Below are 122656 nucleotides of genomic sequence, written 5' to 3'. Positions count from 1 at the left end.
GTATCCTGGCTCAGCAGGTGTCTGTACACTAGCAATCAAAAGCAATCTGTGTGTTATTGCTTACTGTTTTTTGAATCAGGTCTTGACAAGATATCCAAAATGGTGGGATGCTGCCAATCTTATAAACCCTCAAAACTGTCATAGAACTTTGTGGCTTTACCCAGCAACTGGTTTTCAAGATTTCATGTTTCTTTTTCTCCCATGGTTGTCAATGCTTTTCTTTTCTTTATTTTATTTTTATTTGCAAATGTTTTCTTCCTTTATTTATTTGATTTTAATGTGGTCTGTAGCGCTACTGCCTCCTATTTCTAAGTTTCCTGAGCCTTAAATTTAGTCAGCGTATACAGCATCAATCCCTTGTTCACTATGAGAAAAGAAAATAAATTATCTTGAACTTTTTGCCCTTGCAAGGCATATCTCAACATTTATATCAGAAATTGAGTGCCAACAGCAAGAATGAAAGCCTCACTGCATACCCATGCAAGTAAAATGCTGAATCTTTTCAGTATAATTCTAGAGGGGTTCTGCCGGATATTTTAAGAGAGATTATGAAGTCCTAAGTCAAGTAGTGATGTACTTGTTGCATCTTATATTGTGAATTTATGCAAATGGGTTAAGTCTGGCATCTGTTTCTGCAAGCAGTTTATAAATGGGATGTTTATATACATAAGCAGAAGAAAAGGCAGAACTATTACCTGAAACACCAGAAAAAGGCCTGTTTGAATGATGATGAGAAGCAGATTGATTTAGATAGAAAAACATGTTAACTGCTTTCAAATACTTACTGAAAAATGTGGGGTTTCATTCTAATGTAAATACAATTCTGTGCCATGTGCTTGAGATAATGGTGGCTTAGAGTTGAGTTTTATGTGAAGCCAGAATATAAATCTTAAAGATAAGATACATCAAATCAGTACTTCTTATTAGAAGTAGAAGTGAGGTGATAAAAGTTTAATATCTTAAGATACAGAGGTGGAAAATAATCAAGCAAAGCTGTACTAGGTCTGTGGAGTTTAATTAAGCATATATAACTGAATATGTGTGTTTGGAGTAACTGCAGAAATATATGTATGAATTTTTTTATAAGGCATCTGAAGCTTTCACGTATTGCAATATGATACTATTTTAGCAAGAAAAAAAGTCTTCTTTGTGTTCATTTAACAGGTATTTAAATATCGTTTGCATTATAGTAGTATTCAGAGATCTTCACTAACACTGGGGCTTTTCCTGCCAGCCACTGTATGAACAGAAAATGACAGGCAGTCCCTGACTGAGAAAGAAATAGAAAAAAAGCCATGAGTTACTCAAAGTCACCAAGCAGGTCAAGGGTAGAGAGCAAAACCTGAGTCTGTCAAGCCACAGCTAAGGTTTGCCTTTTCTTCATACCTCATAGCTATTGATTTACAGCATTTCGCTTTAGATATAGTAGTTGCTTTATTTCTGTATTAATGGGGGCATTTTAAATTCGTGCATGGCAGTTTTATGTAATCTGCTTCATACTAAAAGCTTATAAAAATTAATCAGTAAAAAAACAGAAAGGGAATTCAAGTGACTGTTGCTGTGTGGTAGGAGTCATTCTCCACAGTCAGCACCTTCACGTTTGCCTGCCTTTGCTTTTTGGCTCATGCTGTGACAGCTCAAGCTCATACCTCCAAGGTCCACAGTGTGACAGGCCGTGTGATATGCGTCACTTGAGTAGCAACAAGCAGTGTCGCTTGTGCTACAGTGGAGCTGGACCTGGCTCTGTTATACACACGCAGGACAGGACAGGTCTCTGTTCTGGATTCATGGCAAGGCATTACAGCTGTTGTTTTTTTAAGTCTGATCCTATCCTCATCAAGTCCATTAGAGGTTAGTATGGCTCTAAGCACATGTACTATACTTCTAGAATGGTGACAAAATAAAATAAGCATGCAAACAGCTGTGCTCTTGTTTATGCAAAGTACTTGATTTCACCGTGCCTAAGCGATTTCCTTGTTTCCTTGAAAAGAAATTGTTTGAGAACTATTTGCTTTCCAGGAATGGCCACAGGTAGGTAGATAGGGCCATGGGTTAACAATACTAAAAAAGAAGAGTGCGCCTTCCTGCTACTCTTGTGCTACCATATGTACTTGCTCCTGCAGTATCGTAGAATCATAGAATCACCAGGTTGGAAAAGACCCACCGGGTCATTGAGTCCAACCATTCCTATCAAACACTAAACCATGCCCCTCAGCACCTCGTCCACCCGTCCCTTAAACACCTCCAGGGAAGGTGACTCAACCACCTCCCTGAGCAGCCTGTTCCAGTGCCCAATGACACTTTCCGATTAGTGGTCAACACCCTCCGTGGCAGTAACGGGAGGGGGAGGTAGGGACAAGACCACCAGCCGCTTGATTGCGCACCCTCCTTGGGCTGGGAGCATTGGATGCCAGAGCTGAGGTAGGCTAGCAGGAAAACTTACAATGCACTTTCAGTCACTAAGAAGGAAGGTAGAGGAATAAGCATGGGTTTTATCCCAGCCTTGACTGGCAGAAATTGCTGAATTGGGAGTAAAGGCTAAAGGTAGAAGCAGGAACTCTCTCTTTACAAGATGTGGTTACTCTCTGACCAAAACAGTATTTCCTCTAAGGCAACAAGAAGGAAGACTAGGAATCCAGAGGAGAGTGCAGGTGCGGAAGAGCTCAGTTTGATCACCTGTTGCTTTTGTACTGTTTGGTGATGCTTTATCTTATGGCTTTTCACATTTTCAGGGGATTTTCACCTGGTCCCATGTACACGTTGTAGTACAGAGTTAAACAAATGAAAAGTGTGTGTGTTTATAAAGAAGTTTAGGGTTGTGCAAGTGCAGGAGTGGAGGAGGCTCGGAGAGACAGCTGCATGACTCGTTCGCCTCCTAGGCAGATATGTCATTTCTGGCTGTAGGATTGGTTTGTTTATTCTGTTTAATGATACTGACCTTTGTGTTGAATAGGTTGGCCTGTTGTAAAGCTAGGATTTGTGGCCTTTTGGGACTTTAGTTGTTTGCAAGACTGAGGATATTTTTTACTACATTGGGTCCAAAGAGAATGATTTCTGATGACCCAGCTGCCCTTATAACTCATTTGCCCTTTACCTTTTGACAGACAAAGTGACTTCAGATTTAGTCATCTGTTAGAGACTGTCTAAACTTGAAGAACATTCTGGTAATAAATTATGTCTTATGGCAAAGGGAAATTGAAAGAGGATTTGAAAATTCCTATCCTTATTATGTATTACATGTAGTTTCTTGGGGGAAACTGATCCTGAATTTGTAGTGTGAGTTTTAGAAAGCACTTATATAGAAAAACAGAAAAAAAATTTGGATACATTGGAAGGGATACTTCCTCAACTGAATTGTTTTCCACAATAGATCTTAAACCAATATTACGTTATCAGTCTCTCAAAGAGCAATCACTTCCTCTCTTGCAATGTAAGAAAATGTTCCCAAATCTTACTTGATTCTGGGCCCCCAATCTGATTCCACAGTTTCTTTTAGCTAAGCAAATCCTTCAGGATTGTCACAGAAGTGTTGTAGCTGAGATGTTTTGCAGCACACCAACAAAAATGCTTGTTTGGCTTTTAGTCCCTAGGTTTGTAGTGGCCCTGATCCTGCAACGCTTATGCCTAAGATTAGTTTTAAGCATGTGACTGACTGTCTCTGTGTGGAGCATGTCAGCTTGGGCTGGGAATTCATGTTGTTTTGACTTGCATGTCTTCAGTGGCAACAGCTTTGAAAGCTTTGCTTGTACTTACAATCCATTGTCTGCAGCAGGAGCATAACAATCTAGAGACCGATAGGCTGCACAGGTGGCCCTGCAGTTCATTTAATAGCCCCATAAATATGCCAGCCAAGAGTCCTGTCCTGTTTTCTTCCCCTCAGCTGTATTGATTCTGCTGGGTGGTAAGCAAGGAGGAGCTGGGGCAGAGGGTGGAAGGGAAGATTTTTAGTACTTTCTATGGTAAGTTAAGCAGCACTCTTTCTGACTTCATACAGGAAAGGAATCTGCTGAGTAAGAAAGTGCTAATTTCACATCATTATTTCTTGCAGTAGAGCCACATTGTAAGTACCAAGCCCAAAAGGAGAGACAGTATAGTCAAATTAATGAAAAATAGGTTATGATGATAAATTATTGAAGTAGATAAAATTACTTTGGATTCAGAAGGCACTGAAACTTACGGGCCAGATCCTTTTCCAGTATAAAAATATTCAGCTTCGTCACTTTCAGGGAAACAGTGGAACTTAACATTACCCAGTTGAGAATCTGACTGTGATTGGCAGCACAAGCAATCATTTAAAACTCTGTGGCATATATTTCATCTACTTTGGATGATGGCCATAAGGTGAATGTTTTAAATTCTGACACAGCATAGCCTTTCTTTTGAGATCTGTGATGTGATTTTAAAGGATAAAAGATAAAAGCTCTACCTCTCCGAAAGCACATTTTCCCTGATGTTAAAGGAAACAATGTAAAAATATGCCCACTAAATAAATCATCAGGGACTTTCGGAACAGATCACATCCTTATGTCTTAAAACTTGTAATACAGTTCAAGATATTCACCTTAACTCTTGTTTCTTTTGTTCAGCAACTTTTTTTACACAAGGAGGCTTATGTAGAGAAGGTAAGGCAAGTCTGGAGGAGACACCCCATCAGAAGAGGTTCCAGTGAACAGAGATACAAAGCTCCTCTCTTGACTTCTGGTATGGCATGATCAGAAGTTTAATCCTCATTGATCCCTCTCATGTTTCCAAAGAGAGTATAGTGGAGAAAAGGCTGAAGGCTGTTATTTTGCTGAAGGTGAATACCAGCAGCCTGTGAACATATATGGCTCTGCAGAATAACTACTATTCTTTTAAATACCTTAGCCAACATACTGAAGGATGTGTGCTAATTTGGTTTCTGCCTCTCTAGGATGAATTTTCAGTACCATTTGTCTTCAGCCTGCCAACACGCCAACACCCAGAGTGGTGGAGGGAAACAAAGTCTGGCACAACAGGCTCTTAAGGACCATATCTGAAGGTAGAACTTGCAGGAAGTTGCATCTATAGAAGAAGAAAATGCTTCAAACTCAACAACTGCTGGCGAGTTTGTCTAAAGTACTAAATTTAAAGTTGAAATGCATCCAACCAAGTAATAGGCACTGAAGTCATAGCTATGCCCCCCAGGCCTCCTCTGTGATAAGTGGAGAGAGAAAGCAACACCTCCAGAGACTGGTTCATGGGTTAGGCAGGATGAATCACCCACTCTTTTTGAGAACCAAAGGGTGACATCTCTTTTATCATTCTGATTAGTTCAATGACCATAGTTAAATGAGTTGAATCTAGGCTTTAAACATTTGTGGCATATAGCAGTAATAAGCCACAAGTGCTCAAAGTGAGCCAGTATGGCATAGCCTCCTTAACACTTTGCATAACCATTGCTGTGGCTTCTTTATCCCTAGATGACACCCTCAACTATTCTCTTATGTGCAGATGTGAGGAGGAATGACAGTTTCTCCAAAGTGAGAGTATTCCCAGATGTCAAGAAGCTTTATTTTTTTTTTAATGTGTTAAACCATACAAATTCTCTGGATAAACCATACAAATTCTCTGGATAATATAGCTCATAAATTAAATAAGACTGATTAGTAGGAAGGTAATGAGAGAGCATTCACAGATGTTACATCCCAAGGTCCAGTCACTGCTATGGAAAACTTGGGAGAGGGGTAGAAACTGTTGTTTACTTTGCTCCTTTAGCACTGGAATGTGTGGTTGCTAATTAACCGCAGAAAGAGCAACTTTAGAGTGACAAAATAAAGAGAAAAATGTTAAAGGACAATGAATTTTATCTTTCATATTGTTCCCTTTGCCTGCTGTTGGTCTCCCTGGGCTAGCATGAGCTCCTTACTGCTACACAAATCTGCCCTTGCATCCACAGCAATTCTGGGGTTTCATCCACTTTTTCCTGCATTACAGCCACAGACTGGGAAACCTGGGTTTAAGTGCTTTTTCCAGGAAAATCCCAAGGGCTACTAGAACACCGCAGAAGTCTTTTGGTGTAGGTCATTAACGTTTCATAAGAGCCCAGCTCCTTTTTAACAGAAAGTCAACTGCCCATTTGCAAAAACAGAATGTAGCACTTCTTGACTTTATAGTATTAGTAAGGTAAGCCTGTTATGGGTCTTCAAGCACTTCCATGGAGAGTTGTGTGAGAGCTTTAGACAGGCAGTTGAATTACGAAGCCATCTGTGATAGAAGAAGTGGAAGCTATTGTACTGACTGCATGGCAAAGGGGCCAAATGGCAAATTTATGTTCTGAGTAACTTAAGCTTGAATAGAAGTATAAGACCTTATTCTAAACCCATCTAAGTTGATAGGATCCTTCCCTTGACTTTAATAAGCATCTATATTGAGCTGAAAGTTGAACCTTGCAATGAAACCTTGGCATGAGAGTAATTGAGACTTTAAAAGCAAGAATTTACAGTCTGTCAAAATATCAATGAGATACTGCTGATGAAACAACATCTATTCTGTGTACTAGATCATAATGTACTTAGTGAGTCACAGATGTCTCTTGAACAAAAGAAAACTATTGAAAACCAGCCACATGTTAAACAAGGGTCATCCATTTACACAGCTTTTAACAATGGCCACTTATATATGAACAGCTATAGGCTCTCTTGGAACTTGACAGAATTCAAAATGCTTGGGACAAATGCAACTGAAGGAATATACAGTCAAATCAGTGCTCAGTGCAAAAGAAGCATCTGTGTCTATAAGCTGATTGATGGAGCTGGATGGAGAGGGAACAGAATGATGAGCTGAGGAGATGTGGTAACTGAAGTATAACTGATGAGAAGTCAAATATGACAAAAACTGGAAAAGAATAATACTGATGTCAACAGTCACAAAAGGAAAAAGCTATGAACAAGCAGGTGTAATGAGAAAATACATATGTTGCAAATAACACAATCTGAACAATCTGGAGCTGATCAGACCATTGTTGAGAAAAATCATAGACAGGGTGCCAGAGAAGATTTTCCTCTTTATTTCCTCTCAGAACTTAAATTTTACAGATCTGCTTTCTTCATCATTTCATTCTTTTTCTAATGTTCTAAAATATAAGCATTAATTGCACCTCAGCTACCTTTGAATTTTTCACTAGATTAATTACTCTTAGATTTTTGCTCATGTTTAGCCTAAACTTTTCCTTCCTTTGCATATGGCCATTACTTCTTTTTCTGTTTTCTTCTGAGATTTAGTGTAATTTCCTTCCTCCATTTGCATTGTTACCTTGAAGATATTTACAGGCTGTGTTCATTTTCCTCCTGAGGTTTCTCTTTTCTCATGCTACTCTCTTCAGTTCCTTTCTTTATGCTTCTCTCTCCCTAATTTGTATGCTCCTCATCTTTTTTCTACTACTCATATAACTCTGCATTTTGACTAATTTTACATTTTCCTCATACATTTAATAGCTAAGTAGCAGAACTGATGTTAAAATGCTGCGAAGTATAGGTCCACAAAAATACTGCATGATGTTCTCTCTTTTATCACACTGTTTTTTGCTTTTAGTGTCCATCAGCCACAAACTTCTTGTGCTGCTAAGCCAGCTGCCACAGTTATGCACACACACCAAAAAAATCCTTATGCACACACACCAAAAAAATCCATAGCCTTCACGTTTTTCACATATGACTTTATATTCTCATTGCTTTAATTTCTCACTGGTGCATATCTTATTTGCAAGCTGCCCAGACTTGCAGAGGTTCTGCATTACTTGTAGTATGTGTGTGAGTGTGGTGTGTGCATTTGAACAAGCAGGCACAGTCTGTGCTCCACAATTAAAATGCAAGAATGACATTCAGTGTGTATGTCCTGCTTCAGATGTTTTTCCGGTTAAGATAGGCCACACAAGGTTTACCGCTATATCTAAGCACATTGACCTGCACGTAGAAGTCTAACAGGATTTTCAGAAGTGACTAGGCAGGCTGAGTTCATAATCCTGAGTTTCCTGATTTTACTGGTTTACACCTGAGTTCCTTTGGACATATGCAACTCCTGCTTGTAAGTTTGCTGGGGTTGGAATTGCCATTTCCTCCGTACAGTGCTGAGAACAGCAGAGCCCTGCCCCTATAGTTCCTCAGCAGTAGAAGCCTGAAAAAGCCTAACAGCAGCAAAACAAAACCAGAGAAATGCCAAGCGGCCATGCAGATAGAATTAATATGAAGTAGAGGGAGCCAAGCAAAAAGACAGCTTCCAATCAGTTCTTCTGATGACAAGAGAGTAAAGGACTGATGAACAGAAACATTTTACATAGTAATTCAAGATGAGGCATTGTGTTTCCATTCTTTACAAACAGACTGATTAAAAATATCCCCAAATAAAGAAATAGGTTGGATATGTAAAAAGTGCAAGAATATACTTTTCCTTGCAGTCTCTGGCCTTATATTTATTGACAAAGCTTATCTAACAGAGGGACAGCTGCAATCTGAGAATGTGCCTGCACAGGCAATACGGTGCCAGGGAATGGGAATCTCGAGTCTGTCAGAAAAATGAATGTGTATAGTAACCTCTAAGCTCAAGACGATATAGCCCCTTCGCCCTGAATCCCCTGTTGTCACCGGCTGCTGTCAACCGGAGGGTTTTGTTTCAATATTGTGAGAAACCTTAGGCAATCTCACACAATGCAAGTGAGAAAATGACAGCCCTCTGATGATGCAGCCAGTTTTCCTGATCAGCGTGATTGTATGAGAGCGCTCTACTTAGTTATATCGATTTGTCTGAGAGCTCTTTCTGTCACATAAATCTCATTGAAAATCTTTGAAGATCTTGCCCCAGAAGGCCACTATGTTTTCTTTCTCAGTAAAAAGAAACAGAGCCAGGAATTAATTTCTCAAAGTTTCAGCTAGAAAGGTGCATTTATGAAGCAGATCTGGATGCATCTCTATTTTACACTTTGAAACATTTGAAAAGAGGCCTGCACTTCATGATTAACCTTCACACATTTAAGCAGTATTACCAAGAGATGTATCTACCTCTGCCTCCATTCTTTCTTAGTTTGAGAGGCTTGAATGAAGAAAATCACCTTTCTTTTAGATGGGGGAAATTGATGGAACATTGTGTTTATTGTAGCTTAAGCCTTATGTATGATAGGCAACACATTATAAAGATACTATTTGTGCCACTCTTGTCAAAAAGACTGATAGTGCTTCCATGATTATATTTTTCCTTTAGTGTAATTAAATTATTTTTTAAATAAATAAATATTTTAACTTAAGAATTAAGTCTTTCAACTCAGGCAGAGCTAAGGAAGCACAAAGTACAAACTCATGCAAATTCTCCATAAAATTATCAGAAAGTCTGAGTCTATCTTTATTCCTGGCAGACTAATTTCTTCTAGCAAGCACAGAAGTAAATATGAGAAAACACAAGAAGTTTGACCTTTTGTTTCCCTGACAAAAATACTTTTTTTGAAAAAAAGTGATTATTGAACGTAAATTATCTCTAACACAGAAAGAACCTGCTTGTGTAAATACATTCAAATATGTGAGTTTTAGACTCTGTACCAAATAGCTTGTGCGACAGGGCCATAAATGTGTTCAGTAACACTAAGTGTTTGGTAAGATGTTTGTTTTTTCTTCTTTAATAGCCCACTAATTTTTTTCCTTGGCTTGCTTTGTTGCAGTGCACAGATGTAGCAGTCTGTCCACGCAGTGTTAGAGGGGGCTGGAGACTGAATTTCTTTCTCCTCTGTTTTTCTTCTAAACAAACTAATTCCAAGACCTCTTACAACCAATGTATGCCAAAGTATCATTTGCTCATTTAAACTATGCAGCCCAGTGCACTTAAATATAAGTACCATACAGCACAGCAAAGCTGGCTTCATAAAATCAGGACGTGGCAAGCAACATCTGATTAGACAAGCATCCTCCTACCGGTGCAGAACTACTGGCAACAAAGGATGGTATTGTGTTAATCCAGATTCATAGAATAACCAGGTTGGAAGAGACCCACCGGATCATCGAGTCCAACCATTCCTATCAAACACTAAACCATGCCCCTTAGCACCTCGTCCACCCGTGCCTTAAACACCTCCAGGGAAGGTGACTCAACCACCTCCCTGGGCAGCCTGTTCCAGTGCCCAGTGACCCTTTCTGTGAAGAATTTTTTCCTAATGTCCAGCCTAAACCTCCCCTGGCGGAGCTTGAGGCCATTCCCTCTTGTCCTGTCCCCTGTCACTTGGGAGAAGAGGCCAGCACCCTCCTCTCTACAACCTCCTTTCAGGTAGTTGTAGAGAGCAATGAGGTCTCCCCTCAGCCTCCTCTTCTCCAGGCTAAACAACCCCAGCTCTCTCAGCCGCTCCTCATAAGGCCTGTTCTCCAGACCCCTCACCAGCTTTGTTGCTCTTCTCTGGACTCGCTTCAGAGCCTCAACATCCTTCTTGTGGTGAGGGGCCCAGAAATGAACACAGGATTCGAGAAGCGCTCTCACCAGTGCCGAGCACAGAGGGAGGATAACCTCCCTGGACCTGCTGGTCACGCCGTTTCTGATACAAGCCAAGATGCCCTTGGCCTTCTTGGCCACCTGGGCACACTGCTGGCTCATGTTCAGTCAGCTTTCAACCAACACTCCCAGGTCCCTCTCCTCCAGGCAGCTTTCTAGAGAGCCTTCTCCTAGTCTGTAGCACTGCACAGGGTTGTTGTGCCCCAGGTGCAGGACCCGGCATTTGGCATTTGTAATAGGAAATTAAACAGGCCCTCATTTTGTCATTTATTGCAGATGGATACATTAGTATGTCCATATTGAGCCAATTTCAAAGAAGTGAGCGCTGTACCCATACCCCAAAGTGGAGCAAGTTTGTGTAGATGGTGTTAGTTGTGTTAATGAACCCTGGCCTAGTGTACACTCATGTGTTTTTGAGTTCTCTACAAAGCTCCTTTGTCTAAGTATTCTTATTCTGACTTTATGGTAAAGACTTGAAGTTGCTACAGCAAACAGGTGAAAAAGCTAATGCAGTAAAAACAGTGGGGTTTTTGAGGACTAGAATGGGCAGTGCTAATAGTACATGTGATAACTTTGTCATGAGTATAAACTCTTATACTTGCAGCACATCATCATATCTTTACAAGTTTGGAAATGCTTTTTCAAATAACAGTTCAGACTGATTAGAATCTGTCCCAGCCTTGAAGAGAATAAGGCATCAATCTTACCCAGATTTATGTATATTTTCATTTTATGCACCAGGACTAGTACCCTCAGTTTTAGGGAACTGACAGACTGCATAAGTGTAAAATACAAAAAATGTTAAAAGTCAGTTTCTGAGCCTCCACTGGTTCTATGAAGCGACTCCATGTATTTTTTGGAATTGTGTACATTTCTGTGTTCCTCTTGATCAGCTTTTGTGCGCCTTCAGTATTAATGGTTCAGGTTTATGGGAGAGATGTAACATGTCCGCTAACCCTTTATGACAGTCCAAGTTATGTTTCTGTCAGAAATAGCATTTCTGCAGATGACTCTCATCACTCCTTTGCGTTTCAACAATGTCAATCCCTTCTGTCCTTAGGTGAGACAAATACAGACTCTTGCCTGCCTTTTCCATGCCTGGTACTAAGGGGATGGAGAGGTAGGAAGAGAGCACTCCCTGCCCACTGTTTTCATGGGAAAAAGGGCTTCCTAAAGGTACTTTCCAGGACTTCCTTTCAATGGCTGATGAATGATATTTGTGTCTCCCTTTCTTGTACTCAACACCCTTCACACCAAATACAAAATATGCCTTATTTGCTAAGGAGCCTAGAGTTTTGGTGGTGTCCAACTCACTGTCCCAAAGAGATTGGGCGGTGGGAAGGCAGACTCAGTGGAGAGCTTTTTCACTACAGTAATCAAAGTGTCTTCTGGAGTTTGCCTTTTTTCACCTCATCACAAAACTACCTCTAGTGATAACAGGAATAACTTGTGCACTGGCAGTACTGCACATACAGAAAAGTTCTCTTGGACTTTACCAGCAATTCAAAGGTACCTAATGAATGCTCAGAACTACGTGCATCAGTGCAGTGTGAATAGCCCATTCGCATCTGTAGGGATAAACCAGAGAGTGGGCTAAGCACCCAGGAGGGTTTCAGAAGGCAAAGTTGAGTAGGATAGTAAGCCTGACAAACCCTTAGCTTTATATGTATATAGTTAGTATATAGTGTAAATTTTTATGAATTTATGTAGGCTATCCAGAAGATAAAATAAAGGAGATGCAAGAACAAGAGCTGAACAAAATAAAAGTTTGCAGTTCAGCTTTGGTCCAGTTGGTCTAGAGGCTGGGTATGATGTAACAGTGGCCAGAGCTCACACAAAACAAGTGCTGCCCACAGCAGTGACAGGACCTTCCACTGGAGAAGAATTGAGAAAGAGAAGGGAGACAACTGACAGGATTTGGTGATGTCACAGCTGACATACAATGAGGGATATTTTCTTTGGTTTTGCAAGGTAATTGTTAACAGTCAAAAAAATGAAATGCTGAAGTCTTGGCACAAGACACACATCCTCCTGCCAGAGATCTTTGTTTATATGTTGTTCTTTTATTTCACAGTCCTCAGGAGCAACCTCTATAATCTCAGTCCCATAGTCCTCTGCTGCACTTCATGTTGGTCATCAAACCGTTAACATGTATTGTCTTTCAGGAGTCCCATTTCACTCCTGCCAGAATCGATGATAAAACTGACTGCACAAGCAAGTGAGCCCATGGGCCAGAAGGATATTTGGTATCAAAACATTTGAAAGGCTCCTTCTGCAATAAAGAACTATATGAAGCATTTGCTCTAAGGAAAAGTACCAATCTCTTGCCTCCAGGGCATTTGTAATCAATATTATATTACAGGTTGATTAAATACCAGCATATTAGAATAGTGAAGCTCAATGTGTAGTTTTGACTTTTCTTTGTTACTCAAAAGCAAATGTAAAAATTGTTTAGATATACGTTGACAATACCAGAACACAAAAAAAAAAAAGAAAATCAAAAACTAAATATCATCATATTTACTATTTCTGAATGTGCATACTTGGTGAGGGAGAAAAACTTTTCGTTGTATAAGTACCTGGCAGATTTTGTAAGTGATTAGAGTATTATTACTCTGTGGGCTGAATATTTTGCCCATTTATCCTGCTCTCTGTGGAAGCAGATAGTAGAACATGCAGAATAATTTCTACACATAGCTTCTCAGACTACTATCCAGCACGTGCATAAAAGGTGGTGCCTCTCAAACACTTGGTATCTATGGGAAGCCAAATAGAAATGTTAAAATCTGTTATCTTCACACATACGTAATAAGGGTCTGTCTGGTATGGGAAACTCTAGATTTGATGGACAGAGTGACAAAATTTGGGCAAGAAAGAGAATAAAGGCCAAGTGAAGAATCAGGGTAAACCAAGCCATAATTTGGAGCAGTAACAGGTGGCTTGGCCCTCTTGCTCCTGAGTTCCTTTTATTGCTTTAGGCTTTCTGTCTTTGGCAATAGGTATTAGGTTCACGTCCATCTCAAGGTGAATGATAAAGTTTAGGACTTACATGAGAAAGAGGAGGAAGAGAGAACCTGACTCTGTAACTACAAAAATGTTTGACCATGAAAATGACTAACAAGCAAAAACCAAATCTTTACCTAGGTCTGTTTTTTTTTTTGTTCTGATACATATGGCTATCATTTGGGGGCAGAAAGTGTATCAAATGAGTAACAGGGTGAAGAGTGCACCGTCTACGGGCCAACAGTAAGCAGATTCATAGGAATGGTGTGTTGGAGACTGAGCTGAGTAGGTCTCAACTTTCTCCTACTGACCCTATGTTGCCTTTCTCACATTCACTTATGAAAGCTCTTTTATTCAGTCCTCTTTTCAATGTCCTGTTACCAAAGTTTAGGTTTGTTCTTCAGGGGCCTTTATGGTTTAATTTTCTTTAATTTAACAGGTTTGATAGTTTGTTTGTTCTAGTAAGATGGAGCTGTAATTGGGAAATGGGTTAAGCTTGCTTCCAATTAATATAATTGACATGAAATACCCAATTGCACCCTGAGAGAGAGAGAAACAAGTTCCCCAGCTGAGTTGTAAAAGAAAGCAGCTTTGTCTAACCATGTAGTAGAAACAGATGTTTTGAGAAACATGTAAAAGCAGTCAGGAGGGGATTTATTAATTTGTTTATTAATTAAGATGCATGCATGAACAGATAAGTAGTAAAGTTCTAAGTTAAGAAAGGCAAAGGTCTAGCAGGGGGTACAAAGAAAGTTGTATACAGGTGATTCTTTGGTGTTTGTTTGGGTTTTTTTCATAGAGTAGGAGCTACCTCAAAACTTTTTGCAAAGTTCAGGTTAGCATATCCTCTTGCATAAAGTCTTTCTGTCTGTATTCCTCTGGGTTTAGTAAGTCTCTTTTTCCCTTGAACGAAGTAAGTTACATAATATGGTTCTGTCAGAACATGAGTACCTCCACAGCTAGTGAAAATATTAATGGGGTTGTGCACTCTATGGCTTGTGAAGGTTAAAAACTGTATACTGGAACAATTCTGAAATAGCGACTGAGAATTTCTGACAATGTTGATATTTGTAGGAAGTAAAGAAAATGGAACCGGCTTCTCTAATTGGAGGAAAAGATGCTTGGGTATCTGATGTGGTGACAAAGAGCTGCTAAGAACCTGTTAGTTTGTGTGGTCGGTTTGAAGGAAAGAAACTGTAGAAGGTAGGAATTGGCTGAACAGCTGTCTGTACTAAAACCGAGGAAAGATGTACTAGGTCTGGTAAGAAAGAAGGAAGGTTTCAAAGGCTTTGGAGAAAAACACATTTGAAAATAAAGTCTATACCTTATCTAAAAAAATTGGATTTCATTTACACCATCAAAAATAATAACACTTGAAATTAAAATCGGAGGGATCAACACTAAACTCCCTTGGCTGTTCATGTACGTTATCATTACTGCAATATTTTTGCAATATTAAAGCATCAGGTAAATGTGTTACTCTTCCCTTTTGTTTCCTTGTTTGAGCTGTCTTTGAATTTCAACAAGGACTTGTCAAGCTTTTGTAAAGTAAGAGACTATAGACTTTAAGGGCTTGCCTAGCTCACTTGTCTCTGTCATGCCTTTGGTAGTATTAACTAAAGATGAACCTTGGGGAGTTTGTGTGTGGCTTGTTGGGGAGGGAGTTATTTTACATAGATAAACTTGGTAAATTAATGTCTGAGAATCAAAAATGTTTTCTGGCTGAAATGGTAGCCTTCAGCTGACTTTTCTTTGTGATTGAGGTGCTCTTTGATATAGTAAATCAAATAAGAAGCTAAGAAATATGGCAGATTCCTCTTTCATGTAAATAAAAGTAGTGGGGTCCTTCTGTTCCGCTTCTGGCACTCAGAGCCTGGGTTGCTTCTCAGCAGGTGGGCAACCAGGATTCCTCCAGCTGCTGTCATCTTTGTTTAGAAGATGAAAATCTCAAGCTAATATTTTGTGAAAACTTGTAGGGCTGCTCTAATGCGAAAAATAACAGAGACAAGATGGAGCAACTGCCCTTTTGTGCTTGCTCCTGGAAATGTGTGCCCTTACCAGAAGGTGTTGAGGGGAAGTATATAAATCCATGCACAGTGCAGTGCTTAGTTTCTGTGATTTGGTATTCAGATAATGAATTAGTTAAAAATAAACACTTTCAATTAATATGTAGTCTTATGTATTTATAGCTTTATGATCTACCATTGAGTGTCTAAAAAAGCAGGATTCCTGAGCCATTCATACAGGAGTTTTCTTCTTGAGGCCCACCAAAGTCTGAAGGTGGATGTTTAGGCTAATTCCTCTCATCTGTTGCAAAAGCTAATCAGTTCTTTCATAAATCACACGTGGGTCCCTGTGTTAAACTGGTTGCTTCTAGTGTTTTGTTTTAATGCTTTTGATGAAGTGCTGCTTTGCTATGACCTTTCCTACTTTTTTCTTTGTCCTTGTATTTAGGAAGAAATTTAAACATGATGGAATTTCTGGAGATGTAGACAGATCTTTTATTAAGGAAGTGTTAAAATAAATAATTTTTCTCTGGAGATTGTTGTTCATATGTAAAAAGATATTGCAAATAACATTTGGGCTCTCCATAAGTCAACTGAGCCTTTAAGTCTTTCTTGGACTTCGTACAAGGAAAGGCAAATAACTGAACAGTGTTAAATTATATGCTTCAAGGAAGGTATTCCACATGCTTTACTTTGACAAAGCTCCTGCTGACTTCCTGGGAAGCCTTGGCTAGTCAAAGTTTGGCTTGTGATCATAGGCTAATGCCCTCCTCATAATAAGCATCACTAAATGATGCCTTCTAAAATTTTATCCCTCATTTGGGAGGCATCACTGATCACAGAATAGTGATCCTACTCTTACAGCATGTTGAAAGCCAAACACTTACAAATGAAATGGCATTGAAAAACAGAGACAATTTACCCTTGTGTGGTTGCAGAATCTTCTCAGAGGATAGTTTTGTAAATACAAACCATAGCTTAAGATAATTAGGAAAAAAAAACAAGTTAGAAAAACGAATTTATTAAGTAGCATCATATAAATAATTTGTTACAAAAATCAATTTGCAAAAAGGCAAATTCACTCTATCTGTGAGAAATTGTTGTTCAAATGGGTTTCTCATTATATCCTTAAATTTCATTCTCCCCCTGCCCCCCACCCACAAAAAAGAAGCCGGTACAGTGAACAGGAAATATAAGGGAGGGAGTGCACACTTGCAATTTGACCATAACAAATTGCCCATCCACACTGCAGAAAACGTAATCGTTCCAGCATGGGTCCATTTGCAACACAGGGAAGTTTCTACGTGTAAATCTCTTGGGTTACAAAAAGCTTATCGTCCTCAATTGTCCCTCTGTGCAGAGCAGTGACTAGATCCATCTGATGCTGAGGTTTCCTTGGCACAACCAGGGGATGATATTGCAAGAGACTCTGTGGTTGAAGCATGCCAGCAAGTAAATCTTCCCAGGTGGCAGCATCAGTTTCGATTTATGCTTAGAAGTATGTTTAATTAAAAAAAATCAATACCGAAAAGCATTTATTTGAAGTGTTTAAAAGTCACAAATTGCAATAGGAGTTTGCCAGATAGATTTTGCTCAATAACACAGTTAAGATGCACATAGCATTTATTATAAGGCCTTTCTTTTAAGTTTAATTTTCAAAGCAATGAAAGTAATCACAGAATTAAAACAGTACAGTGATTCTGAAGAGTTTATGTGTCAAAATCCAGAACAATTTTCTGTTTGCAGTGTTGTTTCTTCATTGTCTTCACCTGAATGCTTAATAATTCTATACATTTTTTTCTTTAATAAACACTAAAGTAATTGATCGTAGAAAACTAAAAGCTTATAGAAAGTTTCTCCAGGTCTATTTACATAAATAGTGCAGTCTTGTAGGAAAGGCCAAAAGACCATGGGATTGGAAAGGATTTCTCTATATGCTGGATTTATGCCTTATTTGTCAAATTAACTTTGTGAAAGGAGAAATTTGAAGCCAGCAGCTCTTTTTCTTTTACTCTTAATCTTTTTCTTTTTTTTTTCTTTTTTTAAATTTTTTTTTAAAGAAAACAATAGACACATGCAGGAGAAAAATAAGAGGAGGTCCTACAAAAGCTCCTTTGAAATCCAGTGGCTCTATGTGTACTATGAGAGCTTTGTGGCTTTTAAGTGCCATGGGCCTGCCTCACATATGACTACCTCCCCTTGACCCTCTACATGCAATTGACTTTCTGTTCTTCTCCCTGAAACTCCCAGTTCACTGATTCTTGTACATCCTGTAATGCCAGTCATGGCTTTTGGATGCCTACTGCTGAATTTTATGAACGGTTCAGGAAAGTTGTATGAGAAACGCAGGTCTGGGCTGAAAAGTGTAATATTGCAAAATGATGTGCAGGATCAAGATTGTCTCAGCTGTGCCTAAATAAAACTACTGAGGGTAAAGACTGGCATTAAAACACTGCATTGGCTGCTGTGGGTTTTTCCCTCCTTCTGGAGCAATACATGAGGCTGTAGAGATTAAATACACTTTTGTTCCTGTTCTTTCTTAAGTACAGAAACAATCTCTAAGAAAACAAGTCTTTCTGAAAGCTGAACTGAAAACAATAATTATTGTTGCTTTGACATTTATTGGAGGAGGCTGCTGTCTCACAGGTCTAGAAGGGCTGGAAAAAACCCTGCCTTTCACAACTTATGACACAGTTCATAGTCACTGGAAGTAGCATAATGATGGTTAATTTGTCAGCTCTCATTTGACAAGGGAACTCAGAATGCAGTGTTAATTGAAACATAAATGGGCAGGGGATGGCAGCATCCAGTTGGGACAATGATCTTCTGAAACACTTCTGTACTGCTAACAGCCAAAGGAAACATGAAGAAATTTAAAACAGGCAGTGGCAGGAAGAGCTAATGTGGTGGTGTTCGGAGAGAGTTAGTTACGTGCCCAGAATCACTGTCCACAATTCACCCTGCAGAAAGCCATCAAGATAGATCTCCCGCAGAAATTTTAAAAGTTTTAATAATAATCATAACAAAGGGATTTCCTATAGATTTACATGTAAGTGGCCTGTATTTAATTTGCTTGGCTGAAAAAGATGCTGCCTTTCTTCTTATCCATGCAAATCTCCCTCTGGCTGCTGGAGAAGTCCGGGAGTGTTAGAAGTGACTATGCATTGTTACCTGCATTGTTAAGTCTGATCTTGAAACATGGTCAGCTTCCGATGTTCATTATTTCCCTTCTTTTTATTCATACTGTACATGTGCAGACATGAATTCACAAATACGTTTCTCCCTGCTCTACTTCTTTATGACTATTCTGATTTCTGTGGTTCTACAATTTTTCAGTTAGTTGTTTGGTTTTCTTTGACAGGAAAGGGTTTGTTTTGTGATAGAGAAATGGAAATGTCTTGTAATGTAGCCTGCTACTTCCAAAACTGGATAATTTGAAGCTTGCCTCTCCCATCCACAGCATGAAGTAAGACCTGACAACTAATGAAATAAAAAAAAGTCAGAAAAATATATCTGTTTCTTAGGACAAATTTAGAAGTGTTGCTACAGGTGAAGTTTTCCTCTGCTACTCAGAATTGTTCCCAGCAATTTTTTTTTTACAAGAAATAACTGAAGCACACATATAACTTGTTTTTCTCATGGTTAAACAGCTTATTTGTCAATATCAGGCTTGGGAACACAACCCAATCCTGTGGTACTGTCAGCAGAGCCCTCCGGAAACCCCCAGATTCCTTTGTTTAGAGTTCACTGCAAGTTTCTGCATCAGCTGTCTTCCAAGAGAGGTGTCCTGGCACAACTCCAGTGGAGGCACATATTGTTGTGTCTCACCATACTGTGGGACAGAATAATTTTTAACTCCAAATAATCATTCTTCTGGAGTGAAAAATCCTCTTTTGGGAACGAAGTGGCTATTCTGGGAGCTGGAATGGAAGAGCTATACTAGAAACCTTCAAGTGTAGAGATCTTAATGTTCTGCAGTAACAAGGCTGGAAATGTCTCCTGTGTAAACACACCTCTGTATAACATTAAGACCACTGAACTCCTTGGTATCTTTTAATGGGTCTCATGTTGTTAGATCAGATGTTTTTTCCAAATTAAAAGCCATCTGCATTGCCCATCTGTCTCCCTGGATTAGCTAAACTTCTCAAATAGATGTGATTGTAAGAAGAGCAGGCTTAAAACAGCCTTGAAACCCACTTGATAGCCCATAGCCTAACTCTTGTTTATCTATAATTGGCAATTCTAGCATTGCGTGAAAGCATTGTTAAATACTCATTTCTATCATCTAGCACGCCGGCATGCAACAAGGTACAAAGACTTACTACTGCAAAAATTTTTATTCACTGCAATATGGCACTTTTAATATTTTATATGCAGTACTGATTTGATAAATTGCACTTTGTGGTACTGCCAAGCAAGAAGAAAATACAGAATTGAACTCTTCTTGCTGTGTGAGAGGTGCTAAATATGTCTAATTTGCAACAAAAAAATAGACCTTAAAAACTATAATAATTTGGATGCAAGTTCACCTTAAATTTTCTTAGAAGAAACCATTTGCTATTCAGGCACCATATTTCTGGTGACATAACATAATTTTATATATAGTATATTTACACAACAGGCACGAGTAGCCATTCTCTATTATTTACTATGTCACTCAATGGACAAGATAAAACCAGCTTTCAATTAAAGAAAAAAAAAAGAAACTTGAGCTTGGACTGCTACTAACAATCACTAAATCCAACAAAATTGCTCTACAGACATAGGAAAGTAGTTACAAGATCAGTGAGCCTACTGTGTTGCCATTCCACCCCAAGGAGTGACTAATGCAAGTTGACCTGCGGGGTGACCCAGCCCTTTCTGGGTGCAAGGTCTATCTTCAATCAAGTGATGGTGGCTCCCTCTTCCCTGTGAGCTGCGGATGGGTCGCAGGGCCAAATGAGTGTGCAGTTTCACAGACACTCCTGCCATCCCCTCTGCACACAGATCTGTTTCCTCAGGGCCTGAGGAGGGGAAGGGAGAGTTCACTGGCTCGATTGGGTGTCCAACTTGACTCTTAGCTGGAGGTGATTTGCACCCCATGCAGTGAAGGGTGAGGTACAGGTGCATGGTAGGGTCCAATGCAGAAGAGCCCCCTGAAGTGTACACTGTCTCCTCTGACTGTATGAGGAGAGCAGCCCAAGGTGAGGGACCTGTAGCAAGTGGTGCTGAGCATCTGCTGCTCCTCCACATATCTGAAATCCAGACGGCCCGTCTTGTGTTACAGAAACAGGTTTCAGACAGGTTGCTTCCTAGATGCTATGATTTCAAGGAAGCCATGAAGGGCTAGACTTTGAAAGGCTTTTATCATCTTAAATAACTGAGGAGTCTTCAGAAGGATATATAAAGACCTAGTTTTGCCATCACTATTGTGATGGGTAGAACAGGCTCAGTTGCCTTAAATAGTGTGGTTGGGCACCTCGCTCTGCTGGACAGAAGCACTGTGAGATGCCTCCACCAGCAAGACTGGGGGCTCAGCTCCCTTTGAAACTCTAGGCTCCTCCACTCTGAGCCCCCATCTAATCTATCATGCTGGGTATCTGTGAGCCATAAGATGCCTTGCCCTAAACCTGTAAATGTGCAGTGCTCCCCACTGTTAAGTTGTCCTTCCTAGTTCTAGGTGGGCACCACAGCGTGGCTGGCTCATCCTCTTTGCTCTGAGCCATTTGGCAAAACCTAGAACTATGTTGTCATGCCTGTAAAAGTCTAATATTCAGCAATCCTACTGCTGCTTTTATTTAACTCTCTAGGAGTAATGAATTCCAGGGATTAATTTTTAATCCCTTTTAATTTTCTGTTTGTTAACTTTTTTTCTTCTCTCTCCATTTTTAGAGTAAATAGGAGTTGTTCAGTTTTCAAACTGATTCATTTAAAATTCAGGGGAGGGAGAAAATAGATCCATGCTTGTAATTCTGGTATTAAATACTGCTTCAAAATTAAATACATGAGATTAGTTATGTATGAGGTATATTAAAAAAACACAAAACCAAAACCAAAACTAAACTCAAATCCTTCTTTCCTTGGCACAGTGTCATGGGCTGTGTCCCTACTTTGCAACTCAAAGTGGCGTTTAGCTCCTGGAATTGGATATGTCCCAGGGTAGCCCTTAGGGTTTTTTCCAGATAGCCTCCCCTAGATGGCTGGATTTGAGGAGCAGCAACTACATACATTTGACAATCCAACAGATATATTGAGTGGTGCATCAGCTGTAAAGAAAATTGGTTTGGCCTGAGACCGTGGAATATTCCCCCACCCTTCCCCCTGGACAAAATTTAGTTAGCTTAGCAAAACAGATAAACAGAGAGAGAGAGAGAGAGAGAGACTTGTGATTAAAATTTTGCCTTTTGTTTTTAACAACCCTGGCTGAGTAGTTTATTTAAAAACATGAGTTATAGTTATAAATCCTATTTTTCAGGACACTGGAATGACAATCAACTCTCACTTAGTTGTGCATTCAGGGCTTGAATCTGGAAAAAAACCCCAACAGAACAAAACAAACCGAAAACCAACACAAAATCAACCACCCAAAAGCATGACAGATTAATTCCTCTGGCATGATGCCAGCATTTTCCAAACGACTTATATAATTCTTGCAAGATCCTGATGAGGTAGGCATCATTTCTCCACTTTACAGATAGCAAAACTGGGCAGAGAGTCAGTCAGGAAGCCACCCTGGTCTTTCAGGGAGGAAGGTCAGGACAAAATAAGCACTCTCTCCTCCATTATGATTGCTCCTTTTGCCCCAGTGGGTGGCAGTCACCTTGAGGGTACTACTCCCCTATTGCATATGAGAATAGGCAGAAGTAGATGGATATGAAAGTCTGACTCCCACTGCCCCAGCACAGTGGCCATCACTGAAATGGAAGAAGTATGAAGAAAAATCACAGTTATGATCTATTCTTTCCCCCAGGTCTTGATCTACTGTGGAGTTGGATTAGATGACTTTCCTCATATCACAAGGAATGTCTGGGCTAGAACTGGGAAACCATCTAAGAAGTAGATATTTGGGCTACTGACCACACACACACATGCGCACACACACACATCTCTCCAGCAATGCTAGGTCAGAAGAATATATACATAGCAGTCAATGAATTATATATAATAAATGTGTGTGTTAGTATGATTCAGTGCATTGGGGGGACAATGGAGAGTTCTAGAAAAACACTTAGATTTAAATGACCATTAGGCCTTTCTACCCTCTTCATGAGTAAAATGTGTTTGATGTTTTTTCTTGGCTGACTCTACTTGTACAATAAACCTTCATTCCATCACCACTACTTTTGACTATAATACATACGGTAAACTAGGGTACCTCATTACATTGGGATGTGCAATGCACAATTGACAGAGCAGTTGTCTGAGTTGAATAGCCTGAATACAAGTAAAAAGAGTAAGTGAGCTTAAACAGTAATATACTCTAATTTACAATATAAGCAGAACAAGTAAAAATATTGCTCCCCATTTGATCCTTCTTCCCCTCCACTACTGTCATGCCTGTAAGATTGGCTTGGTAAACTTAATGCGCTAAAAAATAAGAACTTTGCCTCTTGGAAGCTCATAAGATGATACTAGAAAAAGTTTTCTGACGGCTGATCCACACAGACTGTAGTCATAAGACAATTTGAAAGGGAAGAACAGGGAACCCTTTCACACAGCTGTGGAGAAATAGAAAGAAATAGCCACTTCACATATCTCAATGCTGTTTCTGAAAATGAGGAAGGGGGAAAAAACAGGAAAAAAAAAAAGGCAACATATTAAGAGTCTCTGTCACTGTCCATTGCACCATACATGTCTGCCAGCTTTTTAAACCGAGGCCCCCAGTCACTGAGGTAATCATAGTCCTGATCTCCATCTGTAGTCACCGACTCCAAGGAGCTGAGGGACTCTGCCACAGAACCATTACCTTCATACGCGTAGGTTGCTAACGAGTCATACGGGGGTGCTGCTGGATCTATATCATTTTCCTTTAACCTTTGGTTAATGAAATCTCTGACATCTGTGTTATCTCGCACTGCTGCAGTCCGCCGTGGCATAAAAAGTGTTTCTGGCACAATATCTCTGCGTAATTTATTATCGTCTACAGCTTCGGGATTCCTCAACGTGCCGATATCAAATGCCTGGGTGTCTTCCTCTCCACCACCTTCATCATTATAACTGACAATGTTGTCTCTGATGTCTTCTTTGGAAATAATCAAAGGCTCTTTTTTCCGCTGCCGTCTCAGTGCTGCAAACAGCACCACTGTAACTGGAAACAAAAATAACAGAAGAGGAAGAGAAAGGGAAAGGTTAATCCCTAACTCCATTAAAACCCAGGAGAAATGCTGCTCAAATGAAAGAAATATCTCTGCTCAAATTCAAAGTTTTAAAAGATGTTTTTCAAAACTGCAAATGCACAAGTCAAGTTTTCAGACTGTCCTTGCTCTGCCTGTGAGTACCTTGGGAGATGGAACGGCATGGATATGCATTATAAGAAAGGCAACGTCAAGCTTGTAAGAGGCCAAATGGAGTATCTTTTTGTCAGTGGGCACATTTTTACCAGAGTCATATAGCCTTGAGAGCAGAACTAGACTTATGAGAGCTGGAAAGGGAGAAACGCTTTCTCCAAAATAAGTAACATTAGGTGCTATTTACTTTAAACCCCGGGGACGAGATGCAGCTTGTACTATAGCATGTACTGGGCTATGAAAATAGGTCAGTAAAGCTGCATTTCAGGATCAGTAAATCCATCCTCCTCTGGAAAAAAAGCTTGGAATATGGGGTGGATTTTCAGCCAGCACAAAATCCAACTTTTACTATCTCCCTGGCACGTTTTTTACAATGCACATCATTTTATAAAAAGTACATGGCTTAAATCTTAGACTGATGAGATATGGTAATGATATTATTTAATCTGCCAATGGCACAAGATTTCTCAAGCAGCTGTTTTTATGCTTTTCATGCCCTGATCCAACTTTAAATATTTTTACTCAATAATGATCCTCGCTACTGCTAAAAAAGTGGGTGCAGAGGGTGCGAGGGGATATGTTCAGCACATTATTTCCTTTAGAAACTAATTTCAGATTTCTTAGGTGGAGTCTGCCTTAAGATGATAAGTGACTAAGTATTTACAAATGAGCAGCAACAAGGAGCCAGGATGTATTGCTACTATCACTGTTGCTTCTCTAGTCTGAGGTCCACAGTGCTCAGTATTGGAGCTTGGCTGTGAGAACTCTGAGAAACGACACATCCTGTTGTCTTCGCAGCTCTTTAATAACAAAACAAAGCAAATACAAAAATGCCTGAAGTCATTAATATGAGATGATAAGGTGGTTAAAAATTATCTCTCATTAGCTGTGTTTCTAAAATGATGTGTGAGACAAAACACAGTATCTGTTAAAGACATTCTTTTTTTACAGTTCTTTTCTCATTGGTAACCCTGTTAAGGGCAATGCCAAGGATTCAGGACATCCCTACAACAAATTTTTAGTGCATAGAAACTTGTTTTTCCTAGCTTACTTCGACAGACCAAAAGGTGATTTTTTTCTATTTTTTTTTAAATGATGGGGTCCTCTGCAGGATTGCTTAGAGCAAGATGCTATCAGTAGGTGTGCTCAAGCATGTAGTGGATAGTCTCATACTCCTTCTCTCCATTGGTGATAGAAGAATTCCAACGAGACAAGACAAAGCAGGAAAATGCTCTTTTCTGCTGTGTCTTTACTATAGGAATAGTGTGAATAAGGGAGAAAATCTTGTTAATATGGATTGAAAGGAATTAAATGAAGTGGTGAAACTGGAGGAATGAGGAAGTTTGGTTCAGATGGTGAAAGCTACAGGCTGTCACCCTAATGATGAGGATTTACTCATGGTGTCATGCAAGAAGTGTTCTAAACTGAGAGATGCTTCTTTCTTCTGCTGTGCAATGATACAGTATGAGAGAATTCTCTTTCTTAAGAGAAGGATATTCTCTTCCTTAAGAGTTCTGACTCTACATGGCAGGATTGAGGAAAGGTCAGCGTGAGAGAAACAGAGACAGCCGGAGAAAATTCTGGAGAACTTGAAAAACACAGCACTGGTTTTGAATGGGCTTCCGGAATCGTGACTGGTGGAACAATCTGAGAAAGTGTAGGAAAGATAGTTTTCACATGGAAGGGTTGCTGAAGTATCTCATTAACAAAAAAGGTGTTTCACAGAATATGCAAAGATGAGACTATGATAATTATGTCACATATCTGATATTTGGGCTTTCTTATTTTGTGCTGAACTTGCAGGCAAAAACCCCCATTAGAAGTTATATGGTAAAGCACATCACCTTCATTTGCATGTCAGTGTTTAGCAGTATCTGAGGCCTCCTCATAACCCACTAGACTTATTCAAACTAGCAGTTTACAGGTACTTTTTGTTGCAGCTAAACTTTAAGTTGTGTTTCAGGTCTGCCCAGTGCATTGTTTTTCACTCAGTAGTGGCTGCACATGCAAACACTGCAACCGGCCTGAAAATAGAAAATTATATAGCTGAGTTAATTGAAAATCTGCTTATGGTGCATGGTGGCATGAGCAGTAATTGACATAAAGTGCTGCTTAGCACACAGAATCAATTATTTTCGATTGACATAAAACAGGAAATCGTTTAATGTCAGATTGATATTAATGAGCACAGTTGTACTAACGAGTGCAAGACTATCTGCAGCTTTAGATTCCTTTTTCTGGAAAGGAATTTGATACAAAGGGAGCTCAGCCCTTAGAGGCAACAATACCATGTTTTGAAAAATTAATTTAATGGTGAGTTAAGGGTAACAGTGTTATTGTGGGAATCTTTTCTGAAAATGAGCTAGTGCTTATGTGGGCAAGCCATGACTATATTCTTAAGTCTGAGAATCACAACATGGTATTTTATTTGTCACTGGAGAGGGGAATTTTGAGATTTTGTTAACAGTAAAGATCAGAATTATTCTGCAGTGATGATGAGCATGTCCAAGGAAGATACGAGTATGGTAGAGAGAAGTGGAATCCCTGAGGAAACATATTCTCTCCTGCTTGACCTTTTTGCTATAAAATTGGTCTGGCTTCCTTCTTTCCTGGCCAGATACTACAGGTGACTAATTAAGTCTCCCTGAGAATTGCCTGTGTTGTAATGTGCAGTTCTCCCCAGATGAACAGACTATAGCTAATGGTCAAGGGACCAATCATTTCTGTTTGCCTGTTGTACAAGATGGGTGGAACCTCAGTGACAGGGAAGCGAGAGGTGTTGAAAACTGTCCTTGTGGATATAAAAAAAGAAAATGCTGACTGCCTGTAAGTGCTGTAGACAGAAGTCTGTACATACTCCACACTCAGGATCCAGCCTCTTTGTACTCACAGGTGCCTGAAAGGGAGGACCATGCAGCTTTTGAGAGAGTGCTTTAGTAGCCACACCATTTCAACATCATTTTCTAGCAGAACAGAAGCACTGAGACTTGTTTCTCCTCGGTCTAGACAAGGGAAGTTAACTGTTTAAAACTAAGTTATCTGGCCTCCTTCTATGTTCAACAGAAAGAGATGGGGCACCTGTAGAAGGTGATTAGTCTGGTCTACCTCAGATAGCAATAAGGGGATTGGATGAATATCACAATGAATATCACAATGTCTCTTTCTGTTGACCAGAGGGTGGAGCCCAGCCATCTCCTCTTGCTTGAACTCTTAGATAACTAAGAGTAGATAGGTTGTGCTCTATACACCATATCTGTAGCAGTCCTCAGAGGAGGAAATACAATAACAGAAGTGCAAGATGAGACAAGGTTGTCTTTGCTTTGCCCTTGTCCTGGCCTTGATATATTCACTTGTAGCAAAACAAAATAACCATGAACGGAACAAAATGCCTCTGAACTACTTACCGAGTAATATAATGATACAGAGAAGAATGGCAATAAGAGCCCCAGTGCTAAGACCAGTAGGATGAATCAAGGCTTCGGCATTACAGGACAGCATCTTTCCTCGGTGGTCACAAGCACATACTCGAATTGTCACTGTTTCAGTGCTGCTCTGGATAGGGTAGTCATTGTCTGATATTACCACTGGCAAGAAGTAGGTACTCATTTCATGCCGGTTATATCTGGTTTTTCGGGTGAAAATCCCTGCTGTGTTGTCTGGAAACAGAAAGCATGCATTAAATTTTCATCTGAAGACTGAAAGCAAGGATGAGATAATAATGAAAAGTCTTCCTAGAAATTCACCTCTGTTGTCCTGTAGTGTAAAGTTTGAGCTGCTGGCTGCTTCAGGAGCTAAGGAGAATGAAAACTGATGTCCACTGTAAGAGTCATCTTTATCAACAGCACTTAATGTTTGTATCAGCTGAAACAATAAGAAGAAAATTATCTTCAAAGTCAGTAGACCTTGTGCTTATTTATGTACCTTAGGATCGTAAAGCAATCTCAATGTATTAATTTTTTTCTTTTCCTTTAAGGCAGCTGATGCTGCTATGGTGAGCTTAAGAAAAGTGATCCATGTGCTGCTGATGTTGTTTAGGATCACCACGCTATCATATCCCACCCATCAGCCAGTAAGATAATAAGCTTGAGAGCTGGCAGAAAAATCATGCTGAATTCCAAAGCAGGCTTGGGTTGATGCCACTCCAGATGGGCAAGAACTCTGCATGTGACAAGCAACAGAGATGAAAGGTGAGACAGTCCAAGCTGATTGTGTATTTATCTACCCAAATCTCATGTCACAGGAATTGTTTGGCTGAATCTTCCAAATTATCTGCTCCTTTGAACCATTTAGTTATAGGATTGGTAGAGTGAGAGTTATCTGGCAGGAAATATCTATATCACAGACAGGACTTGTAACAGTTACGAACCAAAAACTGTTTTTGAAAGAAACAGTAGACGTGCTTGAATAAAGCAAAGGATCATAGGATGAAATGAATCAGGGATAACAAGGTGCAGTACAGAAAACAACAGTCTAAAACATACTGTTACATTAGCTGCAAGAATACTAAGATACTGTGCAGCCACTGCTTAGCTTGATTTTGCAAACCCAACAGTCTGATACAATGCAAAGTATACCTCTTGAGGTGATGCAAGAGTAGCAGCAAAACTCAATTATTTTGGAATATTTTCTTTGTACAAGCAGAGAACACACCTGTTCTGCCTTTGCATTTTCACAGACGAAGGTCTCATAGAACATGGCAAACTCTGGAGCATTGTCATTTACATCCAAAACCTTTATATATACTGGGACACGACTGCTTTGTTTTGGGTTGTCTGAAATGATAAAACCAGAAAGAATAGAGATTTATTTAGCCCAGCTACTAACTTAGTGCAGGAGAAGAAAAGGACAGACTTAGGCTCTCATTGTCTTAGTTCTCTCACAACACTCTGATTATATTCTGCTGATTTCTGGGGAATGCATTATGGGATGAATTCCACAAAATCATGCTGTGTTATCATCCTGATTCTATGTAAGCTAAATTAACATTGTATAGGAGTCCAGGGTTTATGAATTCCTATGAATACCTCTCTTAGTGTGGGAGTATGTGGGTGTGGGAATTGGAGAGAGTGGAATCTATGAAGGAATGAGTGTTCTTGAAATTTGTTTCATTTAAAATAAATACTTTCCCCATTCCTTCCATGAGGGCTCACACTTAATTTTGCTATGTTAGTTTTCTACTGATGTTAATATAGTTTACCAATGCATAAACCTATGATTCAAGTGAAAAAAATAGTGCAATAAAATACAGCAGCTCTAAGTCTCTGTATGCTTTTACAAGCATTCGTTATAGTAGCTCATTGAGTTGGGCTTTAATAGAAGACCTATTGCTGTGTTTATCATATTTTTATAAATTTGAAAATGCCTTCTCCAAAATTCGCACTGTATATTTTTATTACAGAGCTTAGTCATTTAGACAAAATATTGTGCTTTAAAGCTCCACGGTCCCATTGAAGTTAATATGATTCCATTAGGCATAAACCACTTTCTAATATGAACCACTGGGCTAAATTCATTCAATGTATAAAATAACAGTTTATGTATAATATAGACTAGGCTTTGCTGAAGTACGTCCATAGCTGTGTTGAATTTTTATAATAGGCAGAAATCAAAGGCATTCATTTGAAGTCACAGAACTGTTGGCAAGACTACTTTATAAGGGCATGCCTTTCTAATAAATACATTGAAATATATCAGCAAATGTGTTTCTTCTCCTCTCAAGAATTACAATTGTTTTCTTTCCTGCTTTTTAGCCATGAACTACATGTTTTCATTTTATTTCTAGGTACTTAAGATTCTCAATTTCAAATGATACTTTAACAAATAGACATTTCATAAAAACTCTGTGCTCTATGGACATGGGCCTTTTTTCTGACTTACTGGAAGTGTAAGTTGAAATATATGGATGCAAATTCAAGTCTTTTTTTTTGGTCACCTTTCAAATTATTTTTGCAAATTAATTTATGTAGATTAATATGTTTGTTATCCCATTTAATTGGTGCTAGGCTCCATCTCCAACAAAAAAAAGCTTCACAGACTCGATGAACTACTTAAGTCTATTAATCCCCATAGTGGTATGTTTTCTGTTGAACCAGCAACAAAACTGTTAAAGATTTTTAGATATTTTTTTTTCTGAATACAGCCTCAAAGTCCTGTCAATGTTTGATTTATCCTTAAGAGTTAAGTAAAAAATATTTAAAAAATACTTTGAGAATTCTCTCCAGCAAATCAGCTGTAATTCTGCAGCTGTGAGCCAGTAGTCCAGAGTACTGAGTTTTATCGCCAGTTTGCCTTCTGACTGTGGCAGATGTACTGATCAAGTGTTTCAGCAACTACTTGTTTTGCAGCATTCAAAGCACAATTCTCTGGGTGGCTGAGCAATTGCAGCTCATACTTGTGAAAAAAAGAACAACATTAAAAAATGGAGCCAGCAACACTTACTGACAATTCTAGACAATTAAAGGCAAATCAGCTTCCATATTTTCTTTTTTTTACCCTCTACTTTATGACCTTATCACTTTGGGTTTTTTTACTTTTTTTATACCAAAGGGAGCACCCATCTATCTGTATGTTCATCCTGCCTGTAACTTTATTGGATATTTCTTTTAGATTACTTCAGTGAAATATATCTGGAGTTTGAGGTGATGGTATGTCACTGAAAGCAATCAGTGGTTAGCTGGAATTCAGAGGAAAGAGACTTTAGCTATCCTAGCTAGAAATTACTGGGTTTAGCTAGGAGCATTAAGCAGTGGTGCTCTCCAGTCTAGTCTTTTGAGACTAAAATTGGTGAGATAGCCTGAATCAGACCAAGGCTTGTTTAAATAGTAGGTGTACTTCAATCAAGAAAATTGGCTTTGGAAGGTATCTATCCCAGTTATGCCAAATTTGGTCTAGGCTCAGTGAAGCACAGCCTGGGAAGTAGCTTGCTCCAGCCCAGGGTTCAGACTGAAGAGAAATGGTAATTAAGGCCAAAGTCTATGCCATACACAAAATATTTAGTTGACAGGGTTTCGCCCAGTAGAAGGTCTGTCATTAGAGGAGGATGCAAGGAACTAAATAAGTATTTCATACAGATGTTAAGTTGATTTTCAGACAGCATGCGTTTTTCTATATTGTATATTATTTCAGCTCTGCTGAGATCAATGCAAGTGTGCTTCCTAAACATTCTTGCTGTTCTTTCCTTTTTAGGTGTTTATTTTTCCCCTCTTCCACTACCCAGGAACTCAATATGAAGCACACAAACCTTGACCCTAGATCATTCCTTCAAAGACTTAATAAAAACATAAACACCTGACAAACACCTCACTAAGTCAGCCAGAAGTCAGTGTATTGTACGCTGAAACCACATACCTAGCACTTAAATGTGCAAATATTCAAGAAAGGGAGAAAACTATTAAGAACAATGATTCCTGTAGGCTCTACCCTGCTACTCTTTTACCCTTCCCAATCTGCTTGCCTCAAAAGTATTGTTTTAAAAAGACCTAAAGAATAATGAAAGCTGGAGTCAAGTAATCCTTACTTACACTCTTCTCACTATTCAGCAGCTGGCTGAACCATATACACATACACACAGCATAAGATAGTGGAACTTATATTGTCTCAGATTATATATATATTTATATATATATAAAAATAGCCTGCGAGTTCCACAAAATTTTTGTGATAGTCATAGAACCAGTGCGCTTGATAGATCTATCTACCTTTCCACCCTGCTTCACGATCATAGGCACCGTGACTCTGTAAAACTGAACAGAATTCATTCCCTAATATTTAGGCATGTCACATGCTGATAGTTAATGTATTAAAATAAAGAGCATTGTTTTTAAGGCCACTTAGCATACACATCCCTATCTAGATTCCTGACATTTCCACGCCTAAAACAACATGACTGCTATTATCACATGATTGCTATTATCACAAGATTGCAATCATAATTTTGTAGGACACAAAATAAGTTAAGAATGGAAATCCTTAAAACCGATTAAGATCTAGGCACCTAGCTCAGGTGAGTCATCTTAGTCTTATTTGAAAATGTCCACCTTGCACCATATTCACTCTGGATCAGATGGAACTCAGCACCAGAATGCAGTTTGGCTTTAAATCATCTTGCTTGCCACATGCCATTTGCAGAATTGAATAATGATGTTCAGAACCAAAAATGGCTATTACTGATTAGAAAACATAGAATTACCTTTACTCCTTGCTCAGCCTAGTTACCTCTTCATGAACTGTGTCCCTAGTAAGCACAAAACTGCAGACCATCTCTTGCAGTGTTTCCACTTCTTCATTAGTATCGAGTGAACTATCCATATAACCTGACATCTGTCCAGCTGCGCTTTCCACACACTCAGCTAGAAGGGTAAATTCATTACATCAGGGACAGCAGTGGTATTTTGGTTTGACTTACTGATCTCTGCTGCTATTACTGTAATGTTGTGCCACAGCAGTGTTTCCCGGTCAAGGGGTTTTGAAGTAAATATCGAACCGTTTCCTGAATTGATGTTGAACACTCTGTCCATATCAGTGTGTCGATCTACAGAATACCTGCAAACACAGAGACAGAGGTTAGGAGATTGCTTTCCTTTTAATTTCTGTGTTCTTAAGCCATTCTCTAAGACTAGACATCAAACAGCTAGTAAATGAGCTTGTCTTTTGTTTTCAGTGCAGGCTTCAGCGTCTTTATATATTCAAACAAAGAGCTAGTTCTGAGCTACTGGATAATGACACATTGGAGGTTTGATTTAGCAGGTGGAGCATTGTCACTGAATAAATGAATTCCTGCAGAATTTACATACCTCTGAGAATCATCAAAGCTTTGTTTTTAGTAAGAAATGTGAAGTCTGTGTCCTGAAAGATATGAAGTTTATTTTAAGTTTATTTGAGTCGGCTCAGCTGTTATAAACTTCTTTTTCATGGTTTGATATCTCAACTGTCCCAAAACATTTTTTATATAAAATCTTAAAATCTGCGCTATATTTCTGCCTTTTACCTACCAGCATTCAAAAAGACTGCCCCCCAAAACCAAGCTGGCATGGAGCAGAGATTCATTATGCCATGGTAAATATCACATAAAGGTTTGCTGTAATTCAGTGAAACTAACATGCTTGGCCCTGCTTGATGATATCTAGATGTGAAAATGAATGCTAGCAAGCTCTGGAGAGCTCAGACTCTAAACATAGGATCAAATTTTCAGTCTGATCTTGCTCTTTTTTGCTGAACTGAATCCAACTTTAAAAAGCAGAACTCTTCAGTTTAGAGGAGAGGGTGCCACCACCCTGATCCAAATGCTGTCACGTAGATACATCTCTCATGAAGAGAAACTTCTTGCATAAATTACAGAGGTTTTGATAGAAATATGTCTCTGACGTTGTTAAAGCAAGAACAAAATTCCATTACTTTGCTCTTGTTTCACACCCAAATGTGTGCTGAGGTACAGTCCAGGACAGAGCCTTAGGAAGCCCACTGTGCTCCTTTGACCTCCTTGCAGGCCACACAGATGCCCATTGTGTCCAGTCAAGGATAAAGGCATGGCTGAGCTGGTATATAGACAGGTGAAAACTGGGCCAGGAGAATGAGAGGAAAAGTTTACTGCCACTACGGAACTGAGGGGAATGGAGAGGTTGAAGAAAAATTTCTGATCCCGGCTGTGCCCTAGGAGCAGCTGTGTGACATGTCCCTTATGCTGTACAGATTTCTCAGTGCCTGGGCAGTTTCCTTTAACTTCTAAGATCTTACATGGAAGAAGGAGGGAACAGAAGAGTCCAGCTGACACATGCAATTCTGACAAGTTTTAAAATGAACTAACTTGATAATTATCTTGTAAGTCTATTTCTTTTCTTCTTTGTAAGAAAAAAAAAGGATATAATATTCACAGCAAATTAGGCAGATCTTATTCTAAAATAAGAATTTTAGTGTGGTCTACCTTCCTATATAAAACTATAGCAAGTATTAATTACTTGCATTAAATTGTTTTTCTTTTTCCACATTAAATTCCTATGGAGACAACAAAATGAGATTCAAAGGCACTTAAGACAAAAAGCCAACTTTTTTCAGTGGAACTTGCATAGGCACACCTTGCTAATTTTTCAGGATTTGATTTAGTTTTTAATTGTTGCTGTCGCACCACTACTGCAATTTCAGCATTGTGAAGTCAGCTGTGGTGCCACTAACCACTTATGCAGCGTCGTAACGTTACCATCAGCTTGAAAAGAGTATGTGAGAATCTATGTAAAAAGCAGCACTGACTGCTGGACAGCTCCAGCAAGCTGTGTTTGTCCAAATCTATATTTAGATTTGTTAGTACCTGTGAATTTGTTAACTTAGCTAAAATGTTTGATGGCTATACAAACCAGTCTGACTCTTATATTTTGACAAAGTAAGTATTTGATATGGTAAACATTTCATTTTAACTTTTATTCATTCAGGATTTTATATGATATTATGCTGGAATTTTGTGACTTCGTTTATTTTTCAGATATTCTGTATCTCATTTCCATATATTTCAGATGAAATACATTGGTATTTCTATTTTGCAGTAAATCTAGATTTTGCACTCCTATTTGAAATGAAATATCAGGGTTTTCCATAGTTTAGTTGTTCCAACCAACTGTAAGAGTATGTTTCAGACTCATTCAACAAGATAATTAAGTAAGCAACTAGCTTTAGGCATGAGTTGCCCGTTCATTGTTTTTTTTTTTTTCTTCAATTATACTTTCCCTCATGCTTCATATTATGAATGAACTTAAAATATCTTACTGCCTTATCACATTTTACTGCCTTGACATATTGTAATCACTATTTTTATTTTGTGAGATTTCCCAAATTAAATCCGTAGTACAGTATCTGGAAGGAATGAAAACAAAAAAATTAAAAAATGTCCTGGACTTTTTCTAAGCTTACCAGAGCTGTAACATTGAAGACTTCTTCAGGATATTAACAATTTAAAAATATAGGTCCTTGTAAAATCATATGTGTATTCAGTCATTTGTACAGTGAAAATTTAAACTCACAAAAAAAAAATATCCCCCCAAGAAAACCGACCAAAGAACAGTTTTTTAATGAAATGTTAATTTATTTCTTCATATCCAAAAGAAATTACATACAAGGTCAATGCAGTTAAAGTATATTCTAATTATACCACTAACCCTGGTCTAGAAGGATGATTGTAATAAGCTAGACTGTCACTTCTGTTTATCAGTTTGCATAATCCAGTCTCTTTTGATCAAGAACTGTTAATTATGTTGAACTGATGGTTATTCTGGCTTATGGATCATAATCTTGTAAGAATTAAGCAGACAACATCAAACTCATTTTTACATTTATTTAATGAAATTACTGGTGTGTATATGTCAGATTTCAGGACTTCATCATTTTCAAACCTTGAGGAATTGACAATCTAGGAACTTCAAAGGTATCTATGTAGATTCCAGTCTTTCCTTGTACATACAGGAAGAAAAAGAGGGTGAAAGCGAGAATTTAACACATGCAAATATGTTGTCAGTAAAATACACAAACAAAATTAAGCCTTATATTTGTTTGCAGATCATTCTCATCGGGGATACTTTAGTAAATCAAATCACAGCAGGGAGACAGTTCCAGTGACTGATGAACTTCATTATGCCTCTGAGGAGTTACCATAGCAAAAAAAAATCAACTAGCAATTTAAAAAGATCTGATGTAAAATACAGCAGTGCCAGCTGTAGCATTATTTTAGTTTTTTAGTATGCAGGGGTTCATAATATATCTCTTTAGATCAAACAAAAGCAGAAAGCAGAACTTTTTTTTTATAACATAGCTGGACAGTGGAGTGTTACTCAGGAGTGTATTAATGCCACTACACAGGAATGCGTATTCAAATATAGTCAAACATCAATTGATGTATTTTTGTATTTTCTTAATGTCATGTCTGTAAGCGCTGGACTGATGAAATGTAGCTCTACTGATACACAGGTTGTGAACGATTACGCAGTCTTATCTGCTTCATATTTTGCTATTACTTCATTGTCTCCTGACGTTCAGCAGTTTGCTGTCTAATGTAACCACAAGTCAGGAAGATTTGTGGGTCAGGAAGGGATATGTGTGTGTGGATTTTTCATAATGCATTTTCATAATGATATTAGGAAGGTTTCCTTTAATGGAAGATCAAAGGGGCTTTCATCTAACAGTCAGGTCTCCGTTTGTTTAAAAAAAGAAATCTTCACTTGAGTAGAGGAGAAAATGGAAGGTTTTCATTGTAATATCAAGTGTCTAAAGATTTTATTTTTATCCATCAAGAAAAATTGACAAGCAAGTGACAAGCCATACACATACAGTCTAATTGCATCTTCCCTGAAGCTCAGAGTGAAAATCGGATTTAGTATCTCTGTTGCATGATGGAAAAAAAAAATAAATCACCCTGTCATAAAGATGCAGACTCAACCTGTGTACCTAAATTCTAGGACATACTCAACATATTAGCACCATAAAATCAAATTTATTGCCTGCTCACATTTCTCAGGCTACTGCTCTTTGCTGATTCCTTCCCCCCCCACCCCCCGCCAGTGATTTTCATGGTTTTTCTTGCTGTGTTTATTTCTGTTACTCTAACCTCTTTCTCATTTTTCTTTTTCTTCTTTTTTCACCTTGATTGTTGCATGCTTTAGAGTATAAAGGGGAGACATTTTCTACTGCACTGCATCAGTTTTGACACCTCTGCTAAATTCTGCTCAATAATTATCTGATACTTTAATATGCGAAGTGCCTATACTGCATTAAAGAACTGTCCTTTGAATATAGGTAAATTTTAGCACACACATTCAATTAACAGAAAAGAGCCAGTAGGCAGTACTCAACAATGAACAGCATAATCCCTATCCACTGTAAATCACTTATAATTAGGAGCTGTTGTTGGTGCAAAATGCAAATGGCTGTAGTTATCACCACAGGGAAGCAGGAAAGCACTCCCCTCACTCTCCAGTGCCATTGGATATAAAAAAGCGGGTTTATATGAAGACTACCAGGGGCTGGGGTGGCAATCCAACCAGTTTTTCATCTTCATGCAAGCATACCCGTAAAGACATGCTGTAGAAGGTAATCATTCTGTCCCTGGGCTTCAGCAAAGTCACCAAAACATTCTGTTGCTCTTTAAGTTCCTATGCTCTGCTAGTCCAGAACTCTGTATTCTTGTTACATGTCATGATGTAAATGAAAGCAAACCTTAATTAAAATTAGGAGGCTTAGTCTTGAATAAAAATTCATGTGCAGAGCTTTGCATGTAAACTGAAGACAGAGAAGGATTCTGCCAGAAATGATTTAGGTTTAGTTTCTTTATCTAGAAAGTTAAGAAGATAATATATACCCCTCTCACAAGGCGAGCTGAGAACTTAACACTTAACTCGTTCCTCATAAACATTCTAAGATATCTTGATGAAAGATAGTTGTTTGCAGAAGTGCTAAGTATTGATGGATTGGACTTCTATTAAAATTGCATTGTTCTATTTTGATCTTAAGACTACTATTGCATTTCCAAGGCGTCAAACACAGAGACATGCTGAAAATTGAGCTGGATTTAATATTGCTGTATTTTTAATTTCCTCCTCTTACTGCCTTGTCAATAACAATGAATTTTAATCAAAGCACACAACTATTTAATTTTTTATATTCTACCCAATACCACTTCAGTGTTCCAGTATGTTTTCAAATGTACTGAAACAATGCACTTGTTAATTTACAAAAAGAGAAGGCTTAGTTTTAGACACTCTAACCTTAACATTTCCTCCACTTCCTCTATGACCAGTTTATTGATTCATGGCAAGTATAATTTATGAAGTCCATGAGACTGATTCTTATCTTACTAACCTTACACTGATGCAAGTAAGATCAAAATCTCTGTGTGCACATGAGCTGCTTTTAAGACATTTTTACTTGCAGTTTAGAAAAGGTAGATGTGACCTCTGTTAAGCAGGTCTGGATGGATGGGAAAAGAAAGGGCTACTGAGTCATCCCCCTATCATACAGTTAAGAGGAGGCACTGTACTGCATTGGAAAATGTTAAATGTGGAAGGAGAACATTGACACCTTATTAGTGCTTTTTGCAGAAAATTCTTCCATGGTAGAAATAACCACAAGCATTATTTACTGAAGAGGATAGGATATAGTTCAAGATGCAAGCGCCATGCAAACACAATCACACATTCATAGATATGCTCAAGTGTAAGGGATCATTTGCCCTCTACAATACTCAACATTTAAGCACACCTGAACAATTCCATTGTTACAAGTGATTTTTTTGTGTGCTGACATGAAAAAAGACATATTAAAGCTGTAAAAAAATTATGCACGGGCTGAAATGGTTCATGCTTACTTGACAGGGTTCTTTGCAGCATCTGGATCCTGAGCAGTTACTGTTCCTATTATACTGTTTATTGGAACATCTTCTTTGACTTCCATTATGTATGCTGGTCTGCTGAACACGGGGGGTTCATCTACATCCTCCACTTGAATTCTTACTGTAGCAGAGTCCTTGAATGGACCCAGGTAGAGGAATCGAGGGTCCACATGAGTATTGGTAGCTTCCACTTTCAGAATATACAGGTTTTTATTTTCAAAATCCAATGCCTGGGAAAAAAAAAAAAAAGCTTATGAAGTCTGTGAGGATTGTTGTATCTTGCAGCCAGATGAGCCACATGAATGGAGGGATGCTACAGAGAGGCCTGTGCTAGATAACAGGAGCCTGAACTGAAATTAAAATGACAGCAGAAAGAAGAAATACAGGGCTCTACGTTGCTGATGATATGTTTAGAAAAAAACACTTTTTCAGGGAATTCTATGCCTTGAACTCCTAAATACCGATTAATCTTTCCTTCTCACATAGCTTTAACTCTTCATGCCTTTTATTCTGTCATTTTTTGTGTTTGGATGTTTTCTTGTCTATTCCTTACCCCTAAGCACCACACACTATAGGGGGGAAGATTTTATGGGAGCTGCTTGTTTAAATATTGGCATTCACTTACTGAGACAAAGCATTGTGACATCTAGTGCCTGGACAATCAGGACAACCCATCAAGGAAAACACGATTTTATGATAGGTTATGACTATATTGCACATTGTTAAAAATATGAAGAAGCAGCACTTAACGAGTCTTTGCTACAGTACTTAGAGAAATATGAGGAGAGAGTAGTCACCCCATTTTTCAATTATGCTGTAGAACATTCACAGATTCTGTCAGCAATAGACAGAAATGCAAACAAACTTAGACTGATATCATAATCAGCGCCTGGAAGGCATCTCCTCAAAAACAAATAATGACAGGTGTCGTACTGATATCAACATGCAAGTGCATGTTCAGAAAATCTACGCAATGTCTATCTAGTGATGATTGAACTTGAACTGATGGAAGATGATATCTATAACCTTATCAAGCTTTTCTGACAGCCAATGTGCAACCTAGTAGAAGACGTCCACTGTGATCTGGCCAGGCAAAGTGATTTTTTTTTTCCAAAGCAAAAGCATGCTGATGAATTTATTAATTACATTTTTACAAAATGCAAGTCAAAAGAAATTTCTCTATGTACCTTAAGGCACAGATAGTACAGAACAGGCAATGTGATACAAATTATTTCTGTGGTCTTTACACAGCACCTTCTATTAGGTGTGCAAATCTTGTAAGCATCATAGGAAGAAAATCAAACTTGGATAGTGGTGCCTCCTTCAGTTATTCTGTGGATATGTTCAGACTACAGAATTTTGTCTCAGTCCTATCCCACACCCTATGCTACTTAGTATCTCAGGTCATTCAAAGTATATGCATCAGTTTGGTAAAGGAGGTTATAAGAGGAAAGAACTCAACTGCATATAGGAAATAAACTTTAGTAGGTAACATAGAGATTCCTTATAGATAGCATTAAAATTAATAAACAACACATGTTGCATAAAAATGGACTACAAATACGTGCAAGTGGTATTTCAGAGGTTGAGATTAAGTGTGTTAAGATGTGTACCTTTTTCACAGTTATAATTCCTTCCTGTGTTTTCCTGTCTGTAGTAATTCCAAACATATCATATCCATCCCCCTCAGTGATGCTGTACTCGATCTCTGCATTTTCATCCACATCAGCATCATCAGCTTTTATCCTGCCAACTGGTGAGTCAGGTGGCATAGACTCAGGAGCTCTGAATTGGTATGTGCCTACAGCAGACAGAGAAAGAAATTTTGTCGGTCAGTCTCATGGTACTTTGTACACCATCTCTCAGCCCACTGTCCATGCTGGGCATGCACAGATGAGTTAGCAAGTCACTGCATCTTTAGGCCTTCCTGTGGCAATAGCCTTCAGCTTCTGCCTTACGTTTATGCGGATAGAAGTAAATTATTTTGCTATCTATTTTCTAGTATGAAGGATGGGCATTTAATTTTTCTACAAACATGCATCCTTAGCAACATACGAAGCTTTGGGTCTCTGTTGGCCATATCAAAATTGTGTACGAAAAATGTGTTGAGACCAAAGGAGAAATATTAAGAACTGCCAGAGGCCAACGCAGCCTAGTAACATTAAAACTAAATCCAGCCCAAGTGCCTATTAATAATGTGCTACATTAAGTTCTCCTCTGAATAAACTCTACTTGGGCAACATTGGCATTATGAAGCTGTATCTTTGCCTTCTATATTGAAGACACTTATGTCCAGAGATGTATAATTAACTTGTTGGGGGCAGAGTGCTATATTTTCTCTAAAGTTGCTCTAATTTAAATGGAAACGCTTTGCCCACAGCTAAGAACAGACTTTGAACTTAAATGACAAGTTGCTTCCAATAACTTTCCCAATGACTTAACCGCCAAAGCTTGCTTATTTGTCTGATAGTATCTGCAATTATTTTCTCTAACAGCTGCTTTTGACTTTGACACACAATGACACTGTGATACACACACATCACACACAGCAGTGGTTAGACAAAGCATAAAAGAAGAAAAAGAGACAGGAAAACTAGGAAGGAAAGGGAGAAGGAAGGAAGGAGAGAAGGAAGGAAGGAGAGGGAAAGAGTAGTGGATGAAAGCTGTATTACTTTCAGCCACTTATGGCCATGAATGGTCATTAATAGAAATAACTTTCCAAGAGGTCTTGCTCAGCTGATTCCCTTAAATAGCACACAGATATCTACCAAATTATCTGAGACAAGGAAAAGAAAATAGTCAGAAATACCTGGTATATTTATGTATATGCATTTGTTTCTGTATGCAAAGAATATAGGGAAATCCATTGAGGCAAATGCTTCCTGGGTGTAAATACTCATTTTAACACAACTGCTCTTGAGATCATTTTATGAACTTTTATATATATGTTTCAAAACCTGAATATGTTAGATTAGAACAGATACCTTAAAATGAAGACAATCATGAGGTGTAATAGGAATAATACTGAACAAGAATATAGGTTATATTGGTCAAAGCTATTTAGTAGATAGGAAAAAGAGAAGTTGTTGTACGTTAATTCACGTCTCAGGCTGTCTACTGAAAATGTAGTAAAAATATTAGTTTCTCAGTTATTGCAATTAACCTTAGCATGACAATATTGTTTGCTTGTGTGTTCTCTTTTTCTTTCTTAAAGAAAATCTGATACTCAGTATGGTCACAACAGCAGAAACTATATCTGAGGTGAAACAAAAATAATTTTTTTCCATTTTAATGTAAAAACAGAAAATAAATGTTCCATACTCTGGGGGAAGCGAGGCGGATTGTCATTTACATCAGTTAGTGTGATGTTCACAGTGGTGGTTCCTGATAATCCACCCATCTGCCCTCCCATGTCTTTAGCCTGGATGACCACTTGGTATTGCTCCCTGTTTTCACGGTCCATGTTTAGCAAAGCAGTTTTAATAATGCCTGAAATCACAAAAATTAAAGACAGTTGTTAACAAGTAAAGTACTGACTTTGATGGAAATTCTTATTTAAAAAAACCCGCACAGCCTAAAGAGCAAGCAAACCTCTGTGTAGCAAGTAAACTTTGCCCAGCATAAATATTTATTGCTATGAGATGGGTCATTAAATTACAGATGTGTCATATCACATCTCAGACTGCTGCCTATGTGGCAGACACAATATTAGTGGTATCTCCAGAAAGGTGTTCTACTTATTTGTGAGCGGTGTTGTTTTACATAACTATTCATCCCCTTTCAGTTCCATGATAAATTTTCTCATTGAACTGGAAAAGGGCTCTTTGTTCTTTATAATGTGTTCCATCTTTTCTCTCCTGTTCTGCCAATATTTTTATTTTGACAGACATGGTAAAAAAAAAAAGCTAACTTCAGCAAGACATCAGGCAGTACAACAAAATTAAATGGGAGAAGAATAATTAATTAAAAAGATGAGCATTCAAGCATGCGTAAGTATAGATATTTCTACTTATACATTGATTGAAATGATTTTGCCAGTCAGTTCCTTCTTCAAAGAAAAAAATATCAGGGATTGAAAATCAATGATTCAGATACACCATGAAGCAAAATGTGTGTATTCTCACAAGGTCTCTCAAGGCTAAGAACTTACTCCTTTATAGGCAAAAGAGGTGAAATTCAAGTACTGAAATCCATTGCAAAAGTCACAGCAACTTAAACAGAGACTTATTTCACTCTAGGAGTTTTGCAATTGATTTCCATGGCAGGAAGATCAAGCCTGTGGCTCATATTGCTTCCCCTCTGTGACCCATACAACCCTCTTGCTAAAAGATTATTAGTGGTAAACTTCCAGCTACATTATCCTCATTATAAACCTAAATAGAAGAGCACTGATGTACCATCCAAGTCAGAATGAGTACATCAGTGCAAAAATCCTTTCTTGCATTATCTAATACCTCATGCTTGAAGGGAAGCTCCTTTTGATCTTGGCTCTCCCTCTTCTGAGAATTATGTACGTAATTTCATCTTGGGTTTTTCTTTGAGACATCTAATCTCTCCCTCCTTTTCCCTGCCTACGTCTAAGATTTATCTAAGAAACAATGCTAAAACCTGATTAATTGCCTGGGATAATCCATTCCTTTCCTGTAAGTATACTGAGGAGAACCAATTTCTCTAGCTTCCAGCAACCTATCAGAGTGGATGTCCCCACTTAAGGAGTTTCTTGAGATCCTTTGTTTCTTTTTTTGAGATTTTGTTATAAATCTTGGTAAGAGACTATCTATGTAGTCAGATAGTCAATGGTACAGCACATTCAGTCAGCCAGAATTTGTGTTTTACATGCAGAAGTTCCAAAGCTGTCTGCTACTCAGCCCATAAAAAATTCAAGTCACTGTGTGTCATTTAAATATCTTCCAAAACCAGAACTCAGAACGTTGGGATTCTATTTATGATCTTCTAGTGTAGCACAACAGCCAATTTTACCTCTTCTATCATTATTCTTAATTAAGATTTCTTCCATAAAATTAGCATTAAAGTGATATGTTGCAGATGTGCAGAAATTATAATTACTTTAAACAAGTTTTTAAAAAGCAGGAGAAAAAAAACCCACCTGAGCAAACCCTCAGTCCTAATTTAGCCATTATGAAGATCCATGAGGATTAAGCACTTTGTTCCACTCCCACCTGTTTCTCATTTTTATCTAAAAGCCAACCTATTTGGTTTAATTTAAGCATCCACAGCAGTCTCTGTACCTACTGCTTGTTAAAAATGATTGAAAACTGGTTCACGTGCAGTACTAATTGTATTTATTAGACTCTACTGGTAAGATTAAAATCATGTAGGTCTTATGTTTACAGATGTATTGCTTTATTAATTTTGTCAGATTTTTCTATGAGTAAGACGTAATCTCTTTGAAATTTTTGTCTACCATGTCCTAACTCAGCTTTGCATGTCATTTTGAATTACAGACATTGCCACAGACTGACAGATAAGGTCCTCTGACCTGTCTCAGATTCGACAGAAAAATATGGTTGTCCCTGGAGAATGCTGTAGACAACTTTAGCACTGTTCCCATATGTAGGATCATCAGCATCAGTTGCAGTGACTTGCACAACAAAGGTACCTGTAATGATAAATTAAAGAAAATATAAATCCATATTTCTTTTTTTCACAGCCAAGACAGCTTATGACATAGAATAAACATAGTTAGGGTTCAGGTTCATGTCAAACTTGTGGCAAAAACTTAGAGATATTTTTGTTTTGTAGAAGTCTCTCTGTTCATAAAGGGCATTGATACAAAACCAAAATTGTATTTAGCTTATTCTCAGTTCATTAAAATACACTGTTATTGACTGATATGTAGGTCCTTCCTCATATTTCTTATGAAGAAACCAGAAACACACCTTTCTCCAGATACTGAAGGGAATCAGAATTTGAATCTAGGTCAAGAATACACTTCTACTAATTTACTTTGTACAGTATTTGACATGTGAATATAAATCTGTTTTCCCATGCATCTTCTAGAGAAAGAAATGGTGTTGAATCCTAGGCAAAGTGATAACAAACATAAAAAAAACAAGCTAAGGTTTTCACATTTAAAACAGATTTGTGAATAAAATATTCACTTCACATACTAAAATGTGAATATTAGGTTCTCTCTTCACCAGATGAGATTTCATGCATGTGACAAGTCCCATGAATGAGAGAAGAGAGTATACCCCAAAGTCTTTATTTTCACATTGCTTGAGGTTTATTTTAATCTCATTCTCAATCATGATTCATTAATACTTCTCTTCCTCACTTTGGATTAGAAATGTGCTTCTTGCAGTTCAATCATCCACTACTCTCTGACAAAGAAACCAGAAAGACCGCCCAAATAATTAGAGACAAAGAATCAGTCTGTTAATTTCTCTGGAAAAGACCCAATATTAAAATAATATTTCAAGGTATTTTCTTTCCTTTTATTGATTCATTCTTACAGCTTGATACATTTAAAATCAATACACAGATTTCAAGGGACTTCATTGGACTTTGAAGCTCTTCTTTCAGATGAAAAGAGCAACAAAGGTCATAGGAAGTTAATGGCATGTCTCAGAATAAGTGATGAGTTGACTCGGGTGACAGTTTTTGCTCCTGAAGTGTGTACAAACACTTCTGCACCCACCCTTTGCAGGTTTGATTTTTTTTTTGTTTTGTTTTGGGTTTTTTTCTTCCTGAATTAAAGAAAGGTTGCTGAACAGATCGAGGAGTCTTGTGGACACACTTAGGTGACCAAGGATTACCATACCATTACGCTGCTACTAAATCATGTAAACAAAGCATATTAAACTGTTTATAAGTGTCACGTAACAGTTTAGCTCAGATCACTTTCACTGTAGCTAAAGTAGATTGTATTAACTTGCATTGTTTGTTGTAGGACAGAAGGAGGGGGGTTCACTCATCTGACACCTCTGATTCTAGCAAACTGCTTTCACTATTTTCCTGGAGTTAGGTTTTTTTTTTTTAAATGGCTGAGATGCTTTTACTCCAGACTCAAAAGCATATGCCTGTATTCAGTGCCTGTAAACTTCAGGCCCTTCATTAGCTCCACTGAAAGAACCCAGACCAGACACTGAAATCAATTATTGGTTAGCACCTACCAACATCGGACATTTCGGGAATGCTGGCATTGTAAACATCCTTTGTAAACATTGGCTCATTGTCATTGATATCATGGATCTTAATGATGAACTCAGATTCTGGTTCCACTGGTCTTCCAGTCCTTCTGTTTATAGCCTGGGCACGGAGTATGTACACAGGCTTTTCTTCCCTGTCTAGTCTCTTTGTGGCCTGGATGTCACCAGTATTTTCATTGATAATGAAGAGATCTCCTGCTCCATCTCCAGAAAGGATGTACTTAAGTGATCCATCTCCTTTATCCTGGTCTGAATGCAGCTGGTGGTGAAATGGGAATAAAAAAAAGAAAGGAAAATAAATAATTGGGACACAATTCTAGATACGTTTACTGATACCATGATACATTCTTTACTATCATAAATACTCAGCCAAAAGGCTGTACGCTTCTTTTGGGAAATGAGATGATACCACAGTAGAAGCAGTGAATTGATAAGAATTGTGTTGTGATGTCAGAACTGAAATGGTCTGCAATATTGTAAGAAATTGTCTGAGGAAAATGATGAACTGAAGCTGCAGGTAACTTTCCTAAGCTAAGTGTACATAAATCAGATCTAAATGCTAGTGGCTTAAGTGGAATCCTAGGAATATGTGGGACAGACAGATCCTACAGTGGAAAAACAGTGGATTCAGGAATTGCAGTAAGCAAAGAACTGAAATGCGGCCAGGCCCCCTACTTCTTGAGTTTAAATTCTGGGTGTTTGGCTCTTACACCCCATGGATTTCATGTAATATACCACACAGTACACAACATAATAACATACTAAATACACACATGAATAGCAGATAAATACCTGCATTCACAGGTATTGCAAACTAAGAGCAGAGGCAGGTAAGCATACTAGACCATTACAGTACTGGAAGTGAAGAGATCAGTTGCCTTATCCAAAGGATCATGGACCAAGGTGAAAAATAGTGGGGGCAGAGGAAAGAAGACAATGATGGTAATTAGCATACAAAGCATGAGCTGCTCAAATCATCATCTTTTTTTCTTTTTTTCCCCAAGAGATTTCCACATCTCTTGGAATGCTGCTTAGCACACATGCGGGGCATAACCACTTAAATCATGGCTGTTCCTTTGATAAAGGCTTATTTATTCCTCTACTTTTAAAAATCAAGGCTTATCAACTACAACTTATTTTGTTGTTACAATAGAGAAAATAAAAATTTTTAAAATGAAACATTAAAATGGCTTTCAATGTCAGGGCATAGGTGATGAAAATCACGGGCAAAAGATGAATCTATTACATAGCAGATTGCTGGAAATTTCACAGAAAATAGATTTTTATGAGCCAGGAGAGCTGGACTTTCTCAACCAGCTCTTTTCTTCTCTTTTCTTGCACATAAATTAGAAAAAATACTCAAACCAACAGCTAGCTGACTGTGTGACAGAGTACTTAGCATTTCTGGATGGCACACTTGGTGGAAGAGAATAATTAGTAGGTAGAAAGACTATAGAAAATCTTTGCATAGACTTTGCCAATGCCTGGCTACACCCCCAGCATATGGTCAATGTTTTGGGCTTCCTCCAGCTTCCTGCCCAGGTCAGTGTTATGCTGGCAGCCTTCTGACACCCCACTTCATGGCACAGTGGTCCAGCATGTATGCTCATGCAAAGAGACAACTCTCCATGGAAAACTCGGAGGGGAGGGGGGCAAGTCTCCATGGGGAACAATTAGAGTTAGGGATTAAGGTTAAGCTTAGGGTTAAGTTTAGGGTTAGGGATTAGAGTTAGGGTTAGGTTTGGGCTTAGGGTTAGAGTTGTCCCCATGGAGAGTTGTCTCTGTGGAGAGCTGGCTGCAGAGTTGTCCCAGACCCATGCGCTTATTCCTACAGTCCCGTGTTCCATGCAACAACTCTGCCTTTAAGGACAAAACTTTGTGTCACCACAGATACTATAAGTGTCCAATAATACAAAACATCAGAACTGTAACATGGTTAATTATGAGCAGGTATTGAGTACCTCTTCCTAATTTTCTCCTTCAGGAAGAAAATGGGCATTCCATTTATTTTTGCACAAAGCCCTTTCTCTTGATAATAACAATACCAATAAGCAGTTTGTAAGCAGATTTCAAAATCCTTCACAAAAGCAGTCAATTCTGTTTGCTCTGTTTTCTGGGATAACAGAGAAATGAGAAGTTTCCCAGATGGCTTGTCTTGAACCTGGAATAGAGTTCAGGTCTCCTGAGCCCCCATTCAGACGGCCAATACACCTGGCCATAGAGCCTAGAGGAATTATATGTTTTGCTACACACACCTCAGCCTCTGACGAGTATCTGCTAGACCCGCTTGTTAAGAAGTCAGACTAGACGTCTACTGTGGGAAGGAATTTCAATAGCTTCTTCAGTATAATTTTCCTCAAAAGCCACTTACAACAGAAAAGGCATGAAAATAATTTTGTCTTTAAAACTGTGTATTTTTTAAAGATTGTTTTACATCAGAAATTGAACTTTTGTTTGCCTCGAAAGCATCTCTATTTTGTCTGTATTATATTGGGACTAAAACAGCGCACAGTAACAAATGATCATTAATTCAAATGAATCATGGAACAGTGCTGTTGTGAGACTTGTTACAAGCTGAACTCTCAGACTAATTTTTATCATCTTTTTAATTCAACCTGGTTTTAATGAACAAGGTAGGAAAGAAGGTCAAGCTAGAAAAGGTGTTGGAACCACTGGGAATTGTCTTTCATAATATTCTTTACCTAGCCAAACCACCTAAAGAGCTAAGAAGGTAAGCTTGTGTGATTTTTTTCAAGTCCATAACTTAAGAAATTTCCACTTCTACACAATTAATCCACCTGTGTAATATCAATTGTGACTTTGGACATCAAGACAAAGTATATCTCAGTGTAACGAGTCATCAATATTGAGAATTATCTTCATCAAAGGTTCAATCTCTAGCTCTTCAGCAAAAGCACTAACTTTTGAAAATAAACATACCCTCTGACAAGAACCTTTCCAACTTCAATACTTTAGCTTTACAACTTTCCTGAGACATGACAGAACAAACTAAGTGCTCAATTGGCAAGTTGTGTGTGGATTATTTACTGTGAAAGTGAGACCTGGGGGAGGTCATGTCCTATGTATGAATGTATGTTACGTAGGGCTAAGGCTGTCTGAGTGTGTGCTTTTCAAAGCAACAGCAAATTTACGGTGTGTCACCATGTGTGGCCTCAAGAACCTGGTGCAAAAAATGTGATTACAATCTGCTTGATTTCAGTAAAGTAAGGTCTAACTATTTGTCAGCAGGGTTTTGGTGGGACAGGCCTATATCAAAACATGAGCATCAACTGCTTAATAGCCAGGCCAAAATAGTTTGGATTTTGTTTCCTGCTTTCCAAAAAAAAAAAAAAAAAAAGAAAGAAAAAGAAAAAATATTAGAAAAACCAAGCAGATCTCTTGAAAAATTTCTCATAGATGATGAATTTGTACCATTCACTTGTGAGGAAAATACTTGGAAAAACAATTTATTATTTTAGATTATGTTATCTCTCCTTGACTGTTCGCTTGGTAAAGTTTTATCCAGGCAGAGACAATAATCTCTTTTACTTTTACTTAAGTGTCAGCTTATCTTGGAAGCAATATTTTGTCTGCATGACCTATGTAAATCGGGAAATTGCTACTGTAACCAGGTTAAAAAAAAAATTGGAACAAAATTAAAGGAGAAACAAACGGTACAAGTTGAGGCCAAAAGAAGGACTTGGAGGTAAGATGCACTTAAAAAATACAGTTGATGGCTTTGTATATAAAACTTAATACCATTGTTACCTTACAAGGACGAACAAAATGCTAATAAACTCCCCCCTCTTTCCTTTTAAGTTGAAGTTATTTTTCATTACCCATGCTGTCATGACATATGTGTATAAATTATACTGCAGATGCTTCTAGCAGGACTGATCCTAGCCAATGCAAGATATTACAACTTCACTTTGTTTGCTGACCCACGTTGCAAAAGAGTGTCCATTATCCTCTGCACAAAGTTGGGCAAATAAATGGACCACGGCAGAGAGCCATGGGACAGAATAAAATGCCTTGAGATGAGGGCTCATGTCATCTGGGCTGTATTGTATTACCATTCTTCAAGACAAAATTACTTCAGACAAAGCTTTTTAGGACTCCACGTAAAGGCAGATTTTTTATTTCCATAGGAACTCAGTGTTACTTAATGGCATTCATTCAACTAGTGACTGAACTGAGCAATACCCCAAAGGTAAGCAAAATTGTGAAGAAGTAAGTCTATGCAATAAAAAGTAACTGCATCAGCAATTGCACTGTATTAATATTATACTAAATTGATTCATTCAGAATCTAATCGGGACATTTTTGTGCAATCATCCATCAATCACTGGCTAAGGTTGAGGCTGACTGACATATTAAAGACTTCACTATGCTCTAGGCATACTTTTACTCATTTTACTTTAATATCACTATTAACTGAACCATCTGGTTTGCTTTTAATAACTTACAGTCAAGATAAAAACTGTCCAGGCTCTATCTTTCTTCTGTCCTGGCTTAAAACATTCAAATACAGCTGCCTGAAAAGAGGGAATGCCTCCAGGAAGAAACATATAAAGTGCATGCTGGACTGCAGTTTGACATTCTGCTGGCTGTCACACACATAATTACTTTAAAAGGAGAGTTGTTTTTTTTCACAAATTGGTCATAATCTGGGGTAGCCTCATTCTCCGCAGTGCTCTGGCAGCGCCCTCAGAAAGCACTAAGGGAGGTGGCAATGGAGCATCTTCAGCACAACAAAAAGCAAAAGGCAAGTGAAAGCTGTGCTCAAAGTATTTGTACAGTGAGCACTTTTAAAATTATTATTTTCAAAGTGAATATACTTACAGCACTTGCGCTGGTCTCCAATAGAAAGCATTGCTTCACTTTAACACAACACTCCAGGAAAATTTTGCCATGATTCTAAAAATTGACTTGGACCCATGCTACACACACAAATTACTTGGGCAAAGAGTGCATGCAGGAAGAATTTAAGGGCGTCTTTCATGTGCTTTTACAATAAGACTATAAACAGCTACAGCATGGAAACAGCAGATCCAATTGGCATTAAACTGTACAATTCCTTATTGCCTGTCTCTGATATTGTAAAGTCATGAGCTACACGCCAGAACTTCAGCAGCACTTACAAAAAGAGAAGCGGTTATGTGTTTCAACAGAGGTGAGGGATGGTGGCTCCTCACGTGGGTGATGTCAGGGCCCAACAGCCAGGGCTTGTTCCACCACCCCAGCCAGAAGCAGGGAAAGCTGGGGGCACCAGGACACCCCCAGCTATGGGCATCGGGTACCTCCTGGGGGATGGAGGGAGACAGGTGAGGATGGGCCAGGAGAAAGGTCCACAGGTCAGCCCGGCTTGACAGGAACCATGGCCTGGTAAGATAGGGATGTGGGAAGCTGGAGAAGAGCAACGCTATTCTGTCACTCGAGCAGGGGCTGATGGCCCTGGGGATGTCATGGTATCCTAGCATGGTGGGCCACCTGGAGAAAGCCCAAGGGCTTGATATGGGATCCTGGGCTTAGGCAGGTGGGGAGAGCTGCAGGCACTGAGCAGGGACAATGAGGGCTGGCAGTGTCTCAGAGCTCTTTTCTAACCATATTAAATTCACCTTGTCATGAAACTGTATGAAACAGCAGCACCAAAACTGTAGAATGGAAGTGAGATATCATATTTTAATAGGTTAAGGCTAAGTGATAAATTTTTTGTATGTTTAAATGGAATACATGAAAGAGAAGTGGCTTTCTAGCATGCTTATTTGTAAAAAGGTTGTACTGAAAATGTACTTTTATAGCTGTGGTAATTAAATTCCAAAAAATTGAAATTGCAGGCTGTAGATATTCTCCAGAATGAAATAACATCCCTCCTCTGCCTGAGTCTATAACACTGATTTAAACAGCATAGTTAATCTCATTTATGAAGTGGCTTTAGGTTATGCAAGACAGCTGTAAATTGCAGTTTAGCTCCCAGTAATGTCATATTGCTGGTTATGATACCTGACAATTTGGTGGGTAAGAAGGTTTTCCATCCACCCTGCAGACCAAGTTCTGTTTCCTGTTATGCATATAACACCCTAGCTGTCTTTCAGAGCGGTTACTGAACCTCTGCAAAGATCAAGATCAATTGACCTTGGAATGTGCACACTGAACCACCAACCTACGATTTTCCAGAAATAAGCTGTCTATTTTGCCTTATTATTTGTTTGGTTTTATAAGAAGAGTTTGCTATTCTGTGATTGCTGTAGTCCCATTTTTCATCTAACACAATAATGAAATAAAGAACAATTATTAAAATAGTAAGCAGGCAGTTTGTGGGTAGCTAACAAAGAAAACCGTGGGTTTACTCCTGGCAGTATTCTTAGTACATGATTTCACTCCAAATTGAATAGATCCCAACAGCAGAGTCTTATCTAGTAATGAACAAATTCAACCACACGTATTGCTGGAGGTTACACGGTGCAATGCTACAGTATTCAGAAAAACTAAAGCACTCAAAATGAAACTGTTAATACTATAACGCTGCACACAGTTTCTGTTTCAGAAAAATAACAACCTTGTACTCTTCCCTGTCTCTTCTAGTGCTCTGTATCCCTACAGCATTAAGCAACCTCCTCGTTAATATCATAATCAACACCATTAATATCACCAAATAATCAACACAAAAGTTATTGCTCCACTTGGTGACTCTGTGTTAAAAGGAAAATGGCATTGCTTTTGCATATTAGGTAATAAGTATTTATATATGTATTTGCTGAAGTTTAAATACAGTCTTCTTCCTAATGCACAAAAAGTACCCCCAAAACACTATTTATGTGTTCCATATACACACACTGTGTCATATATCATCAGGGTAAATATCTACACAAATAATTTATTTCAAGACATAAAACATGCTTTATTCTAAAAAGACATTCCACAAGATCTACAGCAAGATTCAGCATCACCAGAAATGACAGATTTCTTATGGACATGTGTGTCATGGCCTTATTTTTATGGCCTCAATTATGGCAAGCTCTGGTTCCTTTCATGGTCCACATAACCTTGCTATCTGCCTCACCCCTAAGGCAAAGCATCCTGCTCTCCCTCATCTCACTTAGCCCACCGCATGGTATTTTATGCTTCCTGCTCCAGCCCATATCCTCAAAACCTCTAGACTGCAAAATGTTGCTGCTTCATGTGTTCCCTAAATACTGGCTGAAGAACAGACAGTACAGGCTGTGCTTGGTGGCAGCTTATATGTGTATTTATGGAACACTCAGATGACCAAAAAGTCAAGTAACAGTACAGGTTTATTTGCCCCCACGCAGCTACTGTTCTTCCAAACAATATATGAAAATAATCATTTTGACACCTTTATTCCTCTATAAAATTTAACTGAAAGCAGTTAATGGACTCTAAAATTATTTAGAGGAGGTCGAGAGAGAGAAAGATAGAGGCTACAAGCACTGAAGCTAGTTAGCTGCTCAGGTCAGACATCTGGAATATTATGACTTGACCTAGGTATCTGAACTTAGGGACCACTATTTCAAAAACTTAGCTTAAATTTCTGTTAAAAATGGGAGGACAGATGCTAAAGAAGAATTTAGAAGACAATGGGAGAAAGATGTTACAGCGCGTCCAACATTTCTTGGTGTTTAGCGAAACAAGAAGAGGTGAGTCCTTCTCATTCTTACACAAAGTAATTTGAAGATTATGTGAAGATTTGTACTCTACATCCTCAAAAGAGCTGGAGAGCCAGAATTTGAAGAAAACAAAACAATAAAACCATATCTGACAAGATTAAAAAAGAAATCCGAACAGAGTCAGTTTTACCAGATCACAGCACCATGACTTCAGATGTACAGATGTCATAAACGGCATTTCCACACAGAAGCTGTATTTAGGCTACCACACCAGGCACTCAAGGTAGATACTCACTGTTTTGTTATCAACTCCTCACTAATCCCAGATCTGCTGTCCTAAGTAATCAGTAGTCTTCACTGTTCATCACCTTCCTGACCTTATAGATATCATAGCTTATAGAGCACTTAAATCAGTCAACTATAGTAAGAAATCAGTATAATTACTATACTAGAGTTAACAAAGTAAACTTGAATATGGCTTAGTGTGACAGATGCCTGAGCGTTGAGTTTGCTAATGGAGATTTAACTTGCTTGCTTCCCATCAAACCTAGTGAAGAAAAACGTGCAACAGGTACACAGTTCCCATTTGAAGAAATCATCACTCTGGTGATTAGAAAAAATCATGTTTCCCAGATTAGAAAGAGCTGTTCTTGTGCCAGAATTATTTTTCTATTTTAAGAACTTCCTCCTGCATGCATACCTTCTTCCTCATCCAACATTTATAAATAATAATCCCATATACACTCATTATTTTTTCTTGGCTAGGCTACCAGCGTATATACAGTCTATGCCTGCAAAACAGGCACTTCTGAGTCCTCAGCTAGAATCGTGTTTACAACCCCAGCCTCTTGTTTACAAGTCACATGGATTCCAAACAAAGCCAGTGAAGAAAAGGCCAGATATAAAGAGCTGATGACCATAACCCTTTCTCTGTAATTGCTGCATTTCATTTGGCCTTCCTTCTGTATGAGTGGACACAGCTCTTTGAACAATTATGTTAATATTTTCCTATCTCTATCAGAGATAAGTACAAACATTTGCCATTTTCATTGTCATGTCAGATTAACTTCTTCCTGTTTAAAACAGTTCCTGACTATAATGCCCATTTTTTCCTCCTTCTCCTGGTATTTCTGATTTATGACCATTTATTGTGTATTAGATTTTCTTTTAATAACTCCTACTTCATGAACATTGCATTCTATTCTGTTTCTATTCTTTCCATTTTGAAGATCAACCATTTCTTTCTGTATATTCTGGTCAGCAATAAGGAAGGATAAGATTCAGTACTGAAATTAAGATTGCAAACATTAAATCCATAATAAATTAATGAACTAGAGCACTGAAGAATTACTGAGTTTATATGACATTTTTGCATTCTGGGGAGTTGGATTCTTTGGAGTTACTGTAAAGTATACTATGCCCTATTTGTATTGTGCTTACTTTCCTGGTCTACAACACTTTGCATAGCAGGACCAGAAATATTTTAAACCCGGCACATTCAGCTATGGAATCCTATTAATATAACAATACATAACAGGCTGTGTTTTTATATACAGTTCATATCTGCAAGCTACTTTGTTTAAGGAAACCATATCAGTCCTGTCTGCACAAAATCAGGCAGATTAGAAGAAAAAATAAGTAAAAAATGAAATAATAATAATAATAAAATTGTAAAGTATATAGGGTTCTAATAGTTCAACTATTAAGATTATTAAATAACCACCTCAATGTATAACAGGGAAAGGGTAAAACAATAAAGCCCCTTAAGAGCCTCCTTTAACAGAAGTACTGGTTCTTAGCTCTAACCCTGAAGGTTTTAGAAAAAAGTAAAAAAACCCCTAAACAACCAAAACCATGAAATTCAAGGAGAAAAAGATGCTGAAATTGCATCAACTGCAAATGTGGGAAAAGGGTAGATGTCTGACAAAAGTAACAGCAGTATCATCTGCAAAAAAGACTGTCCTGATATCAAGAATTAAAGGAGGAATAAAAAAAAAAGCTAGGAAAAAAACCACCAGAACGATGCTATCTTTCTGTTTCTTGAGGGTATCAAAATGTCAGTGAAGTTTCTCATTCGCTCTCAAAGTAGCAGTGCCAATCTATTTCTTGAAAATGAATGACACTAAAAGAAGCTAAACAACAGTTTTGTGCTGCTGAACAGCTTCAGAAAATGAATTGATGAAAAAGCACTAAGTGCATTTCAATAGTTAGAAGCAACTAGGTACTCAAAAGGCAAACTTCGAATAATGGTGGTATTTGATTCCAAAACAAACTAACAGAACAATAAAAAGGCTCTAGAATAAGAGTGTAGAGCACTGGAGTTAAAAAAAAAAAAAAGAAAAAGAAGAAAAAAAAAAGAAAGGAGTAAGAAAGAAAGGGCATTGGAATAAGAACTTGTCACTAGATCTCATTAGAGGAAAAGTGCTCTCACTTTGGAGCCTCCAGGCTCACACTCTGCAGGGAGGCTGGATAACTTCTTTCATTCTCTTTTGGGGAGGGCTATATGTGAGGCCACGTGGCCTGAGAAAGACAGGGACAACACTTTGGCTGATGCTGTGATCCCTGGTTTAAGGAATAAGCTGCCCAAACAGTAGCTAGGAACCTGTTGTTCTATTTTAAATGTATGAAGCTAAGAATAAACATCCATACTCTGGTGACTCACACCTTTGTTACACACCCTTCAAAATCACAAATGGGTTTTCTAACCTGAAGTGCAAACATGCAGCCACAGCTAATCAGCTTTGCAAAAAATCAATTGGAATGTGTCAATCCTTTCAACATTGCCTAGGGCCTATCAACTCTTTTCCCTCTTGGGTTATCCAGCTGCTGCTGCTCTTCATTGTGATTAAACAGGGACAATAGCACAAAAGCTTTTGTCCTGCACTGCGGTATGGGACGTCAAACTCAAAAGGTCTCATTCTTATTGGCCTTTCTTTCTAGGGGCAACTCATTATCGGATCTTAATGAATATTTAGCAAAGCTGCAAACTAGATAAAGGTGTTTCCATGTTCTCTTGAGCTGAGTGCTACTCAGCTCTCCTGTGGTAAGGCAGTTTTACTTTTCCTCTTCCTATTATCTCTGAGCACAACTATAAGCAAGAATTTACAGAGTTTGCCTCTATAAAGACAAAAAAGTTTTTAATTGATAAGGCAGAAGGGACTGTGGTGTCAAGTCTGATTTCTATACATACGAGCCCTTAAATTTTACATTCTTTTATCAAACTTCTTGCTTTTCTTTGAACTACTGTATAACATTAAGAAAGATAGCCAATCTTCCTTTTGGACTCTAAGGAATTCAAAATATTTCTGCCTCTGAGTAATAACGACCTCTCACTTTAAAAAAAAAACCCAAAAAACCCCTAAAAAAACCTTGGCTGTAAACTGAATTTCCCCAATTTTACTTACAGCAGTTGAGCTTCATTATGCCTTTGTCTGAAAGATCGAAAAGCCCTCTCCAGCTAAACAACAGAGACAGTAACAAGAGAGTATTGTACAGATTTCTGCAATTACCCTCACAGAAATGTGGTGATCTGGTTGTTCTTTTAAGGAAGGCCAAGGCAGTTTACAAAACCTGTTCTATACATTTTGGTCAGTCTATTTCAGCATCGGGCATTTCTTTGTTGTACTGACTATCATCCCTTTTTGCCAGTGTTTTTCAGCTATGTGGTAGCAATAGTAGCTGGCAGATACGAGGAACGGTTTTAGTTGAGGCATCAGCATTCGCTTACTAAAAAGCATAAAGAACTTAACCACCCCCAGATTTGTCATACCCTATCTCAGGTACAAAGAAAATTCTCTCACAGGAATAAATGAGTAGAAGATTAGAAGAGATTAGAAATTATTTTCTTACTTAGTCTATACATTTCAGTGATCAGGAATGAAAATTCAAGCTTTTGAATTCTTGAAAGCCATAAAGAGCTGTACAAGTCATCTTGTTTTATAGGCAGACTACTGAAAATCACTGCAAATTTACCACCAGAACTGAAGTCAGTCATTGGATTGAAGTGTGAATCTTAAAGACTAAATGGGGAAAGTAGTTTGAGGCATCACTGCTGATTTTCTTGATATAAGAAAAGAAAACAAACAAGGACTGAAGCCCATTTAAGACCCTGACAAAACACAAAATATGCAAGTGAAAGATAGGCTTGTAGCTGCAAATACAGGACTGGCAGGTTTTAATATTGTCTCGGTCACAGCCTCCCTTGTCTGATCTTGGACAGATCACTATGTGATGCTTCTACGTTCTCCCTGCAGTAAAATGTGGGTTGTTAATAATGTCTATTTGTGTATGTAATGATTATAACATGATTTGAGAGCTTTGGGTGTAATTTTTTTCTGTGTTAGTTTGTGGAAAGACTGAGGATTGTTTAACTGCAGTAAAGATTTGCAATACTGTGGATTTGTTGCAGCCTGGTGCATTTAGAGGCTGGAAGGATGCCCTATTCCTAATCTAGCTGCAATGATAGAAAATCTAATTGCTTTCAGGTTTTTGGTATTATCCATTAGCTGAGTGTTACTGTCACCACAGGTTAGCTAAGGAAGGAGATAAATAAGAAAGTTTCTACACTCTGGAGCTGGCTATATTAGTTCAAATAACATTTTGAAGTATCTTAAGACTTTTTGGTAAAGTGAAAAAGAATGTATGTGCTTTAATTTCTACAGGGTAAACTGTGAGTTTAAGGAAAATTAAGTTCCTAACTTACAATAACTTTCAATGAGAATACAGCGGACCCCTAAAGGGATGCATGCCTCCCTGGGAAATCTCTAATTCCCCAGTTTTCAATCAAAATTTGAATACAGTTGGAGCGCACCAACTTTTGTTAAAGGTTTTTTCCAAGTCAGAGCAAAATAGTTCAAATATCATAGTATCCCTGTATATCTAAAAGACAGATATGTGCACAGAAAAAGGTATCTACAGCACAGTTAGTTTACCTCCATTGTTTAACTTTGCTAATTAATAGATAAACTATGTCCCATTTCCGTTTTTTTGCAAAATACACTCACTGAGCCAAAAGGCCCAGATATATGTAGCATCTTTTTTAAACTGCACAGGGAAAAAAAAAAAGTTTTTTTGTGTACCCAGCCATTTTATGGCAGAATACTTCTGTGGGTTTTATCTAAAAATTTTTCAGTTCATTTGAAGGTCTTCAACTGATTATAATGGAATTTCTGTCCTGTACTGCATTACTCAATCAAAACGGGAGCTCACATACTAGTAGATGACAGCAAGTATTCACTGAGATTTCAGAAGAGAGTACATTCAACAAATATGCATTTCTATAATTAATAATTTTTTATAGTAGATGTCCTTTAATCTCTAAATTATATAATGTTAGTGAAAATGGTCTGTATCCAGCTTTCATTGCCTTTGGTTTCTTAGGCATTTTGCCAAGGGACAGTTGCTCACTCTTTATCAGTGATCAGAATTAGCCATTTCATCTCTCAGAAAATGTTTTATTTGGACACTCATGAACTTTCAAAAAAGCCTCAAAATTCTATGGTAGACAAATACATCATCTTAATTAGGGTATATGAACAAGTACATTCCTAACACATTCCTAATCCAGTGAAAACCTCTATTCTCCTGTGTGGGTAGGGAAGAATATATCTTAAAGATGAACAATGAAAAGAAACCAAACCAAAACAAAAAAAACCCTTGGCCTAATACCCAGAAATGTTTTTACTGGGATAAAGGTGAATAAAACATCAGGCTTCTTCAGCAAGTAACAGCTTCTGACTGCTCCCTGATGGATGCGCTTGAAAGCAAATGTTCATCCTTTGCTTACTGACAAAGGTGACCCTTTGATATTCTGAGCACTTGATGCTGACAATCAAATTCTGAAATATGTGTATGAATTTTATATGCTGTATAAAAGTGTGTGTGTGGCAGGGAGGAAAGTAGGAGGATGGAGAAGAGAGGATACAGACAAACATTAAAACAAATGACAACTACCATTCACATTTAAGTGAAGATGTAACAAGAAGGAAATTAATTCATATCCACAAGTTTAGCTGAGTCTTTAATCCATTTGCATCCCTCAATCATCTAGTTCTACAGTTCGGAAGACAGAGAAAGGAAAAATATCTTCACGCTGTCATGTTGGCCATCTTTGTTTCTAAATAAAAGTTAGTGTCATGTAAACAGACGATTAAGGATTTGGATAAGACAGCATGTACTGTCTAAGAGGCTGCACATTTAAATCTCAACAGGACCATCTTGAGGAAGGCTGGTCAACTAGGAATATATTTATGGGAAACCACCTTACCTAAGGCTGCCATTGAGTAGATTCTTGTTTCAGATAAGTATTCCTCAAAATGCATTAGTCGGGATGTGAAGCGATAGCTCACATGACTTGAATGCTGCGACAGAAGAATGTGGGCCTTCTAGAAAGGCCAGGCCAGAAAGGCAATTAAGTAGATGAAGCCTTCTTTAAACAGATGGAGGAAACTCTATGAAGCTACAGTACTGATGAAAGGGTAATACACCTCTGCGCAAGGAAACCAGATTTCTGCAGAATGACAGACAATTTTTTGACCCAGATGATTGATGAGTTGACCATGTTGGACACATTATTCATGAAAAAAGACAAACTGCTCAGAGATGTGAAAGCACAATTTGCCCACAGACACCAAAGATCCTTGAGCCTAGCTGAAAATTCTAGCGGAGTCATGCATCATCCACAGTAGGCAAAACCCAATACATTAGGAGCCTTTGATGTAAATTGGAAAAACTCAGTTCCATAGGACAACATTGGATGCATCTATGGATGTGATGAAATGTTTTCTTTTCATAATGTCTGAAAAGTCATAATCACTGGGGAAAGTTCCTAAATTCTGAAAACAGGGAAAGTCACACCCATTTGAAAGGAGGGCAAGAAGAAGGATCTGGTAATTAGAGACCAACCAGCTATACCTCAGTTCAAGGAAGGTTACAAAGCAAACCCTCTTGGAAGTTAAATCCAGATGCATGAATTAAAAAGAAGGTGACTTGGAATAACCAACATGGATTTAGTAGTAGAAAGTCATGCTTAACTAACCTGATTGTCTTTCATGAGGCACAGATGACACTGTGGACAAGTAGAGAGCACTGGATATTGCATAACTTTAACAAGGCTTTTGGCACAGTCTCCTATAGCACCCTGACAGACAAATTGGTAAGATATGAGCTGGAAAAATGTGCAATAAGATGAGTGGAAAATTAATTGGATAGGCAAGTACAAAAAGTTGTGATCTGTGGTATGAAGTCTGACTGGTCAATGATTACTAGTGATGTTACTCAAGAGTTGACACTGGGTGTCAGTGCTGCTTAACATCTTTATTAGTGACTTAAATGACTGAATGCATCCTTAGCAGTTTTGCAAATCATAAAAGAAGAGAGGTTGGACGAGGCGCTGAGGGGCATGGTTTAGTGTTTGATAGGAATGGTTGGACTTGAAGATCCGGTGGGTCTTTTCCAACCCGGTGATTCTATGATTCTATGAAACAACCTGGAGAAATGGATGGAAGCTTCACAAAGTTCAGCAGAGGCAAATGCAAAGTTCTGCATTTATATTGGAATAATCCCTTGCAGCAGTACAGGCTAGACAGGAAACAGCTTTGCAGTGAAATATCTGGGCATTCTGGTAGACAAGAAAATAAACATGAATCAGCACTGTGTCCCTGCTCAGAAGAAAGCTAACTTTTAGCGAAAGTATGGTCTGTGGAGTTAGGGCATTGATCATTCTCCTTCATTCAGAGTTTCAACTGAAACTGCATCTAGTTTTGCCCCTTCTCTGTACAAAAAAGTACATTAATATACTGCAGGGAGTTTACAGAAGAGTCAGCAAGAGCACTAGAGGAGGTAAAACATATTATGTATGAGACGAGAAGGAAATGCATTATTTTATAACTAAGAAGAGAAGGCTTATTGTTGTTTACAGTTACCTCACAGGAGGGTATAGGTAAGGCAGTGATAGGATGAAAGGCAATAGACACAAGCTGCAATGAGGGAAATTCTGAAATTCTGATTGAATATTGATGGGAGGAGGAGAGGGAGAAAGAAGAGGTGGTTAAGCACTGAGAAGAGCGCAAGGAGAAGTTGTGGAATCCCCACCCTTGACCAGACATTGCCCTGAGCAACCTGCTGTCACTGTACCTGTTTTGAGAAGGGGGTTAGAAGAGGTAGCTACTATGGGTTTCCTCCAGCCTTAATTATTCTATGATTCTATCTGGCAGAAGTGATATTCAGTCCTAGGCTTCAGGAAATAGTTCAAGATCCAACACTGTCTGTTTAGGAACGTGGGTTCATTTTGGCTGGAAGGCCTGGAAACTGACGGGAAAGCCCAGAATTCTTTTGGTGAGAATGAGTGTGTCTATGCTTTCCCAACTGTATCATATCTAGCATTCATGAAAGGCAAGAATTCTCTTGGAAGTCTATATAATTGGTATGATCCTATCAGTCTAAGTAATTTAAGAATAATTTTTCATAAAATATTTTCTGTAGGTAAAATAACAGATATTTGCAGGAGGTAGGTTTATCAGATGGATGGTGTAGATTCTGACAGGCTTTGTTACTTGGAAGAAGCGTGAGGCTCAAGCTCACACCAGTTTACAATTATTATGAATATACATGCAAGAATTTTCGTTCACAGGACATTAACTCTTTGTCCACAACTCTCTTGGAAGTTGTTGCTCCCTATGTGTACAGGACATTCAATGAGCAATTTTAGCAGCTGTAAGCAGCATTAACTCTGCTTTAAGCAACTGATCTGAAATGTGTAAAACCACAGAAAGAGCAAGGAGTGGAAAGAAACTATGAGTGCTCTGACACCTCTGTTTCCACATCCTTTAAATCCTCTGCTGGCACTCTGATGAGCTTGATTGCAAGGGATGCAAGGTAGGAGGAAGCATTTTGTAGAGCAAAGGCACAGTTGTGCTGTTGGGTTCAGTCTTTTAGGAAGAATTTAACCTTCCATTAATGATTACATGATGCTCAACACAGAATTGGTACAAATGCCTTAACTTAACTTGATGATGTCTTCCAACATGAAGACATAGTACGGGCAAAGCTAACAAACATGCTAAAGATGACTGAATGATCATTATGTGAGCCTGTGCAGGACAGTAAATCTTTATTTGTTCCAACAGATATCTAATGGTGAAATATTGCTTGACGTTTCACAAAGAGACAAAGTAAGAAATAGTGCCAGATAGACAATATTCCTATACAGAGAAGCCATTTCAGATGAGCTCTTCTGGAGCCCTGGGGCTCGGTACAACATGGCATATGCAAGTTGGGGTGGAAGGACTACAGTCTTCATTGAATGAAATGATTCCAAAAAAAACAACTGTGAAAAGAAAACAGTGAGAATGATAGTTCTAGCACAAACATTTGCTGATCTGTTTTTTCCTTCTCCTTTAATGTACATTTTTAAGTCCCAGCTCACTCAGTGCTTTATTTCTTTACAATCTTTGTTGTTCTGGGTTTGTTTTTGGTTTTGGTTTGTTTTTTTTTTGTGAAGTGAGAAGAGAGAAAGGACTGATATTTTTCCTTTTTCCATTCCTTCCAGAGGGTGTTTCTTCCCTTTCCTCCATCTCCCACCTCAGACTTTCACAATAACTACAAGCTTCACTGAATCTTGAAGTACTTGCAAGTGCATGCTGAGGTTTGTTTCACCCATTAATGGTGAAAGGAAGCCACAGCCTGCATTAGCGCATACAGATCAACAGTAGGTATTCACATCACAACACATTTGCTGTTCATGTTTTGAAATGTTACACTGACTGGCCACAGCTCTCAGTCAGCGGCTGCCCCAGTGTGAACCTATGTCCAACAGAGATGGAAATAGCAGCAAGATAAAAGGGAGTCACAGACAATATGAGTTTCATTTAATAAAGAAATTTCTCTAAGCTTTATGGTTTAATATTTTTGGTGAGCTAACTGTAAGCAACACATGGTGAAGTAATAATTGTGCTTTGTCTTGAGCCTGAAAGAAGGATTTTATTTTAGCCATCGCTAGCCTGCAACTTCTATAGTCATGACATTGCGTTGTTATAGTGAAGACTTTGGTATGCTACATTAAAACAAATAAGAAAATGGTGATCACAGCTCCAAAGACCAGTGATCTGAGTAACCCAAAACAAAACATGAACTTTACCCGCAATCTCTCTTTAGGGAGGCAGATTAATGTGTTCAGCTTTTTTTCTACAGCTAGAAGTCTTGGGGCACATAATTCAGGAAAACATGCTGATTGCTAACAAGAGTAGGATGGGATCATCTGTGAAAAGATGTGGCCCAAAGTGTAAGTTCCGGTACAAGTGAGTCATTAGCATATGGAAAACAAACCTGTTTAGTTCAGGGTACAACAAATGAAAAATAAGAATTAGTAGAAATATTGGATTGAGGGTCCCAGAATTTGCTTATTTCTCTAGGTGGAATAGGAAGAAGGGGAGGAAGTTGTGTAGTGTTACACTTTAAGTACTATCATGTGCCGTAATGTAGGAAATGTGGTATGTTTGAAACAGATGGTTGTAAGGCTCTTCTATTGTGTAATATATTTGGATACAAGGATGATGCCAAGCAGATTCACAATTATTATGATCGTAAACATTAACCTGCTATATTTCCTGCCTTTTCATTTTCTGAATAACATTCTTGCCCATCCCACCCATTTCTCATTATCTCCTTTCTCAGTCCCCATATAACAATTTAAAATTTGCAAGCTGTTTCTGGATTATCATCCTGGGCCTCTAACCTCTCAACTGTCCCTCATTTCAGAGTTATCTCTATTCCACAGAGACCGACAGTACATAGAAATATCAGCACCAGTAAATCTTTCAAAGAGGAATATAAGACAAGTGTGTGTATGTGTGTGCAATTCAATATAGGAATGAAGGGCGCTTGGGAAAGTCAAGTGGTGGAACATAAAATATGAATGATGAATGAGAAATAACGGAAGTGCAGATGCACCACAGCATTTGTTCTACCTTTTAAGAGAATGACAAGTATTCAGCCTATTGAAGTGGGAGGCAGGTGACCTAATTATTTAAATGGTGAGGGAAAGGGCTAAGAACTCTGATTTTTACATTCTTTTAAAATCTCAATTAAAAATTTTCTGACTTTTAGTTATGCATAAGGTCATTTAACCTCTCTGTACATCAGTTTCCTCATGCGTAAAAGGCTGGTCTTAAAGCTTCTTTCACCACAGAGTTAAAAATATCATTGCAATTCACTAATATTGGTACACATAAAGGATCCTGTGACTTTCCTGTCAGAGGCAAGGGCAGGAGTGCCACAAATGGCCCACAAAAGCCCTATGCCCTGTTAAGAGAGAAGTTCCTCTGCAAAGAGTAGGACAGACAGCCACTAGTGAACCCCCAGGGACTACAGCACCCTCACACAGATGGTGTGCTGGAGGGAGCCTAAATCTGGAAAGATGCAAAACTTTAGTCCTCCTCCTTCTGCATGGTAAAGGATGTGGAGGTCGTCTGAGAGGCACAATGTAAAGCCAAATTTCATGTGCACATCTGTCTGTGGAAGAAGATTGTTGAGGACTTGCAGGGACAGGGCTCCAGCCCAGAGCCTTGTGTACACTGTAGGCAGTGCTGCAATGCACAGGGCACCTCAGATTGACTAACAGAATGTAGGGAAGACTCATAGTTGTCTGCAGTTTTTCTGTGAGTCACTTCAAGCTGAGGAATTGTTCAGCACTTGAGAGGTCATTCAGACTTAAAGCCTGGCTCTTGGGCTGCCAGTTCTCCTGGAAGCAGAGTGCAGAATCTAGATCCAGAGAAAGGATACTCTCAGTGTCAAAGCAAATTGAAAATATTTTTGTGATAATAGTCATTGTATTTGGAACAGGAAACCAAAGGCATCAGCTGTATATCATAGCACAAGTTACAAGGGTAAAGCAAGCAAACACTGATCAAACATTTGCCAATGGAACTGCTTAAAAGATGTTAAAAGTGCAAAAGAGTAATTTTAGTTTGACTATTCATATCTGGGGTTTTTTTAAGGAAAAAAATTTTGGTGATAAATACAGAGTGCTAGCGTATGAAAGATTTGAGAGAAAGTGAGGGTTTCTCTTTCTCGTTATCACATCATCCAATTAAGATATGATACCTTTTAACTATAGGAGTAGTATGATCCATTACTGCCTCAAATGCTGAAAATGCATGGACTGTATTACACGACAATAGTTTTCCTTGTTTAAATAGCCCCTTGTGTTTCCTCACAGCCAGATATTTTTGTCTCAATACGTGACTTAGTCCCAGTATTTGCAATGGTTTGGAGAGATTCTGTCTTTCGTTTGAGTTGCTTCTGGTGCAATGCACTGCAGAGAATGGTTTTGCTTGCCTTCAGAATGGTTGTAGCTAGAAGTGAAATGAGGGAAAAGAAAGAAAAACAGTACTGATATTACATGGTAATACTATTTAGTTCACCCACTCCTCCTCCAAAGTAGGATCAACAGTACCTTAAACGATTCCTGACGGAGGGGGATATATCTTTCCCAGTGGGTCTTTCAACACCAAACAAAAGGGTTCTGCTTTTGCTTACAGTAATGCAGTATCCTTTTTGCTTTGCCAAGCCATATAGGAGCAGGACTTTGACTTTATCTTCCTTGAAAAATGGAGTTGTCAGCAGAGGGTGATTGTTTATGATGGGTTGTACAGGTAGTAACATCAGATACCTTCCAGGCGAGCTTACGCCTTGAACTATATGAACATCAATAAGACACAGCAAAAAATGGAAAGTGTGTCTGGAAGTTTTCTTGTAGTGCCAGACAGAGAGTGCACAACATAACCGTCCCACGGTTGTGCCTGTTGTTACCAGGAAAGCAAGTTGCTTCTTTCTACTGCTGGCTGCCAGAAGCTGTTTCTGGGTTACTGAGTAAGATTTAAGACTTGTTCAGATCTTTTTTAAGTCTAAAAGAAAGTGGCAACCTATCCCTTTATGTAACAATGATTTATATGTTTGTGCCCTAGCAAGACCACTCAGTGATGAATGCCAGCACATGGATTTCATGTAGGCAATGGGACTGCTGTACAAAGACATCAAGTGCATACAAATGGTAACTACACCTTTGAGTACATCCTTTGAACAGGGCAAATTTTTTTTTTTTTCACCCTTTTGCCCAGGAATGTCTGAAAACCTCTTGAGAATGTTGCACATATTTCTATATGCAGCTATATACTACTACTTCATCGTTTACCTGTGAGTTAGGGATGCATTCACTCCAGCCCTTTATCATTGTAATAAGCAGCCACAGGTAGAGCCAGATCTCTTTTAAAACCCAACTCAGATATTCCAGATTTTTGGCTAAGTAGTAGAGCTGGGCACTTCTCCACTTTGATGCTCATGTAATCCTTTTATTTTATTTTAGGACTGAGACCCTGCCAAGTGCCATAATTTCTGAACCAGAAAAAAAGATATCTTCAGGTTAAAATGTCACTGTGCCCATCAGTCACAATTCAATGAATAGCTGCAGTTCACAAGTTATTCAGCAGAGCAATGAATAATTCCAGTATAGTACTTTTCTGCAGGTTCCCTATATTACTATATCTGAGACTGACCAAGACTGGAGGTGTGAATGTATGAATTCCTACTTTTTAAAAAAGGCTTTATTTCAGGAGTGAAATTCAGGAATACAAGAACTGGATAATAAAAGCATGGATATTGTGTCACAGCCACAGCAAACAAGCAACTGGTATTGGTAACACTGGGAGCTTCTTGTTGGCAGACACATATTCTTGTCCAGGGTGATACAACAATATCTTTGGGCTGAAAGTAGTGTACAGTATACAAAACTGGGGAGAACATTTTAACCCATGGGCACCAAAAAAGGTCTACTTGGTTTCTTATGTACTTAGACAATTATCTCCTAAAGGACGCAAAGCATTTGTGTTCATTGCATATAGAGTATATGGGTTCTGGAACACAGCAGTGCACTGGTCCATGACTTGGATGATGCTTCAGTATGGTCTTCAGTACTGCCTTGAGCTCTGTCTTCAGAGACATTATCTTTCTTTTTTATTATCTCAAACCTCAATGCCTTCCCCTTCATTTTTCTTCCCTTCTCTCTAAAATTGTTATGACATAAATGTGTTTTTTGTAGTATAAACAGTTACAGATTTTACAACTGTAATTTGGGTAGTTTATGGAAATAATGCTGCTAGAATCTTTCACAATAGCCTTCTTATATCACAAATTTTGATGTAGATGTTTGAATTAAACAGATGCTAGCTAATAAAAAGAGAAAAGTAAAACCAGTCCAAGATTTTTTCTTCTAGCTTATACAGAGCCATTCTTTTTATAATTATGATGTTAACACCAATCAGCTTTAACCATTAAACACAAAAAACCCAGAAGATCAAGGTCTGACTGCTTATACAGTAAGACATAAGCACATTTTCCCTTTACATACATATATTGCTATTTTAAAATATTTTCCTATTCACATTTCTTCTTGACATAAGAAAATAAAAAGACTATAACCAAATATTCTCATTATTTTCAGTTCATATTTAAGGTCAACATTTATTCCTCTGAGAAAAAATATGTTTCATAAACATGTTCATTGCCCTCATTTGCCCACACCAATCAAGTCTAATTGCTCAGTTAAATTGCCTGGTTACCCCAATTTGGAGACATTCAGCTGTTTCTATCATTTATCCTCACACCAATACTCAACTTTCTCTAATAATAAATGGCTGCTCTTCCATGCCTCTTGGCTAATTGTTCAATTACAAGGGTGTGAGCTGCTCTGGCATTTGAAAGACATGTGAAAGGCCACTTGTGAACAGCCCAGAGACACAGAATCAATGACATTTATACATTATGTGTTGCTTCTACGCTTTCCAATAGCAAGTGTATTAAATAACCAATAGGTAGTAGAACAACTTTTAAAAATATCACCCGCATTTTTTTCTCTTTCAATGACTCCAGTTCAAACTTTCTTGGTTTTCTGGTCCAATGACCATTTTTAAACTGTCTCCTAGCAAATTCATCCTGCAGGAATATATGCTCCCCCCATCAGTCCCTCTCAAGCAAATAGCTTTTACTCTAATTCTGTAGTGGACAAAATGGGAATCTTGGAGCTGAGCAGGTTCAAGGTCAAAATTCATGGTGAAAATGACAGGTTGTAGGACTCATCTTGCAAACACATGCTTCCTTTATGGAGAAAGAGGTTTGTTACCCACCTCCCCCCAGGTAGACTGTGAAGAAGTAGAAGGTGTAGAAGACTGCTGCCTTTTAATTTGTTTTCCTTCTTTTCCTCCTTGACTCCTTTCCTTTACTGTCCCATCTTCTATTTATTTTTCTTTTTTTGTGTGCTCTCTTTAGGTAACATTTTTCCCCCAACTGCTATCCTCTACCCACATTTGATGTCTATTTCCTCTCCTCTACCTTGATGCATTCCTCTTTGTAAACTTTCCTTTCCTTCTACCTCTTTATTTCTAGTGCTTCCCTCTTACTCTCTTCTGGCTTTTTTTTTTTTTTCTTACCCTCTTATCTTCCTTCTCTACTTTTCCTCTCAGAGGACTTTCTGCCTTTGGCTTTTTCCTGAGATTGGGCTCAATGGTACCCTTCATGAATGCTGATTATCCTGGTCAGAGCTCTATGAGTATTACATCAGCTGAGTAGCTCTTCATTTGAATCACGCCTTGCAGCCATTTAGCAGGAAAGGAGTGTCACATCCAACTTTGACTGACAGCTGATTGGCAGGCAAGAAAAGCAGCCACCATCTCTCATGGGAATGCTTGGAAGTTTGCAGAGGGAGATAAAATGTCAAACTGCTATGATCTGCAGCCTTTGCTAAGAGGCTTGAGAGATCAAACTAGACCAGATGCAATCCTATTTTAGTTTGGAAAACTAAGGTGTATTGTTTCTGCTTTGAATATCATCATCAATAGCAGAATTTCTGCATTCTGTAAGAGTGACTCCTATAGACAATGGCACCTTGGGCAGTACAGACTCTCTCTAGACTTACCACAGGTGCATTAGCTCTACATTTCATATAAAAGTCATTACTTACATGAGGGTTTCTGCTCAGGGAGGTGGATATTCTCAGAGTTAAGCTGTGATATTTTTTATTATTACTATTTTATGCAGACCCTTTTCTAACTGTCAGCATGCTTTGAGCTTAGAAATTCTATGCTGCCTGTTAGTTCTCAGTGTATATGCACAGCGTGCTTCAACTTTTTGTAATTCCGTGGCTTGTGGTATTAAGGTCACGCCATAGAGTCTTCAGTGGCACCACAAAACCTCATCAGATAATGGCACCAGCTTTGTTATGTGCAGTGGGGAATACAAAGGGAAACAGTTGCCTTTGGCTGGGTAGAGAGAATCCTCACCAAAATATGGGTACTGTAAATCCAAAATTTCTTAGAACAAAACCGCTTCTCATTTATATAGTTTGACTCTAGCAAAATTAACGAGCATGAGGGAAAATGCATGTCACATTTTAAAGTTTAAAATCTATCCTAGACAACACTATAATTAAGCTGCATTATTTCCAGAAAAAAAATTGAAAATAAAATCTTTAATATAATTGTGCATGATTGGCTATGGCACTTGCTGGTTAAGCAAGGAATTCCTTGTTGTTGATTACAATTTGAAGTGTAAGAAGTGTACTAAACTTTCCTTTGACTTACTCCTCAGCAGAAGCTGGGCAGACAGGTAGATGAACTAAAAGTTGTAGCACACATTGTTCTTACCTACTTGCTGGCTTTCCAGTGCTTGTAAAATCAAAACATAAATGCATATGAAAGAATCTTACCTTCCCAACGTATTGGTAGTCAGTTCCTGTGTATTCCTCCAATAAAAAGAACTGATTCCACATCCAGCTCCTTTTGGAACGATGGAGGTCTTGCCTGCTGTTTCCAGACATTACCAAAACCTTTTCCTTTTCTGGAAAGCCACTAGTCCTTTTGGATAATGGAGTCAAGAAACTCTGGTGAGGCTGACCAGCCCAAAACAGCAGCCAGAAGCAATGGTAAGTTCTCATCATGGCAACACAAGATGGTCTAAATAATGACTTTTTGCTTGTCCCCAAACTAACCTACTTTACTGCACTGAATCCAGTCTCATGCCGTCTTCCTTCTTTAAACAGTCTTTGCAGTCTCAAAGGATCTCTGAAAAGAAAAATAACAACTTTTTGAATATTTTCACAAGTACTTAACATTCATCACAACAGCAAATTACTCCATAAGATAGAAGAGTATTAGTGACTGTTGAAAAGCTGAGCTGTTTCTGGATCAAAATATTGTAAGTGGTCCTTCAAATTATCTGAGTGAATCTATATTGAGTAGGAGGAAGGATTCTCATGTTTGAGTTTGTGGTTTTGTTTTGTTTTTTTTTCTTCTCTAACTCCATTTAATTCCATTCATCAACTGAGGCAAATCGGGCATTTCTTTTTTTACTGCCTGAATTTTGGGATGTAACTGATTACAGTTTCTGACTGGGGATCTTGATGAGATCAAATTATTACATTGAAGAACTAGCAGGAGTGCACACTGTCTTCCCAGGAGGCATTCTGTTGCTGTAGTTATGGGCTGAAGATCCTGGATTTAGATAACTCCAGGATTCTTCCCTCACATTTAAGGAATTTTGCCTTTGACTTCACTTAGGAAGGGTCAGCTAAACAGGTTAGTGAAATAAATGTGCAGATTTATAAATATCTACCACATACTAGACCTGTTCAATACTGTGTAGGATGTCAGGCGGACATCCTGGTTTTCTCTACCTACTGCCAGAGTTTTGTGTTGATTTTTGGCTCTCTAAATACATGGTTATATATGTAAGCATTTTCCTTAATAACTTCTAAAAATAAAAATAGTTCAGCTAATTCATTGTTACCTATGGGTTCTTATTAGCTACTGCTTCCTACTATTATTAACATGAAATATCTGTTCACTTACAAAATAATTATGAAATTAATCCCCGTCTCTGAAGATTGCATCATCATTAAAAAAGCTATTAATGCAATATCACAGTGTAGCATGGACAGTTCTGTCTTTAAAAAAGTTGAAAGCTTCTGTTCAGTATGAAGAAATGCTAGTACGTGTCTTAGGTAACCAGTCATGCAAAATGCCTAATGAACAGCTTTGGAACATTTTATAATGTGATGAAATCAGAATTAAGTAACAGAAACATTTCAGATTGTTCACAAACATTTCACATTTTTTCATAAACATATTTTTCATAGAACTTTGTTGGTTTTTTAGTCCAAACAGATCCATACTCTTATATAAGGATCATTTGGATAATTTTCATTTAATTTTGCACAGATCCTATTTGGAAAAGTCTGGGGTTTTTTTTAATATGTAGATCAAAACCCAGTCATTCTGAACCAGCTCAAAATTCAACACAGCAACTCTCAATATTTGTAAATAAAGACTGTGGAATGACAGTCTGATTATACCAAATTGAAAAGAGATTTTATTCTTGGTTTGGTTTTTTTTGTAAGCCTTTCACACAACACTACTTGGATCATGTTCTATATCAATGGTCACTTTTTTTGTTATATTATGTGTGTGTTTTTTTAAAGGTGTAAATTAGGCAGAATTTAGCCTTTGAACTACACTGATGGAGTTAAAGCATTTACAATGCCTTGGAGTAGCCACTCCTCAGGTTATCATTGTTATTAGTAATAAATTGTATAAAAAAAGTTCAAGTTTCTTACAGTTCCTCTTAGTACATAATTTTCTATAAAGAAATACCTCTTAGGTTTTAGATGGATAGTAGGTAATAGAACAGGGTTTTTCAAACAACATTCATAGAATCATAGAATAGTTTGGGTTGGAAGGGACCTTAAGGATCATCCAGTTCCATGCCCCCTGCCATGGGCAGGGACACTTCCCACTAGATCAGGCTGCTTAAGGCCCCATCCAACCTGGCCTTGAACACCTCCAGGGGTGGGGCATCTACAACTTCCCTGGGCAACCTCTTCCAGTGTCTCAGCACCCTCATCATGAAGAATTTCTTCCTAATGTCTAATCTAAATCTTTCCCCTTCCAATTTAAAGCCATTCCCGTTAATCCTATCACTACATGTCCTTGTAAAAATTCCCTCCACAGTTTTTCTGTACACCTTCTTCAGGTACTGGAAAGTCGTGATAAGCTTAGTCTCCTTGGAGCCTTCTCTTCTCCAGGCTGAACAACCCCAACTCTTTCAGCCTGTCCTCATAGCAGAGGTGCTCCAGCATCTCGTATCATCTTTGTAGCTCTCCTCTGGACCCGTTCCAACAGTTCCGTAACTTTCTTAGGCTGGGGATTCCAGAACTAGACACAATACTCCAGGTGGGATCTCATGAGAGCAGAGTAAATGGTGGGAATCACTTCCCTTGACCTGCTGGCTACATTTCTTTTGATGCAGCCCTGGATATGGTTGGCCTTCTGGGCTGTGAGCATGCATTGCCAGCTCATATCGAGCTTCTGCTTCACAAGCTAAAATACTGTAAAAATGTAACTTCAGGGTAAGAAGGATTTGGGGTTTTTAGCACGAAGAGGAAGAATAGAAAAGGAACAATTAATTCTGAAGCAGTGTAGTTTCTTCTGGAGAAGAGGGAAGGTTCTCAGTTAACTCTCATTAATGCCAGTGAACTTTCCATAAGTAAAACCAACTCTGTCCTGCAGGTCTTGGGAGGTGTGCCCATATAAGGCTTTTAGTGTTGCAAGATGGACACAGCCCCATAGGTATGCACATATACATGTAAACATGAACTCACACACACACACATACACGGAGGTAACAGTGAGAAAAGACCCACTGACCACCACAAGAAGACATTCACAGAGGAGGAACAGAAAAAGCTAGTGTAACTAAACTTTACAATGTGTTAAACAATTGCCTTCAGTGAAATTCATGTAGCACAGGCAAATAAATGTGTGGGTTGCCTGAAGGGAACATGGGCAGTTTCAGGCACCAGGCTAGGGAGGCCTGAGATGGTTTTAACTTTTTTTATAGTATCTCTTATCCCCTTTCTGTAAATTTCCAACCTGCATAGGGTCTTTTCCTTTACAGCTCTGCCAACATCCACTTCTCTAATTCCCTGACTCTCAGTGGAGTCTTTTCTAGTGGGCATCTCACCTGAAGTGATATGAAAGAGGTTATGTCTCACACAATTTTTTTGACTTCCATTTTCCTGCCAGGTTGCTTTGCAGGGAGGCTGGGGCCTGGCCAGGTGAGTCAATTAGTGCCCCAGGCAGCAGCAGCCCTGGTGAGCTGCCACTTATCGGCATGTCTGTCATGATCTGTGCTTGGAGTGCAGATGTGAAAAGACAGATGAGATGGTAGTTCCAGCCGTAAACATGTGGCTCACCTTATTAGGGAGCCAGACACTGAGGTAGGGAGCGTAGGGTATGAGCAAACCTATTACTTTGCTATTAGTGACGTCTGCATGGATTACTGAGGCATGACGGAGTGAAAATCATCACTTGACAGGATCCCCCAGTGCTTCTCTCATTACCCTTATGGCCAATTCCCACAACGGGGCTCCATTACTCTGCTCTTGCATGTAGCATTTTCCTGAGTAGTGCTGCCTGGAGCAGCACTACCTAGAGAGGATTTGTGCCCGTCTTTCAAAGGATCAGTCCTTCAAATGCCAATTGCCAGGAAACAATTATTCTTGTGGGGGAATTTTCTGCACTTGAAGTCAGCTATATTTCACAGCTCTGATGTCATGGGAGAGGTTTTATAGTGGCTTATGTTGAAATATAGCTCACAAGAATGATATCATAACTGTGAAATACAGCTTTTTATTATTCTCTGCAGATGTGTCCAAAATGCTGAAATAAGAGCATGATCCTGTAATGTCCTTCTTGGCTCGGTAGCCTTCATGAAACGGCAGACCGTCTAAGCCGACACAGCTTCCCTGTTAGCGCCAAGAGAGGAGACACACCTTTACAGACCTCAGCTTAAGTGTGCAACTGGGGTAAGTACCAAGCTGAGGATGTCTTTGACCAGAACATGCTGATAACTATTTTATGGGTCACAGTGATAAACTCAATTGAGTGAATAGAAAGGACAAGAGCACTGTACTCTGAGCTGAGCTTTTAGGAAAGAATGAGTTCCTGTGGCTCTTAAATGCCATTTTGTGCTCCTGTACCAATGTCTCATGCTCTGCAGAGGTCTCTGTGGTATAACAGTTTTTCTCATGCAATCTCCTTCCTTTAATTTGAAAACAGTTCATTTGCCAGGGATATTTTATTTTCTTTATATGTAAATGTGCGAACATAACTTATGGGACCTTGGGATGAGGACTAACATTTCTTTGTTTTCTTTACATCAGACAAAGACAGGCAGGAAGACAAAAGCAGCACTTCAAATATGGATTTTCTCTCAGCCATCAGCTGGTCAGCTGGTTGGGAACCTCGCTGTGTTAATCAACTGTCAAGAGTGAAAAACAATTTTACTGTGCAACAACTTCAGACAACTGGCTTAGCTCTGTCAGCTCAAATTTATAGCAAATCTGGGCTTTTTACAGGAGAAGAAGGAATCTGCATACCCAAGCTTAAAAAAAGTTCCCATTCTAACCTAAGGTATGATGATTGTTAACTTAAAAGCAATGTCATTTACAGTCACAGAACTGTCTGTGGTGTGCAAGTTTATGTTCTTGCCTCTTTGAAGGATCAAAACCTCAAACAACTGCTTAATCACTATAAATATCAACTTATTTCATATTTATTTCCCCCAGGTGATGAGATGCATAGTCAACCTTTCTATTTGCCCTCTCTCCCTGTAAGTCATTAATGTAGATAATGTCTTAGTGACACCAATATGGGAATTCAGTGCTAATTTACAGCCTTCCAGAGAAATACTTACTGATTTCCACTACAAATCAAAAAGGAAATGCGTCCATTGGAATCACTTCTATGAATCAGGGAGAACCGCTCTGGAGATGCCTTTTTTACACAGTGACAGCCACCAGCTGCAGGTTCTTGACATGAAGAACCCCGAAGAGGTTCCACCTCCTCTTCAACTCACCACTGTGGGTTGTGCTGCTCTTCCCAGCTGGTGGTTAAATAGACCAGACTAGCAAAAAGCCTTCCCATGAGATGCATCAGCAAGGAGGAGGTAAACAGTTTTTCTTAATTCTTTTCTGTTAAGCCCCACAGTACTCCCCCCTCAACAAACTCTCAAGGGACTATGCTTTATGAAGTGTCTGAGACTCTGGAGTTGAACATAACTTCTTTTCAGATCCCAGGCATTCTTTTATATTTCTGTATATATTTATAGATCTTGGACATTATGCGCTGCTGATTATTAGAATTCAAATGGCCTCTAAATATGTCAACAACCATCAGCGTCTCTAACATTTCTGACATAATTTTTATTCAAACAAAATGCCAGTATAATACATCTTTTATTCCTTAGTCACCTAGGTACAGTTTCATTGTTTGAAGGTTTGATACAAAGCTTCACACATTAGAATTAAGGTCCATTAGTACACTGGAATGAATATTAATTGTACTTTCAAGAATTGATAATGTAATATTATTCTCACACAATGACTGAATGACAAGGTGAAAGTTAACAGATGATGTGGCATAGTAATTTAGGAAACTGAGCATGGGAAATGATATTGATATACCTTGAGTGAGTGTATGGATCTGAGAATTCAGCTAACAGGAACAGTTAGTTTTAGGGTTTGGGTTCTTTTTCTTTTTTTATTTATATGACACAATAAACTGCATCTATCATCATGGAAATTTAGTAGGTTCTTCGGGGAAAATGCAGAAAGACAGAGCATAGACCCTGTTCTTTCATTCTAGCATATTACACTATGAAAGCACCAGTACATGTGCCTTTACTACCCCTAAATCAGGTATGATTTATGGTTGTTGGTGCAAAGTTGCTGCCTAGTGCCTAGCTTCATCAACAGACATATTGTATTATATGAAACATTTACCACCTCCACTGGAAGAAAAGAAGTGTTCTGCCCTGAGAGCTTTAATTTAGATTTCATTTTGTAGAAGAGGTAAGCATGCAATAAAATATTCTGATATTGTATCTTCCAGATGCTTACCAAGCTAGCACCAATAGAGTCTGCCGTGCAAACTAACCCTACCTAAGTCCCAAACAATTCTACAGAGTAAACTGCCAGCCACAGGCTTCAGCTTCACAGCTTCCCTGTGTAGAAGAGTCAGTTGCTGGTTGCCTGGCAAGATGACGTGGAGAGAGATACCTTCCATACTTTAATGGTCCTGGACTTCTCCCTGGCTCAAACATCAGGTGTAAGCATTTTACCCATCAAGTCTGAGAAAGAAAGACATCACTTCATTGTCAAATCCAAAGGAATGAAAGGTGAAGAAAGCATTAATGGAGGATGAGGATAATGGCTGAACAGTGAGTTCTGTGATTGATGCGCAAGGTGACAGTGGTATGGAACGAGGCATGCTAGGTAAGGATCTGACGACCATTTGCTTGGAGTTTACCTTGTTACAAAGCCATATCAAAGTAGCCATGTCCAATTCCCTAAGAGAAACTGAATGTCCCAGAGGAGCCAGGACCCTGAGTTGTCCTTGCAAATGTGAAATATTTGGTTCTGCTACCCTGCACGCAAGATTGCATGAAAAGGACTAAGGCTGTAAGAAAAATCTGCATGAAAAGGACTAAGGCTGTAAGGAAAATCTGCAGAAAAATTACTTCCTCATCACAAGGGAGGAAAGGTTAAAGTATTAATAGTTGCACAAAGAAAAGAAAGTATTCCAGCTAACTTCAAAACATAGAGGCTTCCAAATTTATCATAGTCACTTCTTTTCAGTGTCATAGTCATATGTTTTAATATCTTATTGATATATTTTCATATATAGCAAAGAATTCATTGTTAGATGTTTTCAGAAATAGCTAAGTTTCATGTACTCAGAAGCTGTAACACTTCAGACTTGTCCATAATTGACTTGGACTTAAAAAGCAGTTGTTGAGTTTGAGCTTACTTTACAATTATGTCTCTCTTATGGCCAGTCAGATCTGAAAGTCTCCATATAATAATTTTCTCAAGTATGAATTAGCTTTTACAGCTCTGAAATCCAAATGCTCTTTTTCCGTCATTGTCCATGAGGCATTCCTTTGTAAATATCAGTCATAAACAGAAAAAAAAGTCAATTTTTTGGTGTAAAGACAGCTGATGAAATTTTAATCATCTGATGTTCACTTTTTTGATATCTTTGTTATATAAACCCATATACTCCAGTGATCTGGAGTAAATACACCTCTGAAGTAACAAAACAGAACAGAGCCAAAAGAGAATTCAAACTGAAAGATTTATGGGTTTAAACTAGAGGTACTTTCTGAAGAGATCAAGTACACAATGTAATTCCAGCCAGCAGCAGTTGATTATAGTGTCTTTCAAAGTCATTTTTTTATTCAGTTCTCTCAGCTGGAAAAAAGACCCATAGCTATAAAGATAACTAAATGCAGCAGAAATGTTAAAATAACTCCTACTTCCATCCTGCATTGAGATCTATTAACATGGTGCTTTTGAACAATGCAACTGCTTTAACCCTAGTGGATCTGAATGCACATGAACACCAGCCTTCACAAAAGAACACAGTGACAAAAGAAGGAAAGTGAGTATGCCTCCTTCTTTAGTCCATAAATTGTGGTAGCAAAAGATGACTGTATGGCTTTATTCAGTAGCTGGTGAGTGAATTGATGATGATGTTTGTCTGCTCTCAGCTATTTTGATTTTTTTTTTACCTGGCATTTCAGAAGAGCCTTAGTATTATCTTGTTTTGGACATGCCCACTCTTAAGTCTCTTTTATTTAGCCACACCAGGAAAGTATCTTTAAACCACTGTGCATAAACAGTCTCAACACACAAGACAGAGGAATGACATGGAAAAGGAAATATCTTTTCTATTGTATGGTTGCATTAAGAGACTTTTCTGTGGTCATTCAAAAATATCAGTGACAGGGCTGGAACCTGGACTTAAGATTTCCTCAGTCATTCAGCAGCATTTTAATAACAAGGTTACTACAAGGCAAAACATCGGTGCTTTAAACACCATGCGCACTTTTGCTGCACATACTGGTTGGATGTTGGCATATGCTGGAGGGTGTGTGGACACTGTAGCTGGACCATCTGGAAAAGTATCTGACATTCCCTGGGTGTACAGGCAAGAGCAGTAACTGCTGCAAGAGCAGCAACCTTAGGTAGGTATCACAGGTGAATCACCTCTGCAAGCACCTATATGGAAGTGCAAGGATGGACCCAGCTCAAGCTGATCCTGTCCTCTTTGTGAGCTGCCTATGGGTGGTATTAATAGGAAGCAGGAGCTGCTCTCACCATAGGCTTCTAGCCTATTCTGCCTTTTGCAGGAGATGATACACTTGGCCTTCTGGGCTGTGAAGGCACATTGCCGGCTCATGTCGAGCTTCTCACCGACCAGCACCTCCAAGTCCTTCTCTGCAGAGCAGCTCTCAATCACATCATCCCCCATTGTGTACTGAAAATAGGGATTGCCCCAACGCAAGTGCAGGACCTTGCACTTGGCCTTGTTGAACCTCATGAGGTTCCCAGGTGCCTACTTCTCCAGCCTGTCCAGGTCCCTCTGGATAACATCCTGTCCTTCCACTGTGGCAACTGCACCAGTCATCTTGGGTTCATCTGCAAACTTGCTGAGGGTGCACTCAATCTCACTGTCTATATAATTAACCCTGAGGGACACCACTTGTCATGGATCTCCATCTGGAGCCGCTGACCATTACTCTTTGAATACAACCCTCCATCCAGTTTCTTATCCACCGTACCGTCCACCTATGAAATTCACGTCCCTCCAATTTAAAGAGGAGGATGTTGTGGGGGACCCTGTCAATGGCTTTATAGACGTCTAGATAGATCACATCTGTTGGTTTACCTGTGTCCACTGCTGTGGTTGCCCCATCATAAAAAGCTACTAAGTTGCCCATATGGGATTTGCCCTTGGTGAAGCCATGCTGGCTGCCATTAATCACCTCCATGTCCTCCTTGTGCTTCAGCATAGCTTATAGGAGGATCTGTTCCATGATCAGGCACAGAGGCGAGGCTGACAGGTCGGTAGTTCCCAGGGTCGTCTTTTCTGCCCTTTTTAAAAATTGGCAAATGCTACCCTTCTTCCAGTCACCAGGGACTTCTCCTGATTGCCATGACTTTTCAAATATCATGGACATTAGCTTGGCAAACACAGTGGCCAATTTCCTCATGACTCTGGGATGCATTTCATCAGGTCTCATAAACGTATAAATGTTCAGGTTCCTCAGGTGGTCACAAACCTGATCCTCCTCTACACTGGGAGGCGGTTTATCCCCCTGGTCACCATTTTGCTGTCCCATGACCCAGGAGGGGTGAGGAGAGCAGTTATCAGTGAAGACTGAGGCAAAAAAGATGTTGAGTACCTCAGCCTTCTTCTCATCTGTTGATACATGATCACCATTTCCAACTATCAGTGGGGGTATGTTCTCTTTAATCTTCCTCTTTTGATTGATGTACCTGTAGAAGCCCTTCTTGTTAGTCTTTACTTCCCTTGCCAAGTTTAGCACCAGCTGTGCCTTGGCCTTCCTGACTTCATCCCTATACAACCAGGCAACATCCTTATACCCATCCCTGCTTGCACTGCTTGTGTAGTTCCCTCTTCTTCTTTAGTTTAACCCGCAGGTCTTGACTCACCTATGCCAGTCTCTTCCCTTTCCTGCCTGATTTTCAGCATACAGGGACTGAGCGCTCTTGTGCTTTATGGAAAGCATCCTTGAATATCTTCCAGCTCTGTTCCACTCCCTTGTCTCGGAGGGCCATATCCCAGGGGATCCTACTGAGCAATTCCTTGAAGAGATGGAAGTCTGCTTTCCTGAAATTTAGTGTCCTGACTATACTCCTCACCTGTCCCCCCGGACCTTGAACTCCATCAGTGCATGTTCACTGCAGCCCAGGCTACCTCTGATCCTAATATCACTGCTGAGTTCGCCTGTATTGTCGATCATAAAGTCCAGTATTGCATCTCCTCGGGTGGGAGTCTCTATCAGCTGGACAAAGAAGTTATCCTCAATGAACTCCAAGAGTTTCCTGGATTGCCTACAGCTTGCCGTGCTACTTTTCCAGCATATGTCGGGGCAGTTGAAGTCTGCGAGTAGGACGAGAGCTTGTAAGCCTGAAGCCTCCTGCAGCTGGAGGAAGAAGACTTCATCAGTTATCATAGCCAAAGGGCATTCAGTAGTACCAAAAGCATCCTTGAAACCATGAGAATGCTGCAGGGAAACCTTAATCCTTGTTGCAGTACATGATGGAAGTCTGTAGTGTTGTCATCCTGTTGTAAAATTTACTGTTGTTCTCAGACACACTATAAGCTACTACCAAAGCTGCTTTTATAAACTTGGGATTCTCCCCTAATGCTTAAAAAAGTTGTTTGTTTGTTTGTTTGTTTGTTTGTTTATTTTAGGGTAGGAAACTAGCAGATTCTTCAAAGCAGGAATGTCATCCAAAAGAAATTCAATCTGCCACTGGAGATGCCATATAGTCTGAATACCTCTTCCATTTCCTTTTAGACTCTGGTACTTGAAAGTCTCATAGACAGGCTCTAAGGAGTGATCAGTGACTTTTAGGTTTTTCTTTGTAAAGCAAAAATAGAGCTATTTTAAACAAGACTTCATTCTGAGAAAGATATGAGATGCCACCACCCAAAAATCTCTAGTAAGGGAACTACTCCAATCTTCACACACATTAAAAAACAACCACAAAAACTAGCCAGCTTCTCCCTAAAAACTGTTTTGCTTAATGTAGGTGACATATCCTGGTTTGCTTTTTCCTGTGTACACTCAACATGCTATTTATTAGGCGCCTACCTCCATGCCTCTAGAGGAAAGTTATCCACAAGCTCCCATAAATGAGACAGAAACACAGACAACAGATCCTCTCTGTGCTGATCAGCAATTACTCAAAGCCAAATGTCAGCGACGGTCTCCAAGCACAAGAGAAAAATCTGGGCTTGCAGCTCTTTAGTGGCTTTGCAGTTCTCCCTCGTGCATTGCAGTGAAATAATGGAAACACAGGCTCTACTGCCACACACGTAGCCAGGAATAAAGAAAGGAGGAGGAAAGCCTTGTTTTTCAACAGACACTTGCATATCTTCCTATCAAAGACTGACTATTTCTGACAGTAATAATTAGGCAGTTCAACAACAGACACAAGTAAAAGAAAATTCTTTGACAGAAATGTTTTGACTGTGCTTTGGGCAGTGTATATTGTTGTCAAACATGATATTAATTGCTAAAATACTGATTTATTTCCTACAGATGAAAACTACAGACTGAGATAAAAGAATTCTAATAGCAAATGGTACAACTGAGGGCAAACAGGTAAGCAGAGTTCACCTGACTCTAATCTGGGCATACTAGAGCTTATGCACTTTTCATATGTAGTAAAGAGATTGTCCTTTCCCCATTACAGTGGCTTTCCTCAGTACCCCCATTCCTAATGTGTCCCATTTCATATGTGCTAGAGCAAAGCAGTTGTCTTTTGAAATAGTTTTCCACTCACCCGCAGCTGTTTGCTTCTTTCTCTCTGCTAGAGGTTCAACACTCTCTATATTTTTCTTTACTTCTTGACAGAAGCATACATTGATTTCCCACTCTAAAGTAAGGTGAGAATAATTGCTAGGTGGGACATAAGGTACTGGACCTGGAGAAGACAGAAAAAGCTGAGCTTTGGCTTTGTATTTGACTGTCAGGGGCTTCCTTATTTTTCACAGATGTTCATGGTCATTTATCACCATGAAATGGATGCAGAGTGCTAACAAATCAGAAATGCCTGTAATGCTTGGGTCATTCTTGATAAGTGAACTACATTTGTGCCAATATGCTACAACAGGAGCAATCAACTGGAAAATAGAGGGATGCCCATTAAGAATCATTTCACTATAAATGTACTATTAAAAGAACTGTAGATTAGTAGGTCTCTTTTTTTGATGAAAGAGTCTATTATTTCTTTGATCTTAACTGGCTAAAAGACTATAGCTTCTTTATAAGCCCCTTAATGTTACCCCTATTAACTGCACAGCTTAAGAAGCTGTGGCAAAAGACAGGAGAGTTAATGTAGATCTGGTGGCTTCCCTTCTCAGACCTCTTGATCCTACTCGGGATCCTTTTAAGGATCTAGATCTTCTCAAGCAGAGCTAGACTGGGTGGCAGAAGGTAGAAATACTGGTGGCACAGCAAGTTCTCCCGGGCTTTCCTCATGGCTAACATCAAAAAAACCTGCAGCAGGGAGAGGGACTGAGCCATTTCTGAATAACTTCAGAGATAGTACGACTGAACAATGCCTATTAACATGTGAATAAGGTATGCTTGAGGTTCATCCAGGGTGAATAAGCATCCTGCCATGATGGCCGGGACGTTCTAACAGTTTAACCAGTAGGACATTCTTTTCCAGACAGGATGATATTTATTCATCGTACAACTGCATGCCAGAAGAATTTACACTCTGCTTGTGACTTCAGGTGAAGCAATAAACTTTAGCACTTCAGTGTGTGTTTCCAGCCATGATGACTCATTATTTAACTGAGGTTTTTTGAACAGTGAGTGATGTCTCTGAAACTCTTGAAGTTTCTTGAATAGGAAACATGCTTACTTGCTTATCAAATCACTAATTTGAGAGATGGCTTTCTTCTTTGAAAAAAGCTTTTTAGTGTGTTTTTGCTAGTAATTTTATGTTTCTAAGACTATGAAAATGTATAAAAGAATAATGTTATTTGTGACTAAATAGCTTCTTAAGTATTTAATAATGCCATTAATGCCACTTATGTCACAAGTTATTTGAAAAACTTCAGTGATTTTTTTAATTAGGAATATTGAGGAAATTTGAATCATATGATTTTTATTCCCCCTCCCTCCTTGGTTCACACAACTCTGAATACATACACTGTGAATGTCAAATATTATACAGGTGACTAACCCCTTTGCTTGTATTATTAAAGCACACTCCTCTGGCTGTTGAAACCAGTGGGAAAGTTCCTATCTGTGAAATGTGATCAATTCCCTGTAAACATGTTACTTCTTAGGACTGAAAAAAAATCTGGGAAAGATTCTGATCTGACTTAAAACAATTGGTGTTCATAGTATTGATAAATTCTTCACAGTTATATGTGGAATCTCTTTGGGATATAAAGAGAGTTTATATTTTTTTGGATGTGAGGTCTCTAATGGAATTACTGAGATCTTCTTCTTGTGTAACGGAGACTTGAATATGGTGTTTTATTTTTAAAACCTGTTCCAGACAGGCTCCATGGTATTGCTTTCTTTGGAAGGGAGTGGAAATCTCTTAACTATATTACTAATGCTAAATAACTATGTGATCTTCATACGCAGCAAACTGGGGATTAGAAGCTCCTAGGCCAGCTCTGTTCTTATGCTTTAGACAACTGAAGGAGATAATCCTAAAAATACAAAATGTGTGATGCACGTGGTTCTTCTTGGTCCTGGATTCAGCAGACTATTACTCTGTGCAACCACTGAAGATGGCAAAATTTGCCTTCATTACTAAATGAAGTTTTGGTTGTGATTCTGAATTAATTCCATGGAGTTGCCAGGACTGATAACCAAGATAAAAAACACTGGATAAGTTGTTCGGGAGGAGCATAATTAAAAGAAACTATTTCTGCAAAATTTGTGCTTTTGTGCCTACAACCAGATGTCTCTGTTTAAAAAAAAACAAAAGAGATACTAATATGGACAAGAGAGACTTCCTTCTTGTTTCAGAAAATAATTTTCATCTAAAAGATAATCCCCTGAGCAGTTAATACTCAAGAAAAGTATTTCCAGTAAGAAACTAAACTTGACCAACTGAGGTGTTAATACAATCTCTAACTCTGCTCTTTTCATCAGGGAGGGGTAAATCTGTTATTCTTCCATTACTGGAAAGACTACTCTATATGTCTTGACTATGGTGTTCTTATACAAAACAGAAAACAGAAACAACCAGCCTTGTTCTTGTTGAAACCGATGAGAATTTCATGTTGTTAAAGCCAGTGTAACACTCTGATTTTTTTTTTATTTTATGTTTCTTAGTTCTACTATTGATTCTTTCAATTGTTGCTATTCTTTTTATTGGCAAAATTTCTGTCAGCCTGATTGTAATGCCTTCACTTGAAGACACTGGAGCTTAAATACCACATAAAGTGACCAAATGTTTACTGACTGCATCTAGAGAAATCTATGCTTTTGCAGCACAGAATGCATTTAATTAAATCTCAGACATTGCTGAAAATTGTGTTTATTTGTACTCATAATATGTTTTACCCCAGTACCTTAAATATCGCATGTCCTTTTAGTGCATTGCAACTATTGTTAGGGTGCTTCCTTCTGGAGAGATAAAATCCTCCCTGTCAAGGTCACTTAGCTTTGATCCCAAAGTCCTCCCACTTTCTGCTTTCCTATTTCCTTCTCAACTCTAATTATGGGCAAACTGATGTAAGCTGAAAATTGTCAAATTGCCCTGAAGGTACACACGAGTGTTTATTCACCTGTCTAAAGTACCTGCATACTCTCAATTACCAAGGACTTCGATCACTTAATAATCTTTATTGTATTTATCCTCAGAGTCATTTTGTGAAATTGCAAAGCTACAATTCCTGTACATGGAAACAGGTTGAATGTAAAGACCAGACGTTCAAAGACATTTAGAAACCTAACTCTTACTGCAATCAGGTCAATAGCATTTAAGCCTCTTATCCCATGACATTTTAGCACTAATTTGAAACCAGAAGACAATATGGATACAGAAAAACCTGAAGAGTTATTAAAAATTGAGCACAGGTAAACTCCTGAATACATACATGTGTATCCCTTTCATTAGCCTGCAAGATTTCATGTATTTCTTCTCAAGTCTTGACAACTTTGTTTTTATTTTCTTAAGCTGTTAAGACAGTCTTATATTTCTCACCTGCTGGATGAAGACAGTTTCAAAACAAAACCAAAATTACACCAGCGGTTTATTAGCTCCATCTACACATTATCTGTTGAAATGACTGTCTTGTAATGACATGTTGGGGTTTTTCAGTTACATAACCAATCCATAATTCATCTGTTTTAAACCAGAAATTAGATTCTCTTTCCTATTTAAAGCCCCTGCAACCTAGCAACAATGCAGGTGTTAGGTACATGCAAGTAATATCACGGAAAAGTCTGTCCTGGAGTTATCTGCCTCTGCTTTCTCCCCATAATCTCCAAACAATACTCTTCTTCTGATTTACTGCAGTTTTTTTTAAGCTGTGGGTTGTAAGAGGACTTATTTTCAAGTGTGGGCACTTATTAAGCAGTAGGGCTTATTCAAGACTCAAGCTATGAAAAATTATGGTATTTCATTAAGTGGGCAATCTAAGATTTATGATTTTAACTTTTCATTTCTTTCTGTTTATAAACACCTGAAGTTTGTAAAAAATGCATTACATTGTCATTGAGTACCATAATCCAAATGTAAAGCTTTCATGTATATATAACTACATACTAAATATATATATATATATATCTCTGTGTGTGTATATATATGTCCACATGTATGTGCCATATATACCTGTACTAGTAATGGCTACAGTAATGCTACTGTTGGCAATGGGAACTGAGCTTTGACTTCAGTGCTGAAGGCCTAAAGCATTTCCTTGACAATAGTGTCCAGAGTAGGATGGAGGCTTAAACCCACAAGCTGCTGTTCCTTGAAATGAAAGGGTACAGTGCAACTCTATTAGGTGGGAACAGAGCTGAGTGACTTCATCTTCAAAGAAAACCTCAGGTGTTGTTATCTAAGACTTTGGCTGCAGCCCATTTGACTGCAACTGGAAAAATGTCAGGTAAGTAGAGTTTTACTGACAAAAGCGTTTGACGTAATTGGCATGTATGCTTGTTAGGAGGAGTGTGTATGCATCAGCAGTACTAGTGTGAAACCAGCTTTTGAAACCCTGCACCTTAGGAAATAAGATAGTGCCATTGCTATTGACAGACTGCAGGTTTTGTTTTACCTTAACACAGGCTGTTTCAGACCTTGTCTGGTCCTGAGGTTCTGTTGGCTTGTTTTAGCGGAACCAGCAATTGCCAAACAGGTGACTAATTTCCAACTTGTCTTTTTTCTGTTAGCTTAACTCTGTGAAATGACATCTTTTTACCCTAAAGAAATTAGACTATGTACATTGTTCCAACACCTCTTAAGTGAACATTCTGTAACTAAAGCTGGGCAGCGATTAAAAAAGCAATAGCAACAGACTGTGTGAAAACCCCAAGCAGACCCAGGGCTGAGGAGGAATAAACTCTTACCATCCACAGCATACTCCTGCCAGTGAGGAACTTACGATGCTAATTCTCTGCCACTCCTAAGAAAGGTGAGCATAACATGACAAAAAGAGGTAGATACCAGGAAGTCGGTGGCCAAGAAATTGGATTGTACTCTTAATGGAAATTCACAATAATTAGATAATATTGTTTATAAACGTTAGTGTCATAGTAGCTGGACTTAGAATAACTGTTTCATTCATTTTGATTTTACTGTAGAAACATTAATTAAACTAACAATAAACTCTAATTGTTGGCTCTGCATATAAGGTGTGTTCCCCTGTGCCCATAATGAGATTCTGACTGTAACACTCTTTGTCAGATGGGCAATTTTTATGCAGCAGAAGTATGGAAAAACGAAAATAATGAGAAGTAGCAGGAAGGAGAAATAGAAGGAGTGGCAACAGAGAGCCTCCTAGTTTGGCAGCGCTTCAGAGCTGGGATGCAACTGGTTATCCAGCTGTAAGCCTGGGATGCAAACAGATGAGGAAGACTGCACACCCCCGAGATGTACCTTTTCAATTTATATTAAACTCCTGCCAGTGGCTTTGTAACTTATCAACTAGTATTGCAAGAGCCAGGTATTGTCTTAAGCTTCAGCGGAGCAAGGAATTTGAGTGGGTGTCCTTCCCCTGTGCAGTCCACAGGGAGCAGCATCAAAGGCAGAGGACTGCATGCAGAACCAAGGGCTATGATCACTCTCATGGTCACAGCACCAATTTTGCTCTTGAAGCATCCCCCCATTCTCAGCAATTTGGCACCATGGGGAAGATTTCCATGCCAAAACAGGCAGCATCAATTCATTAGTCAAGACTGACTGAAATTCAGAACTCCATCTCAGAAGTGCAGCCCATAATCTGAAGACACAAGGGTAACCTTAAGCAGTCTTGCTTTCTGGCATGGCTTGGTGCCAGAAGTGGCCCCTGACAAAGCCTAGGCAGTCCTGGGAAGCCCTGCAGTCATTACAGCAGGCTATGCTTTGCTGCTTAGTCTCTACCTCCCCAAATCTCTGCATCTAGAAACTGCAGCTCAGAACCACCTTGGATATACTTCTTGTGCATGAGCAGAGTCACTGGAGTTCAGTTCCTGTGCAAATGATGAAGTCTGGGGAATGTGCCCTTCCTGGCATTGTCTGAGGCTTTTAAAGCTCCTTTAACCACTCCTTAAACACACCCTTTAGTAAACACAGGGAAGCTGGGGAGAGTGATGGATGGCTCCCTCTTCATGTCCAATTGCTATGTATGATGTGACATATGAGTTGGTTTTCTCAGTCTAAAAAAAGCATAAAACAACATGCCTCACTGCTCTTGAAAGCTAAACAAGGAAAAGGAGTATTTCACTTCAGTGGATTGCATACTAGTTGAACTGACATGGTGGGGAAAGGGCTGGGATTAAGTTCCTGTGGGGGCTCCCTGCTAAAAGGCACCTGAGACGTGTGTCCTGAATAAGCATATGAAGGAAAATGAGTTGTCTTCAAGAAAAAATGGCAATGCTGCCTTGCCTTGCCATTCCATCTCCAAGGAGGGAGTACACTATATCATCCCTGCCTAAACTGTGCATATTGAGTTAAGCCTAACATTTGGATTTATTAATAGTACAACTCCCCTCTTCCATTCCCTCAGGATAAGAATTCAATCTTTTTTTTTCCAGGAGCTGCATTTTTATGTATACTTATGGGCAGGCAAGGTTCACATAAGGTGACCCCCTACAGAAAATGTGTGGCTTCGTAATGTCAATTTGCTTCTGCATTTGCTGGAGGACCCTGTAGTAATCTGGATGAATACTTGCTGTAAATTGATAACAAAATACGATGTCCTAGAAAGTATATGCTAGCATAAAACATGAGGGAAAAAGAATTCCCACTCCACTTAAAATTAGCAAAGTTGTTACAAAATGAAGAGATTTCCCTTTGTGTTCTGAAGTAATTTATAAGGAGGGGCTTTATTACTTTTATTATTGTTCTTGTTGCTGTTGTTATTATTATTATTACAGCTGTTTGGTGAGTGGAACAGGAAGGAGACAGGTAATTGATGAATGTGCTTTTTCTGATGGTGGGGGACATAAGCACAGCTTGTGGTTGGGGGAGAAAGAAAAATTAATTAATTATTGGTCTATTGTGCAGAACTTTCAACTATCTTCTGCAGTATGGAATCTACACTTTTTAAATGTCTGTCTTTTTCTTTCCCTTTATATATATGAACATAATACTTACAAGTCTAGATGTGAGAGGAAGGATGTTGAAATGCAAAACTGCAAGAAGAAAATTAGAAGCAGAATGGGTCAGCATTTTACTTCTGAACATTTCAGAGCCTGGGAGGGGCGGGAAATGAGCAGCAGACAGCTTCAGCTCCATCAAACAGACTTTCCCCTTGGGTTTAAAAGGGATTGTGTGCCACTGTGAAGGGATAGTATCCCATGAGCACTCTAAGGATCTAACCCTATTCCTTGTCCCTCTGGCTGGTAACATCAACCTCGTGGCTGTGGGTCCTCTTCCTGTCTTCTGCTTGCAGCTGCACTTGTTTTAGTCATGATTAGATTTTTTTTTTTTCCTGAATTGCCTTTAATTGCACTTTATGGCTGTTGTATCCTACTTTATTTTCATCCTTATAGCAGAAGAGCAAAATCTATAAACTCTATTTTAGACAAGGAAAAAATCTTTTAACAATTTTTTAAACTACTTGTCTTAGGTGCCATTATTTATAGGTTCACCTCCAACCCCATGCCCCAACTCACCTTTGTACCAAACCACATTAAGTCTTAACGAGAAAATCATTAGGGTGAGATCACAACAAATAAGTAGCTGTTTACCCATGAGACTTGTCCTTTGCTTCTCTTGTGTGTGTCTGTGTTGTATATCTGTGATCAAAGCAGTTTGGCTTTTGTATTCCTATAGCTGGTCATAGGCTATACGAACATTTTTCAAATTCAGGATATGTACTAGCTCTCGAGGAGGTGTAAAGGAAACATCCCAATCCAATGACTGTTGAAGATGTGTTCAATAAAAGAAGAGCTGTAACTACACAAATTACCTTTGCTAAGCTGCAGGGTGCTGCAGAACTCCTGGAACGAGTTTCTCCCTGCCACACTTTTCATTCTCTCTGCTGGTTGTGAATGAATACAAATTAAGAAGAAAACCCTGGAAAAGGTTATAGGTCCACACAAATATCTTACAAGAGAATTGGGCTGCTCATACAGATTATTTTTTACATTGCAGAAAGTTTCAGAGAGAAAGGGATGCTACCTCTTTAGAAGCCTGCATGAATAGGACACGAATGTGAGACATTCAGCACAGCGGATGGGCAATTTCATTACAAGTCTTACAATAATGGATATTTTAATTAAAACCCCTGCTTCTGGAGACAAGTGATTGTTGGAAAATCTCCATTTTCATTTAGGAAAGCATGTTTGTAGTCTGATGTTTGCCAAATAATATTTGGAAATATAACCTGTGTTGTAGCCACTCCAGAGCTGGAATGCAATGAAAGCCAATCTGTACTTAAAATGTGTTTTCATTGTTTGAAATGAAATACCCCCTGAGTGGAAAGCCAAACTAATATATGTTGGGGCCGGGCCCCAGACTTTCAAAATGTGGCACTGTTAATTCTGTACATTTAAATTCAAGATCTGAAATGTGCTGACATTGAGAACAGCAGATGGAAGGGGCTGCAACAGCCTGTCACGGGGAGGAGTGGTGTGCAAAATACCTGTTGGGACCAGGAGGCACAGAACAGCCGTAGCAAATTCTATCTGCTAGCTGTATCCCCAAGAGAAACAAAAGCGTGTTCTCTGCCAGGGAATTAAAAGCTAACAGAGAAAATTTGCTGTGTTACCTTCTACTGGAAAATACTTTCATACAGAGATTGATTTACTTCATCTTTTGGCTTCAAAATGCCACTAAACAGTGTATTCAAAACTGTATGATAAAACCTGGGCCCTGGTTTCTGTCCATAGACAATCCAGACTCTCTCCAGACCCGTATACCAGGCCCAGTTCTTTCACCAGTGGCATCCTCAGCTCTATAGTGTTTTAAGAAATCCGCCTGCTTCACCTTCTCTGGCAGAGGCACTGAGAGCAACTAGCTTTATATTAGCTTTGTAGGTGTAAAAGCAGGATTTAAACTATTTTTCCATACCTAAGGGTCTGCGTTTTTTTCTTCTAACAACTACTTTGTAGAGTCCCTCCTGCTGCAGAACACTGGGAAACGAGACCAGGAGTTTTCTTACAGTAAAGATATATGCTGCCATAGTTTTTTTGGTTTTTTTTTTTTTTTTTTCTGTTTGTGAATTTGCTATGCACAATCAATTTCAAAATGCTATAAAAAGAGCGAACATGAAAGAAATTCAAAACCCTTAGTGGAGGATTGCCTTTAAAAATAACAACATTTTGGCTTCAGGCCAACCCTGCTGAGAACAAATAGAAGAAAAATTCTCTTAAAATATTTAACATTACACAGTGGATTATGCTGGATTACAAATAATCAAATGTGTCTGTTTATTTTAAAACAGGCATTCATCATTCATGTCAAGTGCAGCTCCTTAGCTTTCTTGTTTGTTTGTTTCCACTCAATAGTAAAAGCCTCTTACTGTCTAGAAAATAATACTTTATTGAGTTTTGCCTTTTTCCTATATCTACCTAAATTCAGAGGATTTCTTGCATGGCCTTTGAGAAGACAAAGGTGGAATCCATTTCCAATTAGCAAATGATACTTTATTCTTCCTTCCTTACCTCATGAAACATGTTCCATGTACAAAGATGGCCGTGAAGTAACCTATTTTCATGCACAGAATCACTGGTGTGAATACAACAAGCTTTACCTATAATCTGCTCTGGCATTAGATGACAGCATAGGCAATTGGATACCTTTTTTTCTCCCAAATGTAGCTGATAACAGATGCCACTTACATAATTGGCAGAGTTTTGGGAAATAGCTTTATTAATTTGTCCTCTTTCAAACAGATGAGTACATCAGAAAGGAAAAAAAAAAGGGAGAAAGGAGTGGAGTAAAAGTGGTTATTATGTGGGATTTTTAATAGATTAGTGACATTTGAGGGACGAAGTGGGTTGAGAACTGCAAAAGCAACTTTCAAATTATGCAAGTGGTATTTGTCCAACCATTGAAATAAAATAGTCAACAGGATCAATTCAGGAACAGTCAATAAGATCAATTCTCTTGTCCTGTCTCCTGGACAAAAAAACTGGGGCCCTGAAGCTTAGCATTTAGAGCCTTTGAATCTTTCCTCAGCTGCCACCTGACCCTGGCAGTGCCAGAATTCCCCAGGCACTCATGTTTCTGCCATCAAAGCCCTCCACGTGCGTGCATTTCTGCTACTGAGAAAGGGCAAAATTATGCAAATCTGATGCAGGCAGGCAATGTGGCAGCTAACACTTGGCACGATTCACAAGCTAGATCCTCCTTTTCCTATTTTCCCTCAGGAGTCTCAGCTGGGGCATCAAAATGTGTCCACCAAACTGGAACAGCTTTCAAGCCCATTTCCCCCCTCCAGCCACTGTGCTCTGGTGGGGCTCTCTGAGCTGGATCCTTTTCAATTTGTCATGCTAAGGCTGTGTAATATGCTCTAATATTCATAGCATGCGCACTGTACATCTCTGATTGCCCTAACCACCACATCTAAGACTCCCCTCCAGCCTTTCTTTGGCCCAGTAGTGAAGGGATAGTTTTGGCTCCAGTTCTTTCTCTTATCTGATTGCTTTCCTTTCCTCTGCTTCTGCCAAAATGGATAGAGCATAAACAGCACTGCAGTTCTACCTTACATAACCAATTGGGCTCGGATGGAGAGTGAAGTCTTGTCCACATGTTCTCTCTCAGCTGCAGCTGTGCTGGCTTATGAGCCTTTTTTGTCACCATGCTCATCTGTACACCCTGCCAGAAGAGGAGGTTGTTTAACTACCCTACGCCTTAACACATTTCATTTGAAATAAGCTCATTGTAACTTGCAGAGCTCTAGCAAAACTATACAGTCTTGACACAACAGAGGTGGGGAGAGCTCCCAGGAACGTGTCCTATGTGAACAGCTCTGGGAAGACGGCCTGTAGATGGTAGATTAGTGTGCACAGCACAGCCTGAAGAGGATGTAGGAATAAGACTTCAGCTGCATCATAAAATGTGGGCTGATGCAGCTTCTGTGCAGAAGGGACTGAATGGTGTCTGAACCCCTGTGCTTACTTGTATTTCCTGGCCTGGTCTGCAAGATGACAGTTTAGTTATTAAGGTCTAATAACAAAATGGAGAGCTCAATCATAAAAGATGAAGTGTTGCATTAGAGGTTAATAGACTGGTCTGATAAACAAATCATTGTTGTATTTCATCTCCCTCTTACCAAATTATTGGTTTGTTAGTTGTATGCTTTCACCCTTCCCTACTCTCTGTGGGGTTTTTTTGTTTGTATTACAGTTACTTTACATATTATCTCTCTTCTCTTTGAAGACAACAAAGTATAACTAAGACTTAGCTATGTTGCTTTAGCTAAAATATTTCCTGTTCTTTTATCCCTCAAACCACAATTCTTACTTCAGTCATGCAGAAATTGATGAAATGGGAATCAGACTAGGGGGATTTAATTGCAGTGCGAAAAGGCATGGAGAGCCCTGGGGATTCAGCACCCTCTTTTAGCCGTATGATCTTGACACCAGGGAAATTTGAGATGAATGTATCTGATAGAACAGAGCTTGCACATCATCTCCATAAAAATCCCCACTGTTTCCAATTTCAGTGAATACTGTACACTTAGGCACTTCTGCCAGAGTTGAAAAGCACTTTATAGACACTGAGTGGAGGCTTGCAACACATCTTTATGCTAAGTGCTATCTTTATTTAAAGGACTGAAGGGGGGAGGAGAAGAGGGAAGGGGAGCCAAGAGGGATTAGTGCCAAGAGGGACTCACAAAAATACTCGAACAAGTTAACTTAATGGGAATTACACACCCAGCTGACTTCTGTGGATCCCGTGAAGGCATCTAACTCCCATGGATGAACTCCCCTAAGGGACTTTTGAAAGTCTCTTAAAAGTAACATTAAACCTTTGTAAATCTCATACAGAAGAGCGTGTCAAGCCTGAGCCAACTCTGATTAGGGCTGAACGTTTCTACCTCTCATTGAAATAAATGGGACTTGGGGCTATACAAGAGGTCAGCCTATACAACCCTAAGGGGATTACAGTAAACCTGAATAATCCAGGAGCCTGTCAAACCAGTGCACTAGTCAGCTAAGCACCTCAGACATGAGAGGTTCCACATACGAGCATTTATCTGGTACTGAGGATGGCCCTGGGTAGCCCTGAGAAAACTAATCTCTCCATGGTGGCTTGTACGTTCCACTCTGTAATGGAGCAGGAAATAAAATCTAGCTCATCTTACACCAGCCATGGAGATAGTGCTTCTTCTTGGTGTAATTAGTGGCAAGGAAGGAAGGTGCTTAAGCATTAAAGACTACAAGGAAGCAACCTGCTCCCCCTGAAGTATTGAGATTTCTGGTGGCTCTTTTGTGGCAGAGTTCAGAAATGCTCAATATTCATATTGTTATTTTCTTTTCTACTTCTGATCCTTTTATCTCTATGATTATACACAAGCCTGTTGAATTACAGGGAATGTTCTAAAATTTCATTGTCTTTTCAAAAATCAGACACTCTCCTCCCCTAAAAATCTCAGCAAGACAACTGACAAATCCATGTTTACAAGCAAAAAGTACAGAAACTCAAAAAGTACATGGAAAACACAAAATAGGGTAGGAATTCAATGATATATAGCATACTGCACTCCTTGAGCACAACTGTAATGCTAGTTCAGTATAGATATGACACTGCCAGAGCTTTTGAAACCTCTTCACACATTTTACAAAACTAGTAGGCTTGGCCCCAGTGCTCCTGATTATGAAGCAAAGAGAAAGCAATAGCAGAAATAAGAACTCTGCCTGCTGATACAGTGAATGCTCTAAAATCTGCTGGAGCATTGCTGATACAGGCTGCATGTTAAAGCGTGTGTATTTGCTCAGGTGTGAATGTATGTATCGCCTCCCTCTGTTTACATGGATGCTTTTGTTTCCTGTGCTTATACAAGCTTGTTTTGAAGGCTGGCACATCTCATCTTTGAAGTTGCGAATCCCTCAAATTCCATCCAAGCACACTGCCAGCAATCCGCAGCTGTACACAGCAAGAGCAAGTGAATAAAACAAGTATGATTGGAAGGAAAGCAATGCTGCTTTGCTCTGTGTCAGCTTTCTCTTTAGTCCTGTGAAGGACTCAGTTTAGCAGAGCACTATACTTTCAAACTGTGTGCTTTTACTGAAGGCTGCTAGTAGACCTAAAGATAAAGAAGTACTTGAATGCTTTGCTGAATCAAGACCTAAGAAACAGAGCATAACAGAGAAAATGTTGATCATTATCTAAGAAATGATGGGCTGGCATCATGCTGATTTAAGTACTTTTCAGTGCACATAAAACCAGTAGGGATTACAGGTAAGGAACAGATTTCTACATCTTATCTCTCACTCATTGAAATAAATGGGTTTATGTTTACAGCAAATTTATTTAACTTATTCCTTTCAAACAGGTATTTTATGTTTCAGCCAGTTAGGGAAGAAGGTGAATGAACTCTTCTGACTGTTTGGCAAGTTCAGGGGCGCCTTAGTTTTTCTTCAGTGACACTCTTAAGTGCAGCTAAGGCTCCATACCAAAAGAAGCTTTGTACTGAGACTTTCCCTTTGTCAAACAGCAAAGAACAGTTTGTCTTCCAATGGCTTGGCAGGCCAGGAGCAAGGCAGCTCTGTTCATCATTTATGCTGGAGACCACTACACCTTGCCATTATCAAAGTCCAACAGCATTTCTGAAACTGGGAAAAGTAAACAATGGTCTGGTAACCTGCCTTCCCTGAGTTAACAATCTCTTTTGCAGGGAAAGAAAAGAGAGGGGAATTTGAATTTGAATGTCCCCCCTCCACACATATACACACATATATATACCTCCTGCCAAAACATGCACCTGGTTCTATAAAAATCCCAGATCCTCTTGCATGAATGCAATCTGAAGTCATAGGTTTGCATAAGAACCAAATCCTCAGCCAGAGGGCTGCGACATATCTGTTAGCTTCTCAGCTGGATACATACAGGGCCAGATATTTAGAGCTGATGTTGCTACTTGGAAACAGCAACTTGGCTATCTTTTTACTTCTGTGCACCTGTGGCTTATCGTGCTTATTTCATAATGCTTCTCCTTGCTGTTACCTCACCTTGTTTGAGCTAAGCACAACTTCAAAGTAGTGGCTAATGTTTGGGTGCTCTAATCCTTATGCATTGTGAACTGTTACCTGGAGACAGCAAGGCACTGCAGTGCTGAGGTGCTGTCTTGTGAGCTGGTGAGGGAAAGAGAGCCCGATGAGTCTTAGACAGAGAGGTAGTCAGCAAAGCCAAGGGGAATGACCCTTCAGATTTACAGGGAGGTAGCTGGGGAAAGGTCTGCTTTTATGAAGTAAGCAACCACAGCACAAGAGATGTATGAAATAACATTGGGTGAGATTCAGTAGAACCTCCCACCCTCGTCTCAAGTGATCTATGCTGTTTTAATTTCTGGTTCGAGCAAACTAGAGGTTTTGAACAAAAATTCAACCAAAATAATGCAGGTTATGCAAATTAGCTTTCAGAAAAGGCAGTGCATAGCTAACAGTATCATCCTGCAAATAGCCACCTTCATAACAGAGGGCATTGACGCCACTAATTCTCTATTCTTTTAAAAAATAAAAGGAAGAAAATAAACAGTGCTTTGGTCCCATTGTCTCTAGGTCAGCTATAGGTCTCTACAAACTGTCAGGAACTTACTCAGAGGAGATACTGCAACGCCTGTAATGTTGATACCATCAGAATCTCTTCCTAGATGCAGGTGCTGGCCAGCAAACTTGAAATTAAATCCCACTGTGATGTTCTTTTTCCTATTCCACTGAAACAAATGGGGTAGTGGTTCACTGCTGACACTTTGAGAAAGTGCTGTCTGTGACAGCTATCTTGGAAATGGGCCTGCGAAGCCAGCTCTCCATTCCTGCTCTGAAGCGCTCTAGCAGTTCAAAAACAGTGGGATGGAGAAGGAGAGGGGTTGCTGAGCAGTTAATGGCACTAGAATGGGGAGATTGCACATTGTGATGAACATTGCCATAGTTTGTGACCTTGCCTGGTGCATGCGGTGCTGATTATACCAAAGGATCAAGCAGATGTTAAGGAAAATTGAGTTTCATCTCCTCCCAGTTATCACAGGCCCTCTTTGGTAACTGGAGGATTATGATACTTTAGGAAAATAATGTATATATCTGTGTGTGGCTTCAATAATGATGGATTTTTTTTTTTCTCTACCAAAGTAACTGTGATTGATGCAGCTGGCTGCAACCTACAATGAACACTAGGGTTAATTGGAGCCAAGGACACAGCAGTCCCTAAGTAGCATTATTCTGTGGCGCGCTCATGTGCTGTCATTAATTTTCCTATTTGTTTGACTTTACAAAAACACATAGAAAAAAATTTGAAAAGAACAGAATGAGAACTGAATTATACCTCTTACAAGGTACTACTGAGGATGGGGAGGAGCTGAATCACTCAAGTGCTTGATGACATTATGCTTTTGTACAGCATAACGCCTCCAGGTAACTGGAGAGCATACTGTGCAGTGGCATTTGCTACATCTGTGCTCCTCTGTCTCTTCTAGCTAATGCATTAAAAGACTGGACATCATAACTCTTCCAGGCCACAGCTATTTTATTACAGCGGAGTTCAACCTGAGTCAGAATTTGAACTGAAGCACTGAAAAAAATATATTGAACACAGGATTAGAGCCATTGTGATGTGTGAGAATGAACATATGGCAGATCTAGTGTGGTATCTCTTCTCTGAAGGTGGCCAGCATCTGGTGGATGGTCAGCATCTAGCAGAATGGTCAAAGATCCCAGCAACATGCTGACATGATCATAATCTACTTTCCATGTGGGGATCCTAATCTGGTAGAGCTAGAGATTGCTTTGAACTCTGAAAATATGAGGCATTATGGACTTTCGAAAAGCAGTTGTGAGGACGCTGGGGCATTCTCATTCAGCCTGCTGTTTGTGTCCACAAATGTTTCATTCCCTTTAGGACATTAGTGACGTTGGGTTCAGCAGGATGATGTACTGCAGTGTTCTCTGCAGCACATATTCCTGTTACATGAAAAAAAAACCGTTTCATCTCCTCTGTACGTATACATTTACAGATGAGACCACAAATACTTAAGAGTTGTGAAATATACTGCAAAGCAGCCATAACAGTGGAAAATAGCAGGAATCACAACAGTGATGTGAATGAGAACAAATAAATCACAGATATTTGACAAATTATGTTTGTATCTGCTGATCCCACACCGTTGCACAAATACGCAAGATGAGTCAAGCCTGATGTGAAGCCTTAGATTCTTGTTGGAATACTCTAAACAAAAACGTACCAGCCTACTCCCTCCCAACAAACAGTGCAATAGAAGATCTTTTGCTTTGTTATAGAAGTCAACAAGTCAGAAATTGTTCATATCCTTATATAAAAAGATTTTCACAAGGTTTTGTTTGAATGAATGGTGAGTATCAGTCTGTGGTCATACTAGGATGTGTATAAGGGTAGCTGTCAGTGTAATGTAACAAACGTAAATAAATTAAAATTATGAGGAAAATTACATTCCTATGAACTTTAGGATACTTAGGGTATCCTAAGGCAATACCCTAAGTTCTAACAGCTTTGCAAGATTTTGGGGAAACTATAACATGCCAGGTGCAAAATCTACTGCCCAGTTCATTCCATGATAATGGTCGAATTATGATATTTGGCCATGAAAAAGAAATACGCACACCAAGAAAAATGACAAGTGTCTCTGTACTGCCTACAAGTAACTCTGTGTGTGTACTTTTTCACACTTGCATCCTTACAACATATTGCAAGTGTGTGAGGGAGGGGAGAAAACAGGAGCGGGGGCAGGATTCCTGCATGTTACAGATACTGCTTCCAGCTTTTATTTAGTCTTTCCCTAAGATCTTCTGGTTGCTATATTTCATACATGAGAAAACTTCAAGATCCTTCCCTTGTTATCACTTACTCTAACAGCTATGTGTGCCTTGAGACTATTTTCTTGGACTTATTAGTGTTCTTAAACATGTCTTTTGATAAGCCTTTTTTAGCTCAACTGCAGCACAGAACTGTAGGTGTACTGGGAAACAATGACATAAACTTTTCCAGACTTTTGCAAACAGCTAGACTTCCGAAGAAGAGGAATTATTACTGCTTTTGGACTACACCTTCTCGGGAAACAGGATGCCCTGCCACTGTGTCCAGTACTGCACAGAGGTTTATTGGGTGAGCAAAATGTGTCATTGTCAACCTAGCTAATAAGCAATGGAAAAGCTGGCAAGTAAAAGTCAAGCTCCTGAAAATAATTTATAAATGTTTCACATTCATATTTTTAATTGCTCATTAAAAGACAACACAATGACTGACTAGATCACAATCCTTTTCAATGGGACCCAAAAAGTAATCAAGATACTAACTCTGCCCATGATGACCTTTTTACTGAAAATGTAGTAATAAAGTAGGAAAAGCACAGGTCTGATTTGAGTCAATATATTCCTTAGTCTTTATTTTCATGTATTAGAGCAGAACAGTGTTCATGTGCCATATGAGTCTGTATTTCATAAGTGGCTATATTGACAAGGACATAAGACTTAGAGAAGTACATTATCACAGTGAACAAGTTCTTGCTTCTGGCCAGTATTGAATGAACAATTTTATCATGCATTTTTTGAGCCTATTGGTGTGACGTTACATGATCCAGCAGAAACCATATGGTACAAACTCCTACACAGTTGCAAAGCACTCAGGCTTTAAAATGAGTGCCACAAATCTTTTGCCAATGCTTTGTATTTCTAGAAAAGATTACAAAGTTAGCATTACACAAAAGCAGCACTGGGCAGCTTGACTCTTTCCAAGCTGTGGTTTAATAGCAGCTTGGGAAGCAAAGGTAAGGTTAAAGGTGTCTTTAAGCCATCCTCATATACTACTAGTGCTCAGTCAGTTTCTGGCAGATCACACTCTTGATCTCTTCTTCCTTTATTGCAATGTTTTGCTATTTTTAAGCTTCTTCTGCATCTTCCACTTCAAGTCTCAGGTGAGTTACAGGACATAGTGAAGGGTGAAGTGTGCTGTGCACTCCTGCAAACTACATGTCTATTTTGTGACTTGTGATTATGGGAAAGCTGGACTCTATGCCCTAAATGCTTCCTCCTAGCGCTACGCTATCAGGAAATTTAGCAGTATTTAGAGCAGCCTGAAGGCTATTTTAAGTTGTGCAGCTGCTAAACACAGCAGGAATTCAACAGGGTGATAAAGGACATTTTAGACCAAGACCTGACTTATGCTCTCTGCAGGCAGTATAATACAAAAACTGCTGTGAAAGCTCTACTTAGTCTGAGAATTCACCTATTTTGGGATAAGCCTTCCAAGGCTGAGTGAGGGCAGATTAATACTAGAGGAATGGTGCCAATCCACACTAATCCAAACAGGGTCTGACTGTGGAAAGAGAATAACAATAGCAGAATTATTTAAGGCCAGAGATTGATATTTGAGACCTAGCCGGCTAGAGGCTAGGCTTCTTGGTATTCGATTTTTCATTCATTAAACCAATAACTTAAAACCATTTTCAAATCCTGTTAATGCAACTCAATTGCATGAGTGCTTTACCAAGCCATTAACAGAACCACCTTACAGAAGCAGATGGGCAAAACTGTCCATATTACTGCACTGTGACTCTGATCACAAGCATAATGCTCTGAGCCTGATATGTGCCCCTTCAGTACTCTCACTGGGGCTCGTAAAAAGTAAAGAAAGGATAGGATACTCAAGGGAAAATCTAAGCTATACACTTTTGCGTGTGATTCAGAAGCTAGGATTTCAAAGTGACACTAGCTGGCTATAAATTGAAACTGCGAGAAGCAGCAGTGTGTCCAGATAAATGCACGCTGTCTTGTATCTTGAATAAGTATCAAAAGAAGGATACTGAAAAACTTGGGGAAAGAGACGATGCTATCAGTCCTTGTGACCTCTTGTGCTCACTGTCTTGGTGAGTTTTTTGCTTCCCCCCAAAATATATAAATATATTCACTCTCTGTGGCCTTTATGTTGCTAAATAGTGTTTGACGGGAATGGTTGGACTTGATGATCCGGTGGGTCTCTTCCAACCTGGTTGTTCTGTGATTCTGTGATTCTGTAATATAAGTGGTGGAGAGGGGTCAAAACAACCCTCTTACTCTTCACAGAGGTTGTAGGCTAACCCCAGTATGCAGACTCCAAATCTCACTGAGGCAACCGCAGACATAAGGGCTGTAGTCAGATGATGCAGGTATCTCTGCAGCACTCAGACCACAGCTGGAAGTCTTCGCCTAAACACAGAGAGGTCACCATGGGTGCACTCCTCAGCCAGTCCAGGACAAAGTCTAAACACTTAATTTATACATCAGTGGAGACTGGTTTGAGCAAGTACAGGTGATTTTGCACTGAATTTAATATTGTAGTCTATCTACTCAGTAGTAGTGTGGGAACATACGGCCAGTGGCAAAAACCTTTTAAACCATTTCCACAGCCCAATTCTGTCCCACAGCCAAATGCCTCAATTTTAAATGCTCAGTGGAAAGATGGTATTTTTAGCCCCTCTGCCCCCTGACTGTGCTCACAGTCTTTGCTCTGTTCACCCCATCTGTCTGGCAGGATAATACACCCCCCTTTTATGTAGCTTCTCTTCTTCTGCCAAGGGTCATGACCTGGAATTACAACTGCCACAGCATCCATGGCCCCACTGGGTCACACTAAAAGTCTGCAGTGCCTGGGGTCTGCAGGGTGACCCCAGGCTGGAAATGAGCTAAAGCCCAAGGGTATGACTCAGGCCACCAAAGTCTTAACTAAACCACTTTCTGGAGGAATTTGTTCCCTTGTCTTCTTTGCTCTAGGAGAAAAACTTGCAGCAAAACTAGACTCAGTGAAAAGTTAAAAATGGTTGGCTTTTGCTTTCCAAATTCAAAGCAGCTGCGCAGCATCAATTTAAACAATGTTATTTGGTGGCAGGGCAAAATGCTTGTGCAGAAATTCCTAGGTGGGAGGTGCAGGGAAGCCTACCCGGGCTCCCAGCCCCCTTCCCAGCCCCATTCCCACCCCGCTCCCGGCTCCCGCTGCCACGTGGGGGAGCTCCAGGCTTTGCAGACAAGCGGCCGCTGACCCGGGACCGAATTTGTCATCAGACTCGGTCCGCTTGGCACTTAAAAAACCCAAAGCCTGCACTGATGGTACATGTATATATGCAAATAATTTGAGGGTGAAAGGGAAAGGACTGCCGGTCTTAAAAAAAAAAAAAGTTTTCTCTTTCGCTGATATACATTTTAAAACACAAACGGCTAATCCTTCCACTGATTCCTACTAAAGTAATTGTGACCAAAAAGTGGGTTTTGAGCACTTTAAACAGCTCAGCTGGAAGCACAGAAATTAGCATCAAGTGAAATATTTATGGGAATTTAATAAAATTTAAGATTGTTATTTTCCCTGCCGTAAGACAGGAGGGCCAATTAATATTTCCAATTAAGTAGCCTAAAACAAAAGAGTGTGCAGAAAGAAATAGTGGCTAAATAGTTATTACTGGAACTGAAGAAAGATTGATCCTGAATACAAGGTAAATAATTGTCTGGTACCAAACCATGAAACTACTATAGCATGAAAAGGCAGCAACTGGATGAAAGAATCAGAAAGGAAAATCATGTTCAGCATTGACATTATTAAATACTTCTCTTTTAAAATCCTGTTGGTTAAACGTGGAGCCTTTTGTTTGTCTATATGTGCATCCTACTGCATCACATAATTCCACTATGCAAATGTGTAGTGGAATGCATTGCTCTCTACTCATCTGCTAAATTCCCAACTTCAGTAATTCTTTGTGAGATTTCTATACAAAAATAGACATATACCACAAGAGAAATGTATTTAGTTTTGGGTTTGAATGACTCAAAAATTATCTAATCAGCATGTCATCTGGCTGCAGTTATGCGTGTTTTATTACTCCAGCTTTTTAAAAATCATTTTTTATCATGTTTAATGTTTTTTACATTTAACAGTTGACATGGGAATTGGCGATTTTTATCTCATTGTATGAATGGAGAAAAGAGTTAAGTTTTCTCTGAAAGGGATGAGGTAATGTTTACAGATTTACAGACTCATAACCAGGCTGTTGCTTGTGCTGTTGTTTGCTCTTCAAGGTTGGGTTAACAGTCTAAGTGCCATAGTGACTCTCTGGAAACCTAGAAATGCAGAACAACACTTCAGCAACTGAGAAAGACAGAAACCTAGTGTTACATTACAGGATACTTTGTAGCAGGGGGAAAATTTTGGAAGAAATTCTGCAGTCCCAAAGGCTGCTTTTATTTTCACATTCATGATTTATGATGACAATTTTCTCACACTTTGTAATGACACCTCAGGTAGACTGCCTTGCTCACAACACAAGCTTGGCCACAATGGGGAGAAAAAGTGCACTGCAGCCTCATAGTTAGAGCCTGACAAAAATCTTAAAGATGTTCTGATACTTTTGGGTGCTAAAATAGCAAGCTCAGAGCAGCTTTCCAAATGACAAATGTTTTCCTGGGAGCCTAGAATGAATATATACATCAGCGTCTATTTTTCAGCTGCCATTTTTCACAGTTCAGCCACCTTTGAGTTATTTGTGTTGGAACAGTATCTTAAAGAGGCCTAAAAAAGGTGTGAGTTTTCAAGCTGCACTGTAATGATACTCTTCCTTAAGATCATATGTAATAATTAGATCTTACTAAATCTCTGAATGATAAGCAGGTGGCTAAACACCTAATGCTTGAGACTATTCATGTCTCTAAAAATACATCTGTACATAAGTATTTGCAAGATGAGGCTCATCTGGTCTAACCTGCGACCACCAGAACTAATACGCATTTTTAGCTTATATTATTTTTTTTTTTGCATTCATAACTATTCTTTATCCAACACCCTGATAGTTTTTGTCTTGCTATTACAAAAAGAAGCAGCGATTTTAACTGTAATTTGGTGTGAAACATTTTCTGGACGCCAGAGAAGAAAGAGATTTGCATCCACATTTCACAGTGCTGGAGAGCTCTCTTTCACACGCTCCCATTTTGGTCCAAACCTGGGATAAAGCACTGCACAAAGCTTTCTGCCTGACATGGTATAGAGTCCCACTCTTTGTCTGCAGCGCTTGTGAAGGCAATGCCTATGGGTCTGTGTGATGGAGTGTGATGTGGAGAGCCCCCAAGCCTCCCAGGCACTGCCAGCAACCCCGCTGTACCAGCACTGTGTTGCACCTTGCCTCATTGGTCCTGTGGATGGACAGAGTTAAGCAGCCTGAACGCCACACAGGGCTGGTACATCTCAGCCGCTGTTGTGGGATCACTGCTTGGCACTGAACTTGACCCTTGCGTGTGTACCAGCAAGCTCTGGGACTTGCAGCACAGCACTGAACCCCTCCACAGAGATGTTCTTATCACCTCGGTATCGAAATCAACAGCACCGCTATCAAACACTGCCTGGGAGAGACATCAGCTATTTAACCGTGTTACAGAGGATGAAAGGAATTGAAACAAAAAAACAAACACAACCCTTTTTCCTAATATAATCAGCAATTTTAAGCAGTTTATCTGCTTAATAGGAAGGTTTTTAAACATTTTGCTTGAGCTGACATTCTTTAATTATAATATTCACACTGCTGAATATGCAGTCACACCAGCAGAAGTTCCATTGTGAAAGAACGCACAGATTCAATCTGTTTCTTTCTCTGAATTTTTCTGACTTGGTCGTATTTTTCCATTCATCATTATCTTTTTGTTTGCTTCTCACATTTCTTCTTAAATGTGGTTTTTTTCCTCTTACAATGTTGTTCCACTTGAAAACACCAGGATTAGCATGCAGATGTTTTTTTTGATCAGAGATTTTTTTTTAATCATTCCCATCTTCCACAGTCTATTTGGGTAGCTGGGGATTTTTTGTTTATTTGGTTTTGACCCTGTCTTGTTGGTTGTTGTTTTTTCCCTGTTAAATCCATTACCCTAGTCTTCTGAGTGTAAACACCTTCTGTTTGCTATTGTTTCCCTAAAATAGCATTTTAGAAAATTAACTGTTTCTTCTAGTTAACTAAATCACAGGCTGTACTGTCTATGCCAATAATCAAATATCTTCTATGTTTTCAGTGCTTTGCTTTAGCTTAGGTCATAGAGATAAAGGTTTAGGAAGATTTTTTCTTAAAAAATATAAGTTTTCAGCATGTCTGTAATTATTGTAAAATTGTACTGTAGTACCTTTAAGAACTGGTTTTAGAATTTTCCCAACTTATAGGATTTGCTGAACACAGAGTAGGCGGAAGAGAAAAGTATCGTAATTCTTTCCAACAAGAAATGACCAATTTTTTAAATTTTATTTATTTAAATAAGCATCAACTGGAATTTTGTAATCTGCAGGCTAATATTTATAGGAGTTGAATTACATTTAATTTTCAGAAAGCTGAGAGGAGAAAACGATGTTCAGCAGCTTAGGCTAAGGAAACTGCCACTGGATGCCACTTAAGCAATGACCAGCAGAAAGAACGCAACCCAAGTTGTTACCATCCAGGAAACTGGCAACATCCACCTTCATTAAATCTATATTATAAATACTGAAGAGGTTCAGAAATGCCTACTCTCTTGCATTAGAACAAGTAATCAATGGACTTTACAGGGCTGGTATTTCAATATAAATTTTTAATGTCAAGAAACTGAAGTCAGGGAGGGGAGTTCTTCCATAATCCTGAACATTGCCAGTAATTAGGGTATCCAAGACTGACATTTAGTGGTTGTACATTTTTTTTAAGAAATTCTATGCCCCAAGCACCTGTGAGAGGGAAGCTCACCTATACACGACCCCTTACAAAGAAAACCAAAATTGCCTTCAATGATATGTGCTGAGCAAGCTCAGAAATGCCATAAACTCCAGCTGTTTGGGAGCTTGGACAAATCAACAGAACATCCTGCTCATTTCCAAAGTTTGTTTAATGCCTAAAACTTTATTGATTAATAGTTCCTCTCATTCAGAATGACCTCGTTGTTCCCTGGTGAGCAATGGCAATTGCATCAGTATGCTCTGGCACCCCCAAGGAGCAGCTCCCAGGCAGCCCCACTGAGCTTGTAGAGAAGTCAGCTTAGTGGAGAGAAAGTACAGCCCACATAATTTGATTGTCTCTCAGAAAGCATCTCCCACCATTTCTTCCATGCAGTGGACTTAATTCCTCAAAAGGGTTATCAGCTGAAGTTAAAAAGCAGGACCTTGAAATATGATTTATACCTTGGAAGTTTTTCTTCAAATAAGTAAATGTAAAAACCCACAGAGGATGCTTTTTCCTTTTCTTTGTTGCTAGATGCCTCATAAGAACGGGTTTTTTTTTTTTTAGTATGTTTTTAGAACAAGCTATCTTTTCTTTCATAAGGGAAAGCAGGAAATTATCTATTACCTGTGGCTATAATCAGGTTAATATTACAAATCTGTTTTTTCCCTTCAATCCTATTTCTTTTTGCTCAAATAATTAATTTTTTGTGACAGCACATACTTCAAGGAAAAAACATAAGATGACTCTGCCACAGCAGTATGAGCAGAACAGCAGAGAGGGGATTTTTTTTTGTCTCTTTTGCACTGCAGTATGTAACTGAAAATGCTTTGGGGGTTAGTCAGCTTTCTTTAAACCTGTGGCAGTTAAAATGTGTTTTGCCAAACCTTCTTCTGTGCTGGATAACGAACAGACAAAGGCAGAAGTTCCTGTAACCCTTCAACCCCTTTGCACCAACACAGCTGAAGTTAAGGCAAAGCAGGCAAGGCATAAACCTCTTCTGAAAAAAGAGTAGGTGTTTATGCAGAAGTCTAGATGTATGGCATCTCCAGTGAGGGACCTGGATGCATGCAATTATAAAGAGATTGCCCTAAAGCTGCCTCCTTCTATCTTGTAATCTAGTGATTTCCTATCCCACCACAGTAGTTCATTACAGTAAGGACACAATTTAGCTTCTCTCTGAAAATACCATTATTACTGAACATATTGTAGTTAGTTCCTGCTTGCAAAGCACTTGGACACAGAGGAACATGTAAATGTTAGTGTTACAGTCATTATCATTTACCTTTACTTCATACATTTCTGTTTCATTTAGTAGCTTGTGACCAAGGCACCTGCATGTCTTTGGTCGGACTGTACTTGGTTTGAGCCAGTGAGACCACAGGAACACACAGGTGGAGTCCTGAAATCTGTCTTGCTCCAGTAAGAAGAAAGACATGGTTGGCTAGTAATGTAATAAGCTACTAGTTAGTAAGGAATCACAGAATCATATCATAGAATGGTTTGGGTTGGAAGGGACATGATCATACAGTTCCAATCCCTCTGCCATAGGCAGGGACAACTCCCACCAGAACATGCTGCTTAAGGCCCCATCCAACCTGACCCTGAACAACTCCAGAGAGGGATCATCCACAACAAGGAAGTAATAAATTACTGCATTTAAATTAACTGTATCGCAAACCCCATGTCTCCAAAAAAATCATAAGATTGACTTAAAAATAACTTAAGATTGTTCTTTCGTATATCTTGCCTTGGTAGACTTCATATTTTCAAGGCTTCTTTTTCATACACAAGAGCTGGGAATTTTACTTTTCCTTTGCGATAATTAAAATCCCTGTATAATTACATCTGTGCCTTAACAGGTCAGAGCTCTAAGAAGAATGAATACTAAGAGTCAACATTAAGGAATGACACTTGTAGTGGATTTCAGGATGAAAAAAACCCCACTGCAAAACAGTCACATAAGCTGAGAATAATTTCACTAAAATCCACATGTAAAATCTCAACATATGAAACTCTCAGAAGCCCACTGAAAATGTTGCCAGTGTCTCCAGTGGAGAGGAATGACCAATAATCCAACGTAAATAAGAGAAAATGCAGATCCTGTCATTTGATGAGAGATAGTCTATATGACAGAAAACAGGATCATGACCTCAGGTGTTCAAATTTCACTTGGTTTTGCTTTGCTTTTCCCTTGGAAATTTGCCTATTTGATGAACTGAAACTTAAGGCTGAGCTTTAGGTCTCACTTAGATTTAGATAGAAGAAAAAGGTGCCAGCATGGGATGAACAACTATATGCATTTTAGATGCATACAAATCTATTCGTTCGAGGGCAAAATCTGTTCCATTTATGAATGCATGACATATGGTCTCTTTTTGCATGCCTGTGCTTCTGTTAAGGTGCATGTCTACAAAATATTAATACTTAGAGAATATTCAAACCCTGGTATCCCGCTCTGCCAACTCCTATTCAAGTGAGTCACCACTGGCTTAATGAAATAACTTTCCATTAAAGATTTGAAAATGATCGGCTCTGGGGTATAAAGACCTTAAAAGGTAGTGATAAAATGCACTTCATAAAAAATTTGAACTCACCATGACTAAGGATTACTCATGAAAGGAAGGGCACTGACACTTGAACACTGAGTTACCCAAGTCCTTTATACAAACTGGTCTCTAATGGATGGTTGCAAAACTAAGTGTTTTCTGTCCCCTCTTTCATGTTATCCTTCCATCACTGCAGACATTGCAAGTGAAAGTTTTAAAAATTAAAAATGTGGCGTCAGGTATATTCAACTGTAGGTCTTTCACTGGCTGCTTAGAGTATGAGAAAAGTGAATTCCACTCTGAGATAAGAGACTCCCCCATCTGCCAGATGTTTGTAGCTATGAGAAAACACAGACTATGGGCTCTTTGAGTAACTCAGGGGCTCAAAAGTTCAGGAATCCTTCCCGTGCCTGCCTCCATGGCATATCAGCTACCTTGAAATGAGCTTTTTCTTTTTCTTTTTCTTTTTTCTTTTTCTTTTTATCTACTGACACAATGCTTCTGCAGTGCAGAGGCTTGCACTTGCAGCTGCAGAGGCTGAAGGCTTGTATTTGTCCACAGAATGGATAATGGACAAACAGCAGCAATGATGGTCTCTTGAGCCCACCTCACCAAGGAGACCAGAGCTCATTTTGTAGTGCTGTCCTCCATGCCAATTCTACTACTGGTTCATGGGCCAATACAACTGAAGTTCTCAAGAGGTGATGCTATTAATACAACCCTCTACTCTTTTTTTTCTGTATGAAAGGGAATGGAAATATGTATTTTTCTTACACAGTCCTCTGAAGAGCCATTAGGTAGCACTGAGGGTGCTTTCAACTGCTGGCATCTGTTCTAGGTGGGGTTTGAATAGGGACCTTTAAGGTACAGAGCTTGCAAAACCCAGTTTGCTTGCCAATCCCCTGAGGCATGCTGGCTATGTTGGGATCATCATACTGAAAGATATGTGCTACCAGCCAGCAATCCAGGTGCTCTCAATGACAGAGTAGTAGTTTATTGAAAGAGACAGGCATATGAGGGTGAGCCGTGAAGTAAAGGTGCAAAATTCCTCTTGTGAGGCCTTTTAAACACTCTTACTGAACTACCTTGTCCAAGTAGCTTTAATTAAAAGCTTTTAGAGAGTGTTCTGTTCTACTCCCAGATATTCCTCCCTCAGAGGCATTTACTAACTGTAGGGAAAAGATACATGTTAAGAGTCTCTCTTTTTCTTTTTGAAAACAGAGAGAATTTTAGAAATAAAATATAACCATATTCTTTATAAATTCTCACTATTTTACACTTCTTTCCTTGACAGTCCTGTATTTTTTTTCCAGTGCCAGTGGTCTGAATAGTAATGGTGTAGCACGAGCCAGTGTCACATGCTACTGAGCAGGAGTCAGGTTAAAATGCTTGCTCCTGTGTTCCAAAGAACTGCAGTTGTTATTTTAATCTTTTAAGGGTTTGTGTGGCCTTTTTTTTTTTTCTAACAGAGGAAAAATCCCACAGACAACTAAAATATCCCTTCTGGTGTGAGATGGTCCCAAATTACCATCTTTACTTATGGCTTTTAAAAAGATCCTTTCTGCAGGAATGAGTGTTTAGCTTCCTAACTTTGGCAGTGTCCATGCTTCTGACTTCACATGGGAAGGGTTAGAGATGAGGAAGAAAAGCTGAGTGTTTACATTACAAGGTATGTGAGTTGTGCTTAGAGCCAAGCAGCCAGAAGTGCAGAAGGCTTGCAGTGTGGTGGTATACACTCCATTCAGCACAGTGGAGAACAACCAGAAGGATGCTTCTGTGAAAATGAACTCCCTCCCTTAGCAATCCTTTCAAGCATGCAGAAACAACGCATAGCCCAAGTGCTCCCAAGCATCCTCTGAGCTGCAGTCACAGCTGAGTTCATCAGCTGGGCTGGGAGAGGTGATGACAGTTCCCTAAAGTTACTAGAGTTACACATGGGTCTACTCCAATTAAGGACTTGGCCCAAATTCTTTTTTTTTTTCCTCCACTTTTTTAATGCATTAGCAGATGGCAAATATGCACTGAGCACAGACAAGCTACTGGTTTTTGAGGGCAATCACTGCTTGCAATGCTAATTTGGGGCTTTATGTTTATGCAAGCTAACCTGGAGGGACACATTTCAGAGCTGGGCTGAAGCAGCAGAAACACTAAAGCCAAAAAGCATAGAGCTGGGTACCAGTAACCCATTTAAAGCTGGGGTGTGTGGATTCAGGGATGAGCGTCTGCTCATTCTGAAGAGATTCCGAAAATAAGGGAGGAGTAGATGTCAAGGCATCACAACTTCATGCATTCCCTTCATTCAGTCATGTCAAGATGAAGCCACTTGTGCAATATGGACCTCAGTCCAGTCTCTAAATACCCTTGTTGTGTGAAGGTATTAAGTTTTATGGTTTGGATTCCAACCAACCAACTCCCCACTGCAAGCTGATATCCACATGGTCTTCTGGATATTATGTCCACATGAGGAAAGTTTAGTGCATTGGCGTGTGATAGAAATTGATTAGTAATGAGCATCCAAAAGTAGAGGTTGAGAGATGTGTATAAACCAGGTGTTTAGAGATTTTTTCATCTAGCAGTTCTTTTGACACATGTACCATGTCCATATCTGCAAACCGTGGTGTGCTATTGCAGGCTTATGTGGAACAAAGGCAAAACATCCCACAAAACCCTGTAATCATTGCTGCAGAAAGCAACCCAGGATAACTATAAAATATCTTTCGACTGAGGCTGAAAAGCTTACATATAACTAGCCAGTAGTTAGTGCCTAGTTCACAGTGTGCAGTCACAGAATAGGAATCAAATGAAAAACAAAGCAAAGAAGAGGACATTTGCCTGGCAACAGTCCTATCTACAATATATAGTGGAAAAATCTGTGACAGTGGGGCAAAATTTACCTTGAAGACCACTAAAGGCACATATTATGGTCTCCACTGACCTCCAGGAGCTCCAAGCAAATGTTTTGGACCTCACTTTTTATTTCCTAGTTCTTTCTCCTACTTTAATCAGAGAATCATGATATCCTAATATTACGTCTGGTACCATGTTGTTCCTTTACGTAAGATATTCTTGTGTGTTATTGTCAGACCTGCAATTTTTGTTTTCATTTCTGATTCATTTAAGGAAACCAGGAAGCCATTCTTGTGAGTGGAAATCACATTATCCCCACCTGAAGATTCCTTACACAGAAGACTAAAAATATTTCAGTGGTTACAGATGAATCATAATACAGTAGGCATTCAGCTATTTTTTTAATGTGTGCTTTAATGGGACAAAAGCATAGCTGACATGTTTAACTTACACACCTATCACAGAGTAGAACTCACTTAACCACTTTGTTCTAATATGATTTCCTGCAAAGTTAGCCACATATTGGTCAAATAATCCCACAGACAAGACTGATTTCTCTGAACATATTTGCATGTTTGCCAGCGGGGACTCTTACTAGGTTAGAGCACTGCTTCACACAATTAGGACCTGTGGGCAGTGATGTCATACAAATAAATTATAGTAAGTTGCTGTAGAATTGTTTGGATAAATAATTCATCACACAGATTAAGTATGAATTCACACAGATTAAGCATGAACTCACACTGTTGTTTGCTGTGTCACTGGCCACAGAAGCCCCATGATATCACTCCAGCTCACTGGCTTCATGGCTGGGAATTTTTAACGAAAAGGTGAGGAGAGAGCTGGGGGAGCTCCTGGCTTTCAGTTCCTGGGCGTGTCCACTGTTGATAATTTATTCATACATTTTCTTCTGCTTGCTTGGTCCAGTTTTTCAGCTCATGTTTATCATTACAGCTCCCTGGAAGTCAATTAAGTAATATTCATTTGTCCTCTTTTGACTGAGAATGTGACTAGATAAAATTTCAGTCAGAACTGAAGAATAAGATATAAACCTTGAGTGTTGCTAATTCTGAATCTAAGGGCCTTATTCCTTGCAAGTACTGCTCAGTCCCTGATTCAGCACAATCTCTTGAGCATTTGCTTAAATTCCATGGACAGTAATGGCCCACAAGCGCATACCAAATGCAAGTGCCACAAGAAAATGTTGTGATTGTGGTTCTTAAAGAGTCCTTCTAACAGCAGATTCTCAAAATGCAGCCCTAAAACAAAAATTCAGTTTATCACATTCTGAAAAGCCAGGAAAATGAGAAATCTTTCTCTGAATATGTAAATGCTCATTTTGGCTTTGAAAAACTAGGAGTTTTCAGATTATGGCTCTAGTATTTTAAAACTGAAAGCCCTCAAGTCCAAGACAAAAACTAAGCTATTGATTAAATAAAAAGCCATGGAGATGTCGAGAGTTCAAATGAAGCAATGAAGATGCTTAAATATCAGCATTTCTTTTGAACCTTTTATTGTCTTACTGACTAGAGAATCTGAAGAGAAAAATAATGTCCCCCTTGCTCTGAGCCACTGGATCTCATAGTCCTTGGCTGACAATCTTTTCCCTTAGCTCTACAGGCTATGACCACCACATCCAACCCTTGATGAAATGAGTGTTAAATCCACTGAAGAGTATCAGAAATGGAAATACACAAGGGGAAAAAAAAGAAAATATGCCATACCATTTTCTAAAGCAGCTGAACTCAGAAAAGACAAAGTTAAGGTTGTGCATTAAGCCAATTTGAAAATAGATTACAGAACAGATAATTGTTATTATTTTCTGTTTGTACATTAAAAAAAATTAAAAATAAAAAATAATTTTGCCAGAAGCGGAACAAATTCCACTCTATTCCACTAAGCTGCATGCCTTTGGCCTGATGTTATACTTAGGAGAGTAAGAAAGTATGGCCATTAGATTCTGTGGTATCCACTCCCCATCCTCTTGCCATCTGGTAGCATGTACCTTCCTGGGCTGCCTCTGTAATAGGAAAAAGTAACAGCTCCTGCTACCTTGCTTCCCAGAATATAGCAGCAGGATCACCCCCTGCCTCTCCTCCTAGCAGAGTCTGCCCAGCAGTAAACTAATAAGCAGGGCTGGGAGGCTTATAGAAAAACATCACTGAGACAGAGATGCGACTGGTTGCACAAAGTAAATGTCAAGAAGGAAAATTCCTCTCTGGGAAGGTAAGTCAGGCAAGCCTTGGGCACGTACATCTGGATTTCATTCTCTAAAGTAATGTTAGCTGAACAATGTTCAGCTCCTGAGCTTGCAGATCTCAGCCTGCCTCTGCCAAGTACCAATCACCCCCATCCCAATAGACTTGCAGGATAGTGAAAAGCAACTGAGCCCAGCAAGAGACAAATGCTGACGTTTTGCAGGATCAAGCCCATTGGTCAAGAGGCCAGTTTTACCTCTGACACACTTGATGGGATGAAGTACTGAAAGATCACTACAACAGACTGGTGCTTGCAAAGTTCGCATAAGCAATAGTAATAATAAAAATAATAAATAATGAAAATACAGTCTTGGGTATAGTTTCTCTTAGATGCAAATTAAGATTTAAATATAAAAATGATAGGCTTCTGCTAATCCTTCTTAGGAAGTGATAAATTGTTAATCAGACCTTAGGCGGTGTTGTTTAATACCAACTTTAATAAAATAGCTGCCTGAAGCAGAAAGACAGTTGGGATCCTGACTTTAAAACTTTGGTAGCCTCATCCACATTTTTGTAGCCTGAGGCTCTTACGCTACCATTGATACCAACTCCTTTGAAATATGCTCATTTTTTAGGCTGCTAAATTATTAAACACCTTATTAGTAGAGAGATTAGATGGAAGAAAAGTCATGTCTGTATGATGGAAAATGGATTGGAAGAGGAAGGAAAAGTTGAGGGAATATTTACATAAAAGATACAGCTCTGTTGTTGATATACAGAGGTAATCCATAATCCATAATTCATTTAAGAAATGAACCCATCAAATTACATCACAATGCATGACAAATTGCTACTGTTAAGATATCCTACAATAAATTACATGGAATCATTCCCGTCAAGAGTAAAACTTGCTTAAGCCCAAAAAAGCAATGTCTGTAACAAGGTTATTTTCCCTGTAGTTCCATAGTATTTGTCAATCACACACCACGTCTTGCATTTCCATCATATACTTTGATGGTGGTAGCAAAAGTTCCCTTGTACTGAGTAACCACAAAATCTGCCAAATTAGAACTACTTTGAGAATTGAAAGGAAAGGAGAAAGGAAGAAAAAGGAGAGACGTTTCTTCCTGATTTTTCCTTAATAACATTTGTCAGTCAGGTGAGCAGATCTTCAGACTAAAAAAATAAGAAGCAGTCATTTCCTTAAGCGCAATGCCTTTTCACTGTATGTCCAGAGCAGCTTGTTAGCATGCTAATTGTTTAGCTTAATACGCAATACAGAGCACACTTACTACTTTGAAGTGCTTATTCACGATGCCATGGATATTAGTGTATATTTCTTAATTACTCAACAGGACAATCTTTCCCCCCTTCAACTTACACTTTCTGTTGCTCTGATTGGTTTCTCTAACTAGCCAGAATAATCATTTTGCCACACAGAAGCAGATAAGGAAAAAAAAATGTAAACAATGTTAAAAGCCATTTTAATTTAATAACAAACTGGGAGCTGTACTTTGTGTTAAATTAGCACTGCAAGCTTCATATCAATTCAAGGCAAGGTTCTTTGTTCGTTACTGGTTAATTAATCAATCCTGTTTCCATCTAAGTGGAAAGTTTTTCTCTCTCTGCTATCATCTCTAATATCTCATTTCAGGCAGCACATCAAGTTAATCTTGCTTACATTAGCAATTTATTTCATAGAATCATAGAACAGTTTGAGTTGGAAGGGACCTTAAAGATCATCTAATCCCAATCCCCCTGCCACAGGCAGGGACACTTCCCACTAGATCAGGTTGCCTACGGCCTCATCCAACCTGGCCTTGCACACTTCCAGGGATGGGCCATCCACAACATCCTTGGGCAACCTGTTCCAGTGCCTCACCACCCTCATTGTGAAGAATCTCCTCCTTATGTGTTGTGTAAATCTTCCCCTCTCCAGTTTATAGACATTCCCCTTCATCCTATCACTACATGCTGTTGTAGAGTCCCTCCCTAGCTTCCTCGTACACCCCTTCAGGTATTGGAAGGTTGCTATAAGGTCTCCTTGGAGCCTTCTCCAGGCTGAAAAACCCCAACTCTCTCAGCCTGTCCTCATAGCAGAGGTGCTCCTGTCCTCTGATCATCTTTGGAGCCCTCCTCTAGACAGGTTCCAACAGTTCCATGTCCTTCTTATGCTGAAGATTCCAGAACTAGACACAATACTCCAGGTGGGGTCTCACAAGAGCAGAATAAAGGGGCAGAATCACCTCTCTTGACCTGCTGGCTATGCTTCTTTTGATGCAGCCCAGGATATGGTTGGCTGCTGGGGCTGTGAGCAGGTATTGCAGGCCCTTATCAAGCTTCTTATCAGTGAGGACCCCCAACTCCTTCTCCACAGGGCTTTTCTCAATCACATCATCCCCCATCCTGTACTGAAACCGGAGATTGTCCCAACCCAGGTGTAGGACCTTGCACACCTCGTTGAACTTCATGAAATTCACATAGGCCCACTTCTCCAACTTGTCCAGGTCCCTCTGGATTACATCTCATCCTTCCAGTGTGGCAACGGCACCACTCAGCTTGGTGTCATCTGCAGACTTGCTAAGGGGGCACTCATTCTATATCTGTCTATATCATTGAGGAATATATTAAACAACACTGATCCTAGTACAGACCCGTGAGGGACACTTGTCAGGGATCTCCATCTGGACATTGAGCCATTGACCAGTACTCTCTGAATATGACAATCAAACCTATTTCTTATCCACTGATCAGTCCACCCATCAAATCCACATTTATCCAATTCAGAGAGAGGGACGTTGTGGGGGGCCAAGTCAAATGCTTTACAGAGGTCCAGACAGACTACATCCATTGGTTATCCTGTGTCCACTGATGTGGTTACCCCATCATAGAAAGCCGTGTCTAGACAGGACTTGCCCTTGCTGAAGCCACGCTGGCTGCCACTAATCACCTCTCCATCCTCCAAGTGCTTTAGCATAGCTTCTAGGAAAATGTGTTCCACGATCTTCCCAGGCACAGAGGTGAGGCTGACAGGTTGGTAGTTCCCAGGGTCATCTTTTCTGCCTTTTTTAAAAATGGACATAATATTGACCTTCTTCCAATCAGCAGGGACTCCTCCTGACTGTCATGACTTTTCAAATACCATGGAGATTAGCTTGACAACCACTTCAGTCAATTCCCTCATGACTCTGGGATGCATCTCATCAGGTCCCATAGACTTTCATGTGTTCAGGTTCCACAAGTGGTCACAAATCTGATCGCCCCCTACACTGGGAAGAACTTTACCCCCCTGGTGACCATCTAGTTCTCCATTGACCCAAGAGGGGTGAGGAGAGTGGTTGTCAGTGAAGACTGAGGCAAAAAAAGTTGTTGAGTACCTCAGCCTTCTTCTCATCTGTGGACATGAGGTCACCATTTTCAACCATCAGTGGGGGTACACTTTCTTTAACCTTCCTTTTCTGATTGATGTACCTGTAGAAGCCCTTCTTGATAGTCTTCACTTCCCTTGCCAAGTTCAGCTTCAGGTGTGCCTTGCCCCTCCTGACCCCAACCCTACACAACTGGGCAGCATCCCTATACACTTCCCAGGTTCCCTGTCCCTGCGTGCACAGCCTGTGCAGTTCCCCCTTGCTCTTCCGTTTGACTAGCAGGTCTCGACTCAGCCATGCGGGTCTCTTCCCTTCCCTGCCTGATTCCCTGCATCTGGGGACTGAGTGCTCTTGCACTTTATGGAAAGCATCCCTAAATATTAGCCAGCTCTGTTCTGCTCCCTTGTCCCTGCGGACTACATTCTACTGACTAACTCCTTGAAGAGCTGGAATTCTGCTTTCCTGAAATCTAGGGTCCTGACTAGAGTCCTCGTCTGTCTCGCATACCTCAGGACCTCAAGCTCCACCAGTGTGTGATCACTGCAGCCCAGGCTCTCTCCAATCTTGACATCATTGATAAACTCACTTGTACTGGTGATCATCAGGTCCAGTATTGCATCCCCTTGGTTAAAGGTGTCTATTAGCTAGGTTAAGAAATCATCTTTGGTGTACCCTAGGAGTCTCCTGGATGGCCTACAGCTTGCCATGCTACTTTTCCAGAATATGTCAGGGTGGTTGAGGTCCCCAGATATGATGTGAGCTTGTGAGCGTGAAGCCTCCCGCAGCTGGAGGAAGAAGACTTCATTGGTTGGCTCTCCTTGATCAGGTGGCCTGTAGTATACACCAACCACAAGCTTCCTGTTGGTTCCTTGGCCTTTTATTTTGACTGACAAGCTTTCAACCTGTTCATGGCTACTCTTCAAAAACAGCTTTTCACACTCTATCCATTTCCTGATATAGAGGGCAATGCTTTCACCCCTCCTTCCCGGTCTGTCCCTTCTGAACAGCCTGTAGCTATCAATAGTCACACTCACAGGATTTGTCCCACCAAGTTTCAGTGATGTCAACAAGATCACAGCTTTCTAGTAGCACAGTAGCTCCCAGCTCCTCCTGTTTGTTGCCCAAGCTTCATGTGTTTGCACAGAGGCACTTCAGCTACGCTGTTGGCCACATCACCTTCTTAGGGGATTATCCCTGAAGGTGTTCTGCGGAAGTTTCCTTCCTGGCATCTACTACTTCAGGAGCCTCCTGCTCATCTCCAACAGGACTTCAACTGTGCCACAGCGTACTCAGCATGCCCTGGGGCAGCAAGTGGAGGGCCCGTACCAGCACCCCATCCCTAGAACCATTTTGTGTCCTCCTGCAGCTTGTCACAGGCAAGACTGGTATTATTCCCTCCTCCTTCACTTCTAATTTAAAGCCCTATCAATGAGCCCTGCAAGTTCCTTAGCAAAGACTCTCCTTCCCATTTGAGAAAGGTGGCTCCCATTTGATACCTGTAAACAGGGTACTGTGTAAGCCATCCCACTGTCAAAACCCCTGAAGTTATGAAAGTGACAGCAGCCACGGAGCCATGTATTAATAGACTGGACCTGTCTGATCCTTACAATGTCACTGCCTGTAATTGGAAGGAGGGATTAAAAAATCACCTGGGCCCCTAATGGCTCAGCTCAGTTATTTACAATAATTCATTCTACCCCAGCAGAATCCTGCTTGGTCTCTTTGCTCTGTTTGGACAGTCAGAGTCAATGGTAAAACAGCAAGTGCAGAGCAAGCTCATCCAGCCCCCTGATGCACTGTGAGGACAAAGACCTGCTTCCAGTGCATTAAAGTCTAGTGAACTTTTGGCTTTCTGGCATGTCTTGTCTTCCCAGAGGCAATACAGTGCTTAGGGACAAGGTTTCATAGTGGGCTTGGCAGTGCTGGGTTAACAGTTGGATTTGATGAACTTAATGATCTTTTCCAACCTAAAGAATTCTAAGATTCTGACATGTGCAGAGCTGGGCAAAGGATCTTTATCTTATAAAACAACATATGAGCATGAAATAGTGCAATGGAAGAAGAGAAATATTTAAGAAAAGGAGAACATGGAAAGTCTGGTGGTAACTGAAAACATGTCCTTAACACTCTTTATACAGACATCCTGTGAACAAAGCTGAGATAACCATGGATCCTGCACTGCTGTGACTAGTGTATACAAAAATATAAAACCTTCCACCATGTCATCTTTGAAGGAAGCAAAGAATGGGACTTTAAGTTCCAGCTGGCTGAGTGTCTCCTCCCTGGGCTCATGCCACCATTCCTAGGGCTGGCAACTGCTGCCACTGCCATAATCTGGTACGTTCTATCACTGTGGTAGCCAAGCACACCTATTTTGGGACTTAAAAAAAGACTTCTGATGTTCTGGATTGCACCAAACTGGCCCCAGTCAAACACTTACTGAAGCTGCGGTTGTTGGTAGCCATCTAGTCTATGCACTCAGTGTTGCCAAGCTCAGCCTCCAGAAATAAGTTTTCTGGTTGCCTCCTATGGCTGGGATGCCTGCCCATGTCAGGATGCCTGTTGCTAACCTGCCCACCCACCTGCCTCCAGACAGCACCACTGCTCCAGCAGCTCCACCCCATGGTGACCCACAGTCTCAGAGATGTAACAGATACTTGTGCAGGTCAGGGCACGAAACTGAATCTGCACCTGAGGTGCCTGCATCACATGAAACCTAGTTTTAATGCCAGTGTGACCAATCATAAATACCTCTGTAATAAACACATAATACACTTAATATTAAATGAGCCATAAGGAGGACATAACTTATTTGTTCCTCCGTAACTCCAGTATTTAATTCTGCTCCTTTGGGATTCAGGGTGGTATTGCAACAGGAAACAAGAATGTGCAGTGTATTTTAACCTCCTAGATTTGCAGCAACCAGCTTCTGACCTCACATTCACCAGCCTGGTTGAAATTACAACCTGTTGCTAAAGAAAACTCTGTCATACTTTAAAGTAACTGCGATATCAAGTAGCTTTGAGATATCTGACAAATGAATTACAGTAGATTAATGAGAAGTTGCTTCCAAAATTCTACAAAAGACACTCTAACATATTACAGTACAATATATTTCAGTTAGTAACAATAAAAATTCTGTGCTGAGAAAAGTGGAAACCTGCTTTTGTATTGGGTTTTTTGTTTGTTTGTTTGTTTTTCCAAGAGGAAGAGAAATCCTTTCTACAAATCAGAATGCACATTTCTGTTTCTGATGGGAAATACTGCTCTGAAAAGCACTGAGTTTCAAACCTGCTTGAGATTAGATTGTCTGTAGAATTGTGCTGATGGCTGTAAATATTAATAAATAAGATACACCGGGCCAGCTTTTTTTGTCAGATGCTTATGCACTGCTTCCTCTTAAGTGCAGATGACCTGAAGACACAGGCACCAGAAGGAAGAATCTAAGATAAGCATTTGCTTTGGAGATGTAACGCACAGTGACACTAGCACAAAGGAAAGATGCTCCTGCATCCCTGCTCCGACTGCTCCCAATTGCTGATGGGGGAAGGACAGCAGAGCATCCATCTCCATGCCGCACTAATGAGTCAGGGCTACATTGCTGAAAGGGTTTAAATAGGAAATTATAATCATTCCTTACACAGGTATTTTTTTTTCATTCCCACTTTTCCTAGTATACTATTTAGGGAGATGAAATGTACAAATTTTTGGAGGTCATGGTTTAGTCACCATGGAGATGATTGCAAAGTTGTAAACACTTCATTACAAGATCCTGACATCTTGATCCAGGAAGGCACTTAAGTATTCAAACAATCTTGTGGACTTGAGTGCAGTTTATTGGTATGTTTAAAAGCAAACTGCTCTGGGACCAGGTGTGATAAGGCAGAGAGAGAGAAGAACACTGCTTTGTTTATAGCAGAAATAACTTGGTAATTATCAGCAGTGAGAAGGGAAATACCATAGCAGGGCATTCATATTATTTATACTTAAATGGAGTTTAGATGAAATACAGAGTTTATAAAACTGGTTGGCACTGCATGAATTGCTTAGAGGGATGTGGCTGGTGGACTTAAAAGTTGCTTCTGCATCTTTTTCCCTTTCGGCAGTGACAGCTAAATTGAGCACCAATTTCACAAACGGAATTTGCTCCCTGAAAGGGATTCTAACTCTATATATTCCTGCTCTGTGACCTGCCAGAGCACTCTTCGCACTGTAAAAATGAGGAAATAGGCTCTCTTGAATTCTTGTAGTGGTCGATCAGTTTGTGAGGCCAGCTCGAAAAGCACTAGGGCATAGTAGGTGGCATACAGCTCAGAGCCTGGTACTGTTTGGATTTAAGCCTGACTGACAACTTGCAATTTATTGAGAAGTTTATTATGCCTTTTTCTACTTCTCCTTCCATTTATTTATACTCAGATATATATTACTTCTACTAGGATCAATACCCATGCCAGGGGTATTAGTGTACACCATCTTTATTCAAGTAACTTCTCTTTGACTCACCTTCATGTCTATGCACTAGGAATATATTACTCCTTAGACGTTTACAAAGCAGGGGTGCTTTGAAATTAATTCATACAGGCATGGATATGAACAAGAGAGAGTGTGGTGTGACCTCTGGCTGCCCCAAACTGTGAGCAGCAGCATGCAGAAAAGGCAGCCTTTTATGAGGCTTTATCCCCTTCTCTCCTCCAGGCATAAGCAGGTGGGAATGGATGAGGCAGGGAATGGTAAAGAAACTCTGTGGGCAGTCCAACTGGGCTAATGCAGAGAGGAAGGTCATGGCCACCTTGCCTGGCCACAGCTCAGATTACTTTCTCCCAGGAATAAGATGTTCAGTCTTGTCCCAGACAGCTCTGAAGCTACCCAGTCTCTCCCTTCCCCTCCACACAGAACACAGCTGAACAAACAAGCAAAAAGCATCCAGAAAATCCTTTGGGGAAGAGAGTGTCAAAGCGGCTGCAAGGAGTCCTTGAGAAAAATAATTGGCTTTCTTTTGGATGAAAAAAAGAGACCCAAATCTGATTCTTTTCCCCATCCATTCTTTGATCAGCTCCAAGAACTCGAGTGAGCAGCGGAGAGGCAGGAGGATTGACTGCAAGCTGTACTTGCTGTAAGATTCTGGTTCAGCATCCCTGCTGTGCTTCGGCCTCCTCGTGTGACCTTGGGCAAGTCACTCACCTCTGCTGTGATTTGCTTCCCCCTGCTGTAAAACAAGGCCAATTATACAGGCCGGTGTCACAGGGGGTATGTGTGGTAAAGACATATTTTTTAGACATTGTGGAATACTTGGAACAGCTTTTGAGTGAAGGCCCCACGTTGATCCACTATGCCTTGTCTCTTACTTGAAGCAAGGCTCCCAAATGTCCACAGAACATCTCACAATGATAGTGCTGTTTTTTTTTTTCTTGGCTGGGTACTATAAGCTATTTCTTTTTCTTTTTTTTGTCCATGAAGATGCTTTTGTCAAATAACATTTGCCAGACTAATGACACCCTAAAATTACAGACCACCAGGAACTCAAAGAGAATCAGTTCAGCGATGAATCAGTTTCACCTGAATGCTTAGGGCAAAACTAAAAGCAGTGTGCCCAGGTGGCCAAGAAGGCCAATGGCATCTTGGCTTGTATCAGAAATGGTGTGACCAGCAGGTCCAGGGAGGTTATCCGCCCTCTGTACTCGGCACTGGTGAGACCGCTCCTCGAATCCTGTGTTCAGTTCTGGGCCCCTCACCACAAGAAGGATGTTGAGGCTCTGGAGCGAGTCCAGAGAAGAGCAACAAAGCTGGTGAGGGGGCTGGAGAACAGGCCTTATGAGGAGCGGCTTAGAGAGCTGGGGTTGTTTAGCCTGGAGAAGAGGAGGCTGAGGGGTGACCTCATTGCTTTCTACAACTACCTGAAAGGAGGTTGTAGAGAGGAGGGTGCTGGCCTCTTCTCCCAAGTGGCAGGGGACAGGACAAGAGGGAATGGCCTCAAGCTCTGCCAGGGGAGGTTTAGGCTAGACGTTAGGAAAAAATTCTTTACAGAAAGGGTCATTGGGCACTGGCAGAGGCTGCCCAGGGAGGTGGTTGATTCACCTTCCCTGGAGGTGTTTAAGGCACGGGTGGATGAGGTGCTGAGGGATATGGTTTAATGTTTGATAGGAACGGTTGGACTCGATGATCCGGTGGGTCTCTTCCAACCTGGTTATTCTGTGATTCTGTGATTCTGTAAAAGCAATTGTGCTTTTAATTATTTTTGTTAATGCGTTGTAACTGAGGGGGGGATAAAGGAGGAGGAAACATGGATATCTTTCTAAGTGAGAGGGCTTTCCCTTGAGTGAAAGTGTCAGTATGGAGGCTGGCCCCCATGCTGCATG

The 122656-nt window shown here is 39.5% G+C and overlaps 1 protein-coding gene across 1 annotated transcript; it reads right to left on the bottom strand.

Annotated features, from left to right (window-relative positions):
- Window positions 1–21882: 21882 nt before the first annotated feature.
- On the bottom strand, window positions 21883–111585 carry LOC138718856 (cadherin-6). The gene is made up of 12 exons (XM_069853522.1): window positions 111477–111585; window positions 69893–70247; window positions 45476–45770; window positions 43840–43959; window positions 41661–41828; window positions 39953–40140; window positions 38316–38569; window positions 32382–32518; window positions 28628–28749; window positions 27721–27838; window positions 27382–27633; window positions 21883–23778 (listed from the first exon to the last, which is right to left on the bottom strand). Exons 2-12 carry the CDS (start codon window positions 70121–70123, stop codon window positions 23288–23290), a joined length of 2376 nt encoding a protein of 791 aa, XP_069709623.1. The 5' UTR covers window positions 70124–70247; window positions 111477–111585; the 3' UTR covers window positions 21883–23287.
- Window positions 111586–122656: the final 11071 nt, after the last annotated feature.

Source organism: Phaenicophaeus curvirostris, chromosome 3 (assembly GCF_032191515.1).
Source record: "Phaenicophaeus curvirostris isolate KB17595 chromosome 3, BPBGC_Pcur_1.0, whole genome shotgun sequence".
Classification (NCBI taxonomy): Eukaryota; Metazoa; Chordata; class Aves; order Cuculiformes; family Cuculidae; genus Phaenicophaeus; species Phaenicophaeus curvirostris.
Note: the sequence above shows the minus strand (reverse complement) of the source record. Positions and strands in the feature narration are given on the sequence as shown.

Excerpts from the sequence above, each read along its gene's own strand:
- LOC138718856 (XM_069853522.1), bottom strand. The coding sequence starts at position 70,123 with ATGATGAGAACTTACCATTGCTTCTGGCTGCTGTTTTGGGCTGGTCAG. Across the intron at positions 45,771-69,892 it reads ACTACCAATACGTTGGGAAG|CTGCATTCAGACCAGGATAA; the intron begins GTAAGATTCTTT and ends TTTCACCACCAG. Across the intron at positions 38,570-39,952 it reads GAATTATAACTGTGAAAAAG|GCATTGGATTTTGAAAATAA; the intron begins GTACACATCTTA and ends TTTTTTTCCCAG.